General features: G+C 43.7%; 2 protein-coding genes across 4 annotated transcripts; one reads left to right on the top strand and one right to left on the bottom strand.

Moving 5' to 3' along the window:
- Nucleotides 1–16,792: 16,792 nt before the first annotated feature.
- Nucleotides 16,793–43,732, top strand: SAPCD1 (suppressor APC domain containing 1; the record flags this gene model as incomplete). Its single annotated transcript, XM_081961351.1, has 6 exons — nucleotides 16,793–17,198; nucleotides 31,051–31,181; nucleotides 35,480–35,617; nucleotides 38,816–38,917; nucleotides 39,747–39,854; nucleotides 42,257–43,732. 6 exons carry the CDS (start codon nucleotides 16,793–16,795, stop codon nucleotides 42,377–42,379), a joined length of 1,008 nt encoding a protein of 335 aa, XP_081817477.1. The 3' UTR covers nucleotides 42,380–43,732.
- A 4,172-nt stretch (nucleotides 43,733–47,904) lies between these two features.
- Nucleotides 47,905–96,933, bottom strand: VWA7 (von Willebrand factor A domain containing 7). 3 transcript variants are annotated; one of them, XM_081960907.1, is made up of 17 exons: nucleotides 96,730–96,933; nucleotides 83,932–84,192; nucleotides 80,818–81,099; nucleotides 78,140–78,236; nucleotides 75,975–76,088; nucleotides 74,460–74,655; nucleotides 69,414–69,583; nucleotides 67,369–67,481; nucleotides 66,815–66,931; nucleotides 65,957–66,136; nucleotides 64,093–64,270; nucleotides 60,594–60,746; nucleotides 59,089–59,181; nucleotides 57,495–57,775; nucleotides 57,058–57,194; nucleotides 56,007–56,175; nucleotides 47,905–54,423 (listed from the first exon to the last, which is right to left on the bottom strand). In XM_081960907.1, exons 1-17 carry the CDS (start codon nucleotides 96,907–96,909, stop codon nucleotides 53,983–53,985), a joined length of 3,162 nt encoding a protein of 1,053 aa, XP_081817033.1. In that variant the 5' UTR covers nucleotides 96,910–96,933; the 3' UTR covers nucleotides 47,905–53,982. The 3 variants fall into 3 exon arrangements, with proteins under 3 accessions (XP_081817033.1, XP_081817034.1, XP_081817035.1); XM_081960908.1 differs by having other exon boundaries at nucleotides 96,759–96,855; XM_081960909.1 differs by lacking the exon at nucleotides 96,730–96,933 and adding an exon at nucleotides 90,518–90,896.
- Between the last annotated feature and the right edge of the window lie 7,637 nt (nucleotides 96,934–104,570).

Below are 104,570 nucleotides of genomic sequence, written 5' to 3'. Positions count from 1 at the left end.
TCTCTCTCTCTCTCTCTCTCTCTCTCTCTCTCTCTCTCTCTCTCTCTCTCTCTCTCTCTCTCTCTCTCTCTCTCTCTCTCTCTCTCTCTCTCTCTCTCTCTCCCTCTCTCCCTCCCTCCCTCCCTCCCTCCCTCCCTCCTTTGCTCCTTCCTTCCTTCTTTCTTTCTTTCCTTCCTTCTTTCCTTCTTTTTCTTTCTTTCTTCCTCCCTCTTTTGCTTTTCCTTTTTTCCTCTTTCTCTTTTCTCTTTTTCCCTCTCCTCTTTCTTTCTCTCTGTTTAGCTTTCTTTCTTTTTCCCTCTTTCTCTCTTTCCCTTTCTTTGTTTTTCTTCTTCTTTTTCTCACTTGCATCTTTCTCTCCTTTTCTCTCTTCTTTCTCTCTTTTTCCCTCCCTTTCCTCTTTCTTTCTTTAGCTTTCTCCCTTTTCCCTTCTTTCTCACTTTTTCTTTCTTTCTCCCTCTTTTTCTCCAAACTCTTTCATCTTTCTCTCCTTTTCCCTTTCTCCCTTTCCTTTTTCTCTTTCGCTTTCACTCTTTTTCCCTCTTTCCATTTTCTTTCTCTCTTTAGCGTTCTCTCTTTTTCCCTGTTTCTCTTTCTTTTTCTTTCTCTCTTTCTGTCCATCTTTTTCTTTCTTTTTCCCTTCACTCTTTCTCTTTATCTCTTACTCTCCCTCTTTCTTTTTCTCCTTACATCTATTTTTATGAAATATTTTAGCACCAGCAATAAGAACTAATGCAATCTACAGCAGAACAAGGAAAACAAAAAGAAAAGAACTCAAAGTGCAATAAGAAAAAGAATAGAAGAGAGCAAAAAAGAGAACAGTATGAAGAAGTGGCCTGAGATATTCTTCGCAGTAATTATAAGTAGAATTATACTTTAAATTATTCTCACTAAAGTTACATTCTGGTTTTTTTTCTTTCTATAATCTATCCTGTCTAATCATCCATACTATAATTGCAAATTCATTTTTTTTTCATTTTTGTGGAAGAGTCCATAAGGGGTTGTACTCACCAAAAACAAAAATGTACAGTATGTATGTGTGTGTATGTATATGTATGTATATATATATATATATATATAAATATAAATATATATATATATATATATATATATATATGTATGTATGTATGTATGTATGTATGTATGTATATGTATATGTATATGTATATGTATATGTATATATGTATATATATAAACAAAAAATGTACAGTATGTATGTGTGTGTATGTATATGTATGTATATATATATGTATGTATGTATATGTATATGTATATATGTATATATATAAACAAAAAATGTACAGTATGTATGTGTGTGTGTGTGTGTATGTATATTTGTCCACCTGGGCACGTTCTGTCAATTTGACCAACCAATGCCCCATGGGAGGAAATGCCAAAACTTTCCCGTCAAACAGGTTTCTTAAAACACTGGCAACAAGACTCAAACCTGCCAGACCTGTTTTGCTATGGGTGATGATGGATATGCTTTTAAAAGAAGAGAGCCAAGAATCCTGTTTCCAATTTTGGAAGGGTTTCATGCAGAAAGACCCACCTGGAGGCTTGTCTAGCTTGGACTCAAAGGATCTGTTGCTAGTTATAAATTGAAGCTAGTAGGCCAGTACAAAGGACTAGAAACTTACTTGTTTTGTCCTGATCCACACGCATATAGTCCTTCAACATACAACTGCTTGATTAAGCAGCCATTCAAAGTTATAATGCCCCTCCCAAAGGTACTTAGGACCTTGTTCTGAAGTTCTGAAACTGCCTCTCCCCCCCACCACCCCGGTCATGTGAATACATTTAGGAAACTTACCAATTGGTTTGCATTGACGGGCATTTGCAGCGTCTCGTGGTCACATGACTAAGATTTATGACATTGCTGAAAACCAGCATTTAGTTCTGGTTTTTAGCAAAAACCACCCCAAAGCAAATAACCAGTTTACTTAACAACTGTGGCATTTGCTTAATAAATGATGCAAAATGTCATAAAATCCGGTCAGTTACATGATGATCTGCTTTAAAACCCTCACAACTTATGACCATAATGAGCAACCTCCATTATGGTCATGGGGCAAGGACTACCTGTATAGCGACGGGTCACAGTCCCAATTCCAATACAGCTGAGGTTCTCCTTCCTTAAAAAACCTAATAGCTATTATAATGTAACTGCCATTAACCATTTTAGAACAATAGAGTGGAGTGGAGTGGAATGGAATGGAATAGAATTCTTTATTGGCCAAGTGTGATTGGGCACAAAAGGAATTTGTCTTTGGTGCATAAGAGCTTGTACAGAAAAGCTATAAATGATAAATTATGCTTTGAAAAATAGATTTATATATCTTTATCTACATGAGAGGATTTTGTAATGATCTGCATCAGATAATAAAGTATTTTCCCAAATGCCTCCCCTAATGAACTTGATAGGACACTAAACTCAGAATACAATAAAATGTCATTTTTTCTTGAACATATAATCCAGTTTACGGAATGCAGTTTGATGTTGCATTGTCACTAAGGGCTTATTTCTGAATAGTCAGCCAGTCTCAGTTAAATGAAACATTAACCTTCAAAAGCCATCTACTTTCTATTTTTAAAAATCCCACAGACCATTTTAAAAAAAACAAGCATATTTATTTATGAATTTTCTGTAGTGTCTAGCCAGGTTTTCTATTGGACTTTCATTCCAATTTTCCTTTTCTCCCGCTCATCTTTGGGGGAGGGATGTCTTCTATTATTCTATTTCGTTGCATTGTCAAAGTTATTACGACTTCCATTCTGTCTGCAGGACAAGAATGGAGAAAATGTAAACATGCAGTTGCATTCAGCAGAACAAGGAAATGCAAATGGAAGGAAACAGAAGACTTGAGGTCAAAGGAAATACGGCTTCGCAGATGTGCAGGATTTGAACTATGGCTGTCTAGGCGCTCTATACCCACTTTCCACCCTGCTCAGAGGCTACCATTACTTGGTTATGATGCTGTACTAGCAGTACAATAAAGATTTAGTTCCTAGAGTGGCTTATCTAAGGTATCCTAGTGGTGACGATGCTCGCCTCCCACTCAGAAAGTTGAGAGTTCAGTCCTAGGTAGTGGCAGATATTTTTCTCCTAGGGCACAAAGAAAAAAATATATGCTGTGAACTCCATGTGGTGTCAGGAAGGGCATCCAGCCAGTAAATGTTCAGTTCCATCCAGTCATCCTGACTCTATCCTAAATTAAGGGATTACAGGGTCGTAAAGGAGTTAGTCTCTGGAAAGTTAGTTCCTGGTTGGTTACATTGTGGAGACACCTTACCAAAACATTAATAATTATGTACTTATAAGAAGGAAGAGACTATTTATTGCAGGAATATACATGTCGTTCCCCAATTATGACACACCATTGGAACTGAAATTTTGGTCCCTAAATGATATGATTAAGTGAATTGTGTGACCACGAAATTTTATGACCATTTTTCAACATAGCTATTAAATAAATCGCCATCATTATTAAGGAAATCATGTGGCCATATAAGCAAATCCGGCTTCCCAATTGACTTTGCTTGTTGAAGCCATCTGGGAAGGTTGCAAATCACAATTGTGTGTGGATGCTGCAACCATTGTAAATGTGAGATGTTTGCCAGGGACCTGGATTGTGATTATGTGACTGCAGGGGTGGTGCGATAGTTGTAACTGTGAGGGTGAGTTGTAAGTCACTTTTTCCGAAGCCATCATTAAGTTTGAATCATGGTTAAAAAAACGGTTGCAAGTTGAAGACTGCCTGTATATCTTGAGTGGAAAACACCTTGCAAAGATGGGGGCTTGTAATATGTGTTGGACTATAACTCCCCTCTCCCAGTCAAATAGTGCAGTGAGGGAGGGTAGCATTTAAATCCAACCCATCTGGAGTACTTTAATGTACAATGAGGGCTTGTGTGAAATCTCATTTCTTAACCACAGGAATCATTCAGAAGCAAGTCTAGCTCCTCGCAGATCCTCATTTTGGTCATATCAACTTTGGCTGTTTGCAAGAAGCAGCCTTTTAAGATTCAAGCACCTGCGGTGCTTGAATCTTAAAAGGCAGCTTCGTGCAAACAGCCAAAGTTCATTGTATTGGCTCTGTTGCCATTAGCTGCATTGTCATGTAGGAAGTTAGCACCCACCCCTCTCCTAGAAAAATGAAATATCCCGGGAAATATTGAAAAGGTAGAATATTATATTTCCCTGGTTGAGAAATGGAGAAACATGTTTTTAGGCAGGAAATAGACTCACTCTTAATAGCCCCCACCTTTGTCAATGGGCCATTAAAAAAGCCTGGGCCAGTCTATTCTACACAACAAAGATCCCTCTCCTTCAGCTCCAGAGTGATGGAATTAAGGCATGATAGTATTAGCCTTTACCCATCTCACCACAGGGCACTTGGGAAGAAGCAATGCTCAACCAAACTTGGACTCAAAGTACAACGTAAAGAGTTTCCTCTGCATGGCCCCATGGGAGTCTGACAACCAATCAGAATACATTTCTTACACAGGAACAGAAAACAGAGAGGTGGGGGCGAACAAAGCCAGGAACTTTCAGCCCTTCTCATGTTTTTCTTCTTCATCCAACATCTGGAAGCATGTGATCCCCCTTTTCTGTTCAGGACTCAAGCCATGTGATCCCGTCCACCATTAAAACCATCTTTCCAAGCAGCCTCCATGTGTCCAGTGTCTTTTCCCCCACTTGGAACTGAACCCAGAAAGACATTTCTTCCAACAGTCAGAAAAGACTAAACCAGGGGTGTCCAAACTTTTTGCAAGGAGGGCCAGATTTGGTGAGGTGAAAATGTGTGAGGCCCATCATTCAGCCTGACATTCTTTGAACCCTTAACATTAAATGCGAATTGACTACCGTATTTTTCAGAGTATAAGATGCACCAAGATTTTGAAGAGGCAAATTAAAAAAAAGTTTTTGCACTCTCCCAAAAATGGCCCATTTTTCACGAAAATGGGCCTTTTTTTTAAAGGGCATGAATAGCCTTTAAGAGGCTTCTAGAGTGCTCCTGGGGGCTAGGGGGGGCAAAGTTGAGCAAAAAATGGCCCGTTTTTTGCTCATTTATGCCCTTTACAGCTCCCAAGAGCACTCTGAAAACCTCCTAAAGGCTAGGCACAGCCATTTTGGTGAAGGGGGCAGAGTTTTGGGAGGCAAAAAATGCTGCATTCAGTGTATAAGATGCACCCAGATTTTTAGCCTCTTTTTTGAGGGGAAAAAGATGCATCTTTATACTTCGAAAAATATGGTATTTTATGAAAGACTAAACAAATAATTCCAGTGGGGAGAAGAAGCTGCGGGCCGCTTGAAATTTGAAAAAGAGCCACATTTGGTCCCCGGGCCGCACTTTGGATATGCCTGGACTAAACCAAAGGCAAACAAGCTATGATGGCAGGACATGTGCATTATGACATCATTGCACAAATAGCACAAATTATATAATCGTGTCACTTCCCCCACTCCCATCCATGTGCACAGTATGTGAAGTAAGTTGAAGTCAACGCTAGACTTAAGGATGACTTGTGTTCCAGCTTCACCCAGACATATGAGCTTCCTAGAAGTATTTCAGTATTTGACGGGCTGCCACAAAGAAGAGGGGGTCAAATTATTCTCCAAAGCACCAGAAAGCAGGACAAGAAACAACGGTTGGAAACTGATCAGAGAGAGAAGCAACCTGGAATTAAGAAGAAATTTTTTAACAGTGAGGACAATTAACCAGTGGAACAGCTTGTCTCCAAAAATCGTGGGTGCTCCGATCACTGAAGGTTTTTAAGAAGAGACTGGATAGTCACTTGTCTGAAAAGGGATAGGAATTCCCGCTTCAACAGAGGGCTGGACTAGAAGTTGATAAAATGGACTGTGGTTTAACAAAGGCTTATAGGATCTTTAGGTTTTAAGGAACAAGATAAGAGTCTATGCTACTTTACTGCAAAAAGCTCAGCCCTCTAGGGGGAAAATGTGTTATTCTTGCTACTGAATTATCTGAGTGTGTTAGGACAGGAAGAGGTCAGTTTTCAGGCAAGGGGCCCACCAAGAATTTGAACAGCCTGGCAGCTTCAGACAGAATAGCTGCCATGGGAGATATTATTGTTTAGAATGGCCATTTGTCAGCAAGCTAACTTAAGTCACCCTGAATGCTACTTTGTGGAACACAAACTCTGAAATTAAGCTGCCAATATTATGCCGCCTAAACATATTTTATTAAAAGAAAACTTTTAAAACGCACATCCAGTCAGGGTAGACCAAGGGACGTGTCTGGAGGAACATTGGCATCGGTATAATCTACCCCGACACTACGCCATAAATCATTAGAATAAATAAACTTTTAATGCTTTTCCTACATGAAACATGTACATTTGACTTGGCTCAGCCTGTCCAGGAGAATGAGCTCTTTATGCTTGCTCCTGATATGGGTATCTGTCTTACTCAGAGATCTCATATGTTTCTGAAAGAGTTACGAGTTTTCATTAGCGGTTAATTAGCCCAGCCTTCAAGGACTTGGTGGCTCAGTGGCTAGGATGCTAAGGTTGTTGATCAGAAAGGTCAGCAGTTGGGTGCCGCGTAATGGAGTGAGCTCCCGTTACTTGTCCCAGCTTCTGCCAACCTAGCAGTTCGAAAGTAAAAATGCAAGTAGAAAAAATAGGAACCACCTTTGGTGGGAAGGTAACAGCATTCTGTGTGCCTCTAGCATTTAGTCATACTGGCCACATGACCATGGAGACGTCTTCGGACAGCACTGGCTCTTCGGCTTTGAAACGGAGATGAGCACCGCCCCCTAGAGTCGAGAACGACTAGCACATATGTGCGAGGGGAACCTTTACCTTTAGCCCAGCATTCATCTCTACTATGTTGATTCCTGCTGACTGTAACTCCATGCAGTTGTTTTGGCAACATTTTGCAGAAGTGATTTGCTATTGATTTCTCACTAGAGCTAAGAAGGAGTGATGGATCCAAAGTCACCCAGCTAGCTTTGTGCCTAAGGCGGGATGAGAATTCACATTTTTCCTTTTTTTAAAAAACCTGATGCATTTAAACCACTGCACCGAACAGCTTCTAATTAATGTCTTTACCATTCCTGAAATAGCTCTCTTGCAGCTTCTACGTAGGAGCCACTTGGGATTATGGCTGAGGCACCAAGCTAGAAACTGGGCGGCAGTGAGTTCCAGCCCTGCCTTAGACACAAAGGCAGCTGGGTGACCTTGGGCCAGTCTCTTTCTTTCAGCTCCAGAAGAAGGGCAAGGGCAGAGCACTTTCCAAAAAGTTGTCAAGAAAAGTGCAAGGACTAGTCCAGGCAATTGTAGGGAGTAGGGGTGGGATTCAAAAATTTTAGCAATTGGTTCTCTGACTGGTTGCTGGGTGGGTGTGGGTAACTCATTCTCCTGCACCACGGGGGGTTAGGGTTAGTGTTTTCACCCTCCTGAGGCTCTGGGATTTTCCTTGAGCCTCCAGGAGGGCGAAAACATCCTCCCCGGATGGGCTAGGGGGCCCCGTTTCCAGATTTCCGAAACTTCCAGGAGGCTGGTTTTTTGCCCTCCCAGAACCTCCGTGTGAGTCCTGCCCTTACCCGGCATCCAAAACGGGCTGTGTGGAGACTCCTGGGAGGGGAGGGGTGGGTGCAGCCAGCCAGTTCTTGCAACCAGATGTAAAATTAGCATTGAACCGGCTAAATCCCACTCCTGATAGGGAGCCAGCATTGATGCAAACACACACAAACACACACCCTACAGGAACAGTTGAAAGTGCCAATGTACATGTACCGGGTGCATTTTCCTCCTTGTACAGTTAGCCTTCCTCCACATACTAAAGTGGAGACAGATATGAATGATGTTCTAAAAGTTAACAAGTCAGCCAGATTCATTAGGGTACTAAAATATATTTCTTTTTTATTTTTGTTAAATCTATTTGAAAATATCCTATTATACCCTTCTTGCCATGAGGTTAATTGGGGCGATTTACCAAAAAAAAAAAAAAGTTAAATAATAAATGAATGGATAAATGAATGGTGACAAAAATGTACAATAGTAAAGGAATAAAACAATGAAAAATGGAAGTACAATCATGTAAAATTAAAAACATGAATGGAAGGAGAGCAGGAAGCCGAGGGGGAAGGTAGGGTCAATTAATTGTCAATTAAGATGTGGAAGGAATATTATCATTGGAATTAAACCTTTTCTGACATATTCTCCTACCAGATAATCCATGAAAAGAAGGACTAGGGGAGACATGATAGTAGTGTTCCAATATCTCAGGGGTTGCCACAAAGAAGAGAGAGTCAAACTATTCTCCAAGGCACCTGAGGGTAGAACAAGAAGCAATGGGAGGAAACTAATCAAGGAGAGAAGCAACTTAGAACTGAGGAGAAACTTCCTGACAGTTAGAACAATTAATCAGTGGAACAGGTTGCCTCCAGAAGTTGTGAATGCTGCAACACTGGAAGTTTTTAAGAAGAGATTGGATATCCATTTGTCTGAAATGGTATAGGATTTCCTGTCTAAGCAGGGGGTTGGATTAGAAGACCTCCAAGGTCCATTCCAACTCTGTTATTCTATTCTATTCTATTCTATTCTCTCATATTTCTTTTCTGGGCACACCATTGTCTTAAGGTTGAAACATTTAACTTTATAAAGCACTTACATTTATACTACACTGTATCTGATCATTCTTGATCAGGGTGACAAGCTAGACAAAATAAGAGGAAACAGAAATTGTTGCAACACTGTTTCTTTGAGGGCTATAAAGATAGATTAGATAGATAGATAGATAGATAGATAGATAGATAGATAGATAGATAGATAGATAGATAGATAGATAGATAGATAGATATAGATATAGATAGATAGATAGATAGATAGATAGATAGATAGATAGATGATAGATAGATGATAGATAGGATAGATAGATAGATAGATAGATAGATAGATAGATGATAGATAGATAGATAGATAGATAGATAGATAGATGATAGATAGATAGATAGATAGATAGATAGATAGATAGATAGATAGATAGATAGATCTAGATCTATACTAGCTGATAACCTGGTGTTGCCTGGGTATTTATTTATAGGGGGAAAATGTCCATACCAAACGTAATTTCTTTTTTTTTAATTGAAAAAGTTTTATACAAACAGATTTCCCCCTTTTTGCCCCCCCAACCCCCCCCGACATATAATATAGATCACATACAAATACTGTAACCCCTCCCCTCCCCCCGTCTTAAAATAGATTTCTCAATCAGATATTGTACCCCCTCACCTCCCAACAATCCTAATACAAGTTTCTCTTAAGGTAACAATAGCCCATTCACCCCATCTTCTAAATTAATTAAGCATATATAAATCATAATATAGATTTCTCTTAAAGTAACAATATCCCATTGATCCCATCTTCTAAATTAATTATATATATATATTTTCCCCCCCTCCACCCTAGCCCTCCCCCACCTCCCAATCAAACCCACCCCCCTGACTTCCGCTATACACCACTCTAATAATTCCAAACATCCCATATATTAATTACTCTGTTCATCTGTCAATCTGAACATTCTTACCTAAAGGCTACATAGTACTTCCTAGTCTGATATTTATTCTATATATAATCAATCAAAATGTAATTTCTAATGTTGGATTTCCCCCCTTACCAGAGGGAGCCTCCTTGTGGAGTACTGTGAAGCCATTACCATGGCAACTCCACTGTGCTGTACAGTAGGAGCCATTTTACGGCAGTACAGTAGAAGCCATTTGAAGGCACAACAAGCTATATCTTAACAGAACAACCTCCCCTGAGGGGTCTTAGGGGTGTCTTACCCCTATAGTATTTGTTTCCAGAGAGTAAGTCATCTGTGTACCAAGTTTGGTTGAAATTGCTTGAGGTGTTCCAGAGTTATGCTGGAACACACACACACACACAGAGCTATTTTTATATACAGCATATAGATATGTATTTTTTTTTTGTTTTAAAAATGTACATTGTTTTTTAAAAATGTACATTGGCAGAAATTGCAGCCACTGGCCTTGAAACAGCTGGCAGGAAACATCTGCAACCTCCAGATGTGCTGGGCTGTAATTTCCACAGTTCTTAGGCAGCAGATAAAATCATCTTGTCAGGCAAAGCAGTTTGCCCATATAAAGCTCAAGACAACCAACCCATCCTAAGCAGGCAGTGCCCAAAATAATGTGGTTGTTACCAGGTCTGACAAACCTCATCTGTTGCATTTTGCTCAGCCTGGAGGACTGGAAGAGGGGAGGAATGTGAGATCTGACACAGATCTCACACACGCACACACACACACACGCACACACACGCACAAGGCAGCCCTTCTGGTTCCAACACCATAAAAGGCCATAACAGTCATCAGACACCGGTTTTAATACAAAGTGCACTCCATAGCTCTCTCAAGGAGGAAGTCATGTGCTTCCTCTGACTGGCTCCTTTTCACAGCTTTAGCATGCTGCTTCGGACCAGATGTTGCTTTCAAAAGCAGATCATTGTAGTTCTCGGGGAGCAATTCTCTAGCCATTAGAGGCCAAGCCTCTAGGACAGGGGTGTCAAACTCGATTTCATTGAGGGCTGCATCAGGGTTGTGTTTGACCTCGAGGGGGTTGGGCGTGGTTTGGCCAGCTGGGCTTCACTTGTGTCAGGGGCACCTGTGGTGGCCCAAGTGCCCTGCCAGTGAAAACAGGCTCCCCAGCTCCATTTTCAGCTGCGATGGACTCCTGCAAAACCTCTGTCATTGGAAACGGGCTCCTGAGCTCCATTTTCAGCTGTGATGGACTCCTGCAACACCCTGCCAGTGAAAATGGGTTCCTGAGCTCCACTTTCAGCTGTGACCGACTCCTGTAATGGAAACAGAGCTTGTGAGGGCCGCACAAGCCGATTTTTCACTGTTTCCAGGGCAGGCCCACAGGCCAGATCTAAGCACCCCCGTGGGCCGGATCCAGCCCCCAGACCTTGAGTTTGACACCCCTGCTCTGGGAGCAGAGCCGGTGAGTTGGTTGTATTATAGAAACGTAGACTCCTAAGTGAGTTCCCTCCGGTAAAATAACCTGAGGACTTACTTGTCCATGTGAGATTCTGGTGTATTTCTCCCAGGGTTTTCTTTGTATTTATATTTGTTTTAAGTGATTATTTGAGACTGTTCAAATTGTTGGTTTTGTTGTTCACCGCACAGAATCATGTGAGATGGAGGGCTCTGTAAATCTGATAAGTCAATAAAAAACAGAAATAAACGGGAACAGTCAGCTCACCCACTTGCGTTAGATAAAGACGCTAGCTGACTTTCAACATCCTGCTAAGTTACAGCTTAAATAAGTAAAGGCATCCTTGGAGATGCCCCTTTAGACTTGTCTGCAGAGATACAAATAGAATACTTTACTGGTCTAGTGTGATTAGCGACACAAGGAATTTGTCTCTGGTGCATAAACGCTCAGTGTGCACGCAAAACAACAAAGTAATAATAATCATAATAACAAAGGATAATAATCCTAATAATGAAGCTAATAGAGAAGGTAATGAAAGAGATGAGAAGGATAAAAGTAATAGGTAAAGCTAAAGGTTCCCCTTGCACATATGTGCTAGTCGTTCCCAATTCTAGGGGGTGGTGCTCATCTCCGTTTCAAAGCTGAAGAGCCAGCGCTGTCCAAAGACGTCTCCATGGTCATGGGCTCGGCATGACTAAACACCAAAGACGCACGGAATGCTGTTACCTTCCCACTAAAGGTACTTTCTATTTTTCTACTCGCATTTTTTACTTGCTTTCGAACTGCTAGGTTGGTAGAAGCTGGGACAAGTAACGGGAGCTCACTCCGTTATGTGGGGCTAGGGATTCAAACTGCCGAACTGCTAACCTTTCTGATCGACAACCTCAGCGTCTTAGCCACTGAGACACCACGTCCCTCATAAAAGTAATACATCCTTACTAAATGGATAAATATACTTAGACAAAAGACAGAATGTGTCAAAATGTGATTTCTCAATTTCGAACTTATTTGCAAGTTCTTGGTGGGTCTCTTAGCCAAGAATGAAGCAAGTCTGAATTTTTTAAAAGATTTTTTTTAAATCCCACTTTTATTACTTTTTATAAATAACTCATGGCAGGGAGCATATCTAATATTCCTTCCTCCTCCTATTTTCCCCACAGCTACAATCCTGTGATGTGGGTTGGGCTAAGAGAGAATGACTGGCTGTCTCTCATTCCTAAAGTGGGACTAGAACTCACCATCTGCTGGATTCTAGCCTGGTATCTTAACCACTAGATTGTATTCCTAACTAGCGCCTACAAAACCTAGTTTTGCCAGACCAATTCTTGAATACAGCTCATCTGCCTGGAGTCCACCCTGTACATCGGACGTTAATACGATCAAGCGGGACAAGAGGTATTTCATGAAAAGAGTACTCCACTCCTCTGCTCCCAATCCCTTATGCCACTAGGCTCGAAATTTTGGGCTCGGATAACCTGGAACTACGTCTCTCCTAAGCATAGTACACAAAATTATCTGCTACAATGTCCTACCTGTCAATGACTATCTCAGCTTCAACCTCAATAATCCACGGGCAAACAATCGATACAAACTCAAGGTAAGCTGATCCAAACTCAATTGCAGAAAATACGACTTCAGCCACAGAGTGGTCAACGCCTGGAATGCTCTACCCGACTCCGTTGTTACATCCTCAAACCCCCAAGGCTTCAACCTTAAACTGTCTACCGTGGATCTCACCCCATTCCTAAGAGGTCTGTAAGGGGGGGGGGGGTTCTACTGTCCCCATTTATTTGCATTCATTTCTTTCGTTCACGCCCATGTTTATATTTATACCTGTTACCTTGCACATGTTTGACAAACTAAATAAATAAATAAACCGCTTCTCCATGAGTTGTACTTTGCTGAAAGGGGTCTGATGGAACCCATCAAATTCGGCTAGACACTGCCACCTTCTGAGAGAACTTAGCTAATTTTATTTACTTTCAAAGATAGTAAATATTGGACTTATCTGGATTCTCTTTAACCTACATACTGTATTTTTCGGAGTATAAGACACATCAAGATTTTGAAGAGGTACATTTAAAAAAAAGGTTTTACACTCTGCAGGCCTCCCAAACCCTCTGCACGCCTCATGCAGAAAGTTTGAGAGGCCTGCAAAGTGCTCCTGGGGGCTGGGGAGGGAAAAAACGAGCAAAAAACAGCCTGTTTTTCATGAAAATGGGCCTGGGACTTTTTTGTATGCAAAAAACAGGGCATGCATAGGCTTTGGGAAGCTTGTAGAATGCTCCTAGGGGCTGGGGCAAAAATGAGCAAAAAACAGCCCATTTTTCATTTGTTTTTGCCCTCGCCAGCCCCCAGGAGCACTTTGCTGGCCTCCCAACCCCTCTGCACGTCCATTTTGGTGAAGGGGGGGCTTCAGGGGGCCAAATATGCTGTATTCAGTGTATAAGACGCACCCAGATTTTCTCCCTCCGGGGGAGCAAAAAGGTGTGTCTTATACTCTGAAAAATATGGTACCTTGAAAACTCACTTTTCTTATATAAGTACAGTATAAAACTATTTGCTTTCTTTCTGCATGCACTTCCCACCCCACAAGAGAGTTGTCGGTTTTACTTAAGGAAGGAGAGATTCACGTGAAAGCAGAAAATTGCATTTTCAGAACTGGGTGATTAATGTTTGCATCTTTGTATCATCAACTTCATTAAAGGTAAAGATTCCCTCACATATATGTGCTAGTCCTTCTGAAGGCACATGGAACGCTGTTACCTTCCCACCAAAGGTGGTTCCTATTTTTCTACTTGCATTTTTACATGCTTTCAAACTGCTAGGTTGGCAGAAGCTGGGATAAGTAACGGGAGCTCACTCCGTTACGCGGCGCTAGGGATTCGAACCGCCAACCTTTCTGATCGACAAGCTCAGCATCTTAGCCACTGAGCCACCGTGTCCCACTATCAACATCATTACTATAATCATTTAAATCTACATGCAGCCTGTCTCCCAGTGACTCAAGGCTTCTTCCTCCTTTCCATCCTACAGTAAAGCACTTTGAAGCCATAGTAGCATCCAATGGAGACAAACTGAGCTCTCTCAACCTTCTCCCTCATTTCATCCTATGAATTAGGGCTTGCTCGGGTTGGGTTTGGTATGTTGTGTGAACTTGGTCATTGTGATTTAAACGAAGGGATCGCTTTGGGCAGAGCATTCCAAAATGTGACAAAGATGCCAGGGACCCACCACAGACTCTACAACTTCAACACTTCTAGTCATCTTCTCCCCTGCCTTCTGCATTTTTTAAAAAAATAAATAAAACTATCTACAGTAGTGTGAGAAAGTATTCTAGAAATAGGAAACTCTGCAGATAATTTTGTAAACGTAGCTAGGTCTGATAAGGAATTTCCTGATGTAGGTTTGGAGATGACGGTTTGGGAAGGAGCAGCAGTGTTCCAATATTTGAGGGGCTACCACAAAAAAGAGGAGGGTCAGCCTATTTCCCAAAGCACCAAAGCAGGACAAGAAACGATGGAGGGGAATTACCTTAATCAAAGAGAGAAGCAATCTCAAACTAAGGAAAGTTTTCTTAACAGTGAGGGCAATCAACCAATGGGATAGTTTGCCTTCAGAAGTTGTGGGAGCTTCATCACTGCAGACTTTTAAGAGACTGGACAGCTACTTGTCTCAAATGGTGTGTATATATATATATTCTCCTGCATAAACAGGAGCTTAGACTAGAAGACCTCCAAGGTCCCTTCCAGCTCTATTCTGATTAGATTACATCAATCTAATGAAAAGAAGAAGTAGGGGAGACATGACAGCAGTGTTCCAATATTTCAGGGGCTGCCACAAAGAAGAGGGGGGCAACTTATTTTCCAAAGCATCAGACGACAAGAAGCAATGGATGGAAAGTAACCAAGGAAAGAAGCAACCTGGAATGAAGAAGAAATTTCCTAGCAGTGAGAAAAATCAACCCGTGGAACAGCTTTGCTTTCAGAGGTTGTGGGGGCTTCATCACTGGAAGCTTTTAAGAAGAGACTGGGCAGCTAGTTGTCTAAAACAAGGGTCTTGGCAACTTTAAGCCTAGCCGACTTCAACTACCAGAATTCCCCAGCAAAGCAACGCTGGCTGGGGAATTCTGGGAGCTGAAGTCCTCCAGGCTTAAAGTTGCCAAGGTTGGAGACCCCTGGTCTAAAATGAAATAGGCTCTTCTGCTTGAGCAGGGGTTAGACTAGAAGACCTCTAAGGTCCCTTCCATCTCCATTATTCTGTAAGTCAGAGAAAGAGAGAAGAGGAAGAGAAGAAAGAGGCTACACTTTGGTTCCAACCACAGAAGGCGAAGGAAGGAAATAGGTAAACACAACAACGGAAAGAGGGAATGAGGAGAGGAGCAGAAGGAAAGGGAGAGGAGAGGAGAAAGGAGAGGGAAAGAAGAAAAGGAAAAGGAGAGGAAGAACTGGAGGGGAAGTAAGAGTAGGAGAGAGGGTAGGAAAGGGAAGAAGAGGGGAGGAGTGGTGGAGAGGAAGGGGAAGTGGAGAAGGAAAGGAGAGTAGGAGAGAAGAAGGGAGGGAAGGAAGGAAGGAAGAAGTACGGTCGTTGTAAAATAAGAGATGGCAGAAAAGTAATCTCGATTATAATTTTAAACGTAAGGGGAGAAAAATTGTTATAAATGTTAAAAGATAACACACATTAATAATAGCTACGAGATTGAATATTTGGGGATGTTTGTAGGAGAAATTAAAAAAAAACGTGGACCTGTGAGGAGGCTAAAAAATTCTGGAAAAAGATCAAAAATTGGCTGGAGGCAATAACGGGGGTTAAAATAGAATGGAAACCTGAATTTTTATTAGGAATAATGTCTGCGAAATACAAAAAAGAAATCCAGTATTTAATACTACATATAATTACGGCGGCAAGGATTGCCTATGCCCAGAAATGGAAAAACAAACTAACTCCAAGCGAAGATGAAATAATAAGAAAGGTTATGGATTGTGCTGAAATGGACAAACTAACTGAAGAAATTCAGGGAAAAGAAGAATCAGAATTCTACCAGATATGGGACAAATGGTATAGGTGGATGAAGGAAAGAAACAAAAATCAATGAAGGAACGTAACAAAACTCAAAAACAATAGTTATGAGTAAAATAAGAAAGTTAAGAATGGTGAAACCCAAATGAAATACAATTGAAGGGAAAATAATGTAAGGTGAGCGCTATCGATTGATAATTGCTATTAGAAAGAACAGGAAGCTCCTGTTTATATTGCATTGTGTAAATGTGTTGTATGTCTAAGTTTTGCGTGTGTGTATTTTACATGTTTGTTAATAAAATTGAAAAATTAAAAAAAAAACACTTAAAAAAAAACAGAACTCTCCCCCTCCCCTCCCCTCCCCGGTCACTCCAGAGAGAAAGGAATCCACCTCATTAGCAGAGCTGCTAATCGTCTGGCATCCAGGGTGATTATCCGAGAGGATCACATGACCCAATCCCATCAGATCTTTCGACTGGGTCAAATCAGAGATCTTCCACTTCTGACTGCCGGGGCCGGACAGGGAAAAAGAGAGGGAGAAGCGAGGGAGGGGGGGAAGCTTTGGTTGCCCGCTTCTTCTGCCCTGACCAAGCCGCTCGCCGGCGTCCTTCCCACGGAGCCCCGTTAACTCCGATTCTTTGGCCGGGAAGAATTATTGCATCCCCCCCCCCCCCAAAAAGAGCTTTTCACAGCTTTATTCCCAGAACTTCCAACTTTCTTTCGCCCGGCCAGCGGGCTGCTCAACCCCGTCACTCCAAATCGAAGCCCCCGTGTCCCCCCCGGCCATTCCGATGACTTCTGGGGGGCTGGCGACCCCTTCTCTTCCCCCCATCGCAGAAGACCCTCCTCCCAGTGGCCCCCGCCTGCCTCGCCCCTTCCTCCAGAACCTCCGGATCCTCTTCGAAATCTTGGACGATCAACGCCAAGGGACCGTCCACATCTCGGAAATCGAGAGCCGCTGGGGTCGGGGCGGCTCTGGGGTGGCCCCGCAAGGAGACCACCAAGAGATCCCAGCCGGGGTCCTGCAAGCCCTTCAGCGGGTGGCGGAGCCGTGCGGGGGCTTTTTAAGTTTCCCCCGCCTAGTGGCCGGGTTGAGAATCGCCCTCCGCCAAGCCGAAGGCGAAGGAGCCGAGGAGGCGGTGGCGGAGGCGGAGGGGGGACGCGGAGCTGCCCAGGTGAAGAAGACGAGTCGGACACGTAAGTAGGGCGGGAGGAGGCCAGTATTGGAATGATGGGGTTTGGGAATTGGGGGTGGGTGGGTGGGTGATTGGGGGGCTTCGTTTTCTGGTAGAGAAGCAAAACCAAGCAAGAGAAATTCTGTGGAGATTCTCAGTCATCCAGATCATGGTTGTTCCAAAGGTGCGTTTTTTTCAAGAGGCAACTGGACTTTTCTGGTTCTTTTTTCCTTTTGAAGACGTTTCGCTTCTCATCCAAGAAGCTTCTTCAGCTCTGGCAGGATGGAAGGGAAGGGAGGATTTATATTCCTAGCAGAGAGCTGGTCATTTGCATTCTTTTAGAGCAGTGTTTCTCAAACTTGGCGACTTTAAGTCCTGTGGACTTCAACTCCCAGAATCCCCCAGCCAGCATAGCTGGCTGGGGAATTCTGGGAGTTGAAGTCCACAGGACTTAAAGTCGCCAAGTTTGAGAAACACTGTTTTAGAGGGTCCTTGAAGCACCTGGAAGCTTGCTGATCAGAAAGGTTCGAAGGTTCCGCAGCTCAGAGGTTCGAATCCCTAGTGCTGCGTAACAGAGTGAGCTCCCGTTACTTGTCCCAGCTTCTGCCAACCTAGCAGTTCGAAAGCACCTAAAAAATGCAAATAGAAAAATAGGGGCCACCTTTGGTGGGAAGGTAACAGCGTTCTGCGTGCCTTCGGCGTTTAGTCATGCCGGCCATATGACCATGGATATGTCTTTGGACAGTGCTGGCTCTTTGGCTTTGACACGGAGATGAGCACCGCCCCCTAGAGTCGGGAACGACTAGCACATATGTGCAAGGGGAACCTTGACCTTTTACTAAAGCACTTTATCTGTGTCCTGAGGACATTTAGCTATACAATTTGGGATTAACACCCTTTGAATGAGTGAGAGTAGGCATAGATTTCCAGAGGGGGAAGAAAGCATACTACAGGAACCATTTGCACCACTCAGGTGACCTTAAAGACACAGATAAGCCTCCCAAGTGGCCTCAATGACTCTCTAAAAAGAATGCAAATGACCAGCTGTCTTCAAGGAGTATAAACCCTTCCAATCCCCTCCATCCAATCAGAGCTGAAGAAACTTCTTGGATGAGAAGGGAAAGTCTTCAAAAGCAAAAAACAAGGAAATTCAATTGCTTCCAGAAAAACAAGGGACAAGCAAGAGAAATGAGAACATCTTGAGGTGGCCACCAACATCCAGAGATGGAGTGGCAAAAGATGAAAGGAGAACTGGACTACAGATAGTTCTTGACTTACAACCCTTTGGTGACCGTTTGAAGTTACAAAGGCAGTGAAAAAAGTGACTTTGGATCATTTTTTACACTTACGACCATTGGAGCCTCCCCATGGCTACATGATCAAAATTAGGATGCTTGGCAACTGACTCATATTTATGACGATGTTCCGGGGTCACATGATCACCTTTTGCCAACTTCTGACAATGGAGAAGCCAGATTCACTTAACAACCAGGTTAATTTAACAACGGTAGTCATTCCCTCAACGACTGTGGCAAGAAATGTTGTAAAACAGGGCAAAACTCACTTAAAAATGATCTTGCTTAGCAACAGAAATGTTTTGGTCATAAATCAAGGATTACTGGTATTTAATTTTTAAGTTCATCCTGCAATTTTAAAACTCTAGATTAAATCTGGAAATAAGTGAGATGAGAAGAGACACATAAGATGAGATGCATCCCCCCCAAGTTTACGGGGGACTCTTCCTAAAATGCTTGATTTACGAATTCTCCTGTTTCATCTTTGGATCCTTGCAAATCTCGCTTTGAAAATTGCGCTGGGCTTTTGCCATCCAGCCTGGGAAAATGCTCTAACCCAGATTGCACAGAAGGATTTCTGCTGGAAGAGTTTAAGAGGGAAAGTGTTCCCGTTTTCTCTGCGGGAAATTAATTTAGATTGCCTTCTGTTCCTTTCCAACTTGCTGGATCAATAGGCCTGCAGTTGAAAATTGGGAAGCTGACATCTGAGATTAGGGACTGGCAGAATGGATGAGTGCCATGCCTTTAAATAACAGGAAAGTAGGCCAGAAAAAAATGGCTAATTAAAACAAAAAAAGCCTTGAGCTGGAAGAGTTTATTTTGTGGAGTGCCATCAGAGCAGGCAAAAAAAAGAGAGAAGAATACAAAGCAATTTGGACTGCCTGACTATGGAGATTCTTAGTCATCCAGGTCATGGTTGTCCCAAAGGTGCTTTTTCAAAAGGCAACTGGATTTTCTTGGTTTTTTTCCTTGATCCGAAGAAGCTTCTTGGATAAGAAGCAAAATTTCTTTAAGGAAAAACAGTTGTGTTTTGAAAAAGCACTTTTGCAAAAATTTGGATTGCAGGAAATCCAGCAGGTGACCTTTTTTACGGCAAGGGAAATCTATATATATATAAAAGCCAAATACCATTCATTCATCATGAAATCTCCAGAACCATAAAGCCTACAAATGTGAAATTTGGCATGCATGTTCCTCTTGGCTTCTAGGTGCTTGCTAAGAAAGGATTTTCCGAAATAACAATCAGATCATCAGTATTTCTTATACAGTATTATATAAACAGGCATCAATACTAAGGAGTTAGACATTCTACTCCCCCTCCCCACCTGAAAGGTCTTCTGTTCCTACTGCCAGTTGCCTTATATGGGCATGGCATGGCCAGCGCGTGACTCATTCGGCCTGCGGGCTGGGAGTTTAGACATTCTACTCCCCCTCCCCATCTGAAAAGAACTCTGTTCCAACTGCCATTTGCCTTAGTTTCACATTCTACATTAATTTTCAAGCTTTAAGTGTCAATGTATCAAGCCCGATTGTAACTACTCATTAATTTTCAAGCTTTAAGTGTCAATTTATCAAGCCCGATCACATAGTTTCTTAGCAGAGCACGGGTATCTAGCTAGTAATATTCTACTGGGGTCCTTTGAAAATGGACAAATACAATTCAGGTAGTCCTCAATTTACAACAGCACATTTAGTGACTGTTCCAAGTTACAATGCTCTTGAAAAAAAGTGACTTATGACCGTGTTTCACACTTATGTCCATTCCAGTTTTCCCTGTGGTAATGTGATGCTTGGCAATTGGTTAATATTTATGACAGTCCCGGGATCATGTGATCACCGTCTGAGACTTTCTGACAAGCAAAGTCAATGGGGAAGCCAGATTCACTTAACAACCACCTTACTAACTTAACAACTGCAGGGATTCATTTAACAACGGAAGCAAGAAAGGTTGTAAAAAATGGGGCAAAATTCACTTAATGACTTTTTTCACACTTACAACCATTGCAGCATCCCTGCATGGCAACTAGTTCATACTTATGACCGTTGCTGTGTCCTAGGACCATGTGATCCCCTTTTGCAACCTTCTGACAAGCAAAGTCAACGGAGAAAGCCAGGTTCACTTGACAACCGTGTTACTAACTTAGCAATTGCAGGGATTCACTTTAACAACTGTAGCAAGAAAGGTCATAAAATGGGGCAAAACTCATTTAGCAAATGTCTCACTTAGTGCCAGAAATTTGGGCTCAGTTGTGGTCGTAAGTCAAAGACCACCTGTCTTGGCACCCAAACCATAGTAAGTAACCATTTAAAATGAGCCAGATTCTTTCATGCAAAAAGGCCAATCAGTGTACAATGAGTTCTCTGATTTTAATCTTTCTTTAAACAGTAAAAGTACTCTTTAAATAAATCAGAAGGTTTAAAAGTCAGAAAGTGTGACCATCATTACAGGTAGTCCTTGACTTACAACCACAATTGAGCCACAAATATCCTTTGCTAAGCAATGAAGTTTTAAAGTGGGATAGAATCAAGATCACGTGAAGTGTTAATACCACTTTATATTGCCTTGGTAAGGCCACACTTGGAACACTGCATTCAGTTCTAGTCGCCATGATGTAGAAAAGACGTGGAGACTCTAGAAAGAGTGCAGAGAAGAGCAACAAAGATGATTAGGGGACTGGAGAATAAAACATATGAAGAATGGTTGCAGGAACTGGGTATGTCTTGTTTAATAGAAAGAAGGACTAGGGGAGACATGATAGCAGTGTTCCAATATCTCAGGGGTTGCCACAAAGAAGAGGGAGTCAAACTATTCTCCAAGGCACCTGAGGGCAGAACAAGAAGCAATGGGTGGAAACTAATCAAGGAGAGAAGAGACTTAGAACTGAGGGGAAATTTCCTGACAGTTAGAACAATTAATCAGTGGAACAGCTTGCCTCCAGAAGTTGTGAATGCCCCAACACTGGAAGTCTTTAAGAAGATGTTGGATAGCCATTTGTCTGAAATGGTATAGGGTTTCCTGCCTAGGCAGGGGGTTGGACTAGAAGACCTCCAAGGTCCCTTCCAACTCTGCTATTGTATTGTATTGTATTAAAGTGAGCTTTGCCCCATTTTACGACTTTTTTTGTGCTGTGCTTGTTAAGCGAATCCCTGCAGTTGTTAAGTGAATCAAGCAGTCATAAGTATTCATCAGTTGCCAAGTGCCCCAATTTTGATCCTGTGATCATGGGGATGTTGTAATGGTCGTAAGTGCAAAAATTGGCCGTAAGACACTGCCACTGTAACTTTGAATGGTCAGTGAACGAATGTTGAGGACATTTTTATATTGAAATCTTCACAGAAAATGACATCTCAGAGTGGGCCAGCAGTGCATAACACAGGCACAAAACTGTTACTGTCGCTCTCCTCCAGTGGTGGGTTTCAAACAGTTTTAGAACCTCTTCTGTAGGTGTGGCCTGCTTTGTGGGAGTGGCTTGACAGCCGTGTGACTGGGTGGGCATGGCCAACTTGTAAAACGTGGTGAAACTCATTTAACAACGCTCTTGCTTAGCAACCAAAATGTTGGCTCAGAAACTCTGGCATTTGAAGCACGCGAGTCTTAAAGCTGTCAAGTTACAAGACCCTTGCACACCTAACCCTTTAGGAAAAAGAAACCCCAGGGGTGTCCAAACTTGACAGCTTTAAGACTTGTGGACTTAACTCCCAAAATTCCTCCTCCAGTCATGTTGGCTCAGGAACTCTGGCATTTGAAGCATGCAAGTCTTAAAGCTGTCAAGTTACAAGACCCTTGCACCCCTAACCCTTTAGGAAAAAGAAACCCCAGGGGTGTCCAAACTTGACAGCTTTAAGACTTGTGGACTTAACTCCCAGAATTCCTCCTCCAGTCATGTTGGCTCAGGAACTCTGGCATTTGAAGCATGCAAGTCTTAAAGCTGTCAAGTTACAAGACCCTTGCACCCCTAACCCTTTAGGGAAAAAAAACCCCAGGGGTGTCCAAACTTGACAGCTTTAAGACTTGTGGACTTCAACTCCCAGAATTCCTCCTCTCGCTCTTCATCTTGATGATGTGCGGACGGGTGGGGGGAGGGAGCTGGAACCGGTTCTAAACGGCACTGTAGATTTGTGGAACCTCTTCTATAGAAGAGATTAGAACTGGCAGGAACCCACCCCTGCTCCCCTCCCTCTGTGGTCTCTGTTTCAAGTTATTTTCCTCGACTTTCCTCCAAATTAAAAGGAATAAAACTAGCAAAGGCATGTCAATCCGGATCCGGCCCGTGATAGGCCGCGGAGTTGTCCTGGCCATGCCCACCCAGTCAGCTGCATTGACTAGGCCACGCCCACCCCATCTCCCCAAGGACAAGCAAATCCCTGACGTGGCCCACGATGGGATTGTGTTTGACACTCCTGAACTAGCAGATTTCACATGCCTTCAGGTTGTCTCCAGGTTAAGAACAGAGGGGGAGAAGACTGCGCCATTTTGAGTTGACTTTGGCTTGCATCCATAGCAGCAGTGGCGGGATCACGGGTTCAGTGATTGCGTGCTTCGCTCCGCGTGCGTGCACAATTTTAACAAAACATACCTTCCACATTACTTCTGGGGAGTAACACAGCTGAGGCGCGGCAATCCGCTTTGTCACTCGAATCAGTTGAGAGGACATAGGTAAAGCACAGGGGCGGCCAGGCGCACCTGATCGTCGAAGCAAACTGGTTCGCTCCCCAGCTGATCGTCAGAGCTACCAGTTTGCCCGAACCCATCCGAACCGGCTGAATCCCACGGCTGCATAGCAGGCTGTGGACCAGACGAAGTCATTGTCATGGGGACATGTCAGAAAGAAGGCCCTTTGGGTGAGGTGGAAAATGGGGAAAAGGATAGGATAAGAGAAGGGAAGACTTTGCAGTTGGAGAGATAAGGAGGAAAAGACAAATAGTACAAAGAATAAATCAACCAGCCAAAAAGGGAACAAAAACACCACCGGCAATCAGCACCCAGATGAACATAAATTAACTTCTAGATTAACATCAGGCCCAGAGGTGGGATTCAGCAGGTTCTAACCAGTTCTGGAGAACCGGTAGCAGCAATTTGAGTAGTTTGGAGAACCGGAAAATACCACCTCTGTCTGGCCCTGCCCCCATCTATTCTCTGCCTCCCGAATCCCAGCTGATCGGGAGGGAATGGGGATTTTACAGTATCCTTCCCCTGCCACACCTACCAAGCCACGCCCACTAATCCATGCCACACCCAGAGAACCAGTAGTAAAAAAAAATTGAATCCCACCACGGATCAGGCCAACAATCAAAAAAGTAAACAATACCCCAATCAAGGAACTGCCAAACAAGTAAACAGTCCAAACAAAGAACTTGTAAGACTACCCTCACCAACACTGATGGGGCAACCCATTAGACTATAAACTGAGAGCAAATGCCACTCCTTACTAGCCCTGATGCTGTTACCTAGTTTGGTAATAAAAGGTCTGTAAGAAAACAAGGAAGCTCAGAGAGCACCAAGGACCCCTCATTCCAACTCTGAGCTACAAATATTCTCCTTTTACTAAGACAAATACTAGCTAGGGATGTGATGGGCTAACTTTCCTTCTCATGCTACCAAAGCCTTTTCTCCTCCACCCAGCATCAACATGACCCCAACAAGCCAACAACATACGGCCAGGGATTGAGTGAACCAAAACAGGGCTCTCCAGGCTGTAGAGATAACCAATCCTCTTACCAGCTGCTCTGATCCAACTCCCAGCCCCCCAAGGATAAGGAGCTTTCCTTAATGGGCCGTGCAGAGACCAGAGGCTGGCAGGGTGGGAGTGGGATTAGAAAACTGCAGAATTAACAATGGGGAGGGGGCTCTCCTTTCTCTCCCAATTCTCCATTCCTTCTGGTCAGCAGATGGGCTCCCTTTATTCTACACTGGACACCCTCTTTGCCACTTCTTATGCTGGACTGGATTTGTGAAAGAAAGATCAATACTATAATCTTCCTTCCTTCCTTCCTTCCTTCCTTCTCAATTACTCCTTTCCTTATCCAAGAATGGATTTGTTAAAGAAAGATCAACACCGTAATCTATCTTCCTTCCTTCCTTCCTTCCTTCCTTCCTTCCTTCCTTCCTTCCTTCCTTCCTTCCTTCTCAATTACTCCTTTCCTTATCCAAGAATGGATTTGTTAAAGAAAGATCAACACCGTAATCTTCCTTCCTTCCTTCCTTCCTTCCTTCCTTCCTTCCTTCCTTCCTTCCTTCTCAATTACTCCTTTTCTTATCCAAGAATGGATTTGTTAAATAAAGATCAACACCGTAATCTATCTTCCTTCCTTCCTTCCTTCCTTCCTTCCTTCCTTCCTTCCTTCCTTCCTTCCTTCCTTCCTTCCTTCCTTCCTTCTCAATGACTTCTTTCCTTATCCAAGAATGGATTTGTTAAAGAAAGATCAACACCGTAATCTTCCTTCCTTCCTTCCTTCCTTCCTTCCTTCCTTCCTTCCTTCCTTCCTTCCTTATTACTCCTTTCCTTATCCAAGAATCAATTTGTTAAAGAAGGATCAACACCGTAATCTATCTTCCTTCCTTCCTTCCTTCCTTCCTTCCTTCCTTCCTTCCTTCCTTCCTTCCTTCCTTCCTTCCTTCCTTCCTTCCTAACTTCTCAATTACTTCTTTCCTTATTCAGGAATTGGATTTGTTAAAGAAAGATCTATACCGTAATCTATCTTCCTTCCTTCCTTCCTTCCTTCCTTCCTTCCTTCCTTCCTTCCTTCCTTCCTTCCTAACTTCTCAATTACTTCTTTCCTTATTCAGGAATTGGATTTGTTAAAGAAAGATCAACTCCATAATCTCCCTTTCTTCCTTCCTTCCTTCCTTCCTTCATTTCTTTTCTCTTTATTAGTTGTGCTCGTATATCACCCCTTCATTGTCTTTGCAAAATGATTTGCAAGCAATGTAGCTACAGAGGAAACATAAAGAAAAAAATAAATAAAAAGAGCACAGAAAACAGACCGCATAACACCGTCAACGAGATTCCGATCGGAACTATTGTGTGCCTGAATTTTTGCAAGCAAAAAACCCCAACACATTACTTCCTCCAATTGGTTAAAGTATAATTTCTATCATCCCAGCGAGTTTTTAGCTAAGCAGGATGGAGACGACATAAGCAACAGATGGGGGACAGTTGAAAGTAGCTCATGATATGAAGGATTGACCTATACTGTTTCTGGAAGTCTAATTTATCTGTCTGATAAATATTATTGTTTTGAAGTTGGGCTCCAATTCCATTCTTTTGGATTTCTCATTTCTGGTTTAGTAGCTGTATCTAAATCTGTTTTTCCTTGTGTTATGGACAATACTTGGATAATGGAAAGGCACAGTTAAATCAACTATTTTTGCTGATTTATCGTTTTTAAGATGAGAGGAGGTAAATCACTGAGAGCCTAGGGTGTCATCCTCTTTTGAACTGATTGGAATTTAAATTTAAATTCAATCTAATGATGGAGCATTTACAACTTCTGGAAGCAAGTTGTTCCACTGATTAATTGTTGTAACTGTCAGTCAATTTCTTCTTAGTTCTAGGTTGCTTCTCTCCTTAATTAGTTTCCATCCATTGCTTCTTTTGATGCATCTGGAAGGCATTAAATTGGGGCTCATAAGAAAAGTTTACCATTATATTTTTGGATTATATTGGTGGATTGTGAATTGCCACCCCAACCTTTCTGGGGTTCAGGAAAAAATATTATTAAACTGGACAGAGAAATGGACAAAGTTAGTATAGGTAGTCCTCGACTTAATTGAGCCCAAAATTTAGGTTGCTCAGTGAGACATTTGTTACGTGAGTTTTGCCCCATTTTACGATCTTTCTAGCCATGGTTGTTAAGTGAATCATTGCAGTTGTTAAGCTAGTAACATGGCTATTAAATGAATCCATCTTCCCCATTGAGTATGCTTGTTAGAAGTGGTCGCAAAAGGGAATCACGTGACCTCAGGACACTGCAACCATCATAAATATGAACCAGTTGCCAAGAATCCGAATTTTGATCACGTAACCTTGGGAATGCAATGGTCGTAAGCGTGAAAAATGGACATAAGTCACTTTTTTCCGGTGCCGTTGCAACTTCAAACGGTCACTAAATGAACTGTTGTAAGTCGAGGGCTTTCTGTAGTTTCCTCCTAGCGGTCTCATTGCCCCGGCCTGGCTAGCCAGAACCCCGATTTGCATTTATTTTTCCAACTGTCAGTTTCTCTTAATTGAATTCGCGGAGGAAGGGAGCCGGCTTCTTCGCACAACTTTGATCCAAGAAGATTCGCCCAAACGCCTGCCAGAATGAATTAAGTCAAGAGCGGGTAGCAGAAAAACAGAGCGCACTTCCGATTGGGCGAGGGGTTTAAGAGGCCTGTCAGCCTCGCGGAGAATATCCCGTTGGCGATGGAAGGGCTTCGGTAGGCCTTCCGACTGGCAGCTGATCCCTCAGCTGCGGTAGGTGCAGTGAGGAGACGGTGGCTGCGGCTTCAAGCATTTGGCAACGAGCCTCAGGCATCCTTCCATCTGTCGAGCTGACCCAGAGCCGCTTCGCCGAGCAGCTGCCGCACGATCCGTGGCTGATGGCTGGCACTCCACCCCCCCCACCCCATGCCCAGGAGGCCTTGTGTATTGAGGGGTGACCTGGGCGGCCTTCCCCATTTCGCGCACCTGTGCCCCTTCATTTTGTGGGCCTTTGCACCATATGTAACTAACGTATCTTTGGGCGCCAACTCAGGAAGCTCAAACTGCCCAAGGAGCTGCTGATTCAGTTCTACAGAGGAATTATTGAGTCTGACATCAGCTGCACCTCCATAACTGTCTGGTTTGGTTCTGCAACCCAACAAGACAGACACAGACTTCAGAGGATAATCAGTACTGCAGAAAAAACAATTACCAACCTGCCTTCCATTGAGGGCCTATATACTGCACGAGTCAAAAAGAGGGCTGTGAAAATATCTACAAACCCCTCACATCCTGAAATGTTCTTTCAACTCCTACCCTCAAAATGACACTATAGAGCACTGCACACCAAGGCAACTAGACACAAGAGCAGTTTTTTTCTGAAAGCCATCACTGCTAAACTCACCACTGTCAAACTATTCACTAAGGCTGCGTTACTATTACTATTAGTCTTCTCATTGTTCCTATCATCAATCCCCTCCCACTTATGACTGCAGGACTGTAACTTTGTTGCTTGTATTCTTAAGATTTATATCAATATTGTTTCCTGATTGCTTATTTGTACCCTTTGATACAATACAATACAATAGCAGAGTTGGAAGGGACCTTGGAGGTCTTCTAGTCCAACCCCCTGCTTAGGCAGGAATACCGTTTCAGACAAATGGCTATCCAGCATCTTCTTAAAGATTTCCAGTGTTGGGACATTCACAACTTCTGGAGGCAACTTCTGTTCCACTGATTAATTGTTCTAACTGTCAGGAAGTTTCTCCTCAGTTCTAAGTTGCTTCTCTCCTTGATTAGTTTCCACCCATTGCTTCTTGTTCTACCTTCCGGTGCCTTGGAGAATAGTTTGACTCCCTCTTCTTTGTGGCAACCCCTGAGATATTGGAACACTGCTATCATGTCTCCCCTAGTCCTTTCTTTTCATTAAACTAGACATGCCCAGTTCCTGCAACCGTTCTTCACATGTTTTAGTCTCTAGTTCCCTAATTATCTTTGTTGCTCTTCTCTGCACTCTTTCTAGAGTCTCTATGACTATCATTAAGTGTTGCACCTTATGATTCTTGACAAATGTATCTTGTCTTTTTATGTACACTGAGACCTTATGAACCAAAGACAAATTCCTTGTGTGTCCAATCACACCTGGCCAATAAAGAATTCTATTCTGTTCTATTCTATTCTATTCTGACATGGATTTTGGACCATTTCTTCCAGCATTCCTGGTGCAGGGGACGAGGCTGTGTGAAATTGGTAATCTTCAACTTAGTGGCCGTTTGAAGTTATGAAAGACTGGCCCCAGATCGAATGCTTCCGATCGGGATTTGATGTTCTGACAGCTGGATCCCCTCGTGATCATATCATTGGACTTCAGGCGCTTCGCAGCCAGGCTGCGTTTATGGCTGTTTTACTGTGTTCTGCAGTCACGTGACTGTATTTTTTACAAAGGTTTTGCTGAAAACCAGACTTGCTCATGGTGAACCATTGGTTTACTTAATGACCAGTATGGTTGCTTTATGACTGCCGCCAAAAGAAAGGTCATAAAATTGGCTCGGTTACATGAGTGACCTGATTTACGGCTATCACAAGTTATAACCACGAAGGACAGGTTCCATTTACCATCATAACTTGAGGAGTGTCTTTGTTGGATTAAATCAGCTTCCCAGACTCTATAGTGCCTACGTTAGGGCGGCACAGGCCTACGGCAGCCCATTTAAGACAAACTGTGATCTGGCAGAAGCTTCAACACCCTTTGTTTCAAAATACTAGCTAGCAAAAGTTAATGACAGGGTTGTACTTAGATTGCCTTGAGGTTGCTGCCTCATAAATTGTGCATGGCTGATCCCTTGTGACTTGGGGAGTAACAACTCTACAAGCTCTGTGGTTGGAGGACCTTTAATATTGAGAACCTCCACGAAGTCCCAAAGATGCGTTTCCAAAAGGCATCTGGACTTTCTTGGGTTTTTTTTGTTTGAAAATGTTTCACTTCTCATCCAAGAAGCTTCTTCATCGTTTCAGACAAATGGTTATCCAGCATCTTCTTAAAGACTTCCAGTGTTGGGACATTCACAACTTCCGGAGGCAACTTCTGTTCCACTGATTAATTGTTCTAACTGTCAGGAAGTTTCTCCTTAGTTCTAAGTTGCTTCTCTCCTTGATTAGTTTCCACCCATTGCTTCTTGTCCTGCCTTCGGATGCTTTGGAGAATAGCTTCATTTTCTTTAACGATGGGAAAGGTGGAAAGAGAGAGAAAAGGATGACCATTATCAAGTAGCAGTAGGGAGATCATTGGAAGACTTGAAGGACCAGTTGAGGGACAGATCATCATGGAGAAAAGTGATGTAGGAAGTGGCACTAACTTGATGACACGTAGTCAATCCATCCATCTTAAATACGAGAATAAACAGGAGATCACGAAGCAACGAAGAACCTTCATGTATGTGATAAACAGCTTTTTACTCATTAATTCTGTCTGTAGGAGATCAGCTATGAATCTCATCAGGACCAAGGCACCTCTAGCTCAGTTAATCAATTATTAGCCCTTGTAACTAGCAGCTTTAATTAAAGGGCTAATTAGATATCAAAAAGGACCTCAGCATCCTTTTTACCAGCTCTGTAGTTGTGTCTTTAATGTCAGATTAATACTAGTTTAGGTTGTTGGGAGAAGTGGGGATTCCTCTCTATTTTTTTTCGTACCCATTCTCATTCCATTTCTCATTGGCTTTTGAAATGAATTTTGTGAAATATTTCTTATTTTGTTATGAGAACTTGTAGTGGTATGTGATTCTGAAGAAGATCCTTGGATGAGAAGAAAAACATTTTCAAAGGCAACCCCCCCCCAAAAGAAACTCCAGTTGCCTTTTTTTGGGGGGGGGGGAAACACCTTTGGAAAAACCATTATTTGGATTTCTGAGAATCTCTAGACATACTCAATATATAGGAGGTTGCAGGAACTGAGTATGTTTAGTTTAATGAAAAGAAGGACTAGGGGAGACATGATAGCAGTCTTCCAATATCTCTCAGATTGCCACAAGGAAGAGGGAGTCAAGCTATTCTCCAAAGCACCTGAGGGTAGGACAAGAAGCAATTGGTGGAAACTAATCCAGGAGAGAAGCAACTTAGAACTGAGGAGAAATTTCCTTACAGAACAACTTGCCTCCAGAAATTGTGAATGCTCCCACACTGGAAGTTTTTAAGAAGAAATTGGGCAACCATTTGTCTGAAATAGTGTTTCCTGCCTAAGCAGGGGGTTGGACTAGAAGACCTCCAAGGTCCCTTCCAATTCTGTTGTTCTCTTCTCTTCTCTTCTCTTCTCTTCTCTTCTATTCTATTCTATTCTATTCTATTTTATACATCTCACCAGGTTTCCTCAACTGGCTATTGAGGAAAAGAAAGATGATTGTGTTTGGAAAAATCCCACTTAAGGGTGTTTGGGCAGGACAAAAAAATGAGGGGATGCACTCAGCTGAGGTCCACTCAAGATTTTGGTTTCCTGACAAGAAAGATGATAGGAGTGAAGAAGGCTGGCTTGGCCGAAATCCACCATCTCAAGATGCCACCTAGAATCTCCAGAAATGACCCTTATTGGAAGTTGCAGCTTTCAGGAAGAAAACAGTCTGTGTTAGTTTTATTGAATTACGTAAATGTATCAGGCACTGGATCCTGTCAACAAGAACAAAACAACAGATTAAGAAATCTCATTTAGAAGAAGTCTGTTGCATCTCAGAATTGGTGTTTTTGATGCCTTCCAACCTGTACTGGCGTCTTATGTTTTTTGTAAAATCATCTGGCAAAAATATAACCAAATGATTCATAGTTAAAGGGGAGAGGGGAAATGTCAAAAAAAAAGGCCTCCGGTAACCTTTTCTATCTCTCTCTCTCTCTCTCTCTCTCTCTCTAGGAGAATCTGATGGGAAAGGAATCACTCGATCCAGAAGCACAAACAGCTTCTTGTCCCAAAGTGGCCGTTGCAGGATGATTCCAAAGGAACCACGTAGACATACCATTTCTGGTGCCATGGAATATGAAATGGTAGGAGGATCCAGAGAATGATTCCATGGGGCTAATGAAAAGTTTAGTTTCCTCTCCTCTCTTTTTCCTTTCCCTTCCCTTCTTCCTCTCCTCTTCCTTCCCTTCCCTTCCTTTCTTCCTCTCCTCTTCCTTCCCCTCCTTTCTTCTTCTCCTCTCCTCTCCTTTTCCTTCCCTTCTTCCTCTCCTCTCCTTTTCTTTTCCCTTTTCCATCCCTACTTCTCCTTTTCCTTCCCTTCCCTTCTTCCTCTCCTCTTCCTTCCCTTCCCTCCTTTTCTTCCTCTCCTCTTCTCTCATTTTCCTCCCCTTCCCTTCTTCCTCTCCTCTCGTCTTCCTTCCCCTCCTTTCTTCTTCTCCTCTCCTCTCCTTTTCCTTCCCTTCTTCCTCTCATCTCCTTTTCTTTTCCCTTTTCTGTCCCTTCTTCTCCTTTTCCTCCCCTTCCCTTCTTCCTCTCCTCTTCCTTCCTCTCCTTCCTTCTTCTCCTCTCCTCTCCTTTTCCTTCCCTTCCCTTCTTCCTCTCATCTTCTTTTCCCTTTTCCGTCCCTTCTTCTCCTTTTCCTTCCCTTCTTCCTCTCCTTTTCCTTTTCATTCCATTCCCTTCTTCCTCTCCTCTCTCACCTTAAGAAATACAAATTACTTTTATGAATTGCACAACAAAATCACATACATTCAGATACACCTGTATGCTCTGCTCTCTTAAAGGTTGCTAAGTTAATACTTCAACAAGCCGCAAGGACAGGGAAATAGACATTGTGTAATTTGGGCTGATCTGAAGTGCAGTCCTCTTGCATTGCACTTTTCCCCCAACTTTTTCCCATCCCGTTCTCGCGAGCCATTTTCCCTGTCCCACTTGGGTTTGAAAAAAAATACACGGGGATAAAATGCTCTAAATAAATCCACTCCATCAGCGCCTGCTGATTCAGAATCAGAAGTCTGGTGGCAAAGTTTTTAGACATTCAAAGAAGTTAATCCTCACCCCGCTGCTCACCTCTTCCATTTCCGAGCTCACGTGGGCAGCTGAAAAGACTGGGTTTAGAGGTCCTATTATCCCGGGCAACTGAGGCTTGAAGTCTAAGCTGGCCTGCTTTGAGAACTGCTGAGTTCAGCGGAGTGCGGCCAAAACCCGAATTTTCCAGATATTGAGTATATACACCCTCTACCCGGGCAGGGGAAGGGTCACGGGGAGGGAAAGAAACACTGAATAAAGCAGAGGGTTATGAGTTGGGGAAAAGGGGGAAAAAGAACATGCAGCAGAAAGCAATGGAGAAGAAGGGACCGCAGATGGAGAAGCCAGTGGGAAAAGCAGAGCAGAGGGGGCGAAAGCTAGAGAGGAAGCCACCAGGAGTAGGACATGAAAGTGTGGCTACAGATGAAGAGGCAGCAGGGGTTGGGGTTGGGGCCGCTCAAGAAGGAAAGGGATAGACAGATGGAAGGAGAAAAGGGGGGTTAGAAGGGAGAAAGTTGAGAGGAGGCTAGGAAGGGGTGGCATGGAAGGATCTGTTGAAGGAAAGAGGGCTAGCAGGATTTAAGAAGGAGAAAGGGGATGGTTGAGTGGTCCGAAGGAGCTGGCGAGTGGGTTGCAGGAGAAACAGGAGGAGGAGGAGTTGTCCATGTGGGTTTTACACCCCTAGGTAGTGTGATGGTCGCAGCTGGAAATCTAAGCAGACCAAAGAAGTGGTTTGCAGAATCCTAGAATTGGGAGGGACCTCAGAAATTATTTAGCCCAACATTCCAGCTCAGCAGAAGATCTACCAGAATATCTATGGCAGCTGACCAGCCAGCCAGCTGAAAGACCTTCAAGCTCACCACTTCATAGGTCAGCCAGTTGCTTTGGCTGGCAGCTGGCACAGTCGGGATCTTCCACTTTGAAGTCCAAAGGTGAAGGAAAGCAAAGTAAGGGGTTCTCCGCGTTTCTCCTGCCTGCCACCCCAGGGCCAGCATGGCAGTTCAAGGAGGCTACACCATCCTCATCATCCCGCTGGGAACGGCCCTCAGCAATCTCCACGCCTTGCGCTTCTTTCTCTGGGTAAGCTTAGGGATTCACGCCCTCGTCCATCCGGCATGCGCCTTAAACAATATTTGTTGGCTCTGAAGTTCTGGAATGGCAGGTGGGCAGCAGGTGAAATCCTGCGTATGAGGAGGACATTGCTTTTTCTCCATAGAAGTCCTGAAGTGCTGGAAGCGTCTTCATTTATATTGTGCTCATGCTTAGCAGTCACCAAGGTCTGTCTTGGAAGCTTCATCGAGAGTTGCGTTTTCTCGATCTTCTGGACAGAGGCTGAGTTGATTCCTCTTGGTATAGATTTGTGTATGTGTGTACATCTGTCTGCGTGTCTGCATGCTCATGTAGACTTAATTATTCGTTTCTTCAGTACCGCTAGCGTTGCCAACAATTGTTTAGTTTGGTAATTATGGTTCTCCGCTGTTTATTGTGGATGTTGAAATGCCATTGCAGCAGCTGCCAAAAAAGCCAACACAGTTCTAGGCTGCATCAACAGAGGGATAGAATCAAGATCACGTGAAGTGTTAATACCACTTTATAATGCCTTGGTAAGGCCACACTTGGAATACTGCATTCAGTTCTGGTCGCCACGATGTAAAAAAGATGTGGAGACTCTAGAAAGAGTGCAGAGAAGAGCAACAAAGATGATTAGGGGACTGGAGACTAAAACATACGAAGAACGGTTGCAGGAACTGGGTATGTTTAGCTTAAGAGAAAGAAGGACATGGGGAGACATGATAGCAGTGTTCCAATATCTCAGGGATTGCCACAAAGAAGAGGGAGTCAAACTATTCTCCAAGGCATCTGAGGGTAGAACAAGAAGCAATGGGTGGAAACTAATCAAGGAGAGAAGCAACTTAGAACTGAGGAGAAACTTCCTGACAGTTAGAACAATTAATCAGTGGAACAGCCTGCCTCCAGAAGTTGTGAATGCCCCAACACTGGAACTCTTTAAGAAGATGTTGGATAGCCATTTGTCTGAAACGGTATAGGGTTTCCTGCCTAGGCAGGGGGTTGGACTAGAAGACCTCCAAGGTCCCTTCCAACTCTACTATTGTATTGTATTGTACTCTCAAAACTGATTTTGATAGAATTCCATGTGCAGTTTTACCACGCTGTAGAGGTTTTTTTTTTTAAATGAAAATAAAATACCGGAGGTTCAAATTAGCTGTTCAACCAACTGAGCTTCTTTCAAAGAGCCAAAACGCTGTGAATCTGCTTCTGGGTATGAAGAGGAGAAACATTGGGGTTTTTTGTAGACAGAATGAGGTTATGAGGTCGAGCCTCTTCTGTAACAGATGGGAGCTTATCCAAGAGAGATCCAGTCTAGAATTAAGGAGAAATTTCCTGTCAGTGAGGACAATTAATCGGTGGAATGGCTTGCCTCCAGAAGTTATTGGTGCTTCAACCCTGGAGGTTTTCAAGAAGAGATTGGACAACATTTGTCCAGAGTGGTACAGGGTCTCCTGTTTGAGCTGGGGGTTGGATTAGAAGACCCCCAAGGTTCCTTCCAACTGTGTTATTGCGGCTATCAGCACCTTCTGTGTTTCAGATTATGTCCACCATCCCCTTGGTGCTTTCAGTCCTTGGAACTGAGGGCTGAGCATTAACTCTTCTGAATGCAAATCCATCTGCTCCTAAATTATGGATCTTGGGGGAGATGACTGAATACTGTAGGTCTCTTTTCAGAGGCTCTTGTGTCTAGTTAAAAGTGCTCAGGGGTCATTGTAAAAAAATTCTCCTGGGAGTCAAAGAAGCAGTAAGCTGCACTAATTAGTTTCTCTTTCTTTTCCTTCCTTTCTCCCTCCCTCTCTACTTCCTTTCCTTTCTTTCTCTCTCTTTCTTTTCTTCCTTCTTTTCTTTCTTTTTCTTTCCCTTCCTTCCTTCTTTCCTTTCGTTCTTTCTCTCTTTTTCCTTCCTTCCTTTCTCTCCCTTTTTCCCCTCCTTCCTCTCTTTTTCCTTTCTTCCTTCCTCTCTCTTTTTCTCTTCCTTCCTTCCTTCCTCTCTTTCCTTCCTTCCTTTTTCTCTTTTTTCCTTCCTTCCTTTCTCTCTTTTTCCTTCCTTCCTTTCTCTCTTTCCTTCCTTCCTTTCTTCCTCCCTTCCTTCCTTCCTTCCTTCCTTCCTTCCCTCTTTCCTTCCTTCCTTTCTCTCTTTTTTCCTTCCTTCCTTTCTCTCTTTCCTTTCTTCCTTCCTCCCTCCCTCCCTCCCTCCCTTCCTTCCTTCCTTCCTTCCTTCCTTCCTTCCTTCCTTCCTTCCTTCCTCCATCCCTCCCTGTCTTTGTCTCTGTTTTTCTCTGTAGCTGAAGCAGATGCAGCAGCTGGAGCGAGAACGCGATGCCTTGTTGCAAGGCCTGGAAATGGTTAACCAGGTATGCGACTGGTTACAGTGCCACCTGCTGGAAGCTCAAAAACGGCAGAAGCACATGGGAGCCCAGGCGGTAAGTCGGGGCGGGCGGCTTTTTTGTGTGCCACAACTGTGGTGGGTCTTCAGGCACAACCCGAGGGAGTTGCATCGCAAGCAGGGCTCTAATAAAAGAACACGTGGTTGCCGGGCGAAGTGCGGCCTGATGCAGCTCTAAGGTGGATGATTGCCAACCCCCCTGCTGTGAGTAATAACAAAAACACACAGAAATTGGCTTTGTACAAACACACCCTAAACATTACAGGCTTTGCACTTCCTAAAAGCATGTCTTTGTATTCACTTGTGGAGTCGGCAAACTCCTGATTGACTGCAATATGTCATACGGTCTAGTACAGGTAGTCCTCAACTTACGACCACAATCGAGCCTCAAATCTCCGAGACATTTGCTAAGTGAATCTGGCCTCATTTTACGACCTTTCTGGCCACAGTTGTTATGTGAATCACTGCAGTTGTTAAGTTAGTAACCTGGTTGTTAAGCGAATCTGGCTTCCCCGTTGATTTTTACTTGTCAGAAGGTCGCTAAAAGAGGATCACGTGACCCTGGGACCCTGCAGCCGTCATTAGTCTGAGTCGGATGCCAAGCGTCTGAGTTTTGATGGCGTGACCACTGGGATGTCACAATGGTCGTAAGCGTGAAAAAACAGTCCTAAGTCACTTTTTTTGTTTCCCGTTAACATTTTAATTGAGTTACAAGCTAAAATAAGATACAAAAGAAAATAGGAAAACAATGAGGAGAAAGTGTGTGTGGAGGGGGGGGGTGGAGAGAAGTGAGGAAGGATTAAGAGAAAGAAAAAGGAACATAGACTTCCGACTCTCTCTGTTGTAGTAAAACAAGGCTTTAATAAGGGACGCAGCGGCTCAGTGGCTAAGACGCTGAGCTTGTCGATCAGAATGGTGGGCACTTCGGCGGTTCGAATCCCTAGCACTGCATAACGGAGTGAGCTCACGTTACTTGTCCCAGCTTCTGCCAACCTAGCAGTTCGAAAGCATGTAAAAATGCAAATAGAAAAAGAGGAACCACCTTTGGTGGGAAGGTAACAGCGTTCCATGCGCCTTCAGCATTTAGTCATGCCGGCCACTTGACCACGGAGACATCTTCGGACAGTGCTGGCTCTTCGGCTTTGAAGCGAGATGAGCACTGCCCCCTAGAGTCGGGAATGACTAGCACAAGGAGAATCTTTACTTTTACCTAAGGCATTAACATCAAATCACAACTTTTTGGTTTTTTTTCCATAATGATAATAAACCACGGTCACTAAATGAACTGTTGTAAATTGAGGTCTACCTGTAGTTAAGGCAATAGGCTAGAAACCCGGAGTTAGTGAGTTCAGATTCCACCTTATCCCCGAAAGCCAGCTGGGTGACCTTGAGCCAGTCCCCCTTTCTCAACTCAACCCAACTCAGAGGGTTATTGTTGTGAGGAAAATAGGAGGAGGAAAGAGTATATTAGATGTGCTGACAATTTTGAGTTACCCATGTTACGGGGTCTTATTTTCTTTTGGGCCTCAAAATATGCCCTAGGGTTTTTTGTTGGAGGGTGGATGCAGGGGTGAAATCCTCCCGGTTCGGCTCAGTTTGGCCGAACTGGTAGGGATGATTGTCCTTGGCTCTGCAAACCGGTAGTAAAGAAAATGCTTCCGAGGATCGCGCGGCTAGACGAATACATAAATGAATAAATGAAGTGTTATAAGACATCTGGACAGCATTTGGGTGGCTAATGAATCCAAATAAAAAATAAAGTATTTTTTAAAAAAATGTAGAAAACAATTAATGCGATTTGCCTAAAGCAGGGGTGTCCCAAGTTTGGACACCCCTGGCCTAAAGCAAACTATTATACTAAAGTATTATCAGCGTTATTTATGCTAGAGTCCTTTATTGAATCCCTAATCTTATTGTCGCTTCTTATTGTGGGGAGAGCAACTGCGCCAAAGTGGAATCCGAAATTAAAACAGGAAGGGAATATGCAATTAAATCACAAGTACCGTATATACTTGAGTATAAGCCGAATTTTTCAGCCCACTTTTTGGGCTGAAAAATCCACTTCGGCTTATACTCCAGTGAACAAAAAATCCGCACGACCACCGGCTGCCCCACTCCTCGGACCGTCTCACTAAAGCTTCGCAAAACGAACCGGAAACTGACGGACGCACATGACCCCGCTAGAGTGAAACGCCGCCCACGCTTTCCCTTCCTAGCGTTTTTCCCCCCTCCCGTAGCTCTCGCAATCCGTGATGGAACTGATCGCCGAAACCAGGTTTTGCAAGCGGAGGAGGAGGAGGAGTGCCTCGGGAGCGGGTGTCCTGCTCAGCGGGGGAAGGATCTGAGGGTGCTGGTAGGGGGTTTACAGCAAAGAAGCGAGATGGAGTGTCAGGGGAGCAGAGTCGGCAGAGGGGAGGGTGGCGCTGGAAGCGCGTTGTGTATCACGGTGATCGCGGTAAATATATAGATAGATAGATGTATGTAAAAAAAGTACCGGTTTTCTATTCGTGTTTATGTGTATACAGTCCCATCGCACTCCTCTTTTCCACATGCCTCAATTAAAGCAATTTTATTGTTATCTAGCTGCTGCATTTCCCAGCCTCGGCTTATACTCGAGTCAATAACTTTTTCCAGTTTTTTGGGGTAAAATTAGGGGTCTCGGCTTATACTCGAGTCGGCTTATACTCAAGTATATACGGTAATTATATGTAACTAAGTCTTCAGACTTCCATGGCAGATAGCTAGTCCTTGACTTACAACAGTTCATTTAGGGACCATTCAAAGTTACAGCATCACTGAAACAAGTGACTTATGACCATTTTTCACACTTAATGACCTTTGTAACATCCCCATGATCGGAATTCAGATTCTTGGCAAGTGGTTCATAATTACGTCTGCCCCAAAGTCATGTGATCCCCTTTTGCGACCTTCTGAGAAGCAAAGTCAATGGGGAAAGAAGATTCGCTTAACGACCATGTCATTAATTTATCAACTGCAGTGGTTCACTTAACAGCTATGGCAGGAAAGGTCGTAAAGTGGGGAAATGCTCACTTAGGAAATGTCTCACTCAACAACATAGATTTTGGATTCAATTACGGTCGTAAATTCGAGGACTACCTGCCGCGGTTGACGTCTTAACTGCAAAAATTCTCTTTTTCCTTATTTCTTGAACTGTTTGGGATGCACATTGGATTTCCAGTTTTGAGACTTGTTGCTCTGTTTTGCACAACTGCAGAATGAATGCCGAGATTCTTACTCTAAGCAGAGCTGCTTGCTGCTGGCCAAGATCCAGGAAGTCAACCACTGCTTGAAAAAGTTACTCACTTCTTCTGGAAAGGTCAGTAGGCCTGAAGGGGTGGGATTAGAGAATACAGAATACCGGTAGTCCTCAATTTACAACCGTTGGTTTAGTGGCCGTTCAAAGTTGAAAAAAAAGTAACTTATGACCGTTTTTCACACTTAACAACGGAGGCTTGGCAACTGGTTCATATTTATGACGGTTGTTGCAGTCCCGTTTTGCGACCATCTGGCAGGCAAAGCCAATCAGGGGAGCCAGAGTCACTTAACAATCGTATCACGCACTTAAGAACTGCAGTGCTTCACTTAACAACCGGGGCAAGAAAAGTAGTAAAATGAGGCAAAACCCATTTGACAAATGTCTCACTTAGCGACGTAAATCTTGGGCTCAATTGCAGTCGTAAGTGGAGGACTACCTGTAACAGATTTGGAAGGACCTTGGAGGCCTTTTAGTCCAATCCCCTGCTCAAGGCAGGAGACCTTATAATATCCAGGCCGAATGGTTGTTCACTCTGTTTTTGAAAAACTCCAGTGATGAAGCACTCACAACTTCTGGAGACCATTTGAAGTTACGATGGCGCTGAATGAGCAACTTTATGAGGGGTCCTCGCACTTATGACCCGTGCAACGTCTCCAGCTGTCCATCTTTCCAGCCAACTCTGGAGGGCTCCCAATGACATTTTAATTGTACCACGTTCTTAGAACGTTTTGCAAATGTATGGATGAATAGGGTCGTGGTTTCTCCTGAATAGATATTTGTGGTCAGAATTTAGCCAGCAAAACAGCACTTGTTCGTACTAGATACAAGCGTGGCGATGAGTCACACATAAATTGTGGTTGTTTCCCCCCCCTAACCCTCTTCTTTGCAGACTGAAGTGCCACTCAAAAATTGGGGGGTTCCCTGTTCCTCTCCAGAAAATCCATTTCACCAGCAAGCCATCGTTGTGCTAAAGGAGCAGAACCATCTGTTGACCAAGGTAAACTACCAAGTGTCAAGTTTCCAAGCGACACCCCTAACGAAAGAAGACTCCGAGTCTTGAGTTTCCTCAAAGCTCCATTTGATTAGAGATGTCATATTGGCACATCTGGGAAAACCCGAATCTGAAAACTTCCAGGTTTTCCCCACCTAAGTGAAAGTCCAAGTCCCTGTCCAGCACCCACATGTCCATCACATGGCCCAATCAGGCACCATCCGAAACTGAAGATTCCTCCCAGTCACACCATCGGCAGCTGCAGGGCAAGATGTCCTTGACTCTCTGAGAAAAGAATGTTATTTTGACTATATATCTCCCTTACTCCATATAATATCCCCACACTCACAGCAGAAAATGTGGCAGGCCTGAAGGCCCAATGTAAAAGATGGCTTCCAGGCCTGACATAAGACTGGCTGGATCTCCTTTCGAAGGAAAAGGGGACATTTGATTTAAATTGTATTTGTAATGTGTCTATGGAGATTCCCAGTCATCCAGATCATGGTTGTTCCAAAGATGCTTTCTTTCAAAAGGCAACTGAACTTTCTTGTTGTTGCTTTTTCTTTGAAAATGTTTCACTTCTTATCCAAGAAGCTTCTTCAGTTCAGTTCAGTTCAGTGAAGAAGCTCCTTGGATGAGAAAGTGAACCATTTTCAAGGTTTAAAAAAATGAGGATGTCCAGTTGCCTTTCAGGAAGAAGCACCTTGGGGAGATTTCTAAGGTGCCAGATTGATCTACTAGAAATGGAATCCAGGATCCAGGACTGTCCCACAAAGTAAAGTGTGCTTGTGGATTTTAGGACACACATTGGTACAATATTAAAAGGAATTCACCTGACCCAGTAATTCACTTTTGAGGGTTTGAGAATTAGGAATAATTCTTCTCTGGTAAATGAACAAGGTCTTTTTGGTGTGCTGTGAACAAATCTAACAATAGAAGAACTGCTATGGATCATTATTACTATTTTTTTATTTTTTTTTATTTTACTTTTATTTATTTTATTTTTATTTTTATTTATTTATTTTATTTTTATTCATTTATTTTATTTTTATTTATTTATTTCATTTTTATTTATTTATTTCATTATTTTTTATTTATTTCATTATTTTTTAAAAAAATTATTATTTTTTTAAAAAAATTATTTTATTTTTTATTTTGATATTTTTATTTATTTATTTTATTATTATTTTATTTTCTTTTATTTACTTTTATTTTATATTTATTTTTATTTTATTTATTTATTTTATTTTTCTCTCCCTAAGAGAAAATTGTATTTTTCCACCATCTGGAACGGTCAGGAGAAATAAAAATTTAACCCACTGAGAAATCTTTGATGGACTGTAATACTAAGGAATCTGTCAATAGCAGGTAGAATTTAATATCTCCCCTTGTCATAACTGCTCCTTGGAAATCATTTATAGGTTCAGTTCAGACAATCTATTCTTCTCCTGTAATATGATTTGCCTTTGAAATATAAATTGGTCATCTCTGATTAAGTTTGAGCCACTCATCTGGCTATCCTGCATTTTGTATTGAAATCCATGATAGGTGTGTGTGTGCGCGTGCGTGCGTGCGTGCGTGTTTGAACATGGGTAGTTCATGGGTAACAATAAATTTGCAATTATTTGTAAAATTAATGGTTGTAAGTCAAGGACTACCTATAGCCAATAATAAACAAAAAGATTCTGATTGTTTGCAATATTTAAAAATTCAGCTTGCATCTATGATGGGAGATTGTTTTGTGAGGTCCTCTGGCAAGATATTTTTTAAAAATATATATAATATTTATATAAAAACACAAATAATTGCATGAGCCTCAATGGGGCCTCCTGATGTAGGTGAAAAGAGAAATAGCAATAGCACTTAAGTACTGTTTTACATTTACCTCTCTAAGCGGTTTACAGAATCAGCCTCTTGCCCCCAACAGTCTGGGTCCTCATTTTACTGACCTCAGAAGGATGGAAGGCTTGAGCCTGGTGAGAATCGATCTGCCCAATTGCAGTCAGCAGAAGTTGCCTGCAGTGCTGCATTCTAACCACTGCGCCACCAACATGCAACAAAGATTGCACTCCATTCTCTTTCCCCTCTCATGCATCCTGGTATGAAAACATAGTAGAAAGTGGACGATTTGTGGCCCTCCAGATGCTACTGAACTGCCATTCCCATCCTCCTCACACCAGCCGTGTAAGATTGATGGGAGTTGGAGTACATCAATTCTGGAAGGACCAATGCTTGTCCATCTTTGGTTGCTCAGTAACATGGCCCCAAAGGAGGTCGAGGGAACCTCTTGAATTGGGAAGTAAGCAACCACAGGCTCCTTCCAAGAGCAGAAAGGCTCCAAATATGTCAGACGGATGAAGAAATGATGCTACTTATGTCATAATCATTGATGTCTACTTGGTTGACAGGAGGTGTCCCAAAAATGCCATCGCATTGCACAACTGGAAGAAGAAAAGGCATCCCTTTACAAGCAGCTGAAGGCGAGCTGGGGTTATAAACTTCCCAGCCACAAGGAGTTCACCTTCATCTGACCAGAAGCTCAAGGATGGGTGACCATAAACTCTGTGACGCTTCTGCTTCACAGTTTGGCCGTGCTTGGGACATCACTTTCTTTGGGGACTCCAAACGACGGGCCATGTCAAGTCTTTTGTTAGGAAAGAGGCCAGCAGCGTCCCTGTTTGTCCTCTAGGGCTAGGTTTGTTGGAGAAACATCTCGAGATGGTTGGTGATTGTTAGAATGGGAAAGGTGAAGACGAGGCTCTTTTGAGGTTCATGAAAAAATAACCGGTGGAAGGGAATGGATCAGGAGATGGACCAGAAGGCAACCAAGACAAAGCTCACAAATGCTTGCTTTCTTGCCTACCTTTGTTCCAACATGTTTCAGATTCTTACTTCGGCTATGAGGTTGAAAACCTTCTCTTACAACAACTTCAGAACCTTGAATTCTGTCGCTCTGGATCAGAGATTCAGGAGCCCAGAATTCACGTCATGGCAGTACATCTTCCCCCTAGGATAGCTGTGTTGAAGTAACTGCCCTCTTTATTATTATTATTTTTCCAACCCAGAAAAAGAGCACATACCCATCAAAGGCCTTTTCATTCAGAGACCAAATATGTTGATGATCTCCTTGGTTTACACATTTTACAATCTCTCCTTTGGTATAACCTGCAAATATCTAGCCGTAATTCTGTTGTTCAGTTTTGTATTTATACCGGAGTGGGGCTGAGTGACTAAGTATTACTTTCCTGTAGCTAAGGGAAATGAAACCAAGAGATATTTATGGCTGAAAAAGAACTATGAAGTATGGCCTACGGTCTGTGCTAGCTGTATTTCCTTTCCACATTTTGGAATATTGTTTCTATAATCCAAATAGCAATAGCACTTATATACCATAAATAAGTACTTAAGTAATTGCACTTATTTACCACAAATAAGTACTACTGTAATATAATAAAGCACCTCACAGTGCTTTTACAGCCCTCTCAAAGTGGTTTACAGAGTCAGCAACTCTTGCCCCCAACAATCTGGGTCCCCATTTTACCCACCTCGCAAGGATGGAAGGCTGAGTCAATCTTGAGCCTGTGAGATTTGAACTGCCGAATTGCAGCTAGCAGCCAGCTGAATTAGCCTGCAGTGCTGCATTCTAACCACTGCACCACCTCGGCTCTTACATCTAGATCAGCATTTTTTACACTTGGCAGTTTTAAGTTGGATGGATTTCAACCCAGCGTGTTGGCTGGGGAATTCTGGGAGTTGAAGCCCACACATCTTAAAAGGTGCCAAAGTTGAGAAACATTCTGTTCTAGATCAATCCTGCACTTGGGGGTATGTTTACGGTTTAATCATTTTCTTTCTGTTTTTCTGATTCCATTTGATACTTTTTCTATTCCTTCCTTCCTTCTTTTGTTCTTGAAACAATTCAACAACCCACTAGTGACATCCCCAATTAATAGGATCAAATATAAACTGACAGGTAGAAGTTCCCCAACCTCACCTGAACACTTTAAGCACCTGGAGAGGAAGGATCAGTCAGATTAGCCAGTGTTGGGTGGCCGAAATCTTTGATTTTTCAATAGTGGTCTTTTTGTTTTCAAATTGTTGGGAGGCAGAGGTATCCTTCATAGGAAAGAGCATTTGGGAGAGTCGGAATCCTAACTCCGACCTACGATTAGCAACGCTAGTTTTATAACTAACAGGAGAGAGTTACAGATAGTCCTCGAATTACGACTACCATTGAGCACAAAATCTTCTTTGCTAAGTGAGATATTGGTTGAGTTTTGGCCCCATTCTACCACCTTTCTTCCCGCAGTTGTTAAGGAAACCGCTGCGGTTGTTAAGTTAGTAGCATGGTTGTTAAGTGAATCTGGCTTTCCCGTTGACTTTGCTTGGCAGAAGGTCGCAAAAGAGGATCATCTGACCCTGTGGGACAATGGGACGGTCATAAATAGGAACCAAAATTTGATCATGTGCTGCAATGGTCGTAAGTGTGAAAACGGTCATAAGGCACTTTTGGTGCCGTTGTAACTTTGAACGGTCACTAAATGAACTGTTGTAAGTCGAGGACTACCTGTATTTTCAAGAAATACATTACAGAGATAGGCTGAGCCTAACACCTGGTTAGCTACGTCCTGCCAGGAGGAGAATAGGAGAATTTATGCTCCAGAGGCCTGTGCTAGAAACCGAGGCAAAACGAAGTGATCTCACATTAACAGCATCTTAGGTGAAGTGAGGGACGCGGTGGCTCAATGGTTAAGATGCTGAGCTTGTGGTTCAGAAAGGTCGGCAGTTCGGCGGTTCGAATCTCTAGCGCTGTGTAACGGAGGGAGCTCCCGTTACTTGTCCCAGCTTCTGCCAACCTAGCAGTTCGAAAGCACGTAAAAATGCAAGTAGAAAAACAGGGACCACCTTTGGTGGGAAGGTAACAGCGTTCCGTGCGCCTTTGGCATTCAGTCATGCCGGCTACGTGACCAGGGAGACGTCTTCGGACAGCGCTGGCTCTTTGGCTTTGAAACGGAGATGAGCACCGCCCCCTAGAGTCGGGAATGACTAGCATATATCTGGGAGGCGAAACTTTACCCTTACCTTTTAGGTGAAGTGGAACACACAATGGATTACTAAATATGTCCCACTGCTCCTTTGGGGGTCTCAAAGTGCTAACAAGTGACTTTTCTGTTGGATTTGACCTCTGATCTCAATGCCAAGGCAGTGAACCACAACTCAGTGGTAGAACTCTCTTAGCATACTAGATCTTTCACTTGTTTTGAAGTGCAATTCGGCCCTCCTTGACTCAGCAAAAAATCTTCCGGACATGTTTGTAGTCCCTACGATCAGTTCCCAGCCTGACCCCATCGACTCTCCTGGTTTTTCTGTAGTTACTTGAGTCGCCTGAAGCATAATGGGTGAGGGTCCCACCAATTGGACGCTTGCCAGTGGCCTTTGGATGCTGTCTAAATACGGCGAGAAAGACTATTTAATTCCGGTAGAGTGAAGGACAATTGAAGGTTTTCTCCCTCATGGGCAGGTGATCAAATCTTAGGGACGCTGAAGAACTAAATAGTTACCAGTGTTTATTTGTGCTGTGCAATTAAAGAAGGACTCTAGCTCCGTGATTGCAAAACCTGTGGCACACAGAGCTCTCTCTGGGGGCATATCAGCCGTCACCCGAGCCCAGCTCCACAGCGCATGTGCCCGCTACCTCCCACTGGCCAGCTGGTCTTCAGCTCTCTGCTGCGCATGGGGCACATGTGGGGGACGCGCACACACATGCAGGGATGCTCGCATTGTATTTTGGGGCCTTGAGCAGCGCCCCCGCGTCCCATTTTGGCTTCTAGGTTGGCCCAAAACGGGGAGGCCTCCACGCACCCATTTTGGGCCTGGAAAGCCTCCTGCACCAACCTGGAAGCCAAAAATGGGAAAGAGTGTGTGTGGAGGAGCTCAGGGGAGGGTTGTGCACATACACGGTGTGTGTGTGTGTGCAATGCATTGTGGGTGCACGCTTTCGGCTCACAGTGACAAAAAGGTTAGCCATCGCTGCTCTAGATTCTTTCTGTGGCAAATCATGGAGAACTCGTGGTGCATGGAGTTAATTGTTGAAAACCGGAGAGCCGCCCGTCAACGATGCTTTTTAAGCTGGGGTTCCTCGCTGTGCAAGGTGACTTGAGACCCTGAAGAGAGGTAATTATTTGACTATTGATTCTACATCCTGCACCACCGGCCCGTCTCACTGTCAGGCCCAACGCACAGAGCGAGTCATTTAAAAATCAATCCTCGGTAAACTTTCTAGTTGATTTCTCCTTCATTAGTTGCTGCCAACTCCCTGCTGGCTTAAATAAAAAAAACCGCACGAGGAAAAAATCGCAAACCGGTTCAGAATACAATATCGTATTACAGGTAGTCCTCGGCTTACGAATTTCTGTTGTTAAGGGCGAGTTTTGCCCCATTTTACGGAACTTGCTTGCCTCAGTGTTTAAGTGAACCACTGCGGTTGTTAAGTGAGTCACACGGTCGTTAAGTGAATCTGGCTCCCCCCATCGATTTTGCTTGTCAAGGAGGTCGCAAAAGGGGATCACGCGATCCCAGGATACTGCAACGATTGTTAAGCGTGAGTCAGTTGCCAAGTGGCTGACCACGGGGATGCCACACAGTCGTAAGTGTGAAAAATGGTCATAAGTCACATTTTTCAGTGCCATTGTAACATTGAATGGTGACTAAATGAACTGTTTTAAGTCGGGGATTACCTGTATTAGTGCTTTCTCCTTTTCCTTCAACCAGGTCCCCTAATTATTGAGCTGTTTTTTCTTTCTTTTTAGAAATAATGTTGTATTTATTCTGAGGTAAACCTCTTGAAATGTGTTGAAACGAAGGTGTCATTAAAACATTAACGAATCTGACTGTCTTTGAACTGGTTCTGAGGGCTGTGTAAGGAACAAAGAGTTGTGACCGAGGCTTCCCAAGAGCATGAAGCAAATTCCTTGTCCCAACAAAAAACCCTTTTATTAATTTACCGTGAATTCTGCTCATTCACATCCAGCACAGTCTTTCAAGGGAGGATTTACAGTCACAGACCTTATCTGGCTTGGAGAGCTGCCAAGTCAATATCTGCAGGAATCTCAGAGAGTCACGAACCAATTAAACGAACGAATTGTCTCCTGCAAACTCCACTCCCCTTTCGCTCCACTTTTATTTCCTATGGGAGGGGACATTCACCGTCCACCGGTGGCCTTACTCCCAAGTCAACCCCTGTTCTTTAGCTGTTCCCTTCGTCTGGCAACTCTGCACATGCGTACACTGGGAACAGGCTCCAGCTGTTCCTCTGCCTCACTGATGTCTGACTCTGAAGGCAGCTGATAACTGGCTTACGGCTCTGGCCCCCTCTCTGCCTCCGACACAGAGCCCTCATCAGAGCCTTCCCCAGACTCCAGGTCTGGCCCACGTTCCTCCCCAACCTCCTCACTGTCTAAATCTGCCGCACAGTTCCGCTGGCCGCTGGTGGGCCACAAAACAATGGGTGATGACAAAGACATGTCTTCTCTCATGCAAACTTCCCTTCTTGTACCATATCCATTATCGGACGTTGGCGATTATGTTAGCAATCCTATTTTTATCAACAGCCACATGAAAAAATGCTGCTGAGTTTTGTCCAAAGCAATCACTTAGATTTTGAAGCCATGCTGTTCTTCTGCCTGGACCTCGTTTCCCTTCAATCTTTCCTTGGAAGATAAAAGTGAAGGAAGCCATATTTTCCAGGTGTTGCTTCACATGTCCAAAATATTCTGTCGCTTTTTTATGATTTTGATGATTTCCCTTGGCTTTCCCAGGTGGCTTATCACCACCTCATTTCTGATTTTGTCAACCCAATTTAAACATAACAGCTGCCTGTAAATCCACATTTCAAATGTTTCTAGTCCCTTCAAGTGGCTTTCTGTCAGAGACCAACTCTCCACGCCGTAGAGCAGGATAGAAAAGATGTAGCATCTTCCCTGTTCACTGGCAGAACAATAAATATGAAATAACCCAATGCTTTGCCTTGAATTGAGATTCACTTTATTGAGCTCAAATTTCCAAAATGCCACTTACATAAATCTCTATTTTCAATACTCGCAAAAGGCGCCTGCCATAGACAGCACAACCAAAACAGAACATCTGGAAATAAAAAAATAATTTGCATACAAATATAAAGAGATTTGTCAGTAGGCAAAATATATATATATAGATCAGATTTATTAGGAAAGGCTTCAAGGAATGGGAATAGATTCGTGCAAACAGGCATCAGATGGAGACTACATAAACACCCAGATTAAGGCTTAAAAAAGTCCAGAATAGGGTCAGGTCTAAGGCTTTCTTTTTTTATTCAGAGCTATTGAAAGAAATTCAGGGCAAACGCTCTCGCCAAATTCTACTTCCAGGGGGATTGCCTGTGGAGAAACAGGCACCGTATTTTTTGGATTATAAGACGCACCGGAGTATAAGATGCACCATGATTTTGAAGAGGTAAATTTAAACAAAAAAGCTTTTGCACTCTGCAGGCCTCCCAAACCCTCTGCACACCTCATTTTTTGCAAAAAAAAAAAAGGGGGGGGGGCGTGCAGAACTTTGGGAGGCTTGTAGAGTGCTCCTGGGGGCTGGGGGGGGATAAAAACTGCCCGGTGTTTGCTCATTTTTGCCCTCCCCAGCCCCCAGGAGCACTTTGCAAGCCTCCCAAACCCTCTGGACGTCCATTTTTGCAAAGGGGGTGGGGTTTTGGGAGGCCAAAAATGCTGTATTCAGTGTATAAGACGCACCCAGGTTTTCACCCTCTTTTTTTGGGGGGGGGAGGTGTGTCTTATACTCCAAAAATATGGTAGTTCTTTATTTACAACTGGTTGTTTAGTGACTTAAAAATTATGATGGACCTACTCTGGGATACTTAGAACCCAGATTTGAAGTTTGTCTGGTCCAGTGCTTGAAATCCTCTTACTTTTGCTACCAGTTTGCAACCAGGAGCACACACACACACACACTGGTTTGCTCGCATGTGGCACTGCTGCGCTTCTGCCCATGGGCAGAACCTTCTGCACATGCACAGAGTGTTAATTATGACATCTGGGCAAGTGGGTGGAGCCTCCCGCTGCCACCACTACCAGCGTGCCCGAACTGAGTCAAACCAGCAAAATACCACCTCTGGTTCTGGTCACATGACTTTGGGCACTTTATAAGTGTTTGCAACATCCATGGGAACACACTTTACGAAAACCGGTGCTTAACTTTCAGTTTTTGCCAAACTATGCTCATCGCGAAGCCTGGGTTTGCTTCACGACTGCTGCAAAAAAAAAGATTGCAAAATCCTTTTTTGCAAACATTTCTGACTCTAATGGATAAGCTCCATTAGGGTCGACTAGCAAGGCGGATCTGTAACCATTAAGGAATCTGACCTGAAAAAGCTTCCTGAATTAAATTAGCAAATGTCTTTTGGCTATTCCAAAGATATCAAAAAGCGAGAGGAATTTTAGTTCAGAGGCAGTTTGGAGCAGCCATGGAAAGGGGGGTGGGGGGAAGTTAGATTGCGAAAGCCTCTGGAGCACAATTATCCAAGTCCAGGTCTAGGAAGAAACTTATGAAAAGCGTTCTAGCACTTAATTCCTAGCACCAGCAACACAGAAGAGGCCTGAGATCCAGAGTCCTGCCCTATGATCTCTTAGCTAAAGAAGAAACGAAGAGACAACTCAATACAATACAATAGTAGAGTTGGAAGGGACCTTGGGGGTCTTCTAGTCCAACCCTCTGCCTAGGCAGGAAACCCTACACCGTTCCAGACAAATGACTATCCACATCTTCTTAAAGACTTCCAGTGTTGGGGCGTTCACAACTTCCGGAGGCAAGCTGTTCCACTGATTAATTGTTCTAACTGTCAGGAAGTTTCTCCTCAGTTCTAAGTTGCTTCTCTCCTTGATTAGTTTCTACCCATTGCTTCTTGTTCTACCCTCAGGTGCCTTGGAGAATAGTTTGACTCCCTCTTCTTTGTGGCAACCCCTGAGATACTGGAACACTGCTATCATGTCTCCCCTAGTCCTTCTTTCTCTTAAGCTAGACATACCCAGTTCTTGCAACCGTTCTTCATATGTTCCTACTGTCCTCCAGTCCCCTCATCCTACTCGTTCTACTGGGTGCTACTTTATCTAATGCAGTGTTTCTCAACCTTGCTGGCTGAGGAATTCTAGGAGTTGGAAGTCCACACATCTTCAAAAACTGCCAAGGTTGAGAAACATTGATTTAATTGATAAAGACTGCTAGCTTCCTTCCCAAAGGACAGTAATGGATTGACTCTCCTCTTAGTCCAGTTCTTTCCCCATTCAGGGGTTTTTTTCCTCCCCCATTTTTGAATTTTGGTGCATTGACCAGGGAATGGGAATGCCTAAGGGGTCCTCCAGCGCTTAGTGGAATGGATGTATATCATGAATGATTTCACTTCTGTGAAATAACGATATCTGGAGATGATAAATTAATGGAGATTCAAAGTGGTCAAGAGACTGGGTGAATTATTAGATGCGACAATTCTGTGACTGGTGGCCCCGTCGTCACCTGGGAGGCTCTTGTGTAAAGAGGAGAACTTCTTAAGAGGCACACAATTCCATCTCTGTTCAGCACAATGGTAAAAAAAAATCAAGCCAAAAGGGTTATTCCTAGATTCTGCCGTGGAGTAATACAAAGAGAGGCCAGCACATCACATGAAAGGACTACCTGTAACCACCAAGGATTTTGGCCTGGAAAAGCAATTAAATTAACGACTCTTTTGGCTACTCCAAAGATAAGAAGGATCAAAAGATGTGTGTGTGCACTGGGTCGTGGTGGTGCAGTGGTTAGAGTGCAGTATTGCAGGCTACCGTGTTTTTCGGAGTATAAAACACACCTTTTTCCCTCAAAAAAGAGGCTGAAAATCTGGGTGCGTCTTATACACTGAAGCATTTTTTGCCTCCCGAAACCCCACCCCCTTCTCCAAAAATGGCCGTTAAGAGCCTGTAGAAGGCTTCCAGAGAGCTCCTGGGGGCTGGGGAAGACAGAAATGAGTGAAAAACAAGCCATTTTTGCTCAATTATGCCCCCCCCGCCAGCCGCCAGGAGTACTCTATAAGCCTCCTAAAGGCTATGTATGCAAATTTTTTCGACAAAAAACAGGCCCCGTTTTTGTGAAAAACCAGCCATTTTGTGCTCATTTTTAGAGACCCCCACCCTCCAGGAGCACTCTGCAAGCTCCCTAAAGTCTATCATGCCTTTGTTTGAGGAAAAACACGGGCCCATTTTCGTGAAAAAGGGGCCATTTTTGGGAGGTTTGCAGAGTGCAAAAACTTTTAAAAATTTTTTTGCCTCTTCAAAACCTTGGTGCATCTTATACGCCAAAAAATACGGTAATTCGGCTGACTGCCAGGGGTTCGATCCTGACTGGCTCAGGGTTGACTCAGCCTTCCATCCTTCTGAGGTCGGTAAAATGAGGACCCGGATTGTTTGGGGGCAACATGTTGGCTCTGTAAACCACTTAGAGTGGGCTGTAAATCACTGTGAAGTGGTAGATATGTCTAAGTGCTATTGCTATATTGCAGCAACAGGCCAAAAAAAAAAAAAACCCAGTCTGTAGCAGAAGCCAAAAAAGCCAACACAATTCTAGGCTGCATTAATAGAGGGACAGAATCAAGATCACGAGAAATATTAGTACCACTTTACAAAGCCTTAGTAAGGCCACACTTGGAATACTGCATCCAGTTCTGGTCACCATATTATTAAAAAGATGTGGAGACTCTAGAAAGAGTGCAGAAAAGAGCAACAAAGATGATTAGAGGGCGGGAAGCTAAAACATATGGAGAACGGTTGCAGGAATTGGGTATGTCTAGTCAAATGAAAAGAAGGACTAGGGGAGACATGACAGTGTTCCAATATTGAGGGGCTCCTAAAAAGACGAGGGTGTCAATCTATTTTTCAAAGCACCAAAAGGCAAGACAGGAAACAATGGATGGAAACTAAACAAGAAGAAAAGCAACCTAGAGCTAAGGCGAAATTTCCTAATGGTGAGAGCAATCAACCAGCTTTGTCTTCAGAAGTTGTGGGTGTTCCATCACAGGAGGCTTTCAAAAAGAGACTGGACAACCACTTGTCTGAAATGGTATATGGCCTCCTTCTTGAGCAGGGGGTTGACTAGAAGACCTCTGAGGTCTCTTCCGACTCTATTATTTTATGTCCCAAAGGTGCCTTTTCAAGAGGCAACTGGACTTTCTGGTTTCTTTGAAGACATTTTGCTCCTCATCCAAGAAGTTTCTTCCGTTCTGAGTGGATGGTACTGAATGGTCAGAGATGATGAAGCTTCTTGGATGAAAAGTGAAACGTCTTCAAAGGAAAGCCAGAAAGCCCAATTGCCTCTTGAAAAAGCACCCTTGGGACAACCTTGACGACTGAGAATCTCCATAGAAATCTATTATTCTATGTTCTTAAAAACAATGCTCTGTTTTTTCACTTCCACAAAGAATATTCTTCTCTAGGTAGAGAAACTGGAAGGTCACCAATAGTAGCACTTAAGTGTTAGCCTTAGCACTTAGACACATATTTTACAATCCAAACCATTCTCTCTCTTCAATATTAAAACATTCTCTTCCTAAAGTATGCTTCGAAGTAGCATTCTAGATACTTTGAATTAATGCTCTCTACACTTCAGAGAATGTTGGTTGCCTATGTAAAAACCCTGGAAATGTTAGTATATACCTATCTGTTCACAGTTTAATCATTACAGTGTCATTGACTTACCTGTAAGCATTTCTATATCAAAAGCACAATCACTATGGAGTAAAACTGAGATGAATCTGCATTTAGGCATGGCGTGTACCACAAGGAATTATCCACCCACTTTCCAGAACATGCTGTGGTGGTTGAACTACCTTCTAATGAGCCTCGGTGGCGCAGTGGTTAGAATGCAGTACTGCAGGCTACGTCTGCTGACTGCCAGCTGACTGCAGTTCGGCAGTTCAAATCTCACCAGGCTTCAAAGTTGACTCAGCCTTCCATCCTTCCGAGGTGGGTAAAATGAGGACCCAAAATTGTTGGGGGCAATATGCTGCCTCTGTAAAACCGCTTAGAGAGGGCTGTAAAGCACTGTGAAGCGGTATATAAGTGCAATTGCAACTGCTATTCTACGAGCCTTCATTTCAAATTTCCCCAAATTTTCCCTTGTGCCTTTCAGTTATGTTCCCTTCATGCTCAGGGGAAATGTTGGATTTCCAACACATCTCAAAGAGACCAGGTTGGGGAAGGCTGTTTTAGCAGAAGCGGCTCCAAAACAAAATTAATCCCATTTCTAGGGAGTTAAGAGCCAAGAGGAGGAACAGGCAGCATGTTCCTATGATCAGAAAGGAGTAAATATCTACACCTGAAGACCAGAGACATTCGGAGAAGCTGAAAGAATTGCAGCAGACTCCATGCACGGGTGGCAGAGACACCTGGGATGGAATGATGCCAGGAGATGGGGTCAGCACGCTTAGCCTGTAGGACTAGCAACCCCAAAACTAGTACTGCCCATCAAAGCACGTGGTTACTAGCAGCAAGACTGTGGTTTCAGGCCCCACATAGGCCTGTGGGCAATCCCTCTTAGGGCTAAAGCCCATCGTCTGCATACAGATACTATCCTACCATGTCCAGTTAAAAAAATGTTTTTTTCAAGGAGCCCATCTCACACTAGAGAGCAAGCTCATAGTTAGAAAACACCATCAGATAGATGAACAGTCCTGGCTACCCAGTCAAAAGCCACAAGTTTATGTTAATGGATGCTTTGCCCCATTAAAGAAAAAAAATTATTGTTCTCTCTCTGACTCAGCTCTTCCAATCAGGTAGGAGAATTTTAGTGACTTTCCCTTCCTACTGACCAGCCTTCCAATGTGACATCCTACAATGGTCCTTTGAGAACGAACTGAGTTCCTTCCTTCCTTCCTTCCTTCCTTCCTTCCTTCCTTCCTTCCTTCCTTCCTTTCCTTCCTTCCTTCCTTCCTCATCCAATGTAAGATTTTACTCTTCTGCTCAGCCCACCCTCTCTTTTTAACTTCACTCTCCAGTAAGGTAAAATGCCACCATTTGCCAGCAGAGGGCATCCAGAACAACGAGAACTACTCCCATAAGTGGCCGCCTTATGGTCCTAACCACACAATGATCAACAAGATTGTTGAGATCCACCACCAGATGGCGGCAGAAGGAGCAACAGCCCTATCTTCAGCACCAGCAGCGTCTGCCACCATCCTAAAATCATCTGGTGGTGTGGTTACGGTCTTGCCAGGAAGGACAGGAGGCATTACTTCAACTTGGCATCGGTATTTCTCCCCAAGAAGGTTGGTGACCACCAATTCCGCCTGCTCTGAGCAGCAATCGGAGGTGTAAGTGACCACTTCCACCAGCCCAGAGGCTTGGTGAGGGAGCACCAGACCATTTTCCATCTGCACGGAGTGAATACCAGCTTTGTCCCAGATCTGCAAGGTGGCTGTCCATCTTTGGCTGTGGCAAGGGGACTGTGGTGGACCACAGGAATTCTCTGAAGATGTAACATTGCATACTGGGGATGAGATGGTCTCCACCTATGATTAAAGAACAAAAGGGACAAGTTGCAATAGATCAGGGGTGTCAAACCCAAGGCCCACGGGATGCTTAGATCTGGTCTGTGGGGCCACCCAGGGTACCTACGAGACCACCTACTGCCACCAGTAGCCTCCCACCGTCCAGTACGATCCCACAGAGTTGGCCTCCTCAGGGTGCCGTCGGCCAGACAGTATCGGCTGGTGACCCCCCAGGGGGAGAGCCTTCTCTGTGGGAGCGCCTTCCCTCTGGAATGAGCTGCCCCCGGAGCTTCGCATAATCCCTGACCTCCCTTTTAAATGCATTGTCTTTTAAATTCGGTTTGTTTTTTGGGATATGGATTTTAAAAAATTTTTTAACTTTTGAGATGTATGTTTTTTAATGTTGTACGCCGCCCTGAGTCCTTTTGGAGAAGGGCGGCATATAAATCCAAACAAACAAACAAACAAACCCTGGGAATAGCAAAGGCTGTCGTGGCTCAAAGGGGGGGGGCAGCTCCATTTTCGCTGGCAGAGATCTAGCAAAGCAAACTAAAAACAAAAGAAGAAATGTTTCCCCTTTTGCATTTGAGCAGAAGGGACAGGAAAGGAGAAAGGGAAAGAGGAAAGAAAAAGAAGAAAAGATGGGAAGAGAGCAGGGACAGAAAAATAAGGAAAGAGGGAAAGGAAGAAGAAATTAGAATGAAGAGGGAAGGAAAAAGAAGAAAAGGATGGATGGAACGGAAGGAGGGAGGGAGGGAGGGAGATTATAATGAGAGTGAGGGAGGGTCTAAAGAAAACACAGCCTTAGCACTTGTCTACCACAGATGCCAACATGAGTGATGCTGAACTGGCCATGTCCCCTGGCCACACTCATCCCAGCCCCCCAAGGTTAAACACAATCCTGATACGGCCTTCAATGAAATCGAGTTTGACACCCCTGCGACTGGCAAGTGTTCATGAACAGTCAAATGATTTAAGTATTGTAGTCTTAAGTAATACACCTGGGAAAAGCAGATGCAGGTTTATTGCATCATTCGAAGCCAGGTGCCCATATGATAAAAAAAAAATATTGCTAGTTTACAGCATTGCTTAAGAATGCATGCAGCCCAGCCGGGTATCCTATGAATTCTCCTAGGCTCCAAATCCTAGATGTTTATAAAAAGTGAGCAGATGTTCATCAACCTTTCCCACTGTGTTGCCCTCCAGAGATGGTGGGTTCTAGTTCCAGAAGAATCCCTTGTGTATTTAATTCAAGACGTCAAGAAGGATCCACTCGCTTAGAGTGGGACCCACGCATTAATTCATTTAGTAGCTGCGCGTGTCAAGAAACACCCAAACCGCACAGATAAAACATGTCCTAACAAGATGGATATTCTCCATCTCTTTCCTGATGTTGCCAAAGGCAACAGATTCTGAGAACAGGCAAACATCTCACTGTCCTTAAGGACAGAGTTAAACTTCTGGAGCAGACTCTACTAATCTTCACTGCTCAAGGCAGAGTACTGCATGAGAAGGCTCTCCTATCTAATCCCATAAAATTGTTTTCGGTGGAAATGAAGGACCTCTCTCAAACCATCCAAGTAGCCCTCGTCTTCATGACTCACCGGAGGTTGAGGCATCACCAGAAGATTGATATGGGCAAAATCAGGATCTGCAGAGGAGTTGAGAGAGTTGGCCTGCAAGGTTATTGCAATCAGTGACCCAGGTAGAGCAGAATCAGGAATATTCAGGAATATCTGCCCTGTCCCTGTTTGGTTGAAGCCTAATTGCAGTCTGCAAGAAAGAGAAGTTGAAAATGACAACCTTGTTGGACAGTCTAGCTTACATTAGAAACAGAGGGGGCAGGGAGGGGGCTTGATTGGACCTAATGCTGGCTGCCGCCACAGACCATCTAAAACATTCCCCCAAACCTTCTGTATCTACAAATGATTGAATCTGGAGACACCTGCCTAAAATGCAATAGTAGTAACTCTGAGAGGAATCTTGGAGTCCTAGTGGACAACCATTTAAATATGAGCCAGCAGTGTGCAGCAGCTGCCAAAAAAGTCAACACAGTTCTAGGCTGCATCAACAGAGGGATAGAATCAAGATCACGTGAAGTGTTAATACCACTTTATAATGCTTTGGTAAGGCCACACTTGGAATACAGCATTCAGTTTTGGTCACCACATTGTAGAAAAGATGTGGAGACTCTAGAAAGAGTGCAGAGAAGAGCAACAAAGATGATTAGGGGACTGGAGACAAAAACATATGAAGAACGGTTGCAGGAACTGTGTTATGTTTAGTTTAATGAAAAGAAGGACTAGGGGAGACATGATAGCAGTGTTCCAATACTTAAGGGGCTGCCACAAAGAAGAGGGAGTCAAGCTATTCTCTTCATAATAGAAGACTGCTATCATGTCTCCCCTAATCCTTCTTTTCATTAAACTAGACCCAATTCCAGCAACCGCTCTTCATATGTATTATTAGTTCTACCAACAAAATGCAGAGAGAGAGTTTTGCAGATTGTTCTATTCCAATTTTTGTCTGCAGAGTAATTTTGAAATGTAAGCGGTTTTGACTCCAGGCACGCAAGCAGGAAATACTGCATATCAAGCCTCAACATAAGCAAAATACCTTCTAATGTTGCTTAGCATGAACACTTAGAAAAATTACCTGGCATTAGAGATGTCAGCTGGAATCCGGGGAAGGCTGATCACTTTTAGTCCATAATATTTAGGTGCACCTGGGTTTGTGACCTTCCAGGAGATGGAAACACGTCTTCCTGGGAACACGGGAGTCTCTCTGCTCAGCTGGAACAAGTCAGGGATTAAGTTACAGAACTAAGTTAGAGAGAGACTGTAGTCATGTAAACACGGGGGGGGGGGGGGGGCAAGGACACTGGAACTCTGAACTCCTTTGGGGGGGTGTCTATCGTAACTTCTTTAAGTCCTACGTCAAGGCCTATACATCTACACACACAACTATCAAAAATGTTAACTTCCAAGGAACAGAATGCCTATAAGTACAATAACGGCAGGAGAAACCTGTAAAATACAGCTGTAAAATACAGGTAGGTGACCCAAATCTTCCACCTCTAACTTTCCTCTTACCTCTAGGAGGGATCCTGTGACAGTTGCAACTTGAGGAGCAGATCTCTCCAACTTCTGGCCCTCACCATCCATTCCATGTACCACGATGGAAAAGCTGTTGGTGGTTGATAGAGTCGGAGGCAGCTCGGCCACAAACAGGTCCATCCGACTGCCTCTCCTCTGTAGTTTTAACTCCCCAAAGCTGCCTGTTCTTGCTTCTAAGTTGACCGACTGTAGCTGAACAGAGCCCGACTTAGTCTGATTCAGACCAATTGCCATGACAACCAGGTAGGTAGGCAAACCTGTCGGAAAGCAAATGATAATTGTACCAGACATCCAACCTCTAAAGGACCTGGTGTGGCCTGGTTCCTTTCATCCTCAACCAAGGAATATGTGTGTGTTTGTGTGTGCGTGTGTGTAGATAATTTTAGGGAACAACTGGATGTTATCTTGCAGGATCCAATCTGTGTCGGTCACTAGGACCAGAGGTTTTGTTTTCTGAGCTTTTGGACTTGTGCTGGAACCCGGGATCATATTTTTGGGGGAAGCACGGGTACTTGGATCGTTAAACATATGCTCTGAGAATTTCTATGGAGGAGCTATCTCGACTCTCATTCTCCCAAACAATCTAAACTTTCCTGTCTCTTGGTCCTCTGGAATGCAGCTACTCCCTCCTGGGAATCCAAACTTCATTCTACCACAATCAGCTATGATTGCCAAATATGTAAGGGAAGCAGTGGTGAAATTCAAAACTTTTTACTACCGGTTCTGTGGGCGTGGCTTGGTGGGCGTGGCAGGGGAAGGATACTGCAAAATTTCCATTCCCATCCCACTCTGGGACCAGCCAGAGGTGGCATTTGCCAGTTCTCCAAACTACTCAAATTTTCCGCTACCGGTTCTCCGAACTACTCAAAATTTCTGCTAACAGTTCTCCGAACTACTCAAAATTTCTGCTAACAGTTCTCCGAACTACTCAAAATTTCTGCTACCAGTTCTCCGAACTACTCAAATTTTCCGCTACCGGTTCTCTGAACTACTCAAATTTTCCACTACCAGTTCTCCGAACTACTCAAAATTTCTGCTACCAGTTCTCCAAACTACTCAAAATTTCTGCTACCAATTCTCCAAACTACTCAAAATTTCCGCTACCAGTTCTCCGAACTACTCAAAATTTCTGCTACCAGTTCTCCGAACTACTCAAAATTTCTGCTACCAGTTCTCCAAACTACACAAATTTTCCACTGTCGGTTCTCCAAACTACTCAAATTTTCCGCTACCGATTCTCCGAACTACTTAAATTTTCCACTACCGGTTCTCCTAAGTACTCAAAATTTCTGCTACCGGTTCTCCAAACTACTCAAAATTTCCGCTACTAGTTCTCCAAACTACTCAAAATTTCTGCTACCGGTTCTCTGAACTACTCAAATTTTCTACTACTCAAAATTTCTGCTACCGGTTCTCCGAACTACTCAAAATTTCCGCTACCGGTTCTCCAGAACCTGTCAGAACCTGCTGGATTTCACCGCTGAATGGAAGGCTACCAATAGATAAGATCTCTCTCACTTATGTAAGAGCAAACATGGATCTTCTGAACAGAAACCTTCTCCATATTTACCTTCAACAGGAGGACTATCCAGCATGAATAACCCTGGGTGACGTCCATCAACAGGAACAGCAAAATAATACAAGAAATCGAGGGTGCTTCGACCTGTCAAAACATTAGCATCATTTAAAACCAGATCCACTAGAGCCCTGGCGGTGCAGTGGTTAGAATGGAGTATTACAAGCAAACTCTGCCCCACAGCCTGGAGTTAGATCCTGACGGAGCTCACATTGACTCCATCTTCCATCCTTCTGATGGAAGTAAATTGAGGACCCAGATTGTTGGGGTTAATGTGCTGACATTGTAAATCGCCCAGAGTGTGCTATAAAGCACCGTGGAGTGCTTTATACAGTAAGTCTAAGTGCCACTGCTATTGCCATGGCCAGCAAAGGACTAGGGCCATGATGGCGAACCTGTGGCACGCAGAGCCATGTCACCTGGTATGCACGGCGTTGCCCTTTCCTCTTCTGGGTTTCTGGCACTCATGCGCGTGGGACGATAAGCTGGCCTTCACGCATGCAGCAGTGCCAGAAACCGGAAGAACTGCTCTTCTGGTTTCCGGCGTGCACATGTGCAACGGCCAGCTGATCGTCATGTGGGTATGCATACCAGAAACTGGAAGACCAGCCATCCGGTACACATATGCATGCCGGAAACTGGGAATTCATTTCCCGGCACACGCATGACCCCTGGGCAGCTCCTCTTCTGGGTTGTGGCCCTGACGAACATATGACACGCATGTATACATGCTCCCTTTTCAGTGCCGAAAAGGTTTGCCTCACTAGACTAGGGAGTGTGACTTTTTTACAGGCTGAAAATACTACTTTTTCTCCATTCGTTTTTTCTTAGAACACAGAACACGATTTCCCCATGTCAGGCCTGTAATTATATTCTTTTTAGGATCTTTGGCCTGCCACACTTTTTAATAATTCTCTATGCTGTTTCAATAGTGTAGTAGTTGGGAGGGGGGGATAGAAAGGAGTAGGATTGTAGAATGGATTGTTGACATTCTTTTGTAGAAGCCAAGGTCATCTTTTGTCTTCGCATCTCGACACCTGGCCGGAAGAAGATGGGTGTACATGCCAGCGTGGAAGATGATGATTGGAACATGTGATGGATTTGTGGGTGTGGGGAGAGATCATGAACTTTCAACTAGGTGAACTTACAGGATGTAATTCAGAGTTGAAATTTCCATAGCCGTACTAAATTGCCTGTGGAATAAATTGGACCTTAAAGGATGTTTTGCCTTGGACAATGATTTATTTCTGCATGGTATTTAGAACCCTAACACATGACGTACCAGGACTCTTCAATTGTCCTACCTTTTTTTCACGCCCCCTCAACCCTTAATTTTTTTTTAATTGACTTGTGAAATGAACTTGGCCACAAAGAATGACAAAAGACTACTGCAGCTTTATATTGGTGGAGACAACCCACACCCTGAAATCAGTGTCTCTATGCTTAATAGAAAGACTGGTTCCACCGAGCAAAGAGCCCAGTTTAAATCCATTTCTCACCTTGAACGTGCACCAAATAATGCCCTTTGGACCAAAGTTTCAAAGTCCATTCACCAGGATGGACAGGAACAGAAAGGAATGCTCTATAAATTCCACCAATGTGCTCGATCTTGGCTAAGGGATCTTGAATTGTCGTATCAGTTTGAAATCTATCTGTACGAAAAAGGATGGGAAGAACATCAGTGATCTTTAAGAATAAACTCAAGTATAGGTAAAAGGTAAAGATAAAGGTTCCCTTCGCACATATGTGCTAGTCGTTCCCGACTGTAGGGGGTGGTGCTCATCTCCGTTTCAAAGCCGAAGAGACAGCACTGTATGAAGACGTCTCCATGGTCATGTGGCTGACATGACTAAACGCCGAAAGAGCACAGAATGCTGTTACCTTCCCACCAAAGGTGGTCCCTATTTTTCTACTTGCATTTTTTTTACGTGCTTTCGAACTGTTAGGTTGGCAGAAGCTGGGACAAGTAATGGGAGCTCACTCCGTTATGCGGCGCTAGGGATTCGAACCGGTGAACTGCCGACCTTTCTGATCGACAAGCTCAGCATTTTAGGCACTGAGCCACTGCGTCCCCAAGTATAGATAGTACTCTCTTAACAACTGCTCACTTAGTGACCATTAGACATTTTGATGGACCCTCCAAAAGCAATCTCATTTCAAAGTTCTGATGGGGGGCATCCTCCACCTCACGTTTCACTTTATGGATGGTTGCAACGTTCCACAGTTGTAATGGAATATAGTCTGGATTCCCAGGAGTATGTAAACCCAGTTCCGGAGGCCTGCATTGGTTACTGGTTGGTTTCCAAGTTAAATTTCAAGCACTGGTTTTCATCTAATGAAACCTGCAAGACCACTTATACCAGCCAGAACTGGCCCTATTAATGAGATCAATTAGAAAGTAATGACCACATGTTCCTCATTTCTGAGACCATTAAAAAAAAGATTCAACCTAGGGCTAAGGAGAAATTTCTTGGCTACGAAGGACAATAAATCAGTGGATACAGTTAGATATAGTTAAGTTTTGAATATTAGGGGGAAAATGTTATGATACAGGATATAGTTAAATAAAGGTGGGATAATGATAATAACGTATATATCAGTGATAGCGAACCTATGGCACGCGTGCCACAGGTGGCATGCGGAACCATTTGTCAGGGCACACAAGGCGCTGCCCTGTCAGCTTGCCAGCGCGCATGCGTGCGCTGGCCAGCTGAGTTCACCGCTTTTAAAAGCCATTTTTCCGCCCCCACCAGGCTCCAGAGGCTTTATAGGAGCCTGGGGAGGGCAAAAAGAGCCTCCCCCGCCCCCCCGGAGGCCCTCCGGAGGCTTCCCTGAAGCCTTCGGAAAGCTTAAAATGACCCTCCGAGCAAACCGGAAATGACTTCCAAAATCATTTAATTAGAAGAGCGTTATTGCAAAAATGGCTCAAAATAAAAAAAAGCCACTATGTGAAAATTCCGAATTGGCTATCACCGACAGAAAGGATGACTCATCCAAATTTTATAGATTTGAATAAAATGCTAAGATATAGAGACTTAATTGATAGACAGGGAAACTTAAAAACAATTGAAGAATTGGCAGAACAGAACATGAAAGTGGACTGGCTAACTTACCTTCAAATAAAAACTAAATACAATAAAGATACCAAATTATATGACATTGAAACAGAACCACACGAATTGGATAAAATCATTCAAAGCTCAGATAGAAAAATGATAGGGAGAATATATAAATTTCTCCTGAAGTACAAAATGGAAGAGGAAATTGTGAAAGAACAAATGATAAAATGGGCACAGAACTTTGGATATAATATTGAATTAGACAAATAGGAAAAATTTTGGGGAACAAACTTAAAAATGACACTCTCGGTTGCATACAAGGAAAACCAGTACAAAATGTTTTATAGATGGCACCTGGCACCAACAAGGTTAGCTAAAATATCAACAAATACCTCCCCCAAATGTTGGAAATGAGAATTGATACACGGAACGTATTACCATTTATGGTGGACCTGTGAGGAGGCTAAAAAGTTTTGGAAAAAGATCAAAAATTGTCTGGAGGCAATAACGGGAGTCAAAATAGAATGGAAACCGGAAATCTTTTTATTAGGAATAATGTATGCGAAATGCAAAAAAGAAATCCAGTATTTAATACTACATATAACTACGGCGGCAAGGATTGCCTATGCCCAGAAATGGAAAAACAAACTAACTCCAAGTGAAGATGAAATAATAAGAAAGGTTATGGACTGTGCTGAAATGGACAAAGTAACTAAAGAAATTCAGGGAAAAGAAGAATCAGAATTCTACCAGATATGGGATAAATGGTATAGGTGGATGGAGGAAAGAAACAAGAATCAATGAAGGAATATAACAAAACTCAAAAATAATAGTTTTGAGTAAATAAGAAAGTTAAGAATGGTGAAACCCAAATAAAATACAATTGAATGGGAAAAAAATAATAAAAATAAAAATAAAAACTTACTTAATTTTTGGTGATTAATAAGTAGAACTTTGTAGATGCTTATAGAATGTTTTTGTTTTTAAAATGTTTATTCGTTAACAGATAACCCATCATGACAATAATAATGAAATTATAACTCTAACTGGTAAAAAACAATTTGGATATAAACTATAATATGGGACCTGGGGAAAAGATTTATTAATTTTATTAATATTTTTTTGTTTAGATTTTGTTATAAAGATGTAATCTCTCCTGGGTACTTATAAATTCTAGTAATAAATTTTTGTCTAGATTTATTATAATATAAATATAAATGATTCTAGACAAAAGCATGTTTAAACAAATATAGTTAAATGAGAATGATGGTATATTGATGGTATAAAGATTTTTGATTTAAAATGTACAATTCAATATGAATGAAGTATAAAGAATGATTGTAGTAACGCACAAAATTTATTTGTAACCAATCGACATGCTTTCTGGAAGATGTAACGAAGAATGTTTTTGTGTGTTTTTTTTGTTTAATTAAAACAATAAAAAAAGAAAAAAGAAGCAATGGATGGAAACTAATCAAGGAGAGAAGCAACTTAGAACTGAGGAGAAATTTCCTGACAGTTAGAACAATTAATCTGTGGAACAGCTTCCCTCCAGAAGTTGTGAATGCCCCAACACTGGAAGTCTTTAAGAAGATGTTGGATAGCTATTTGTCTGAAGTGGTATAGGGTTTCCTGCCTAAGCAAGTGGTTGGACTAGAAGACCTCCAAGGTCCCTTCCAATTATTCTACTCTATCTCTCTTATTTCCCCCCCAACCATCCTGTGAGAAAGAAATGACTGCCAAAGGCCCCCGTGGAGTTTCTACAGGTGAGAGTAGGCTACATTCTGATCTCAACTGTTAATCCAACGTTTGAACCATACACTCATTCCCCCTGAGTTAAGAAAAAGAAACATTTTGCAAAGTATAAAAGTGGCTTGTGACAAGTTCAAAACTTAAAACATGAATACAAATAGGCAGAAGAGGGAATATAGATGGCTACCTGTAGGGTCCCTTATTTCAAAGAACTCCACGGAGCCTTGGATGGTCACCACCACGTGGTCCACCAAGCTGTCAATCCAGAACTGGTGGTTTGCCAATTGGGGAGCCTGCTTCTTTGTCCTCCGTTGAGTCCCTTTAGGTCTCAAGATGTTTCCTTTGTGGTAGCGAAAGAGAGTCACCTAGAAAAAATATCATACAGGTAGTCCTCAACTTGCAACAGTCCATACCTGGAATCCTGCATCCAGTTTTGGTCACCACATTGCAAAAAAGACTGTTGAGACTTTGGGAAAAGTGCAAAGAAGAGCAACTAGGATGATTAAAAGCCTGGAGACAGCAACATACTGTAAATGAAGAGGATTAGATTAGATTAACATAGTTGGAAGGGACCTTGAAGGTCATCTAGTCCAACCGCCCACCCAGGCAGGAGACCCTACACCATTTCTGACAAATGGCAGTCCAATCTCTTCTTGAAAGCTTCCAGTGATGAAGCTCCCGCAACTTCTGAAGGCAAGCTGTTCCATTGGTTGATTGTTCTCACTGTCAGAAAGTTCCTCCTTATTTCTAGGTGGAATCTCTCCTTGGTCAGTTTCCATCCATTATTCCCTGCCTGGCCTTCAGGTGCTCTGGAAAATAGGTTGACCTCTTCCTCTCTGTGGCAGCCCCTCAAATATTGGAAGACTGCTATCATGTCTCTCCTGGTCCTTCTCTTTACTAGACTAGCCATCACCCAGTTCCTGCAACCGTTCTTCATATGTTTTTAGTCTCCAGTCCCCTAATCGGTTGCTTGTGACTGATAACTGCTTTTCACACTTTATGACCATTGCAGCATTCCCATGGTCATGTGATGCTTGGCAACTGGATGTAATTGTGACGGTTACAATGTCCCAGAATCGTGTGATCATCTTTTGCAGGGGTGTCCAAACTTTTTGCGAGGAGGGCCAGATTTGGTGAGGTGAAAATGTGTGGGGCCGATCATTCAACCTGACATTCTTTGAACCCTTAACATTAAATGCGAATTAACTACCGTATTTTTCAGAGTATAAGACGCACCAAGATTTTGAAGAGGCAAATTAAAAAAAAAGTTTTTGCACTCTCCCACGAAAATGGGCCTTTTTTAAAAAGAGCATGAATAGCCTTTAAGAGGCTTCTAGAGTGCTCCTGGGGGCTAGGGGGGGGGCAAAGTTGAGCAAAAAATGGCCCGTTTTTTGCTCATTTATGCCCTCCACAGCCCCAGGATCACTCTGAAAACCTCCGAAAGGCTATGCACAGCCATTTTGGTGAAGGGGGCAGAGTTTTGGGAGGCAAAAAATGCTGTATTCAGTGTAAAAGATGCACCCAAATTTTTAGCCTCTTTTTGAGGGGAAAAAGATGCATCTTTATACTTCGAAAAATATGGTATTTTATGAAAGACTAAACAAATAACTCCAGTGGGGAGAAGAGGCTGCAGGCCGCTTGAAATTTGAAAAAGGGCCACATTTGGCCCCCGGGCTGCACTTTGGACATGCCTGATCTTTTGCAACTGTCTGACAAGAAAAGTCAATGGGGAAGCCAGATTTGCTTAATAACTGAAGTGATTTGTTTAGCAACCACAGCAAAAGAAGGTTTTAAAATCACTTAACAATGACCTTGCTTAGTAACAAAAACTGGAGTCCCAATTATATTTGTTAAGTCCCTGATCAGTGGTGGATTGCTGATTTTTTTACTACCGGTTCGGGGCCCACTCCCGCACATGCTCGTGCATATGCCCAGAAGAGTCCGGGTGGGTGGGCGGTTCGCCTGATCCAGGCCAAAACGGGAGCAACCCACCTCTGTTCCTGACCTGTATGGCCTAAGTATTCATATACACACATGCACCTTGCCATTACCGAAGATAAACTGGATTCGCCAATAATCTCAGCCATTCGCCGGATATTATCGTTGTCTGTGAATATAATCTGGCCTCCCGAACTCTCAGCCAAGTGAACGTACAAGTCGAATCGGTTCGGGGCAAGCGTTTCCCGCTTTGTTCGAGTCTTGGATGGATCTTCGGTGATTAGGAAGGTCACCTGATATTGAGAAAGAAAGAATCCCAGGCTTAGGATCCAGAATACAGAATATACAGTATTCTAAATATTCTGCATTGAAAGGGTTCAGAAATGTGGATCAATTTTGCATGAAAATGGTAACGTTGTGTTGGGGACACAATATACCACATTGGAATAGTTTTTCTTGTTTTTGGTTCTCCTCTTGTAAATAAGATTTACCTGCAACCTTTCTGCCAGCAGTTCGAGGTGACGTATGTCTTCTCCTCCAAGTGGTAAATTGCTGGGAGCAGAAGCCAAAGGGTGGGGGCTGGTGGGTGGGTGGGGCTATATTCAGTGTAGAGGACGCACCCAAATTTTCACCCTCTTTAGTGGGGAAAAGGTGCGTCTTATACTCCGAAAAATATGGTAATATAAGACCTGGTCTTATTTTCGGGGAAACACGGTACTTGTGTCCCAATGGTTCATGAAAGTATCTAAGTTGCGACATTTGTCTGATTATACAATTACACACACCATCATTCCCTCCTTCTGCCTTATCCCCATCAAACACTCATAAGCCTAGCTTCTTAGCATCTGACACCCCAGTGCCTGGATGTTAATAGGATGCTGGGAGGAAGAAGCTGGCATATTTTGCACCGGCATACTACACAACTGGAAAGAAATGTCCCCAAAAGGATACAAGGAAGAGGCCCAGCTGACCTTGCACTTCTTCTCCTGAATTAGAGAGTCCACGCTGTTCTTCAGGTGAGCATCTTTAGCAGATGCATCAGTAAAGACAAAGATCTCAGAATAGGGAGGCGAGTTCTGGAGGGCAAGCTAAGTGGAAAAAGAGAAAGACAAGGAAGATTCATATACATCCCCGGAGCATGACATTTATTGGAATAGAATAACAGTTGGAAGGGATCTTGGAGGTCTTCTAGTCCAACCCAGTAGGGCACTCTATACCATTTCAGACAAGCTCTTGAAAGCTTCCAGTGTTGGAGCACTCACAGCCTCTGGAGGCAAGTTGTTCCACTGATTAATTGTTCTAATTATCAGAAAAGTTCTCCTTAGTTCTAGGTTGCTTCTCTCCTTGATTAGTTTCCACACATTGTTTCTTTTCCTGCCTTCAGGTGCTTTAAGGAATAGGTTGACTCTCTTCTTTGTGGCAGCCCTCCAATATCTAAAGGGCTGCTACAAAGAAGAGGTCACAGCATGAGAACTTCTGATGTACAAAGTTATGCTGCAATAAAGGGTGTTTCATGAATAACTACCTCCAGGGCTGACAGACACATTTCAGGCTCATCTCCACCACCCAACGGGCTGATGGTGTTTAAGACTTTCCAGAATTCTTCAGGGTTACTGGTCTTACTGACTGGTCCAAAACCTAGAAGAGAGGGAGAAGTAGGTGACATGATTAGAAGTTAGGTAGGATAGAAAGAAAATGTTTTTTTTTAACAAAGAATGACCTGATTAAAAGTTAGAATGAGAGAGAGAAATAAAAGGGGAATATTAGTGTATACACTTTTATATAATAAAATAAGAGCAACAGCAAGAGAAAACATGGAATAGTCGAATAATGACAGATTGCAACTTTATATAAATATATATTACTATTAGAAATATATAAGTTGGTTGAAAGTAATAACTATGACTAATGCTATTAGTTTTATTTGTACTAGAATGTAGGACACCCAGGTGCCACACTGTTCATGCATTCATATTTGTAAAAATAATAAAAATATAAACTTAAAAGAGAGGGAGAAAGAGAGAGAGGGAAAGAGATGGAGAATGGAAGAGGGAAAGAAGAGAGGGAGAGAGAAAGAAACAGGGAGAGCGGGAAAGAAAAGGGAGAGAGAGAGGAAAAGGGAAAGGAGAGAGGGACAGAGAAAGAGAGAGGGTGAGAAAGGGAGACAGAAGGGGAGAGGGAGAGGAAAGGGAGAGAGGGGGACCGAAAGAGAGGGAAAGGAAGAGGGAAAGGAGAGAGGGAGAAAGCAAGAAAGAGAGAGGGGGCAGTGAAGGCGAGAAAGAGAGAAAGAGAGATGGAGGGAGAGAAAGAAGAAGGGAGGGGGGAGGAGGGAGAGTAATGGCCAATTCTCAAAACATTTGATATTATTTCTTAGTATTTTCGTATATGAAGCATTGCTTGGATGCCCTCTGCAGAAAAACACACCTACAACTACCCAGTCCTAAGTGAAAACTTGTTATATTTTCCAAGACATTTTAGAAAACCATTTTAGAATTGCAATACTTATCCTGATGTTTTATGATGATTTATTGCTATTAATATTATTGCCATTGGTGGCGTTACAGTGTTTTTACTGAAAAACTGAATTAGAATTTTTCAGGGAAACTCCCCACCATCGCACACACCCATTTTCTCACATGAGTTTCCCTGAGTTTTTAGATCATTGGGACAGAGTCCTCTTTCTGTTCTTGTTGTTCTTAGTTGCAAAGTAGTGTCTGACCCATCACGACCCCATGGACAACGTTCCTCCAGGCCTTCCTGTCCTCTACCGTTCTCTGGAGTCCATTTAAGCTCACGCCAACTGTTTCGGTGACTCCATCCAGCCACCTCATTCTCTGTCGTCCCGTTCTTCTCTTGCCCTCAATCGTTCCCAGCATCAGGCTCTTCTCCAGTGAGTCCTTCCTTCTCATTAGGTGGCCAAAGTACTTAATTTAATTTAATTTTAATTTTATTTAATTTATAGACCGCCCCCTCTCCCCAAAGGGACTTGAGTTTCATCTTCAGGATCTAGCCTTCTAAAGAGCACTCAGGTTGATCTCCCCTAGGACTGACCACTTTGATCGCCTTGCAGTCCAAGGGACTCGCAGGAGTCTTCTCCAGCACCATAGCTTAAAGGCCTCCATTCTTTGGCACTCAGCCTTCCTTAGGGTCCAACTTTCACAGCCATACATTGCAACTCTTTCTGTTCTGCCAACATCCAGAGCTTGATCAGAAATCCCAAATCCTTGCAACAAGAGCCTCATCTCCAAAATCCATCTTCCAGCTGGGAAAAATGTTTTTTTATTCAGCAAAGACTTTGGTCAAATACCCAGGAGTTCTGTCGACCTTGTATATAGGTTGCAATTACCTATTTTTCTCAAGGTCTCCCATTTTAAACTTTATTTATTTTGTATTCTTCACTTTTAATTTGGTATTCTACTCGCTTTCACTTTTAACTTTATATTCTACTTTACTTTGTATTCTACTGTTCTACTTTGTAAAGTTGGGGACAAAGTTAACAAGCAAGCAATAATATATTAAAAAAAATGAAATTCAACTTTAAAAAAAAAGAGACTGTGTCAATAATCTTACTGGGATCGTGGAAAGGCACCAAGAGGTAAAAATCTGGTTGTTGAGGGGTGCCTTGGCGCCGTTCAATGATCTCCCGTGCCTGAAACTTAGCCGCGCTGATCTCTTCCCCCATGCTTCCAGTGGTGTCCACAACAAAGCTCAGGCCTGTGGTTGGGCTGATATCTAGCAACCTTCAAACAAAATTGTGCAAATTGTGATTTAATAAATTATTCTTTCAATTATTCTCTGATGCTAAGAGATAATGTGGTTTATTTGGAGCTGGCTTAGCATGTTATGTATGTTATGTAGGCTTAGCCTGTTAAATAAGCTTAGTCCTTCTGGTCTGTATTATAAGATTTGCATCTTACCAGGCTATGCAAAAACAACCAATTGTGGCTTAGTGTAATGAACCAGTATGGAACTCTGGAAACTTACAGAGAGAAGGCCTTCAAAAAAATTTCTGAGTGGGGAGGTTGGGGAGGAGCATGGGCCGGTCCTGGAGGCTGCGGAAGGTTTGGATGGGGGCTCTGCATCAGAGGCAGAGATGGGGCCATGGCTGTCTGGCAGTTCTCAGCTGCCTTTGGAGCTAGACAGCAGTGAGGCAGAGGAACAGCTGGAGCCTGTTCCCAGTGTGCACATGCGCAGAGCTGACAGAAGAAAAGAACCGCTCAGAAATCAGGGTCGATGGGAGTAAAGCCACAGTGAATGGCCTCTCCCACAGGAAATAATAGATGAGTGAAAGGGGAGTGGGCTTTTGCAGGAAACAGTTTGTTCATTGGTTCATTTGTTCATTCATTTCAGGAGTCTGAAGATCTGTCCATGAGTCTCAGAGACTCTGTGCCAAGTCTTTCCTTGTACTGCACTGCGTTTGGAAAACATGGCAGTTTTCCAAGCTAGATAAGGTCTGTGATCATAAATTCACCTTTGAAAGACTGTTTGCCAGGCCTTTGCTGAATGTGAATGAGAGGAATTCACATTCCTTTAATAAAAGAGGTTTTGTCGTGACCAGGAATCTGCTTCGTGTTTTTTAGGGAAGCCTAAGTCAGAAAACTTCCTTTCTTTTTTTCTCTCTTTTCTCTCTTTCTCCTTTCCTTTCCTTTCCTCTTTTCTTCTGCTTTTTCCTTTCCTACTTTTTATTAGTTTACATTCATTTTTCTATGTTTTGTAATGACACTTAATAAAAATAAAAAGTACATTTTAAAATGGGATGCATGTAATTTGGTGTGTAATTGCTGTGTTCAGCCAATGCTCTCTCTTGACTGTTATCTCTATTGATTTACAGCAACTGTTAAACTGTACAGTGCAAGAGAAGAGAAGAGATCTGAAAATGAATATCCTGAAGATCAAGAGAGCCTTGTTTGACAGTTGCATGGAATTGATGAACAGGGAAATTTTTCAGAGTATTAGGCAGCATGTGGCCTATCATAAGGAATTAATGATTGTCAAGACAACTGAAAATGTGAGTAATTAATGTTTGTTTAAAGAAGCCGGGATGGCTGGATATAAAAAGGACGCTTCTGCTTGCTTTGTTATGCATAAATGAAAATTGAAGTTGACAGGAGAAAGTAATTTGAATGTGATGGGAAAGGGGAATGTTACGAAACGTGCTTAATGGAACGAGAAGAGAAAGGCTCAAAAATGAATGACTGATGAAATAATATGGATTCATACAAAAGCAAGGATGAAAGAGGAACATTGATGTGGTTCAGTCACATAGAGAAAGCAAATAGAGAATTAAAAGACAGAACAAACAGGTAAAAGAATAGCCAACGGGTTGCAAGGAAGGAAGATGAGAAACATGATGGAGAAAGAGGTGGTGAAATCCTCAAAAAGAATGAGATGACAAATTTAAAGAAAATAAAAAAGCAATGCATGAATCAGTGTTCAGTAGAAGCAAAGATAATTGGCAAGGATGGAAAGACATGGCAAACGAGGCTGATGAAAACTAGTTTCAACTATGTTGTCTTCTTCTTCGTTTCCTCATTTGTCCCTGTAATTTCTTTGGCTTGCTGTTCCTTAATTCTTTTCAGTCGCTTTACACAATGCTGCTTACTACAAGAGACAGGGTATGGTCTTTTAATTTCTTTAGAGTCGCTCTATTGTAAAATGGTCAGCATATCAATTTATTAACTTATAGGCCAGCGATGGGGAACCTTTTTTGGCTCGTGTGCCATAAGTGGGGGGAGCGCAGGGGGGTCATGTGCAGACATGCCGCACCCATAATGCAATACGCGACACACACCCCCAGTGCACATGCGTGCACTACAGGAGCGACCCCCCCATTTTTGCATGCATTTTTCGCCCTCCCCAGGCTCCAGAGGCTTTATAGGAGCCTGGGGAGGGTGAAAACAGCCTCCCCCGCCACCCCGGATGCCCTGCGGAGGCTTCAGGGACCTTCAAGAGGCTTCCCTGAAGCCTCCGGAGCAGTCAAAACTGTTATGTACCGAGAGCGTCCACCAGCAGGTGGCGCTAGGTAGCTCGACCAGCAGCTCACCCCTGATTGGCCCAACCGAGCAATCTCTGTGGCGGGACAATCCTAGTGCTCCTATTGGTTGCCGGTCTGACAGCTGTGAGTATAAATAGCGGGAGTAAAACGCTTCCACCATTACCTCTATGGGCGGCCCTTTACCATCCTGACCGACCACAAGCCGCTACTAGGTATCCTCTCAGGAGACCGCCCCACCCCGCCCATCCTCTCACCCCGCATGTCACGTTGGGCAGAATTTATCTCTGCTTACACCTACACACTAACTCACAAGCCAGGCCTCCATATGGGTAATGCAGACGCTCTGAACCGCTGCCCCTTGCCCCTTCCGGTGTCTGACCCTGCTCCCACTGAATCAATCTGCCTCCTGGATGATCTCCGCTTCGGACATAGCCCTGTCCTCCCGCTCCGACCCTACCTTATCTAAGGTCATCAGTTTGTTCGCAGCGGCTGGCCAACTACACCTATAGACCAACAAGTCCTTCCTTTTTATCGCCGCCGCACCGAACTGTCCACCATCCAAGGCTGCTTACTATGGGGCCATAGGGTGGTCATTCCTGCCTCCCTGCACCATGCAGTGCTGACCCGCCTCCATGAGGGCCACCCAGGCATTGTCCGTATGAAATGCCTGGGTGCAGCGCTGTTCGCCTTGCCAACAAGTCCGCGTGGCGCCTCCCGCCGCTCCTTCCCGAGAGTGGGAACAACCTAGGGCTCCATGGAGTCGCCTCCATGTGGATTTTTTGGGCCCCATAGATGGCACCCCTTTTTTCCTCGTCATAGACGCTTGGTCAAAGTGGGTGGAACTTTTCCCCATGCACTCCACCACCTCCTCAGCCACCATTCGCATTTTGGATACCCTATTCACGACCCACGGCCTGCCCGACATCATAGTATCGGACAATGGGCCTCAATTTTCCTCCCAAGAATTCCAACAGTACCTGCAACGTTTAGGCATCCGCCACGCCCCCGTAGCTCCCTTCCACCCAGCGGGGAATGGCATGGCAGAACGCGCTGTGCGCTCCGCTAAGGAATCCCTCTCCCGCATGTCCTCCTTGCCCATGCATCTCCGCGTGGCTACCTTTTTACGTTGCCAACACACCACACCATGCCCGATCATGGGCAAGGCCCCCTCCGAACTCCTTATGGGTCGAAAACTCCGCACAACCCTAGACCGCTTGCACCCGTTCTATTCTTTCCCCTCTTTTCCTTCTTCCCCACCCCCTAGGACTTTCCTTGTGGGGGAGGGGGTGTTTGCGAGAAATTTCGCAGGTGACCCGAAGTGGGTACCCGGAGTCATTTCAGAGTTAACAGGGCCCTGTTCCTACAGGGTCCTCCTTGGCGATGGACGACAATGGAGGTGGCATTTAGACCAGCTGCAGCGGCACATCGATGAAGGTACGCCAGTCAGCTCGCACGTTCAAGTTCAGAATACACCAGGCCCTGACAACGCCGCCTGCCGGCCCGACCGTCACAACCCAACTAGCTCCGGCGGCGCTCCAACCGCCCCGCTCTCACCGGACTCCTTACCTGCAAATTTCAATGGGACTCTAGGACTTAGGCCTACTAGGTCACTCCCCAGTCATGGCAGTAAGAACACTCCTCCTGCAACGACGGCCACACCTCAATTGAGAAGATCTCAGCGAGTATACAGACGCCCCATATATTTACGCAACTACGCTTGCGCGGACAAGGGGGAAGGGGTGTTATGTACCGAGAGCGTCCACCAGCAGGTGGCGCTTGGTAGCTCGACCAGCAGCTCACCCCTGATTGGCCCAACCGAGCAATCTCTGTGGTGGGACAATCCTAGTGCTCCTATTGGTTGCCGGTCTGACAGCTGTGAGTATAAATAGCTGTCAGCCCGGTATGTTCTTGTTCTGTTGTACTAGTGTTAATAAACAGTTAACCGTTTCAGTAGCCTCTTCGTCATTTACCTCAGAACCTAAAAAAAACAACCCTCCGAGCAAACCGGAAGTCACTTCCAGTTTGCTCGGAGGGTCGTTTAGAGCATTGCGAAGGCTCCAGGGACCTTCAGGAAGCTTCCCTGAAGCCTCCGGAGCAGTCAAAACAACCCTCCGAGCAAACAGGAAGTCCGTTCCTGAACTTCTGGTTTACCCGTAGGGCCGGTTTTTTGCAGTCCGGAAGCTTCAGGGAAGCTCATGAAGCTTCCGGAGGGCCTCTGGGGGGGGGGGCGGGGGGCGGGGGAGGCTGTTTTCTCCCTCCCCAGGCTCCTATAAAGCCTCTGGAGCCTGGGGAGGGCGAAAAATGGCTTTGAAAAAGGGTGAACTCAGCTGGCCAGCGTGCGCATGCACGCTGGCCAGCTGACTGGGCAGCGCCTTGCGTGCCCTGACAAATGGCTCCGCGTGCCACCTGTGGCAAGCGTGCCATAGGTTCGCCATCACTGTTATAGGCTTTCTAATCTGCCTCAAGAGGAGTGTAAAATCAACAGAAAATGGCCCTATACCTAATTTCAGGACTAAGGGTTGGAGGTTTCAGAAAAATGCCCCTGGGACTATCTACGGCCAATCCACATATCCATAGGTGACAGTTAACTGTGAGAACCTTAAAAGACCAGACCAGATTACCTCATGAATTGCCTGTCCCCTATTTCTCGCCACAACTTCTCCAGGAAGTGTACGGAGGCCTCCTGGGCCAGCCTAGCTGCCTTCTGGTGCAGGTAATGGTGAGGTGAGAAGAACTTGGAAGCGCTGTCCTTATTGATGCCGCCTCGAGGTTCTTGATGGCGGCTCTCATCAAACCTCCCACCATGACTGCACTTCCCTGAGGAGAAAGGAAGGAGGAAAAAGACTGTCAGCCTAGCATCTTCACCTGCAAAGGTGGAGACAGGTAGAATAATACCCTTTGGAGAAGGGTGGAATAATACCATCATCATCATCGTCAAGTCATCATCTCCATTTAATGACCTCATTATCCCTTGCAGGGTAGAGTCTGGGCAACTGAATGGACCTGTGTGTTTACTGGCCAGATGGCCTTCCGGTTGCCATTGCGGTGTTATATTCAGCAGATATGGAATAATGGAATCATACCATTCCTGTAGAAAACTCTGCTTCTTATTCAACCATTTATATGGGGTTTTTTTTTGATATGCATTTTTTTTAAACCTCTTAGACTTCCTACTAGTATGAGCTGTGTCACAATATCTTTATGGGGGTCTGTTAGCTACAGGTATTCTCTGCTATATAATTTCATCCATCCTGCCCAAACCTTTTTAACAATTCTGCATAAAGGTGCATATGTGAGAGCACCTTTTGCACTCTGTTTTGTGCAAAAAAAAAAAAAAAAAAAGAGATTTTCTTGCATTAAAAAAAAGAGATCGGAGAATTTTTTCCCCAGGATGGACTGATAAAGGAACTGATTTATTTATGGAGCGATCTAGAAAGCTCTTTTGCTGGAGGCTTCCGTTATTCTATTTTTTTTTTCCTTCTTCCTCTGTCAGAGAAACAATATGCACGGCTCCACACCAAGCTTCAGAGGACAAAAAAAAAAAACCTCTACAAATCCTGAAGCAGAAAAGATTCATTCAATTCCCCATCAATTAACTATGAAAAGGCTCAAAAATTCTCCACAGTTCCTCCCTCCCTCTCCCCCTCCCCTCTCTCTCACACACACAGAGGACACAAAATACTATAAATAAAAGAGGCAGCTGATGGAGAGAACATCTCAAAAGAAACACATTTGGGAGAAAAAAAAGTTTTCGGAAGCAGTGCCAAAACTCATTTCCCCCTCTTTACAAATTTTAGCGTCAACTCTCTAAGGATGCAAGCAGAATACAAATGAGGCTTTCGGCTTTGATAGTGTTAGATACTTGTTCTAACTACAGTGGTTTCCACCAAGGCTTAATCCTATGGGTCGAAGGGTCTGATAGCTCCCTATAAAAGGGCTGCTGTCAGACTGAACCTTCGCTGGATTATTCTCACTTGTTGTACTTAATAAAGAGCTGTTGTTACCGTTAAGCCTGTGTGTGCCTAGTCATTACCATACTAACAGATAGTATTAAAGTGGAAGGTGGGGGGGAATCTCCTTGGCTTCCAAGCAGAGCCTCCCCCCACCCCCCGCCTCTGTTGGCCACAAAAACATACCAATAGGCTTTTCGGGACGGGAGCCATAGTAACCGGTGGTGAGAACAGCAAGCTTGTCCAAGAGATTTCCTTTGCAGGTCCATTCAGAGCAGTCTTGGCAAGTCCGGAGGCCAGCTGAGAAGGCACAAGAGAAATACTGTGGAGGTTTAAAAAAGGGGGGTAGGAAAAAAGGCAGTGGGGGTGGGTGGGGGGTCCGGAGACCCTCCTTGGTCTCAGGCAAAATGGACTGATGAATGCAGGTTCCACTTTTCCCTCTCTTTGACTTGGCATAATCTTGCAATAGCAATAGCATTTTAGACATACATACCGCTCCATAGGTCTTTACAGCACTTTCTGGGTGGTTTACAATGTAGAAGCATTATTTGCATATTGCCCCCCCCTCCCACCCCCCAAAAACCTGGGTCCTCAGTGTACCAACCATGGAAGGATGGGAGGCTGAATAGAATAACAGAGTTGGAAGGGACCTTGGAGGTCTTCTAGTCTAACCCCTCCTTAGGCAGGAAACCCTACACCTCTTCAGACAAATAGTTATCCAACATCTTCTTAAACACTTCCAGTGCTGGAGCATTCACAACTTCTGGGGGCAAGTTGTTCCACTGATTAATTGTTCTGAGTTAACCTTGAGCCTCGTGTCAGGATCGAACTCCAGGCTGTGGGCATAGTTTGCTTGCAAAACTGCACTTTAATTACTGTGTCACCAGGCCTCTTTGTGCTGAGACTTTCCCCATGCTCAATTTCACAACCTTTTTTTGCCATATTGGTTAAGCGAATTATTGCAGTTGTTAAGTGAAGCATGTAGTTGTTAAGTGAATCCAGCTTTCCCCATTGACCTGCTTGTCAGAAGGTCGCAAATGGTTAGACTTAGAATAACGTTGATGGTGATCACGTGATCCCAGGATGCTACAACCATTATAACCATTTGTCTGAACCATTTGTCTGAAATGATGTAGGATTTCCTACCTGAGCAGCGGGTTGGACTAGAAGACCTCCAAGGTCCCTTCCAACTCTGTTATTCTATTCTATTCTATTCTATTCTATTCTATTCTATTCTATTCTAGTCCAGTCCAGTCCAGTCCAGTCCAGTCCTTTTTCTATTTCTATTTCAATTCATGCTGGTTGAAAAGCACTTGAATTTTGGAATATAGAATAACAGAATTGGAAGAGACCCTGGAGGTCTTCTAGTCCAACCCCCTGCTCAGGCAAGAAACCATTTACCATTTCAGACAAATGGTTGTCCAATATGTTCTTAAAGACTTCCAGTGTTGGAGCATTCCCAACTTCTGGAGCCAAGTTGTTTCACTGGTTAATTGATCTAACTGTCAGGAAATTTCTCCTTAGTTCTAGGTTGCTTCTCTCCTTGATTAGTTTCCATCCATTTGATCACGTGACCTTGGGGATGCTGGACAGTGTTAAGTGTGAGGATTGTTTGTAAGTCCATTTTTTTTCAGTGCCATTGTTAACTTCAATCGGTCACTAAATCAAGGATTGTAAATCAAGGATTACCTGTATTTCTCTCGGCTGCTATCTATTTCAATTTTTATAGCTGGCATTCTAATTTTTATTTTAAATATTGTTCACAACCCCAAATCGTTTATTGATATGGGCAGCTATATAAATTGACCAAATAAATAAATAAACAGGCTGAACCAATTAATTCTCTGTGCAATTGTTAACATCAAACGATTGCTAATTTGAATGCTTTTAAATCCAGGATTATTTGTATTTCTCTCGGCAGCTTTGTATTTCAATTTCTGTAGCTGGGATTCTAATCGTTTTAACTTTTATTTTAAATATTGTTCACCATCCTGAATCATCCAACACTGGAAGTCTTTAAGAAGATGTTGGATAACTATTTGTCTGAAGTGGTGTAGGGTTTCCTGTCTGAGCAGGGGGTTGGACTGGAAGTCCTCCAAGGTCCCTTTCAACTCTGCTATTCTATTCTATTCTATTCTATTCTATTCTATTCTATTCTATTCTATTCTATTCTATTCTTTGGGATGGGCTGCTATATAAATAAACCAAATAAATAAGTCAACAGGCTAAATCAATAAATTCTCAGCAGGCTGGGAACAGACTTCTCTGAGAGTAAATCAGGGCCTGATACCCACTAATAATACTATATCTCACGTGGAGGCAAACCCAGAAAAATTGTACCGAATCCATACCTTCAGCGACAGACTGAATTTGGTGTCCCGGCTGAACCAAGTCAAGGAGTATTCCTTCATATCCCAGTTCTACCCAGTTACTGTGGCTGTAGAAATCCTGGCCGGAGAGAAAGAGGGTGAACAGCTGCTGTATTTTGATTTTGTTACATTATGGATTGCTATCCTCCATTTTGACTTAAAAATTAGCAAATTTAGGTAGAGCTTCTTGCTCTTTTTTGGTGTGATTTCAGTACAGGCCGTCCCTAACTTACAACTGCAAATGGAGCCATAATTTCCATCCGCTCTTCTAGGCAGTTACTAAGCGAGTAAGGCCAGATTTTACAATTTTTGGTTGATAAGCAAATCACTGCCATTGTTAAATGAATCATATGTCTATAACAAATTTGATTTCCCCCATTGACATTGCGTGTCGGAAGCCATCTGGGAATGAACACAGGAACCTGAGATGCTGCAAATATTACAAATGCATGCCAGTTAGTTGCCAAGGGCTCAAATTTTAATCACATGACTTTGGGGATGTTGCAACAGTTGTCTGTGGACCAGTCCTAAATTACTTTTTTCAGTGCCGTTGTAACTTTCAACAGTCACTAAATGAATGGCTGCAAGTCAAGGACTATCTGTAGTTTTTGCAGAACAGCAAAGTTAAAGACTATTTGAAAAAGCAGAAAGATGAGGGTGCATTGATTCATAATGGACAATACTGTATTTTTCAGAGTATAAGACGCACATTTTTCCCTTTAAAAAGAGGCTGAGAATCTGGGTATGTCTTATACAATGAATACAGAATTTTTGGCCCCCTGAAACACCGCCCGCTTTGCAAAAATGGCCATGCATAGCTTTTAGGAGGCTTCCAGAGTGCTCCTGGGGTCTGGGGAGGGCAAAAATGAGGGAAAAACTGGCCGTTTTTGCCCCCCCCCCAGCCCCCAGGAGCACTCTATAAGCCTCCTAAATGCTATGCATGCCCTTTTTTTGAGAAAAAACGGGCCTGTTTTCATGAAAAACGGGCCATTTTTGCGAGGTCTGCAGTGCAAAACCTTTTTTTTAAATTGCCTCTTCAAAAACCTGGTGCATCTTATACTCCAGTGGTCTTATACTCTGAAAAATACGGTATAAGGGAGTTAGTTGAGGGGTGTAATTGGTTATACCTCCAGGCGCAACTGTTAATTCTCGTCTCTCTGGATATTTCATCCCTTTTTCAGGACTGGGGTAATTGGCATAAAGTTTACAGACATGCCTCATCAAGTTTAGTCTATTCATTGGATAAGAAAGAAGCTGCAGAGTCACAGATTTATCCATTGGTGGGAGTAGAAATCAAATTCCTTATATAGGTCTAATGATCCAGCTTTAAATTCTAGGCTCTTTTCCCATTGCCTTTCAAAATCAACAGATCCTTGGTCATTTTCCTGATGGCCACGGTTCTCTTTCTGGCCAGAGATTGTTCTATCTAACCTCGCTAGCTTCATTTCTTAACACGTACAGGTAATCCTTTACCTTACGACCACAGTTAGAACTGGAATTTGGGTCATAGGTTGATGTGGTCTCAAAAACCTGGTGCATCTTATACTCCAGTGCGTCTTATACTCCAGTGCGTCTTATACTCCGAAAAATACGGTATAAGGGAGTTAGTTGAGGGGGGTAATTGGTTATACCCCCAGGCGCAACTGTTAATTCTCGTCTCTCTGGATATTTCATCCCTTATTCAGGACTGGGGTAGCTGGCATAAAGTTTACAGACATGCCTCAGCAAGTGGAGTCAATATGTCACCAGAGATGATTTTGTGATCATTTTCCACCACAGTCGTTAAGCAAAACGCATGATTGTTAAGCGAATCTTGGTTCCCCAATTGCCTTTTTTTAAAATGAAACCAGCATTTATCATTTATGATCTTTGTAGGTCTGTAAAGCATAAGAAAGTAAGATCATAAGCACAGATGCTGTTTCACTTAGTGCCCACATTGCTTAACCACTGAGTTGCTGGTCCCAACTCAGTTCGTTAAATAAGGACTAACTGTATTTAACCTGTATGGTTTTACGACTGTTATGACTTATGACTATAATCACTTTTACAGTCCAAGAAACCAGGGAGTGTCCCTTCTGAGATATTTTCCATATCCTACTTCCTTCTGTGGATCGAGATATCTCTTATCTTATCTGCACCTCTTCCTTCTCCCATCTCTCAAGTGTCAACCCTGAAGCTGACCTGACCGGAGCCATCTTGGAGCTTCAATGTTGCCACACTGGAGCTGAGGGATAGGGAGGAGAGATTAGAGTTAGCTGGGGTTTGTAGCCAAAACAAAAGACTTTCTCTTGGGAACCAAGGACATTCTCACACCTGGCCAGAGGAAGGAGTGATGTCACCAGGCAACCAGACGGCGCCTTGATTGGACCACGTGGCTGATTGTTTGGGGTTGAGAGAAAACTTTCTCTTTTAATTAGATGAAAACGACAGAAACCTTCAGAGTCGGTTTTCACCAGATTTGTGCCAACATGATATCTCCAATAAAGCTATTCTTTGAGCAATTCGTCTGCCTCAGAGTTTTGCTTTCTATGGATCTATTACTTGGAACCCTGATATTAAGCATATTCCCACTGACCATTACATCTGTAGAACTGGGGCTACCACCAAGAAGGCTGCCCTCTTCCCTGCTAATTTCGAATTTGGTACATTTTGGTAGATACCTGCAAGGAATGGAGCAGCTGTCCCAGCTTTTTTCGGGCAATGCCATATTGCTCAGAATGCACAGCTTGAAGGATCTCTTTGCGAATGTGCAACAGCCAGCTATTGGCAGAGTGAATGAGCTCCGAATCGAAGTGGAAAATGGGGTCATCCCGGGTCGTATTCCCAAAGTCCATGGCGGCATTGGCGTTGGCCACTTCTGCAATGGCTCCACGGAAACGCTTGGCCGACACCTCAGGACCATAGAAAGCGGCAAAGAGGTCATCAGCCAATAGGGTCTTGTCCTGTTGAGGTGGAATCAGAAGTAAAGCCAAACAATATGTTAGATAAGTCCATCCATTTGTCCCCCATAATGTAGAAAAGGAAGAGTGTGTTGAAGGGAAATGAAAGGATAGGTCTCAACTGAAATATGTATATATTATGGATAGAGGGACAGAATTTGAAGGCCAGTTCTTTCTCAACCGTGGCAACTTTAAGAGGTGTGGACTTCAATTCCCAGAATTCCACTTCCAGCCTTGCTTCTTATTGATATTCATTTATTTATTTATTATTTCATCAAGCATGAATTAGATAACAGATATAAGTATCAGCACACTGCCACCAGTAGCCTCCCACCGTCCAGTACGATCCCACAGAGTTGGCCTCCTCAGGGTGCCGTCGGCCAGACAGTGTCGGCTGGTGACCCCCAGGGGGAGAGCCTTCTCTGTGGGAGCCCCTTCCCTCTGGAATGAGCTGCCCCCGGACCTTTGCATAATCCCTGACCTCCGGTCCTTCCGACGCGCCCTAAAAAGTTGGCTTTTCCAGCAAGCCGGCCTGGCCTGTTAATTTTAACTCATTTTTTAAATGTATTGTTATACAAATTCGAATTGTTTTTTTGGATATATATTTCTTTTTAACTTTTCCGGATGTGTGTTTTTTTAATGTTGTACGCCGCCCTGCGTCCTTTGGGACAAGGGCGGCATATAAATCCAATAAAAACAAACAAAAACAAACAAACAATGATTATGAATACATGAAATAAATACGAATACAAGGGAATATTAGGACAGGGACGGTAGGCACACTGGTGTGCTTATGGAGGCCCCTTGAAGACCTCTTAGGAATGGGGTGAGGTCAACAGTTGACAGTCTAAGGTTAAAGGTTTCTTCCTGTAAATGCCACTTCTCTTCCAATTCTTCAAAGTTTTTTATTCGGCAGGTAGTCCTCGCTCAATGACTGCTTTGATTAGCGACCACTCAAGGTTCCAACAACCCTCCAAAATCTTATGGTCCAGATTCAAAGTTCTGACCCTGCGCCCTCATGGTCATGTGATCTCATTTATGGCCATTTGTGGCATTCTGTGGTCATATGACCGTGATTTACGACATGTTTTGCTAGAAACTGGCAAAACTACTTCCAGTTTCTGGCGAAAGTTACTCATTACAGACAATGGCTTTGCTTAACAACTGCCATGTTCACTTAATGACTGCCCCATTCACTGAATGACTGTTGCAGAATAGGTCATAAAATTGGGTTGGTTGCGTAATTGAAAACATCAGTAACAGCACTAGCAACCTCTGTCACCTGCAACAATAAAGGAACTGACCTCAACTGGGAATTGACAATTACGGTAATTGACAGTAAAAAAACAAGTAAGCTGGCTAGACTGACTGATTTTTGGGGGGGAGGGTAGGTTTGCTGATAAGCAATGAACAAGATGCAATTTGGGGGTGTCTGAGCAAGATTCCCCCCCCCCCCCCTTGGTGGCATTGCAACTCAGGTAAATAAAGGAGGGCTTTGTACAATGTCATTTGAGCTACAAGCAATTCTTACTTTCTGATATTAATTCCAAAATAACATATAAGATTACCAGGTAATCTGGCATACAAAATTAGACAAAGACTAATTAAAAGCAAATGAACTTGTTTGAGCAGGAAATGGCTCTGTCTCAGCATTACCCATTGGTAATTTTTTTTTATTATGCCAGCTGTTGTATTGTACCTTCCTCAGGTTTGTTAGAGGCTCTATAATTCTAGAGTTTAGGTTAGTTTCAACTGATAAGAACGATGCTTTTAAGCATTTTTTTAAGTACATCATTCCTCATTATTTATTACTGAATGTTCTGGGTATTCAAAAACTATTTTCTTCTGGATAGATTCACACTTAAAATTAAAGAGAAGGAAGAAACAGAATATTTTTTAACATGGGATGCGTTTTATCAATGGCTAACTAACAGAAACACAAGTTAGAATTTTAAAAGCTTAAGAGAATGATTAATTATATAAGGAAGGCATATTGAAATGGATAAGCAGATATTATTATGTGATTATTGATGTTATGAATATGATCACTATTATGATTATTTCTCAAAATTAATTGTACTCAGACAATTGTACTCACTTCATGTAGACATTGATTTTTTTAATGTTTACTAAAAACGTATAAATAAAATATCTCTATCTCTATCATCCATCTATCTATCATCTATCATCTATCTATCTATCTATCTATCTATCTATCTATCTATCTATCTATCTATCTATCTATCTATCTATCTATCTATCTATCATCTATCTATCTATCATCTATCTATCTATCTATCTATCATCTATCTATCTGTCATCTATCTATCTATCTATCTATCTATCTATCTATCTATCTATCTATCTATCTATCTATCATCTTCTCTTTTTTCTTTCTGCTGATTAAAGGTCGCAATAAAGTTATTTGATTTGAATGTCATTGAGGAACTGAGTTGCTATAACTCAGATTTGGGCAATTAATGGCCTCCTGGCCACATCCAGCACATTGGCTGTCCCTGTCCTGCCGCCATGAGGTCAATTGGAAATCAGAAAACAAGTGTAAATAAGGGAACACTATGCATGTAATACAACTGCATTGCTTTCATTTTGAAGATGACCGCTATTTTTTTTCAATTTACACATGTCCATGTGTGGGTCTCAACGCATCTTCACAGCTCTGTTGGTTCAGCCCTCCTCAACAGTAAAACTCCTCATGTGGTCCCTTGGGACAATTAATTGTCCACCCCGCCTGTAACCTCTCCCACTTTCCTGCAGATATCTCTGCTCCTTCCACCTCACGTTCCTTTCAGGTATCCACGTCCAGTTTTCTCTCACCTTAAAGTCCTCTTCTTGGATGCGATTCCCCTTGGTAGGGTGAGGTATCTCCAAAAAGAGGCGAAGAGTGATATTCAGAATTGCATCTTCAGTCATGTCCTGGTGGGTGATGGATCCCCAGGTGAAGCCCATGGTCCGAGACCAGATATTGGGGAAAAACCCGTGGACTTCTTGCAGTGGCAAATGAACCAATATCAGCATCCACAGGAGATGCCCAAGGCAGTCCAAGGGATGGTCCATATTGGATACATTTATCTGAACCTATAGAAGAAAGAGAATTGCTGTGAGCCGAGGTCCTAGTTTCTGTATTGTCATCGTACAGTCAGTTGTGCAGTCCTTCCTTGCTCCTTCAGCCATTGAAGGTCACCCCACCATGTTGTCTTCTCTTTGGTGAAGAGAAGCAACTTCGGATTTCAACCATAGAAAGGAACAGAGAATGACTGAGCACAGCAGAAGCTTAAAGCTGAGCCTTGCCCTTCAAAATGGAGGAATAGATTGGTTACAAATAGATTTCATGCGTTACTACCACAATCATTATTTATACTTCCTTCATATTGAATTGTACATTTTAAATCAAAAATCTTTATGTATTTTACTATCAATGTACCACCATTCTCATTTAACTAGAATTATTTAAACGTGCTTTTATCTGGAATTATTTGTATTTAAAGACACAACCACCTACTGGCATACATTAACTATTCCAATAAACCTCCCATAGTTACCCTTTTATAACATATTCTAAGAAAGGATCAATTAATAATTGCTTTTACCAGTGCCAACACATATAGAAATCGTTAAACATTATTCATTAGCATTTCCTTATTCCTGTTATACTTAGCTAAAAATTATTTACTATTTATATCACATCTCCTCTCATCAGACCCAAGAAAGATTACATCTTAATAACAAAATCTGAACAAAAATTTGTAACCAATTGACATGCTTTCTACAAGATGTAATGAAGGATGATTTGTGTGTGTGTGTGTGTGTGTGTGTGTTTCTGTTTAATTAAAACAATAAAAAAAATTGGGGGAAAAAATGGAGGAATGGATGCTGAGGCGCAAAAGGAGATTAAAATGGCCCCAAACATTATCAGACTTTTGTGAGGCCCTAAAAACCTGGTTAAGTTCCCATGTCCGGGACACTGAATGTGATGAAGAGCCCCTTTCATGGCTATTTTGCTAACTGGCCAAGCATCTATATATATTTATTTTGGACATGTCTATTGTTTTTATTGTTTTAAAAAGCTGTAATAGAGCATTTGAATTCCAAGCCACTGAATCATTGACTGAGACGAGTGGCTATGGAAATTGAATAAATAAATAAATAAACTTAAGAACGCAGGTAGTCCTCGACTTACAATTTGAGGCTCAATTGAGCCCCAAATTTCTGTTGCTCAGGGAGACATTGGTTAAACGAATTTTGCCCCGTTTTACGACCTTTCTTGCCACACTTGTTAGTGAATCAATGGCAGTTAAGTTAGTGGCACAGTTGTTAAGTGAATATGGTTACCCCATTGACTTTGCTTGGGGAACTCATCAAATTTGCAGATGACACCAAACTGGCAGGAATAGCCAACACTCCAGAAGATAGGCTTAAGATACAGAAGAATCTTGACAAACTTGAACATTGGGCACTATCTAATAAAATGAAATTCAATGGTGAAAAGAGTAAGGTTCTACATTTAGGCAACAAAAATGGAATGCACAGGTACAGTATAGGTGGTACCTTGCTCAGTAGTAGTAACTGTGAAAGGGATCTTGGAGTCCTAGTGGACAACCATTTAAATATGAGCCAGCAGTGTGCAGCAGCTGCCAAAAAAGCCAACACAGTTCTAGGCTGCATAAACAGAGGGATAGAATCAAGATCACATGAAGTGTTAATACCACTTTATAATGCCTTGGTAAGGCCACACTTGGAATACTGCATTCAGTTCTGGTCACCACGATGTAAAAAAGATGTGGAGACTCTAGAAAGAGTGCAGAGAAGAGCAACAAAGATGATTAGGGGACTAGAGACTAAAACATATGAAGAACGGTTGCAGGAACTGGGTATGTTTAGCTTAAGAGAAAGAAGGATTAGGGGAGACATGATAGAATTCTTCCAATATCTCAGGGGTTGCCACAAAGAAGAGGGAGTCAAACTATTCTCCAAGGCACCTGAGGGCAGGACAAGAAGCAATGGGTGGAAACTAATCAAGGAGAGAGGCAACTTAGAACTGAGGAGAAACTTCCTGACAGTTAGAACAATTAATCAGTGGAACAGAAAATGCCTCCAGAAGTTGTGAATGCCCCAACACTGGAAGTCTTTAAGAAGATGTTGGATAGCCATTTGTCTGAAATGGTATAGGGTTTCCTGCCTAGGCAGGGGATTGGACTAGAAGACCTCCAAGGTCCCTTCCAACTCTACTATTGTATTGTATTGTATTGCCAGAAGGTCGCAAAAAGCGATCTCACATGACCCACAGACCAGGGTGGGTTCTGGCCGGCTTTACTGCCAGTTCGCTTCTGCGTGCGATTTGCGTGCATGTTTCAATTAAAATTGTTCTGCACATGCGCAGAACTTATAAACAAGATGACAGCACTGACCAGGGAACCGGTTCGGAGGCGTGGCAGGCCTAGGTCACTGCCGGTTCCAGCGACCCAGGCCACCATACCACTACCAGTTCGGCTGAATTGGGCCGAACCAGTAGGAACCCACCTCTGCCTGGGACACTGCAACCGTCAGTTGCCAAAGGTCTGGATTTTGATCATGTCACCATGGAGATGCTGCAACAGTCAGAAGTGTGAAAAACGGTCGTATGTCACTTTTTACAGGGCTGCAATATCTTCAAACAGCCGCCAAAGGAACTGTTATAAGTCAAGGACTACTCGTATAACTTTTATAAAATATAACTCCCCCAGAGTCATTTGGAAAAGCTTTTGGCTTATTTGGCTTCTGTTACAATACAATACAATACAATACAATAGTAGAGTTGGAAGGGACCTTGGAGGTCTTCTAGTCCAACCCCCTGCCTAGGCAGGAAACCCTATATCGTTTCAGACAAATGGCTATTCAACATCTTCTTAAAGACTTCCAGTGTTGGGGCATTCACAACTTCTGGAGGCAACTTCTGTTCCACTGATTAATTGTTCTAACTGTCAGGAAATTTCTCCTTTAGTTCTAAGTTGCTTCTCTCCTTGATTAGTTTCCACCCATTGCTTCTTGTTCTACCCTCAGGTGCCTTGGAGAATAGTTTGACTCCCTCTTCTTTGTGGCAACCCCTGAGATATTGGAACACTGCTATCATGTCTCCCCTAGTCCTTCTTTCTCTTAAGCTAAACATACCCAGTTCCTGCAACCGTTCTTCATATGTTTTAGTCTCCAGTCCCCTAATCATCTTTGTTGCTCTTCTCTGCACTCTTTCTAGGGTCTCCACATCTTTTTTACATCGTGGCGACCAGAACTGAATGCAGTATTCCAAGTGTGGCCTTACCAAGGCATTATAAAGTGGTATTAACACTTCGCGTGATCTTGATTCTATCCCTCTGTTGATGCAGCCTAGAACTATGTTGGCTTTTTTGGCAGCTGTTATTGTTGATTTTTTTGAAACTGCATTTTAATCATGCAGCCACAAATAAATACCAATCTTCAGTTATAGTGATGTTAGGTGATGTTCCACAATGATAGAATGATGGGTTATGCTTTCCTAAGATCCACATGGGGACAGGAAAAGGAAAATGCTATTTTTGAATAATCACATCAGACGGTAAGACCAAAAGATCCAAGTGATCTATTTTGTGTGATGGATTGATCATCAAACTCCCCAAATTGCAGCCCCCTCAGCATGTCCATTTCACTGTACATCTCTAGCAGTGGTGGATTTCTACCAGTTTTACTACCGGTTTGCTCGTGCATACGCACTCTCTTGCATGCGCAGAAGGAAGTCCTGGCGGGTGGGCGGAGCTTCCCACCACTGCCACTACCAATTCGGCCGAACCAGGCCAAACTGGGACCAACCCACCTCTGATCTCTAGATCCAGTAACATTTTGACATTTTTATTTTGTTCGTTTAAAAATCGTGTGTCCTTCAACAGTTTACCACAATCCCATCGGTAGATATGTTTGCAGGGGGCAATATGTTTGATTAGGTTGATAAGTAACTTTATTATTGACCGAACTCTGCTATTTTGAGTATACATCTTGACCAATGACAAACTACAGCAGATATTAGTCCTTAGAGATGACCTTGCTTGACCTTGTTCAAAAACTAAGCAGCATCAGCTTGGCAAGTATTTCAGTGGGAGATTATGCCACAATCCCCAGGCGATTATTATTTTAAAAGAAATCTGCGAAAAAAGACAGTAACAAGAAAACTTCGTAAATACGTTCCTGTACTCACTAATACTTGACCTAACCTTAAGGGAGATTTCAATCAGTTGCAGAGCTTTTTGAGCAAATATTTATATTTTTAACATAGCTTTTCATCTGAATCTATGCTACAGAAGCAGAAGGGAAACAAGGAAAATCTTAAGTAGGCGCTTATATGTATTTGCCTCTCTCCTTACAAGTGACATTTGTAGAGAAATTGGAAAGGAGCTAAATGTTTAAAAGACCAATTCCTAGTAAGCTATTTAAGAAGACACGCCCAGACGTTTTGCAAGATAACAAATCTGGGCATATTTTGCCCATGAATGTACTATATACCAAAATAAAGACTCTGGGCAGCATGAAAAATTAATGGTTAGACGAACGAACTTATACCACTACAATGAAATAACTAGTTTTCAGAGAATGTCCTATTGGTCAGAGTAGAAATATAAAGGATTGTATAGTGGGGAACATTAAAATTCAAAATGCGTACTGAAATCTCCCAGAAGTTCAAGAAACGCTTTGTAAAATCATTGGATAAGGGACAGTTCATAGGCCTCTTCTACTGGAAAATAATTTATTGTTTGTTCATTTAATTGCATATCCTAGAATTCCCATGCAGTCCCCATGTATGTACAGATTGCTCACTGATTTCGCTCCAGCAAATCAGCTTGCAAACTGCCTTGCATGGGTTTTATATTTATAAACAAGACCTCAAGAGCCTGCAGTCACGTTGTATAATTAATCTGTTTTATGGGACTGTGAGTAAGTCCTCTTATTTAAGAATGGAAAGCTGCATCATAGATGAACCATCTTTTAGACTTGAACGGTTGAAAGGTTAATTTTAGATGCAACTGGACATCAACACCTTTGCGAGAATATAATAATTCAAATTGATCATAAGGACTAGAAGAAGCGCCATCTGGACTCTTCATCTTATCATAAGGAATTTCATCAACTTTCTAATCTACCAGCATCATCAACTGCTTCAATTCCTCCATATCTTTCCTTATGGCATTCATTTCTCTGAGAAGAACCTCTTTGTTTACAGAATTCCTCATCGGATCAATTGCCACTGAAGTTGAGAAATGTAAGGCTTTGTGGAGATCGAGGGAGAAGAGCAGGGAACGACACGAGTAAAGTTAGAAGATATCCCCCTAAAATTAAAAGAAGAACCAACAAGAGCAAGTACCTTCCCCCAATTTTTTGGATGTCCCCTTATAACTGTGATGGTGAACCTATAGCAATCATTCCAGAGGTGGCATGCAGTGCCCTCTCTGATAGCATGCGAGCTGTCGCCCCAGTTCAGCTCTGCTGTGCAGGCGCGAGCACCCTGCACCAGCCAGCTGGTCTTTGGGTCTCTGCCGCGCATGCACAGGGGGTAGGGCATGTGTGGGGGCCATGTAGTGGGGTGCACGCGCTTTGGGCCCTCAGTCCTGAAAAGGTTAGCCATCACTGCCTTATAATATTTATACTGGATGCAGGCCAGGCAGGGAGGTAGAGATCAACTAGAGTAGGAGCTAAGTTTCATTTCGACTTGGTCCATATCCCAGTCTTCTAAAACCTTCCTTCCATTTTCACCATCCTCTGCCTCAGACTCCCTAATGGTAAGGCTGGCTCATTGCAAGATGAGAAAAGCAACATCCCATAATTGTTCATAGCAGGAGTGAATGACTGTAGGTCATTGAAGAATTTGGAGAGCCAATTTGGTGCAGTGGTTAAGACATCAGTCTAGAAACCAGAAGACTGTGAGTTCTAGTCCCACTTTAGGCATGAAGGCTACCTGGATGACCTTCGGCCAATCTCTCTTGCTCTCTCAGCCCAACCTACCTCACAGGGTGGTTGTTGACAGGAAAGTAGGAGAAAAGAGTATTGGGTATGGTTGCTGCTGCTACTTATGTATATACATAAAAGCCAAATACCACTCACTCATCACAAAATCTCCAGAACCGTAAAGCTTACAAACTTGAAATTAGGCACATATGTTCCTCTTGGCTTCTAGGTCCTCGCTAAGAAAGGGTTTTTCGAAATGCCCATCAGATCATTAGTATTTCTTATACAGTAATTAACACGCTCTGATGCTAAGGAGTTCTACTCCCCCTCCCCACCTGAAAAGATCTCTGTTCCAACTGCCGGTTGTCTCACATTCTGTTACCACAGTTCAAACTGGCAGAGGTTCCACTCCTTCACTCAGGAGCGGCTTGGGGCTCCTTACAGTACTAAACGTCGGTACCTCCCCAAAATGTCTATGCCTTCCACCTATGGAACTGCTTCTGGACTCAAGGCCGTGGGAACGATATTCCCTTATGTGTTTCAATCACCGACCACCACTGAGCCAATGGACTGAACCGGAGTGAACCGGATTTCTCCTGCATTGCCCGATCACATAGGTTTCTCGCGAAGCACAGGTATCCAGTTAGTAAAGTAATAAAGGCGAAATTAACATAGGAAATCACGCTTATCAGAGGGGGTAAGCCATTGGGTTGAGTTTGGGGGCCCTTCTGTTTAATTAGCCAATTGGAAGATTAGATTTCTGCCTCCAAGGTCAACTCTGGAGGGAGGTCTGAAGCCCTACCCAGCATATGACATGCATGTGACCTAAATTGCTAAAGGCACCTGCGCCAAATTGAAGCATTTCTGGTCTGTCTGCTTTCTTGCCCTTACCTCCCCCCCTCCCCCCCCCCAGACTTAACACATACCAGTCTGGGCAACGTAACAAGAAGTGAGCAATAAAGTCCAGCCAGAAGAGAATTGTTCTGGAATGATTTGGGCAAGTGCAATGACAGACAGTGGAAGCTACAGCTAGTCTTCCCCCCACCCCTGCCCCCCCCATGTCAACAGTTTTATTCCCCAATCTCACAACAACTCTCATTTTTTTGTGAGTCTCCATCTTGAATATTTTTTCTTTTTCTTTCCCTCACTTTGCACAAACTCCCTGCACGTTGAGAGTTAAGATCTGGGCTGTTTCTGAGAACTTGGCTGGCAAAGCAGTCAGTTTGGTTGGCTGAGATAACAGCCCCTAGGAGTGAAGGCACATAAGCACGAGTGTGCGCACACAAACACACACACACACACACACACACACACACACACAAACACGCCAACTGTAAAACTGCAAGGAGCAGCTGATAAAGTGCTCGTTCTCTCTCTCTCTCTCTCTCTCTCCTCTCTTCCCCTCTATCCCTTGATACATAGTAGAAAATGCTCCACAACAATGGATCTGATTGTGTGTTTGTCCTTTCGCTCTCCAAAACTAGCAAAACTAGAAGCTGTGTGAGAACCCGGAACCATCCTCTTGTACACGTTGACTGATTTGATAGAATAATAAGACAACAGAATAACAGAGATGGAAGGGACCTTGGAACGCTTCTAGTCCAACTGCCTGCTCAAGCAGGAAACCCTACATCAGTTGATGGCTAACCCTTTTGTCCTCGTGTGCCAGTGGCGGGTTGCAGGCGGTACAGTGCTCCACGGTGCTCTGGAAGGCCCACCTGCCCGCCCGTGCTCCTTACTGTGTTTTATAGCTGAACAGCACCTGTGCGATGCTCCGCCAAGCAACTAGAGCGTTGTGGAGGCTTGCAGAAGTGTTGTTTGCAGCTACAACGCATGTGGGTGACGCCGGGGCTGTTCCAATGGTATCACATGCCCCACCCCCCTGCGTATGCACGCACTCCCCTCCGTGCTTCCCCCAGCCCACCCATGAATGTGCACATGACCCCCACCCCATTGTGGGCCTAGCAGACCTCCCCGAAGCCTCCTGGGACCAAATATGGGGCATGGGAAGGTGCGCTGCACCCCCTGGCTCCCCCCACATGCATGCTCATCTCCCACATGCATGGCAGAGACCCGAAAATCAGCTGGGCAGCAGGAGGCGCACGCACATGGGTGGTGGAGCTGAGCTGGGCAACAGAGGTTGCCCAAAAGAGGGCTCATAGGTTCGCCATCACAGCCCTACACCATTCCAGACAAATGGTTGTCCAATCTCTTCTTTAAAGGTCTTTCAAGGTCCAGCTGACCTTGCACTTCTTTTCCTGAATTAGATATTCAGCGATGTTCTTCAGCTGAGCATCTTTAGCAAAGGCATCAGTGAAGACAAAGAGTTCAGAATAGGGAGGCGAGTTCTGGAGGGCAAGCTAAGTCAAAAAAGAGAAAGACAAGGAAGATGCATATACATCCCCGGAGCATGACATTTAAAAGAAAAGAGAATAACAGTCAGAGGGGATCTTGGAGGTTTCCTAGTCCAACTCTCTGCTCAAGCAGGAAACCCTTCAGAAAAATGGCTCTCCAATCTCTTCGTAAAAATCTACAGTGTTAAAGCACCCTCAATTTCTGGAGGCAAGTTGTTCCACTGATTCATTGTTCTCACTGTCAGGAAATTTCTCTTTCATTCTAAGTTGCTTCTCTCCTTGATTAGTTTCCATCCATTGCTGCCTTCAAGTGCTTTGGAGACTAAGTTGATCCTTTCTTCTTTATGGCAACCCTTGAGATATTGGAACAATGCTATTATGTCTCCCCTAGTCCTTCTTTCTATTAAACTAGACATACCCAGTTCCTGCAACCGTTCTTCATATGTTTTAGTCTCCAGTCCCCTAATCATCTTTCTTGCTCTTCTCTGCACTCTTTCTAGAGTCTCCACATCTTTTCTACATCGTGGTGACCAAAACTGAATGCAGTATTCCAAGTGTGGCCTTACCAAGGCATTATAAAGTGGTATTAACACTTCACGTGATCTTGATTCTATCCCTCTGTTGATGCAGCCTAGAATTGTGTTGGCTTTTTTGGCAGCTGCTGCACACTGCTGGCTCATATTTAAATGGTTGTCCACTAGGACTACAGTGACCTTAATTCCCAGTCTGTGCAATCGGGCACAATGGCTGTTTCTCATGTCCCTCTTAGCTTTACCTTATGGTTTAGCATTGCAAACAACTAAGTTCTTTTAGCTCACTAAGCCAAACTCACATTTTGGCTTCTTACAAGCACATTTTCCTTGCAATAAACAATGTGATCAACTCTATGTCAATCCTCAACATGAACCATAATTGGGATCAGAACTTCTGTTGCCAAGCAAGTTTATTGTTAAACACTCAATTTTATGACCATTTTCGCCAAGGTTAAGTGAATCATTGATATTGTTAAGTGAATTAAGCGGTCATTAAAGGATTCTAGCAACTTCCATTGACTTTGTTTGTTTAGATGCCATTAGGGAAGGTCACAAAATGGCAATCACACAACCCTGGGGATGCTGCAACTGTCACAAATACATGCCGGTTCAGTGGTGGGTTCCGGATCCCGTTGCAACTGGTACGCTGCAACGGGGCCGGGCGTCCACCAAGAGCATGCATGCGTACTTACCGCCTGTGATGCTCCAGCTGCTTGGTGGAGCATCGCGCAGGTGCCGTACGCTCCGTGCGCAAAAGCCCCAATCGGCTCAAATACAGGTAAGGAGGGAGAGCGGGTGGGTGGGCCCTCTGGAGCACCGTACCGGAATGGTACAAGGGTTCTCCCAGCAGGCACTGGTACGCCTGTACCGGGGCGTACCGGTCGTATCCCACCACTGTGTCAGTTGTTAGCGCCCAAATTCTGATCACATGACAATGGGGATGTTGCAGCTGCCATAGATGTGAGGACTGGTCGTACATCACCTTTTTCAGTGCTGCTGTAACTTCAAGCTGTCACTAAATGAATGATTGTAAGCCGAGAATTACCTGTAGCAGTCTTTCTCAACCTTGGTGGCTTTACGAGGGAAGGACTACAATCCCCGGAATTCCCATCCACCTTCAAGCCACCAAGGTTGAGAAATATTGCACTAGAGCAGGGGTGTCAAACTCAATTTCATTGAGGGCCGCATCAGGTTGTGCTTGACTTCGGGGGGGCCAGGGGGTGTGTGTCATGTGGACAGGAGGGCCTGACCAGGGTGGGTGTGGCCAGTTCAATGTCAATCATGTCTGGGGCACCTGTAGTGGCCTGAGCCCCCTCCTCCCCAGTTCCATTTTCGGCTGGAACGGCTTCCTGCAGAGCTCTGAGAGTGAAAACAGCCGCGCCTCCCACGAACTCTGCTTTCGCTGGCAGAGGGCTGCAGGAGGCCATTGCAGCTGAAAACGGAGCTTGGGGAGGCCACGTACTAAGGCCACGTCCTTAGTAATGTAGACATAAAATTAAATGAACATTGCATATTTTGAAATGGTTTATCATGGGCATGATTTCCAAAGAGACAGATTTCGGCATCCTAGAGCATCTCCAGGGATTTGCTGCACCAGTTTTGCTAAGATGGCTTTAACCTGACTATATCACCAATCTCAAATTTTAAAAAGCTTCAGTCTCATCCACATTCCATATTTCTACTCATAATTAGCCCATATAGACTGAATAGGGAGATTACTAAAAAAAAAAAACCCAGTATCATTCCCTCAGAGATGTGAATGTTAATGTTAAAACATAACAAGCTGCAAACAACAAGAAGCTTAGAAAAATGTGGGGAGGGGAGTTATTTAGAACACAGAGTATCAATCTAAACATCAATCTAAAAACAGAACTGACTTTCAAAATTTGCAAAAACAATTGTAGGAAAGTAGAATCAGCAACATCTTTAACTCCCTTTTCGCTGGCAGAGGCATCGCAGGCTGGTCCTTCGCTGTTTCCGGGGCAGTCCTGCCGGCAATTCAATTTCAATTTTCAATTTTATTTGATTTATAGACCGCCCCCTCTCCCCGAAGGGACTCGGGGCAGCCAGATCTAAGCACCCTGTGGACTGCATCGGGCCTATGGATTTGAGTTTGACACCGTTGCACTAGAGGGATTATGCATTTTGAACTGAATTAACTACCATCAATTATCATGAGGAAAATGTCTCTGTGACAGCATTTTCCGTTCTGATCCTTTCTTCTGATTACCATTATACAGTACATTAATATGGTATTTACCAATGAAGTTTTTAAAAAATCTATATTTGGCATTATGTCTATAGCATTTAATCATCATAATATATTCACTGGAATAGATCCATGTTTGCAAATACATAATTCGTTGTGAGCTCCTTGTTTTACATCCCAACCTTTAGATAGAAAAATGCCTTCAAGACTAAACTAAATCAAATCCCCAATTCCATGCATGAGTCACTTCATTAAAAACAGATTACAATCGGCAGGGGTGGGGAAATAATTCCAATTAGGTTCTTATGACTGCAATTTAATTCCTAAAATGTACAAACACCGTATTATACAACACCATACAACTTTTGGCACCTTAAAGAGAAACAGCTTTTACAGCACAGCATTTTGCTTACCCAAGCCAGGATTAGTCAACCTCTTAGAATATAGAATAGAATTGGAAGAGACTTTGGAGGTCTTCTAGTCCAACCCCCTGCTTAAGCAGGAAACCCTACACCACTTCAGACAAATGGTCATCCAACCTCTTCTTAAAAACTTCCAGTGTTGGAGCATTCACAACCTCATTTTGATTATCTGTTTGTTTGTTTTCAACTGCAACGTTTAACCTAGGGTGATGTAAGTAAACAGTGCCTCCGACCATGCCCAAAGTGCCTTTTTTCTCCCAATGCAAACATCTCACTGTCTGCAAGATCCAGCTGAAAACCAGAATGGGATTCCACCAATTCCCCACAATAATCAAAGTTTGCCCCTTTCCTGAGAGACAGCTCCTACCACAACTGAACCACCACAAACAAAACACTTAATGCAGCTCTTCCATCTTCCCTGGCTATTTAGACATGCAAACAAGTTGGGAAACAGCAGAAAATGCAATCCGATGATATTCTACTACGGAGTAGCAGCCCAGCTACTGCACAGCCAAAACTGTTACTGCATAACAAACATGTTGACTACTGTAAAAAGCTTTCCAGGAATTAAAAAAAAAAAGATAACCAATGCATAAGGTAGGAAAGTGAATAAAATACTAAATTTGAATTGGAGCAGAGGGGCTGAACCCTAAGCACACTGCATTTGGGATTATCTTCCGTCCAGAGTCGCTTCAATAGTAAGATGGGTGGCATATTACTTTATAATACAATAGCAGAGTTGGAAGGGACCTTGGAGGTCTTCTAGTCCACTTTAATAAATAAATATGTAACTATCAAAGGAAAATGACACTCCGGCTCCTTTTGAGGTGTTTGTAAACAAACGAAGGCAGCGGCATGGGAACTAGTTTAGAGGGGGAATAATCCATTCTCAAAGGTCTAAGGGCTCAGATGCAAAACCACGAACAAGTGTTGCGTTTAAAAGCTCGCTGATTCCCACCAAGGCTACCCTTCCGTCACCCTGGAGCGCGCTGGATCTCGGCTCTCGTCATCCCCAGCCGGCAATCCGGGAAGGCGACTTGAAGCAGGTGCATCCTTCCCACCCGAAGATCTCGCGCTCCCGATCCGCGGGTCCCAAAGGACCCTTCCCTAAAGCCTCCTCCCACCCCAGCTGCAAAGTTCTCGGCCAGACCCACCAGCCAGCTCGGGGTGGGGCAGAAGTCACCTTGGGCGCCCGAGCGCGCCTGCCGCCTCTGCCTTCTCGGCTGCTGCTGCTGCTGCTGCGCTTGCGGGCGGCGGCGCTCCTCCGCCGGAGCCCCCGATCTCCCTGGGCAGCTGCGAAAATAGCGGGCCAACAAACGCCAGGAGCTCGCCATGCAGGGAGGTCGCTAAAGGGGCCGACTACAATTACAGCACACGTGAGCGGAGGGCGGGGAGGACTCTGCAGGACCTAGGCGCTCTAGCTCTCCCTCCTTCCCTCCTCCTCTCCTTCTCTCCTTGCCTCCCTGCCTCTTTCTCTCCCTCTCCCTTCCTCTATTTGTCTTCCCCTCTCCCTTTCTTCCTGTCCTCCCCCTCTCTCTCCCTCTCCCTCTCTCCCTGCCTTTCTCCCCCTCTCCCTCTTTCCTTTCCTCTATTTCTCTCCCTTTCTCCCTGTCCTTTCTCCCTTCTCTCCCTCTCTCCCTGCCTTTCTCCCCCTCTCTCTTTCTCTGCCTTTCTCCCCTCTCCCTCTTTCCTTTCTTCTATATCTCTCCCTTTCTCCCTGTCCTCCCTCTTTCTCCCTTCTCTCCCTCTCTCCCTGCCTTTCTCCCCCTCTCCCTGCCTCCCTTCCTCTATTTCTCTTCCCCTTCCCCTTTCTCCCCCTCTTCTCTATTTCTCTTCCCCTCTCCTTTTCTCCCTGTCCTCCCTCTCTCCCCCTCCCTCCCTTTCTCCTCTTTCTCTCTCTCCCTGCCTCCCTTCCTCTATTTCTCTCCCTTTCTCCCTGTCATCCCTCTTTCTTCCCACTCCCTCCCTCTCCCTCCCTTTCTCCCCTCCCTCTCTCCCTGCCTCCCTTCCTCTATTTCTCTTCCCCTCTCCCTTTCTCTCTGTATCCCTCTTTCCCTCCCTCCTTCCCTCTCTCCAGCCTCCCTCCAGTGTTAATGGCCCGGGAGCAAAGCCACACAGGGTGCAACACCTCCAGGAGTCCCGACGGAGCTTCTCTATCCGCCTTAAATGCACCTGCTGCCGCTCCCCGTGGCCTTGAAGCGCTAGCCCCACCGAGTCTGGAGCCGTTTCCACCCACCCCTTCGCAGCTAGGCATCTCTTTCGGGGTTTCCCTGTTAATCCAAAGATCCTCTCCCTCCCCCTCTTCCAAAAGTTATTTCCAAGAAGGCGACCACCCACCTGGACCTTCCCCCCTCCTTTTTTTGGAGTTTGCGGGCGGGGTGAGGGGGGGTGGAGAAAACGCGTGCGCTTCCACATAAACACAGACACACGCGTCCCTCTGTACATTACACTGGTGTTTATTTTCACCGCGCCTTCAAGGTGCGGCTGTGTCTAATAGAAAAAAAGAGAGAGAGTGACCCACACAGACATTTCTTTACAGAGGTTTTGAAGTTTCTTAACTGCCTCCGGAGTCCAGACCTTCCTGGTTCACACAGGTGTTGCCTTATCGCAACTTTGATAAGCCCTGCCAGACCACACATTCATTTCTGATTCCTGCTTTTTAGCCAAGGGAGGAAAACGGAAAGAGGGAATCGATGTTATTTTATCCTGCCTTTATGATTGTTTATAAGGACAATATATTTCCACACAAGAACCCTGTAAGGTGGTGTTGGAAGAAATGTCCTTCTGGGTTTCAGTTCCAAGTGGGGAAAAAACACTGGATTCATGGATGTTGCTTGGAAAGATGGTTTTAATGGTGGACAGGATCACATATGGCTTGAAGAAGTTGGGTGAAGAAAAGAGGGCAGAGATGCTGATAGTGCTTGAGTTTTATACCCTCTCTGGGCTTTTGAACTTGAGCTTGTATTCTGATTGGTTGTCAGACTCCCATGGGGCCATGCAGGGGCAACTCTGTAGGCCAGGCATATCCAAAGTGCGGCCCGGGGGCCAAATGTGGCCCTTTTTCAAATTTCAAGCGGCCCGCAGCCTCTTCTCCCCACTAGAGTTATTTGTTTAGTCTTTCATAAAATACCGTATTTTTCGAAGTATAAAGATGCATCTTTTTCCCCTCAAAAAAGAGGCTAAAAATCTGGGTGCATCTTATACACTGAATACAGCATTTTTTGCCTCCCAAAACTCTGCCCCCTTCACCAAAATGGCTGTGCCTAGGCTTTAGGAGGTTTTCAGAGTACTCCTGGGGGCTGTGGAGGGCATAAATGAGCAAAAAACGGGCCATTTTTTGCTCAACTTTGCCCCCCCCCAGCCCCCAGGAGCACTCTAGAAGCCTCTTAAAGGCTATTCATGCCCTTTTAAAAAAAAGGCCCATTTTCGTGGGAGAGTGCAAAAACTTTTTTTTTAATTTGCCTCTTCAAAATCTTGGTGTGTCTTATACTCTGAAAAATACGGTAGTTAATTCGCATTTAATGTTAAGGGTTCAAAGAATGTCAGGCTGAATGATCGGCCCCACACATTTTCACCTCACCAAATCTGGCCCTCCTCGCAAAACGTTTGGACACCCCTGCTGTAGGCTGTCCTGAATCCCAGGCTTGGTTGAGCCTTGCTGGGTGATGTAATCTTCCCAGGTGCCATATGGTGAGATGCAGTGACGTGCGGTGAGGTTTATGACTGGTGAGGCACTGACACAGTGCTGAGTTTCAAATATTTTTAGACTTCTGGACTTCAACTCCCAGAATTCCACAGCCAGGCATGCTCAGTTCCAATTTAAAGCGACAGCATTTGTTTTTCTCCTTTGCTCCTTCTTTTTCTTTTCCTTCTCCTTCCCCTCCTTCCTCCCTCTCTCCCTTCCTCCCCCTCTCTCAAACACACACACACACACACACACAAGTTGGATTGGACTATCTCTCTTACCCTTCCCCCTCTCACTCACTCTCAAACAAACCCCCCCACACACAAAAGTTGGATTGGATATCTTTTCCAGTGGCTTGAAAGCAGCTCCTCTGCCATCCCCCCCCCCATTCCCCTGCTGCCTTTCCTAAACACCTCCACCATTGCAAATGCAGCCTGCTGTCTGGGTGGGAAATGCCTGGAACACAATAAAGCCCACCCACCACCACCTGCTGGCAGGCTGGGGTGAGAGGAGAGGCAGAGAAGCCGGAGGGGAGCCGAGCCTTCCAAAAGAAAGAGGCTGGGGGGAAGTGTGTGTACTACAGCATGGCTCTTTGCCTGGCTTCCTGCCTCCTCCTGTGGTCTCCTCAGTGCTCGCTTGTGCTCTCCCTCCCCAAGTGTAGTTTGATTGCAGGTGGAGCCATGTTGCCTTTTCAAACTTGTAATCAGTGAAGCTGGGCTAGATTTTTATATAGTTTTATCCAGCTGTGTGTGTGTGTGAGAGAAATGAATGGGGGCCTGGGGAGGAAGTCACTACACTTGGGGAGGGAGAGCAGAGTCATCCACGGTGAGGCAGCAACTAGCTCAGCTTTTTCCTTTTACTTTTTTTTTTCATGATGAGAGTGGGGAGGCTGTGCCTCACTTGCCTCACCTGACTGCACGTCACTGGTGAGATGGGTAGAGGGCAGAGGTGGTATTCAGCAGGTTCTGACGGTTTCTGGAGAATCTCTAGTGGAAATTTTGAGTAGTTTGAAGAACTGGTAAATACCTCCTCTGACTGGCCCCGCCCCCATCTATTCTCTGCCTCCCGAGTCCCAGCTGATCGGGAGGAAATAGGGATTTTGCAATATCCTTCCCCTGGAATGGGGAGGGAATGGGGATTTTACAGTATCCCCCTGCCATGCTCACCAAGCCACACCACACCCACCAAGTCACACCCACAGAACCGGTAGTAAAAATTTTTGAATCCCACCACTGGTAGAGGGCTAATCCTACCTTTGTTGGATCTTGAGGGCATTTGCCTATGAACAGACCTAGCTATCTCTTTATCTCTTAAGTGCGGACATCTGCTGTGGGCTCTTGAGGAGGGTGGGGGCTATTAAGAGTGAGTTTGTTTCCTGCCTAAAAACATCTTTCTCCATTTCTCATCCAGGGAGAAATATAATATTCTACCTTTTTAATATTTCTTAAAATATTTCATTTTTCTAGGAGAGGGGTGAGTGCTGACTTCCTACCGTGGCTTGACAAGAGAGGGAGTGAGATTGACACAGACACCCACTCAGTTTTTTCATGCCTAAAATGGGACTAGAACTCATGACCTACTGGTCTAGTTATAGGCCAAGATCTTAACCGCTAGATCAAATTTTCCTCAGCTTCTTATATGGGTATCCACAGGATATAGTCAAAACAAACAAGGTGGCAGCAGCCATTCAATGAGCAATCAATGAGCCTCAAAAAAAAAAAAAAAAAAGTTAGAGCTTTGATCGCATTATTGAAGCTCTGCTTTTCACCAGACAGTCTGTTTTGCAAAGGGGGTTTCCTGAACCTGCTGGATCCTCAACAAGCCCGTGGACATGACCTCGAGGAAGGAATGGATGAGCCATTAAAGAGAAAAAAAATTAGGTCTGGGAAAGTGCAAAGAGAGAAAAAGGCCCTAGTCCAGACAGCCGTTTGTTTGTTCATCTGCAATGTGACTAATCCACAGGAGAGAAAAATTGGCCCAGCGGGGAAAAGATGCTTCCACATAATACAGAACAATAAACTAAGTGGAATCTTGGCTCAGGAGACAGAACTGAGTCATGACAAAAGATCACTCCAGGGAAATAGGTTTGGGTGGGAGCGGATTAGACTGGAAATAAGAATCTCTGGTTTGAACACGAGGAGAGCAATTTAGAACTACGCCACCGTCTGTCGGTCTGACGTAAGTGTAGTGCATAAAATTATCTGCTTACAGTATCCTACCTGTCAGTGGCTACTTCAGCTTCAACATATTATCTAATACGTGCTTGATGAAACAAACAAACAAAGAAACACATAAATAAATAATGTGGGAAAATTTAGGAGCCAACACTTTGCAGCTATTCAAATAATGTTTAGTGCAGAGGTGGGGAACTATGGCCCCTTTGTGACTTGTGGACTTCAACTCCCAGAATTCCTGGGAGCCTGGCTCAGGAATTCTGGGAGTTGAAGTGTACAAGTCACAAAGGGGCCATAGTTCCCACACCTGTTTAGTGGGATTATGATTAACCCAGAAATTCTGGGTACTTTGGGAACGAACGTAGAAATATTAAGCTTTTTAAATACCTACGATGGCATCAGGTTTGAAAAGTTCCTTCTGTGTATTACAGCATAGCATAGCCAGCCGTGCTGGGTGAGGAATTCTGGGAGTTGAAGTCCACAAGTGGCCAAGTTTGGAGACCTCTGCTCTAATGTAAAAACGTGTTTTATTTATGTATATGTATTCCTTTCCCTTTTCGTTTGCTTTTGCCAATATGGATTAGATGCCCTTATTCCATGTTCCAGAGCAATGAACATGAACTGACATAACAATAGAATTGGCGTGTTTACTATATGCCTAGAGAGGTTTAGCTTGGAAGCCTCAACTTCAAACTTACCTTTATTCAAAACCTGAGATAATAATATTGAGATAATATTGAGATAATCGGCTTCCCCAAAGCCGTTCCCCACAAGGTAAAGATCCTGATCACAGGGATTTTTCCTAAGTACCAGACCAAGGAGCCCTCTGCCATTTCAAAACACGTTTTTGATCACCTGGTGCATTGAAAATTTTCAGCAATGTGATTTAAGACTGATAAGTATTGCTCTGCTGTTGCTATTATTAAACCGCTAAGAGTTGGAAATATTTTCATTAATCGGCTGCAAATGGATCAGCAGAACCATAGAGCTTCAAGAGACTGTGATGTAATTCAACATTCATAATAAAATAAATAGGGCTGGTTAGAGTTCAAATGAGTGAAGCAGCAGAAAAGCATTCATAACAACTAAATGTAAACTGCCAGCTACAAGCTCCTCCATTAGCAGTGAAAAGAACTGGATTACAGGAGGGCTTTTAAGATGAAATTTGAAACCTCTGCTATAAATATCTGGCATCTATTGGTCCTAAATGAGAAATAGTTCAGTGGCTGGAATTGTTGCGCCTCTATCCTTTTTCTTCTCCATAAATCTTGCTAGAGAGAACTCCCGTCAGAATTGTGCTTGGAAATAATTGCTTTTGGCCTTAGATAGCTACCAACAACCCTGAGAATTATGCTGAAGTAGGAAAGGCATGGAATCAGATAAAAGTATTTTTGAAGGATGCTTAGAAACAGATAAATTTACCTGGTGCTAAACGCATAGCCTATTTGGCCATATAGTGTTAGGACAAGTGTTAAAATGAGTGTGATCTGGAGAGAAGATAGTTGTCTATTCACGCTTGTCCTAAATCATTTCTGTGACCTTAGTTCTACACTAACTCTGAACCATGGTATTGCAGTGAAAAAGTGGAAATATTGAAAACTCTGAAATCTCCCAATTTTTGCCCTTTCATTAACAATATTTTTTACACATCTATCTTTGCAGTTGCTATAAATAAAAAACGACTCGATGGCACTTAGAGGTAACTCTTGACTTACAACTGCAAATGGAGCCCAATATTTCTGTTCTGACCTAGGCTTCCCCAAAAAGCCCGAGGGAGAGTCCTGGTCCTGACAAAACCCCTTTTATTAAACAAATGTGAATTCCTCTCGTTCACATTCAGCAAGGCCTGGCAAACGGTCCTTCAAAGGAATGTTTATGACTACAGACCTTATCTAGCTTGGAAAGCTGCCAGGTAAATATTTTCCAAATGAGGTGCTGTGCAAGGAAAGACTGGGCACAGAGTCTCTGAGATTCATGGACAGATCTTCACACTCCTGAAACGAATCTAACGACCAAATAAACTAATTGTTTCCTGCAAAAGCCCACTCCCCTTTCGCTCCTCTTTTATTTCTTATGGGAGGGGCCAATCACTTTCCACCTGTGCCTTTACTCCCAAGTCGACCCTGATTTCTGAGTTGTTGTTTTCCTCTGGCAGCTCTGCACATGCGCACACTGGGAACAGGCTCTAGCTGTTCCTCTGCCTCACTGCTGTCTAACTCCGTAGGCACCTGATCACTGCCCAGACGGCCTCCGCCCCATCTCTGCCTCTGATGCAGAGCCCTCATCAGAGTCTTCCCCAGCCCCCAGGACTGGCCCATGCTCCTCCCCAACCTCCTCACTGTCCGAATCTGCTGCCAGCTCTGCTGTCCACTGGCAGGCCACAACAATTTCTGTTGTAAGCAAGGCAGTTGTTAAGTGAGATGTGTCCCATTTTACAACCTTTTTTTGCTGCAATTGTTAAGCAAATTGCTACAATTGTTAAGTGAATCAAGTGGTTGTTAAGTGAATCTGGCTTTCCCCATTGACTATGCTTGTCAGAGGCCAGCTGGGAAGGTTACAAATGGTGATCACATGATCCCAGGACACTGCAAACATCGTAATTACATGCCAATTTTCAAGTGCCCAAGTTTTGCTCACGTGCCGTTGGGGCTGCTGAAAGTCATGTGTGTGAAAAACGGATGTAAGTCACCTTTATCAGTGCCGTTGTAACTTTGAAAGGTCACTAAAATGAATGGTTCTAAATCAAGGACTACCCGTAATCAATCAATCAATCAATCAATCAATCACAAGGCATCTGTGAAATCTAAAGGACAACAGAGACTTTCCAATGGGACTTCATCCTTTTCTCACCATTGGCCTAAGTCTAGAGTTCAGGTCAGACAAAGACAGAGATTTTCAACCTTGGCAGGTTTAAGTTGGATGGACTTTCCGTGGGCAGCCTAGATCAGCGATGGCGAACTTTTTTTGGCTCGTGTGCCACAAATGGGGGGAGCGCAGGGGGGTTGTGTGCATGCGTGCCGCACCCATAATGCAATGCGTGACCCCCAGTGCGCATGCGCACACAAAAGGCACTTCCCCCCCATTTTTACATGCTTTTTTCACCCTCCCCAGGCTCCAGAGGCTTTATAGGAGCCTG

The sequence above is a fragment of the Natrix helvetica genome, assembly GCF_964273705.1.
Source record: "Natrix helvetica genome assembly, chromosome: 1".
Lineage (NCBI taxonomy): Eukaryota > Metazoa > Chordata > Lepidosauria > Squamata > Natricidae > Natrix > Natrix helvetica.
This window is presented reverse-complemented; position numbering and strand designations above follow the sequence as displayed.

What these genes read in the sequence shown, in the direction of transcription:
- VWA7 (XM_081960907.1), bottom strand. Translation starts at nt 96,909, where the DNA reads ATGGCGAGCTCCTGGCGTTTGTTGGCCCGCTATTTTCGCAGCTGCCCA. An exon ending in GGGGACAGGCAATTCATGAG is followed by an intron (nt 69,584 to 74,459) that starts GTAATCTGGTCT and finishes TTTTGTTTGAAG; the next exon opens with GTTGCTAGATATCAGCCCAA. An exon ending in TGGTGATGCCTCAACCTCCG is followed by an intron (nt 54,424 to 56,006) that starts GTGAGTCATGAA and finishes CTTTAATCATAG; the next exon opens with GTGGAGACCATCTCATCCCC.